At 45.2% G+C, this 144179-nt stretch overlaps 1 protein-coding gene across 2 annotated transcripts; it reads right to left on the reverse strand.

Moving 5' to 3' along the window:
• Positions 1-38247: 38247 nt before the first annotated feature.
• On the reverse strand, positions 38248-77528 carry LOC119182359 (BPTI/Kunitz domain-containing protein-like). Of its 2 annotated transcripts, XM_075865986.1 has the most exons (5): positions 77377-77527; positions 76434-76502; positions 55004-55177; positions 39328-39501; positions 38248-38435 (listed from the first exon to the last, which is right to left on the reverse strand). In XM_075865986.1, the coding sequence occupies exons 1-5, from the start codon at positions 77417-77419 to the stop codon at positions 38425-38427; spliced, it is 471 nt and encodes a 156-aa protein (XP_075722101.1). In that variant the 5' UTR covers positions 77420-77527; the 3' UTR covers positions 38248-38424. The 2 variants fall into 2 exon arrangements, with proteins under 2 accessions (XP_075722101.1, XP_075722102.1); XM_075865987.1 differs by lacking the exon at positions 76434-76502 and having other exon boundaries at positions 77377-77528.
• Positions 77529-144179: the final 66651 nt, after the last annotated feature.

Raw genomic sequence — 144179 nt, forward strand, 5'->3', positions numbered from 1 at the left:
TGACCACTTCTTGTACGATTTCTCGCATTAGTTGGCGCAAAGAACCTTCGTCGGGTGTTGCTGCATGGTAGTGGCTGCCACACTGATCGGTGCACCGTGGGTTGGGCGGTCATACTGGCGATAACGTAGATGCAGTGCGCGTTCGATAGATGTCGCCTCCTTGGAAAATTCATCCACACTTGTAGGCGGGTTTCGTACGAGGCCAGCGAACAGCTGCTCTTTAACGCCCCGCATGAGATAGCTAACTTTATGGCTTCGGGCATATTAAGATCTGCTCGACGAAATAACCGCGCCATGTCCTCAACAAACATCGTAACGGATTTATTTGGTTTCTGAATCCGTGACTCGAGGAGACGCTGTGCGATTTCTCGTCTTTCAGTGCTCGCGATCGTGTCGAGAAACTTCTGCCGGAACTCGTCCCAAGATGACCACACGCGATTCGTGAACCACGTTCGGGCTCCGTCTTGAAGCGGAAAATTAACAAAGCCCAATTTCTGTGTGGTGTTCCAACTGTCACGCAGTTTATTCACGTACAGACCTACTGGAAGGCCGAGGAACGCCAGAGGAGCGAGGAACGCCAACAGGCCGAAAATACAAAACAAACGCAAGCTCGGGTCGCGCGTGCACCAACGCTGTGGCTTGCCGTTTCATGCTGCTTCGTCGTCGTTCGCATAGTTCCCTACATTGGCCCCCGGTGAATAGCGTAGCCAACCTGGCGACTTAAGGCGTAGTCACTATAGCGGGGTCGTAATACGGCTTCAGGCGACTCACATGCACAATTTCTCGGCCACGACGGCGTAAGTCATGAGACTGTGTCAATGGCTCAATCTCATAATTGACGGGTGACGTACGGGCGAGAATGCGGTAGGGCCCGTGGTATCGTGCCAGTAATTTCGACGAAAGGCCAGGAGTGCTCGGTGGAACCCAGAGCCAAACAAGAGCACCAGTCGTGAAAGTATAGAGATGTCGGCCGGTGTCAAGCCGTAGCTTCTGGTGGCCTTGGTCCTCGGTTGTCAGAGAACGGGCCAAGCGTCTGCAATCTTCTGCGTACCTGGCAACATCAGAAATTGCAGTGTACTCAGAGGAGTCAGGCGTGTATGGGAGGATAGTGTCCAGCGTGCACGATGGTTCGCGTCCGTACAACAGAAAGAAAGGGGAGAATCCTGTTGTCGCGTGCGTAGCGGTGTTATACGCATACGTGACGAATGGAAGGACAGTGTCCCAATTAGTCTGGTCTGAAGCTGTGTACATCGTCAACATATCACCGAGAGTACGATTAAATCGTTCTGTGAGGCCATTCGTCTGCGGGTGATATGCTGTCATCAGGCGATGAACCATGTTGCACTGAGCGAGCAACGCTTGAATGGCGTCAGACAAGAAAACACGCCCCCGGTCGCTCAAAAGTTCGCGGGGAGCACCATGGCGAAGAACAAAGTTGCGCAAGATGAAAAACGCAACTTCCCTCGCGGTTGCTGCGGGTAGTGCTGCTGTCTCCGTGTAACGCGTGAGGTGGTCCACGCCGACAATTATCCACCTATTTCCAGAAGACGACGTGGGAAGTGGTCCGTATAAGTCGATACCGACGCGGTCAAACGGACGCGCTGGACAAGGCAGAGGCTGAAGTGTACCGGCAGGGCGTTGAGGCGGGACTTTACGTCGCTGGCATGCAGTACAAGCACGTACGTACTTGCGGACAAATGTGTACATGCCGCGCCAGTAGTACCGCTGACGTAGACTGTTACGTTTTGAGAGCGCCAGCGTGAGCGCTTTGCGGGTCGTTGTGGAAAGCAGTACAGATTTCCGAGCGCATGTGGCTGGGTATAACTAACAGCCACTTCCTACCTTCAGACGTGTAATTCCGCCGATAGAGTAGGTCGTCTCGAATAGCGAAATGTGTGGCTTGACGGCGGATAGTTCTTGACACTAAATTAGCTAACGAATCAGTCAAAAAGGCGAGGAGTTGGGAAATCCACACATCTTTGCGTTGTTCCGATGCCATGTCTGTGAAGTCGATTGGTGTTATGACAGCTGAAGAAGGTGACGAGGAGGCTGGGTCAGCCGATAGCGGCGAGCGGGATAGCGCATCAGCGTCGGAGTGCTTGCGGCCGGATCGGTATACAACACGAATGTCGTATTCCTGTAGGCGAAGCGCCCAACGACCAAGGCGCCCCGACGGGTCTTTGAGCGATGATAGCCAGCATAGAGCGTGGTGGTCCGTAACGACTTCGAAAGGGCGGCCATAAAGGTATGGGCGGAACTTCGTCAAAGCCCAGACAATTGCGAGGCACTCTTTCTCCGTGACGGAATAATTACACTCGGCTTTCTTGAGGGTTCGACTCGCGTAAGCGACCACGTATTCTTGGTGCCCTGGTTTTCTTTGAGCCAATACAGCACCAAGACCGACACCACTGGCGTCGGTGTGGACCTCCGTAGGCGCATCAGGGTCAAAATGTCGTAGAATTGGAGGTGATAATAATAACCGCCGAAGCGCGGTGAAGGATTCGTCGCACTCTTTTGACCAAGCAGAAATGCCTTTAGAAGTTGTCAACAGGTTGGTAAGAGGCGCGATGATGGAAGAGAAGTTGCGCACAAATCGACGAAAGTATGAGCACAGGCCGATAAAACTTCGAAGCGTCTTGATGGAATTGGGCTTCGGATAGTCGGCCACGGCGCGGAGTTTCGCCGGATCCGGGAGAACACCCTCTTTGCAGACGACGTGACCCAGTATGGTGAGCTGACGTGCGGCAAAATGGCACTTCTTGATGTTAAGTTGAAGGCCAGCAGAGGTGAGACACGTGAGAATAGCACGAAGACGAACAAGGTGAGTGCAAAGTCGCGAGAAAAAACGACGATATCGTCTAGGTAGCAAAGGCACGTGTTCCACTTGTAGCCGCGAAGGATGGTGTCCATCATCCGTTCGAAGGTAGCTGGGGCGTTGCAGAGTCCAAACGGCATGACGTTAAACTCATACAGCCCATCAGGTGTTACAAATGCAGTCTTCGATCGGTCAGGATCAGCCATTAAAACTTGCCAATATCCTGAGCGTAAATCTAAGGAGGAGAAATATTCTGCCCCTTGCAAGCAATCGAGAGCGTCGTCGATGCGTGGCAACGGGTACACATCCTTCCAAGTTATCTTATTGAGCCGGCGGTAGTCGACACAGAATCGGATAGACCCATCCTTTTTGCGCACAAGTACAACAGGGGACGACCAAGGGCTCTGCGATGGCTGGATGACACCACGCTTGAGCATATCGTCGACTTGTTCGTTGATAATACGCCGTTCTTCCGCTGAAACTCGATATGGTCGTTGGCGTAAAGGAGCATGAGTACCGGTGTCAATGTGGTGCGTGATGTTCGCTGTGCGACCCAAAGATGGTTGAGCGCAATCGAAGACAGAACGGAACTCTCGAAGAAGGGACAAGAGTTCGCTTCTTTGTGTCGGCGATAGCTCAGCGGCAACAGAGGGCTGGAATGAGTCTGGAGCGGGCACTGTGGCCACAGGTGGCGTCATAGCATTGAGCTGGAGTTGAGGTGCGTGTTCGGCGAACTCTAGAGGGCGCAAGAGGTCAACGTCTTGTATGTTACCCAAACATTCTCCGCGAAGTAAGGTAACTGGCGACGATAGCGAGTTCGCGACGAGCATGGCGGTAGCACCGGAGTCCACGGTGAGTACGGCAAAGGGCAGGTGTAGGCTACGGCGGCGGGTAAATACGTCAGACGGAGTGAACAAAACAGTTCCGGCAGGAGCGGCCGTACAGGTCAGGGCTACAAGGGCGGATGTTCTCGGTGCTATTTCCGTGTCTGCAACAACGACAAGTTTGCAAGGTTCAGGAAGAGAATCCACAAAACAAGAGGTTGGCAGCGGTGTAAGGGCAACTTCTGCACGTGAGCAATCTATGATGGCCCGATGACGCGAAAGAAAGTCCCATCCAAGAATGACTTCATGGGAGCAGGATGCCAGCACAAAAAATTCAATGGCATAAAGTTCACCTTGGATAATGACACGTGCAGTGCACACAGCTGTAGGTTCTATGCACTGCGAGTTGGCCGTGTGGAGCATCAGGCCCGAAAGAGGCGTCGTAACCTTTTTCAACTTGCGGCATAAGGGCTCACATATTATGGAAACGGCGGCCCCTGTGTCGATAAGCGCTTGTGCGGTGGTCCCCTCAACATTGACGTCAATAACGTTTTGCGGCGAGAAAGATGGAGGCCTTAAGCAGTTCGAATTGTATGCAGCTGTTGCCTCCGGAGCTGCAGCGATCAGTTTCCCTCTTCCGTAGCAGGTCGGCGACGCATAGGTGACAGGGAGCGTCGTCGTGGCGATGGTGACCGATGGTTTGCGTAGGGTCGAGGACCGTCAGTGGTGTACCTTGATGGCGTCCTAGACGACGACGCCATTGGCCGGCCCACGGCGTCGACTGGAGGGGGATCTCGGCGACAGTAGCGGGCGACGTGTCCAGCGATACCACAGGCGAAACAGATGGGCCTATTATCTGGCGTCCTCCAAGTGTCTGAGCGACGGTAAAATGGAGCTGGAGATCTCGCGTAGAGATACGGCGCCGCAATTGGGGTTGTAGGCACGACATAGGGTGGCGTGGCAGGTTGAGCATACGGCATACGCTGTTGCGTAGGCCGAGCAGCGACGGCGGCGTACGTGAGAGGCGTTGTGACTGGTGGTTGCTGATGCACCGGCGGAAGGGCTTCAGCGACTTGGGTCCGAATGACGTGTTGGAGGTCCGGTGCCAAAGCTTGCGTGGGCTCATGTGTCAGTGGCAGCAGTGACAGCTGGCGCGCTACCTCTTCGCGGACGAAGTCCTTGATTGTCGAAAGCAGCGGCTGCTGGTCGGTAGGATGGGCAGCTAGGTGCAAGCTTGCGAGCGTGTCTGGCGTCGTGATGGCTTGACGAGCAATTGCGCGCTGCCTACGCAATTCATCGAAGCTTTGACAGAGGGAAACGAGGACAGCAATGGTGGGGGGATTTCTTGCGAGCAACATCTGAAAGGCGCCGTCGTCAATGCCTTTCAATATGTGCCTGATTTTTTCTTCCTCAGGCATGGTAGAGTTGATGCGGTTGCATAGATGCAACACATCTTCAATGTAGCCCGTGTAGGTCTCGCCTGGTTGCTGCGCACGGTGACGTAAACAGTGCTCGGCTTGAAGCTTGCGTGCTGCAGGTCGTCCAAAGACGTCCGTAATAGCCGTCTTGAATGCAGACCACGTAGTAATGTCAGCTGCGTGGTTATTAAACCACAGTTGCGCGGTGTCCGCAAGGTAGAATGTGACGTAGCCAAGCTTACTTGAGTCGTCCCATTTGTTACTTGCGCCGACTTTGTCGTACATCGCCAACCAATCTTCGACGTCCGACTCAGTGGAGCCCGTGAAGATAGGAGGGTCTCGTTGAGGATACACGGCACCGCAAGTGACATGGACGGTCGAAGGTCCCACCTGGAGAGGCGTCTCGGTGGCCATGTTCGTGTCACGTAGAGGGGGAAGCTTACGGGAGCGAAGTTCCAGGTTTGTACGGGAGTCCACACACCTCCACCAGATGTCACGCAGTTTATTCACGTACAGACCTACTGGAAGGCCGAGGAACGCCAGAGGAGCGAGGAACGCCAACAGGCCGAAAATACAAAACAAACGCAAGCTCGGGTCGCGCGTGCACCAACGCTGTGGCTTGCCGTTCCATGCTGCTTCGTCGTCGTTCGCATAGTTCCCTACACAACCATTAACATTCGCTGTTTGCTCGAATTCCTCGAGCCAGTCATGTGCATCCTCATATGCGTATCCGTGGAAGTCAACCGGAACTCGAGTGTTCAAAACCGTCACCTGTGTCGTGCTTGGGCCGGACATGTTGTGGCCAGTGCTTCCAGGCGCCGTCATGCTTTCTGGCACAGTCACGCTTTTTGCCAATGGACCAAATTCCGGGCTGAGGCAGGCCTAACAGGCGCCGGCTGCTGCGGTGAACGGGGGTGTCGATGCGCAGAAGTCTTTCTTGACCAGATGCGGGTCTGTTGTCAGGCGTCCCAAACATGTACCCAGCACCTCCACCAGTGTCTGAAACCGAGCTCAGTGTCACAATGCAGAAACAGCAGCAGTCCAATCCAGGGAACTCATTTTAATTATACCAGGACACTGGCAAACCAATCGAAAGAAAACCTCGTCTTCTTCTCTCGCTGCGCGTGTTCTTCGTTGTTCTCTTCGTGCTGCATATTCAATGTGGCAATATGTTGCCTCTTTCCTAGTAAACAGACAAGCACGATGAAAAGAGGATCTGTTCGATGAGACGACCTCGTGCATCACATTGACAGTTACCCCAAAAACCACTGTGTGCATTCAGGTCCCCTAGAACCAGATAAGGTTCTGGTAACTCATCTAATAAAGACTGGAAATCATATTTTTATGGCGGTGTTGCGGCGGTATGCACAGAGAGCGAATAGTGACGAGCTCATTCAATAGAATTGCTCGAACAGCCAATGCATATAGGGCTGTTAGTAGTGGTAGATGACTACATGCTACTCCTCTATCAACAATAATGGCTACACCACCAGATGACGCTAACCCGCAGGGGCGCCTGCGCAAGTAGGCGTTTGGTGTGTAGCGACACCACGGACCCGAGCTAACGGGGGAGTTTCTACTACCTCCCACGCCTAGCCGTGCATGGCTTTGCCGTGTCCGGGGAAAAGGGGATCCTGGGGGTTGAGCCAATGCTGGGTGATTGGACCTTTAAGGCCCCCCGGCAGAGGCAACACACCCCTTTGGCCTCGGCTTCCCGTAGACGGCACCCCTGGGCTGACCCACCCAGGGAAAATCGGCAGTCGCCTTTTCCTATCTCTCTCTCTTCCTACATCTTAGTCTTTTCTCGTCATTAAATCTATCCTGTCTTTTTTTTTCTATTCCATTTACTTCCGATTTTTCCTGGCGGCAAGGGTTAACCTTGTGTATGTGCTCTGCCTTGGGCACAATATATTTGGTTATAGCGGCTGTGTACAGCTGACGTTGACATGCCTCATATAAATTTAGGACTTGTCAAGTCCCCGTGTTGGGCTCCATGGTGGGCGGCTGGCATGGCTGCCGAACTCATATTTAGTTTATGGCTTTTTCTTCTCTCCCTTCATTGCACGATCGTCCTCTCTCGAAGAGAGGGCGCACCGAAGACTTTTGCAATTATTTCACCAAACCGAAAGAAACCTTTCCCCGCTACCATGTAATCCACTGTGATACTGCTGAAAAGAACGCCAGAACTATTTCGCGTTTCGTTGTTTCTAAATGCCTCACCACTACACTTGGACCAGGTTACTAGGCTACAAGAATGGCCAGTGGGGATCTCCTCCTCGAGATAAAAAGTCAGAGCCAGTATGAAAACCTCTCAAAACTAGAATCCTTTGGAAACATTCCTATCTCAATTACACCACACCGCTCACTCAACACTTCCCGAGGCGTTGTATCTGACCAAGACTTGCTTGGCCTGACTGAAGGTGAGCTCCTCGAGGGCTGGAAGGACCAGCAGGTGACACAAGTACAAGGAATCAAAATTAGGCGTGATAAGAAGGAAATCCCAACAAAACACATAATTGTGACATTTTGCACCAGTACCCTGCCTGAACATCTCGAAACGGGATACTTGAAGTTGAATGTGAGACCCTACATTCCCAACCCACGACGTTGCTTCAAATGCCAGTGTTTTGGTCACGGCTCTCAGAGTTGCCGCGGCCAACTCACCTGCGGAAAGTGCGCCACCACAGGACACGCCACAGACGAGTGTAAAATGGAGGATGGGGCCCACTGCGCAAACTGCGATGGTGCCCAACCCGCCTACTCCCGAACCTGTCCAACATGAGAAAAAGAAAAAGAAATTGTTACAATCAAAATCACACAAAACATTACTTTCCGAGAAGCTCGTCAACAAGTATCTGGTCTTTTCACAAACAAACCATCGTTCGCCGATGTAGTGCAACAGGGGGCAGCGCTACAACGGCCTGCGGCAACCGCCCATGCCAGGCTCAGTGTGCCCAGGCGGTTGCCAATGCCCCCACCCACGGTGGGAACAGCCAAGGCTGCCCTGCCGCTCATCCCCACGGCGACACCCACGGCTGGTGCAAGCTCTTGCAGCAACCAGGGTATCCCCGCACCAAAGGAGGTCTTTTCGACCTCTAGCCGAAGAGGACGGCAGGTTTCGCCCCCCGAGGTGAAGGAGACCCCAGGGTCGGCCTATATGAAGGCCTCGTCTCACCAGGCGAGGCCCCAAGTCCAAAACATCAGCTCGCAAATGCAGGCACGCAGTGCCTCTGAGGAGGCAATGGACACCATGGTACCCCTGGTGCCGAAAGATCGGCGTAACTCCCTGGAGCGCGCCAAAAGAAATAAAAAGCCAATAACGGGGCCCGGCGACGACCCTGTTCTTTGTCTTAACGTTTAGCTTAAGAAGCAGACACACCCAATTTTTCTTACACACAGCACTACGTTACCTCCAATATGGCAACACAAATAATACATTGGAACATCAGAGGACTGCTTAGAAACCTCGATGATGTTCAAGAGCTCTTTTGCAAACATTCACCGAAAGTTCTGTGTGTACAGAAAACTCATTTAAATACTAAAACACGAATTTCCTGCGTCGGTAAGTTCTCTTCCGAAAGGACAGAGATGATGCTGCGGCATCATCCGGCGGTGTAGCCATTATTGTTAATCAAAAAGTAGCATGCACACATTTACCACTGCAAACAACACTAGAGGCAGTGGCTGTTCGAGCAGTTCTTTTCAACAAGCTCGTCACCATCTGCTCTCTCTACATACCCCCACACCACCGTCTTGGAAAACGAGAATTCGAGTCCTTAATAGATTAACTACCCGAACCTTATCTGGTCCTTGGTGACCTGAATGCTCATAGCAGGCTATGGGGTGATTCTCGCTGCGACGCACGAAGTCTTCTCATTGAACAGTTCCTTTTTTCCTCCGGTGCCTGTGTGTTGAATAGGAAAGAGGCAACATATTATAACCTTGCCATCAAAACCTACTCTTCCATAGATCTCAGCATCGCATCTCCTTCACTTGTACCATTACTCCAAAGGAGAATTCTTAATAATCCCTATGGAAGTGACCGATTTCCTGTCGTTTTGAGTACACAAACATCATACGAATGTCCTCCACGAGTTCCCAAATGGCTTATACACAAAGCCAACTGGGAACAGTTTCATAACAAAGCTCAGTTATGTTGGACTGACATAAGTGGGCTAAGCATAGATGAAGCTGTGCAGTACTTCACAGCTCTCCTTATTAACGCAGCATCCAAATGCATCCCACAAACATCTGGACAGCCCGGCAAGCGACACGTCCCATGGTGGAACAATGAGTGTGGTAATGCGCGAAAGGAGCAGAAAAAGGCATGGAGGTTGCTTCGGAACTCACCGACAGCCGAAAATCTTGACATCTTCAAGAAAATAAAGTCGAAAGACAGGAGAACGCGTCGGCAGGCCAGAAGAGAAAGCCGGCAAAAGTTTTTGTCAGGGATCAATTCATACACACAGGAGGCTAAAGTCTGGAACATGGTTGGTAGGATAACAGGAAAACAAGTACACACACTTCCACTCGCAAACACTCAGGGTGATACCTTGGAAGATCAGGCAAACTTCCTCGGTGCACACTTCAAACGGGTGTCCTGCCCGTCCCACTATACCGACACTTTCCAAAAATACAGAACAAGAATAGAAAAGCAGAAACTCGAACACAACGGCACTAGAAACGAGGCATATAACCAAGCTTTCAGTCTAACTGAGCTACGAACTTCTCTAAACTCTTGCAGTACTTCTGCCCCAGGTTCTGACCGTGTGATGTATGAAATGTTAAAAAACCTACCAATTGAAACGCGAAAAACCTTACTTTGTTTGTACAATGTCATTTGGTATTCTGGCACTATCCCTACCTGCTAGAAAGAGGCTAACATTATTCCCATTTCGAAAGAGGGCAAGGACTCTTCTTTAGGTTCGAGTTATAGGCCTATTGCACTTACAAGCACAAATCACAAATCAGAGACGCTTTCGTCCATAAACAATATTTTCTCTCTGTGTTTCTCGATATCGAAAAGGCTTATGATACAACATGGCGCTTTGGAATTCTAAGAGACCTGTCCCACCTTGGCGTGCGCGGTAGATTGTTTTCCATAATCGAGAGTTACTTGTCCAATCGGACATTCCGTGTTCGTGTGGGCAGTGTTCTCTCCCAAACATTTGTCCAGGAAATAGGCGTGCCGCAAGGTGGTGTACTTAGTTGTACACTTTTTATTATCAAAGTGAATTCCTTTCACCTGTCCATCCCCCGAAATATGTTCTATTGTACATATGTCGACGATGTTCAGCTTGGCTTCAAGTCATGCAACTTTGCAATGTGTGAGCGGCAGGTCCAGTTAGGTTTAAACAAGGTCTCCAAATGGGCAGAGGAAAACGGATTCCGACTGAACCCACAAAAAAGCACGTGTGTCATGTTCTCCCGAAAGAGAGGCATGCACTCGGAACCTGACATTCGACTTAACGGGCAACGTCTGTCGGTCAAAGTCGAGCGTAAATTCTTAGGCTTAATCTTGGACAACAAGTTGACCTTCGTACCGCATATTAGGTATTTAAAAAGAAAATGTTTAAAAGCCATGAATGTTATAAAAGTGTTGTCACGTACTACGTGGGGTAGCGACAGGCAAGGTCGCTTGAATTTGTATAGGAGCCTCATTCACACACACTTAGATTATGAAGCTGTTGTTTACCAGTCTGCAACTCACAGTGCTGTGAAGATGCTGGACCCCGTGCACCATTTGGGCATCCGCCCTTCTAAGGGTGATTTTCGCACCAGCCCCATAGAGAGCCTTTATGTTGAGTCGAATGAGTGGTCGCTTCATCTGCAGAGAACTTACTTGTCCTTTGTTTATTTCCTTAAGGTGAAAGCAGATAAGAAGCACCCCTCATACTCTACTATTAATGATTTGTCGAGCTCAATTCTGTTTCGAAACAGGCCTTCTATGAGGCAGCCCTTCTCAGTTCGCCTGAAAAGTCTAGCTGAGGAAACTGGAGTCACACTTGAACACAGTTTAATGGCTCCTGTAGCATATCCCCCACCGTGGCAATGGCAGACTATAGACTGCGATGTGTCTTTTCTAGAAGTTACAAAACATGCGCCTATTGCCCATATACGAACATACTTCCTGGAACTTCAACACAAATACACACGTCCTGAGTTCTTTACAGATGCCTCCAAGTCCAACTCCTCTGTGTCCTACGCCGCTGTCGGCCCATCCTTTTCGGATGCTGGCCCTCTACCTCCAGGCACAAGTATCTTCACAGCGGAAGCTTACGCGATACTTGTGGCAGCTAAACACATCAAACAATTACAAATACAAAGAGCAGTAATTTATACAGACTCCCTCAGTGTGGTAACGGCTCTGCACAGTCTTAAAAAACAAAAAACCCGGTCCTCGTTTCACTTGACTCCAATTTATGCACACTCTACACACTCAACCAACATGTTGTAGTGTGCTGGGTGCCAGGGCACCGAGAGATTCAAGGCAAAGTGAGGGCGGATCAGCTCGCTGCATCCGTTCACAAAAGCACTGCCCCTACACTTATGTCGATCCCGGCCCTTGATCTGAAGCCGTCTCTCAAACGAAACCTCAGGGACTATTGGCAGAGCAAGTGGAATGCACACACAAACAGAAGAAACTACACATTATTAAGCCACACCTTGGTCATTGGCCGCCAGTATCAAAATCGCGTCATACAGAGGTAATACTAACGAGACTCAGGATAGGACACACATACACGACACACACATATCTTTTGTCCGGTGGCGATCCACCATTGTGTGACAGATGTGATGAAGCATTAACAGTCCTTCACACGTTAATTCAGTGCAAACACTTAGAAAGTCTAAGAAAACAGCATTTTCCTTTACCCTACCGACAACATATACCTTTACACCCTGCAATGTTCGTTGGTAGGGAACCGCTTTCTAGTTATAAATCATTGTTAGCGTTTTTAAAAGAAATTCATAATATTCATATCATATACCCGGGCATTCCGTAGCACGACCTCTCCAGAGAGGTTTTCGCTGCGGTGGCTACACAACAAAGCACTTGCCTCACGGCCCTTGGCTGCAAAAGTTTGAACGAGTGAGGCACTTGTGCTAATGCCATAGATGTCCACCATCGTTTTGATTATCACCAACTTTTGTCATATATTCGCACCACACACACCTTTCACGGCATGGCCATGATTTTATTACTTGTATGTTTTTACCCGCCCTACCGCGAGAAATTTTATGGCCCTTATACAGCCGCTAATCACAATCATTGTCCACATTCTTTGTCCCATGAACTGACGCTCTTTGGCCATCAAATGGCCCTTGCGCCAAAAAACACCATGTATCATCATCATCACCAGATGACGCCACAGCTACATCTCTGTCCTTTCAGAAGACAGCATATTGACGCGAAAAAATTGTATTCTAGAATTTTAAGTGTGTTTCCTGTAAACACAGCACTTATTGAGAAGGTTTGTGTAAAAGTTCTTGGACATCGTCGAAGTTTTGAAGTAGTCCTCTGACACTCCATTGTATAATTTTGTCTTCAATACGGAAGTAAAAAAGTGCTGTGTCTACGAAATGAGTGTGGCTGGTGTCTAATGCGAAATGTGATTTATTTTATGGAGCCTTCAGGGGGCCCAGTAATTACTGTTTTGTCTTTTTAGAGTGGTCGAGGGGACCTCACCGCTTCTTTGGCGCAGTCTGCGCCGATGCAGTGGATGTGTCCAACGCCTCAGGAGAGACGACAGACAATGGGGTTTTGTAGGCTTCGTAGCGACAGACGGAGCCTTCGACCCCACCAGACTGGAGGTCGAGGAGACGTTTTTAGTATATGTGGTGCCCTGGCTGCTGCCAGAGTTCACAGGTGCCTTTGTTGCGGCTGTATTCAGGGAGGGTGAGGCAGCCGAGGCTGCTCCTCCCGTAGGGGTTTGTGGCGTTTGCCTCGGCAAGCTAGACGTGGTCTAAGGCATTCCCGAACGCCGAAGTGGTGCTGACCCTCCTCGCACCACTTAGGCAAACATTGTATTCTCTGCAAAATGCGGGGAAACGCGCTGCCGTGCTTCACGAAAGCTTATGTTCAATTTAAAATTTGTAATTATTATTTTGTTTTTCCTTTTCCAGGCCACGCCTGCCCTTGAATATGCAGCATTGTGACCCTCACAGTTCGCGCAGTGGGCTTGTAGGTGAAAGTCATCGTAAACGGTATCGTAAGCCTTTGGTGCCGCATTTCGTGCAGCTAAGCTGTCCTCGGCAGCTATGGGAGCCGTGCCCGAACCTCTGACACTTAAAGCAGCGCCTCGGATTGGGTATGTATGGTCTGACTGGCAGTTTAAGATATCCTGTTGCTATTTCAGTGGGTAGAAACTGGATGCAAAAGTGAGTATGATGTGTTTCGTAGAGATTTCTTTATTTTCTATTCTTATTTTGATACGTTGCACCTGAATGACATTTTCTTCTTTTAAGCCTTTTAGAAGTTCCTCATCAGAGAAGTCCTTCAGGTCTCCATATGATACAACACCCTTCACAGTGTTCATGGTTTGATGCGGTGTGATTTTGATCGGCTGATCTCCAAATGATGTAAGGATATGCAGTCTCTTGTACTGTGCGTGGTCTTTTATTTCGAGTATCAGGTCACCATTAGCGGTATTTGTGGCTTTGCAGTCTGCGCCTAGCGTTTCTATAAGGCATCCGCACAGAAGAAAAAAATGAAGTGCTTCTAGCTTTCTTTTCTGTACTTTCACACGTGATGATGTCGTATTTCGCGAAGTTATCTTTTTTGTTCGGAAGAAATTCGAAAATTGCATTGGTGCGCCACCTCTTCAAGGGGCGATTGGTTGTGAGAGGGCTAGGAGTTCCCATAAATTCGGTTGCTTATTAGGCGGTGATGCCAGCCACCCACCATCCAGCCCAACAAGGGGACGCTGCGAGACGCGAAGGAGACGCAAGTGACAGCCGAACATGGCCGCTATAACCTAATTTATCTAACCAATGTTGGATATCTACACCAGCTTAACCCTTGCGGCCGAGAATTGTGGAAGTAAAAAGAAGTGAGGAGAGGACAGAAAAGATCAAAAGACGAAGATTGAGAGAGAAAAGGAGACAGGAAGAGGCGACTGCCAACTTTCCCGGGGTGAGTCAGACCAGGGGTACCGTCTACGTGAAGCCGGGGTGAAAGGGGTGTGTCGCCTCTGCAGGGGGGCCCTAAAGTTCCAATCACCCGGCGTCGGCTCAACCCCCAGAATTCCCTTTTCCCCGGACATGGCAAAGCCACGCACGGCTAGGCGTGGGAGGGAGTCGAAACACCCCCGTTAGCTAGGGTCCATGATGTCGCTACGCACCAAACGCATACTTACGCAGACACTCCTGCGGGGACGCGTACTAGTTAATTAACAGTACCATTTGTAGTGCATTATAAGTCTACGTGTTTTTGCGTATCTGATAGTGGTTGATAGTGGCCTGAGTACGTCTTTATCGTCCGTGATTGTATGGTGCGACATCGTCAGGCTGGAATCAGGCATGAATCGGATGTGAGAGAAGTGCACCTGGCGTCGACGCGACGGCAACGTTGTCACGCTCCGTGTCATGGACGTTTACGGCAATGAAAAAGTATGGGCACCAGCAGGAAGTTGTCGTAAAAGATGTGTGCTAACGTGCCCGGCTTGCGTCATGGTCCCGGCTTGGTTCGTTTGCCTCGCAGCTTGGCTGCTGCTGGTACGAACGCCACTAATACTTTAAGTGCTTATAGCATTTGTGCTGTTCGGCGCAGATATCTTCTTTGTGCACGTCACTTCGCCTACCTTTTCGTGAATTGCTCCACACGAAAAAAAACTGTACAATTGCATCACAGCACGTTTGCGAGAAAATTCGTTCTCGGCTCAAAACATTGAGTCGCCACTCACGTTGTTGGTGTTCTTTGTGCCACTACACAAATTCGAATTCACTGATCGAATGAAATTTTGTAAAAGCACAGCTATGCTCTGTATCATTATCTGTACCATTCGCAAAGTGCTTGAAGCTCTAACCAGCGAACTCGTTTGTCAGCTAAATTGTTTGTTAGCGAGTTGTTTGTTAGCTAAAGCTAGAACGTAATCTTTGAGTATACACTTCTGCATCGTTAAGTGCTTGCATGAAACTTAAACTTGCTTTGTTTTTATTGCTGCAACTGCTTAAGACTTTTACACAAAACAGTGATGTAACGTGTGTAGAAGAATTAGTAAGGAGGTGCCAAAGTAAACGTAGCCAGCATTTTCTGGATCGGCGACGCGCTCTCTGCGCGGCTTGCTTTATGACGACAGCAATACTGTCACGTAATTGGCCAATAAAAGAGCGTGATAATAAACTCCTTGTCCATTCTTTTCCTTGCCGTCATGTAGTTTCCTCAGTACTTACCAGCCGAACATTCCGCCCGATACATGGTGTCTGAAGTTACAAGAGTGGGTCAAAGCTTAGTCCCGGTGGAAACCCATCGATGTAGCTACTGAAAGCACCACCACGCTTGCATATGACTGACAACCTCTCCGAGCAAAGAAAACACTTCTCACAAAAGTTCGACCTGTTCTTCGTGGTAACGGCGACGAAGTAGCAACACCGAAGGGAAGCTGAAAAAACAGCGCTCCTTCTTAGTGTGGATAGTGACGAAGCCCTCGACATCTTCAAGACATTCAAGTTTGAGACACAAGAAGGCCAGAAAGACTACAAGACAGTAGTTGCAACGTTTGTAGCTTATTGCTCTGAGGTAAGCAACGAAATCGTTGAGCGGTATCTGTTACGTTCTAGGAAGCAGGCAAAAGGGGAACGCGATATCTGCTACGCCCTAGGAGGCAGGCAGAAGAGGGAACCATTTGAGAAGGTTTTCGAGACCTAAAAAAACAAGCATGCAGCGCAGTGCGATTTCGGAGAGCAGCGTGATTCACTGATCCGGGATCAAATAGTGTTCGGCCAGAATGACTCCAAGTTGCGCGAAAAAATGCTTCGTGAAGGAAAGCTGAAGTTAGAAAAAGCCGAATAATTTCGCACAGTTGCGACATCTGTGACACACCGAGGCAAAGTGTGGCGGAAGGCAGACAGCCACATTCACGCTATTGGGGGGTGAGCACCACCACCAAAAATCAGTAATGCCGAAAAATGGCAACAATAAGCAGTACCGCAGCATAAATTGCGATCTGCGACACAGACCAAGGCAGTGTCCTGCGTACGGCAAGAAATGCAACGTATGCCACCTTCCCAATGCCTTCGCAGTGTGCTGTCGAGGTATATCGAAATTTGCCAAATAAAAAAAAAACGATGGCGATGAATGATTCGACATCCTAGAAGTTGGCGTTGGCAAAAAACATTTGAGATACTGGGTATTGGAAGGTAACGTCACGGGAAAGAAACTGTTTTAAGGTTGACACGGGGTCACAGGCCAGCTTGTCACCGTTTTCAGCGTACCGGAAAATACGTGCTGGGGGAATCTGGACTGCCGCTACCTCAGTGCTACGGGCCTACAATGGAGGCGTCTTAACGCATTGTGGAGCGACGTTGCAGAAAGCAAGAGTAGGAAATGCTCCCAGCATAGTCCAGTTCTTTGTCGTCAAGAATGACATACATGTCATACTAGGAATGCACGCCAGTAATTTCTTAGGCCTTTTTCAACTCACTGTAGCTACCGTAAGCGCCTGTACAGACTCCGAGCCCGTATTGATTTTCCAGCACCTCTTTCAAGGACTAGGCCACTTGAAGTAACCATGCAGCATGGTCTTGCGTCCAACAGCGGCTCCTGTCGTTCAGCCATTGCAGCATAATCCTCTGTCCCTGCGCGGCCCTCTTGATTTGTGAGGTTTAACGTCCCAAAACCATCATATGATTATCAGAGACGCCGAGGTGGAGGTCTCCGGAAATTTTGATTACCTGGGGTTCTTTAACGTGCACCCAAATCTGGGAACACGGGCCTACAATATTTCCACCTCCATCGGAAATGCAGCCGCCGAAGGCGAGATTCTATCCCACGACCTGCGGGTCAGCAGCCGAGTAGCTTAACCACTAGACCACCGCAGCGGGGCATGCGCGGCCCTCTTGAAGAAGAACTACGGAAGTTGGAGCGCGAGGGCATCAATGTAGAAGAGAAGAACCACAGCAACTAAGTAACCATTCGGTTACTGTAAAATAAAAGGACGGCAGGATTCGCATATGCATGGATCCTAGATAAATCAACGAGCACTATAAAAGAGAGCACTTCAAGCTCCCAAGGCGTGAATATCTGGAAGGGGAATTGGCTGGCAGCTACAATATTTAGCTGCTTGAATTCATATTCCGGCTTTCACCAGGTCCAACTTAATGAGCAGACGTGCAAAGTCTCTACCTTTGCTACTTTTTTTGGCTGGTACCGCTATCTTCTATTGCCGTTAGGTATTGCTTCAGCGACTGAAAAAATTCAAAGAAGTATGAGTCAGGTGTTTGGGGGCCTTACAGGTGTCCTCGTGTACATAGATGACATTTTCGTGTGGAGAGCAAGCAAACAAGGGCATGAAAGACCATGAAATTAATACGAGTCTTGAAAGCAAGCGAAAAAGCTGGATTGACGTTCAACGCCACAAAATGCATGTTCGATGTTACGGAAATTGAAATTCTTGGACACATCATCGGACGTGACGGCAATTTGCCAGACCCAAAGCTTGTGATAAGTTTGCTTGAAATGCCAGAATAAAAAAGAAAAAGTGACGTTCAACGCATTCTAGGTGTGCTCACGTACTTCGCCAAGTATGTGCAGCGCCTTTCTGAGGGAACGGCGCTTCTCCGGACGCTTATCAAAGTGCACTCAACATTTCAGTTGACTGAAAACTACAGAAAACAGTGGAAATGTATCACACAGACTCTAACCTTGACACCTGATCTTGCTAGCTTTGATCTGAAGGGGCAGTCTTGAATAACCTGCGATTCATCAAAAGTCGGCATGGGTGCGGCACTTCTGCTTGATACGATGTTTATGAGCGGCATCCAGTGGCATACTTCTGTCATGTTTTAACGCAAGCTGAGCAGCGTTATGCGCAGATCAAGGAAGAGACGCTCAGCAGTCCGTTCCGCTGCGAAAATTTTCGCCATTTCGTGTACGGCCTCAACGTTTTAATCAAGACTCACCATAAACCGCTCTTATCTATTGCGGAGAAGGGTATTTGTGACACGCATCCCTGCCTTCAAAGATTTTTTTTCTAAGTCTTCTGAAATATGATTTTTGTTTACTGTTCGCACAAGGCAAACATCTCGTTCAGGTCGACACGATGTCAAGATCATTACCGGCCAGTCACGATGACAGCACTGGTACGGCAGATGACGTGGAGGTGCATGGAGTGCAAGTTCTGGGCTATTTGATCACAGATGCGTCGTGATGGAAGCTGGAGCAAGGAACTCTAAATGATCGTTTTCTGAGGACTTTCATCTCCACCTTGTCAAGCGGTGAGAACCTGCAGGGTGAATTGAAGCCGTTTTCGTCACAGCTTCCTGTCGTGAACAGCATATTGCTCAAAAAGCCAAAAGGGGGCATACCAAAAACTGGTTCAAATCTGCATGTCACACCGCAAATGTAGTCGAAAGGCAATAGCTTGCGCGTGTAGTGAGTGAACAATACGTTTATTTGATGTTCTGCGCAAGAAAATTGGTGAATTGTATTCCGGAGGCGCTGCGTTGGAGTGCCTCGAATGTGCAGCGGAAGCGAACGAGCGCATCAAGTCACGTCACACGTGAGACATGAGCGCCATCTGGCTGTTTTTTTAAGGAAAACAAAGCGCGTAGCCCTGAGACGGGCGACGGGCGTGCGCGCGCGTCTCAAAGGTGAAAAGGTCTAGAACGCAAGGCGACGGGTAGGGGCCGCCACCGTGTCTTCTTAGCAAAGCGTTGGCAACACTTGCATTTCCGTGCAAGCGTTGCATAATCAGCGAAGCGTGATAAGCGCTATGGTCCTTAGAATTACTCATGTATGTCATTTCTTGTAAAAGATGGACATGCAAAAGATATACGCGTTGTTATGGTGCCTCAGATATGCGCAATATTTGATTTTTAATTGACAATCGCACACATATGAACGGTGATCTTTGAGCAACAATGGTTGGCGCTGCGGATGGGGTTGGCTATTCGGGGTACCGGCTGACGCTGTTTAGAGTACCAGGTTCGCGGTAACTGTGGACAAACGGACAAACGGACAAACGGACAAATGGACAGACAGACAGACAGACAGATCAAAGTTTTTGCGTCGAAGGTACCCAAGAAAGACTATCGTCTGTGTTGACGACGTCTGGTTTTTTGGCCTGGGCTCAGCAATGACAGATCGCTGCTTATTCAGAGTTGGCCTACTCGTCGCAAGTTTTCGTACAAGCAACCAAAAAAGCTATTCCTCATGCGCCCAGTACCTTCATCGCATAGATGCATGTGATGGTAAGCATTTTTTGTTTGGAGGAAGTTCGTACGTGATAGCAATTGAAGCGTTTTCAAAATTCTTGGAAGTGCTGAAGTTCCAAGACATTGCTGCAAAAACAGTAATTGCCGCACTGAGTGCAATGTTTGCTAGATAAGGCGTTCTTCTAGAGGTATGCGCAGACAATGACCCGCAATTTTTAAGTTAAAACTCACAGAATTTGCAAGAAATTATGACTTAGATCATGTAACATCGAGTCCACACTTTGCCCAATCAAATGTTCTGGCTGAGAAAGAGGTACAGATCGTGGAACGCAACCTGAAGAAAAACGAAGATTTGCGGGAAGACTTCTGGCTTGGCTAGTTAGCCTACCACTTTACGCCGCCTGTGGACGGCCGATCACCGCAGAACTCCTTTAAGGAAGACGTCTCTGGTCGAATGTGCCATACTTTGTAGTCGTACAGTCGACATCAGTCGAGAAGCATCATCACATCGACGGCAAAAAGCTCTTATCACTCTTGGGTAGAGGGTCGATCGTACGGCTTAGGGACTCAACATGGTCTCCAAAGGATATCGTGTCGGGAAGAACGTCTCCGAGGTCCTTTGGTGTGAGAACGGCTGTTGGTCCGGCGTTTAGACGTTAGAGATGGCATCTTCTTCAGACAGGTGAACAGTGGATAGCAGACGTGAGTGATAATGGTGGTGGTTCCTCCGAGACTAGGTCTGTTGACTGTGGGGCATCTACATCGGGTAGTTTTATTTATGCTACATCGCGCCTATCTGCACCAGACCCTCAAGTGAGGTACGTCGAGGGCGTTCCAGTACCACCAACGATTCACCAAGAGCCAGCTCCTCCCAAGCTTACGCTGGTCCCAAGAACATTGGGACGCACCACTAAGCCACCACAGTGGGTTCGTTGCGATTCGGCCTTTAATCAAATGGACTGAACTTTCATTCTCATTGCTTACCCCTCGGAGGATGTAGCGGGCATGGGCTCTCTGCGCCGCCTGCTTTATCACGGTAGCATTGCTATCAGGTATTTCACCAATATAAGAGCGTGACAATAAACCCCTTGTTCATTCTTGTTCCTGCCATCGTGTAGTTCCCTTAGTTGCGAGGCTCTATACAAATATATATTAATTTGTGAAAGCCTGGCTTATACGATAACAACATTCCTTTGTACTCTTTGTTCTGGCTAAATTAAAGTTATATCGTAGTAACTAATTGTGATTACTGTATTGTTATTGCCGTTTGGAAGTCTCATGAAGACACATATTATTGTGACGACTGCTTCATTGTTGAGGGAAGGGCTTCTGAGGGTCAAGCCATTACGGCCGTCATCCCTCGATGATGATGACACGAACGACATTGAAGAACAAGCGCGTTTCAGACCACACACTCAAAAATAGGTTAAATACTTAGGAGTGACCTATACTGAAAACCTAAATTAGGGTCCGCATATAGAAGTTATGGCAGCTAAAGGAGCACAGGCGCTTGGGATACTTCGTAGACACAGCAATAATCGTTGTGGTTTGTAACGGTGCTGTTACACTAGTAAGTACCAATTTAGACAGCCCGTTCATGAAGTAGTTTTCCTTGCATTTTACTATTCCGAGCAAGATTCACTTGTATGAGGATGTGACGTGCGTGACCATATTTGATTCATTGAGGCGAAGATAGTTTAATTGCAGTATGATGAAAAGGTGGGCTAGTTGGTAATTCATGATGGTTGAGCGAACTGCGAGCGCGGGGGTAGACACAGACACAAAGCAAAGAAGAGGCACACAGCACGAGTGCTCAACAAACAACTGGTTTATTCTCACATTTGGAGGACATATAAGTAAAAAGGGTGCACATGTCAACAGGAATAAAATGATAGTGTGAGCAGCAAATGTGGCGTTCATTCGAAGCACTTGTCTACGAATTATCAATATAGTTAAACTCACAGTCGAGTAGTGATAATGACGGATGGCTAATACAATGAGTCCTATTTATAGAAATGTGATATACTTCGGAAATTTCACGCGTGGTTTGAAGCGGACGCCGGAAAAGTACACTTATTTTTTCAAACATTGGTTGACACTTGCAGGTATTGCAACGGGAAGCTATAACGAAAAAAGGACTATTTTTCAAGCAACTCAAAACGCTCCCTGAGGCGTATATTCAAACATCGCCCAGTCCGGCCGATGTGCATGCCACCGCACGTTAGCGGTATGTTATACAACACTCCTAAAAAAAGGCTTAACAAATTGTTTCACGTGTTTCTGCAAACATCCCTACTGAAACGTTCCGTAAGATGCGGAGACCTCACATACGGAATTATTGGAATATGGAAGACGTATGATGCGGGCTCCGCATAAGACGTATGATGCGGGCTCCGCATAAGACGTATGATGCGGACTCCGCATCTTATGAAAAGACGTATCATGCGGAAATTACTGAAATGTGTGCATGTTACGTCTGAATCTAGTGCAAAGCAATATAATGTGTAAATTGAATAGACGTCCACATCTTGAGTACATGCAATACTGTGTACAAATCACAATATTTCTTAAATGTGCATGATGAGGGATTGAATCATCGGCATCTCGCTTATTAATTGTTGTGATGCAGAAGCAAAATTACCTTTTAAATAAAACACATTACAAAACTACTAAATTAACATGCTAGCGATCATAAATGGTGGTTACATTGCAACACATTAATGCAGTGTTCTATGCAAGACTTAAAGAACTTATAAAGTTATTATTATCAATAGAGAAGCATTAATATACACATCAGCCCTGCTACAATCAATATGTTTTTTTATTTGTCTGTATGCTCCAGCTGTGAATAGTGACATTGCAGTTTGATCGTACACAAATGAGGCGACTGCACCGCAATTTCACGAGCTCCACCTAAGCCACAGGATGGTGGCACAATGTAACAGCAATTTTAGAACGAAATGTTTAAACATAAATAATAATCATAGCACTGTGAAAGTGTGGCGCTGTGTTTATCTCATGAATGCCTTGTGGAGATCGGCGAAATGCTGCTTGAGGGTCCGGCACCACTGTAAATTTCGAAGGTCACTGCGATAGAACTTGTGTGTCCTTCATAGGCACCTGGAAATGAAAATAATTGGCACAAATAATGTCAGAGACTAGAACAATAATTTACATGCACAAGAAATATAACACACAGAATGAAACTGAAAATTTAAGGCACACAATTTTTCATGTTATGCATATGTGAATAATAGAAGGAATGAGTGTATAAATTAGTTCTGCCACATCAAAAAAACAGCATGCTTATCACAGTGAAAATAACTAGGTTGTCACGATTAGATAATCGATTATTATGTCCTTATGAAATTATGATTTAAACGCTTCCTGCACAGTAAAACTTTAGGAACTGCAAGTGAAAGCTCTCAGTGTTCATTTAATAGTGTGTTCATGTACATCTGCTGCCTTTATACTATACAGTTTGTGCCCAAAATTGGCATCTTGAACAATTTTGAGAGTTAAACCTAAGCAACTTATGAAGGTTAAAATCACCATGAAAGCAAGCAGGACAAGGCAGGTGCCATTAAAAATCTGTGCAAGCCAGATAACTTTAACCGAACTGCACACATATAGGGGAGCAAGAGTAACAGTAATTCGGCTGCTGACCCGCATGTCGCAGTATCAAACCCCGGCTCCATTTCCGATGGAGGCAGAAATGCTGTAGGCACGTGTGCTCAGATTTGGGTGTACGTTAAAGAACCCCAAGTGGTCGAAGTTTCCAGTGCCCTCTACTACGGTGTCTCTCATAATCATATAGTGGTTTTCGGACGTGAAATCCCACATATAAATCAAGAATAACAGAAATAAACTGCCAACAGAAAAGTTGGTTGCATGTGCTATCTGTAAGTGCTTACAGCTTACTACATAGAGCATGCTCATTCCATTTTAAATACCAATATTGAAAATAACTGCTCTATTAGGAATGTAAAAGGTAAGGTAGAACTGAACGACTCTACAAAAAGTGACCCTATTATGACATCACGTTTTCTTATAACAAAATTGACTAAGACTCTCAAATATCATTATGCAAGGAAAAAATCTTCAAAAGAACAATCAAGTTTGAAGTCATAAATATTTATATGTCTCCTATGACTATAATCAAGAAATCGACCTCAACATGGCTAATGTTAGTTTTTAAGGCCTATGTTCACTAGACAATGAACTATACCAAAAAAAGCACCGCGTTCAGGCAAAGCACCACACAAAAAGAGAAAGCAGTCCTTTTTGTTATTACCTACAATGCCTTTAAAATGGTATTTTTACCTCTACTTTCCGCTTTTGATCTAAGTAACTGGTGTGAAACAAGTGAGCTGAAAATGCACTGTGCCTCCAAAACCTGTTCGTTGAATCTGAATTTTAAAAAAATGGTGAAGCTTGCACTAAAGTAGGCTCCACAAGCCTTGGAACAGTGAGACTACATGACTCTTAGGACTACTTTAGTTACTTGCGTTTTGTTTCTGGGCCTAAGCATAAACACAAGGGCTTAACTGAATTGCTGCTAACAAACAAATGCTTTCAAAATTGCCCAAGCGTCAAAGGATGCTCAGCCATTTGTTGTTTTTTGCACTGGGCTATTCTACGCCAAACATACAAACCATACTGCCTGGCGACCATCACAGATGTATAGTTTAAAAAATGATGGTAATTTACTCTTCCGAAAATAGTTATTTGCAGAAATGTTTTGAAGAGAAAAGAGTAGTGGTCACGTGGGTACCTTCAGAATTTCGCAGAATGTCGTGCGGGTGTTATTTGTGAGAAAAATTTCAAAGTACCGCTTTTTCTTGGCACATCAAATTTGATCTACATATTAAGTAAAGATGCTTCTTAAAGTATTTGAAGTCAAGTAACATTAGTGCAATTTTTCTGCTACATAGGCTTTGAAGAATTCCGCCGAACTGTTTATCGTTTGCATTTCTTGTATGGCAATACTGCATTTTGTATGAATATTTGAGCCACAAATACTCACTGCACAGAAGTTATATTTTACGAAAAAAAATAATGTTAGGTCCAGATTACAAATATCACTATATAATCGTTTTTGTCCACATTGAGATGCAATTTGAGCTGTGTGTTTGTCTAATTGAAAATTACTTTTATATGTAAGTTGAAAGCAAATAAACAGTTCTTGTTACATGGCAAGTGTTATCATTACAAATTTTGTTTAAATGAGGAAAATGATTTTTGAAGTCTCCTATTGAGGGCCATGGGGAACTTCGGAACGGAAGCTGTCGTACATCAAATGCAGAAAATAGCCATCATAAGAAAACTTCAAAAATTCATTTCTACTTTAGGACAAAGTGTAATCATATAACTTGCCATATAAAGAGAACTGCTTCCTTGCTTTTGATGCGGCGAAAAAATTGCACTAATATTACTGAGCTTCATGCACTACACACAATCACCTTTACTTGATACCTAAACCGAATTTTGTGTAGAAGAGGCAGTATTTTTGAAACACTTTACTTTTTACAAACAACACCCAGACGACATCCAGGGAAGTCCAGAAGGTACCAACGTGGCCTAATATTTTGTTCTCTGTGATATACTTTAGCATTTTGCTGTTTTCAGAAAAATACAGTAAACGAGCACAATATTTTTTTTCAAAACACATTTTGAACGGTTGGCAAAATGGCTGGGATGTTTGATGCGTAATTGCCTCACTGCCAGCATTTATTCTTCCGAAGCTCAAGCTATCACCTCTGTGTTACTGCCTCCCTCACATACAATGCCTGCATAGGAAAGAAAAAGAAAGGCAGGTCCGACAAAGTTCACAAGGCAAGAGATTCTCATGTTGGATAAGTTCATTACCATAAACAGCAGCAAAATAACATTCATTTTGAGTAGTCCAAGACACAAGCTATATACCAGCATACTAAGAGCCAAGCACAAACTTTTCATTTGAACATGTGTGGTGATAGACAGGAAGCACTTATTGCAAGACTGATCAGTCTGTAATTAACTAAATGAAGTACAAGGCACTGTTCAATCCAACACCACATAGGCATCTTCGCTATAGCAAAGCCATGTGTCATTGATTTATGCACTAGATGGGACAATGCAAATGTAACAAAAAAGGTGAAAAAATAAAACAAGGGAAAAAAAAGATGAAAAGGGGGGATGCAAAGTAGGAGCAGTGTAGCACTACTATTACTTTGCATTCCCCTTTTCTTTCTTCTATTTTCTTCTTTTCTATCATTTATCTTTTTTTGCTTCCCTTACCCCCAACCTCCAACAGGAGAACACTTTGTATCAGCGCAACCTAACTTGAAAAGAAGCAAGGGCTGCACTCTTCTGCGTTATAGGTTTTTTTTTTTTCAGACAAACATTTCCAACAGGCACACACGCCTATACCAATAGATGATGTCATTACTGACCTCGTTTAAACTAACACGCCAAGGATGACAAGGTGACTTCTAAAAATAGGTCCTCCTATCGCAACATCGGCCAGCCTGTCTGAAACACTTCTACTGTTCACCCTGATTACCCCACTAGATGTTTCCATCTGTCGACTCACATCTTCATTTTGGATAACACTAAGACGAGCTTACATTGATGAATACGCACGAAAGTTTAGTGATGTATCATGTATCAGATTGAGCAACTCTGTTAAAAAATTATTGATAGCTTGCTTCCAGGCTTTTTATACTGTAGCCTGAAACTTCGTAATGTCTTCTATGCACATGAACCAGATTGACAACGTAATGCACAACATGCTTAAGAATACTGTGAGGAACAAGATAACGACAAAACGACCAGCCACCCAAAATTTTCGCTGTACATGTTTATAAAATGTTCATGTAGCCCAAACGAGGTGCTTATGATACAAGCCGAAAAAACCTACAAATAGGGCCTTGGAGTCTTCTGGAAGTAGACGTGTTGCATTTTTTCTGTAGAGGGCTTTACACCCATAAGTGAGGAACAAAACTCCTGTATAATGAAGAATGTTGGCAGCTATCAGTTATAGAAAAACCTAATGCAGCTAATCTTCCCCGACACATCTGTACATTTAGAGAGGTGACGTAGCTTCTGTGATTCTGGCAGTAACTCCAACAGGACCAGTGCGAAAATTGGCACTACTTGGCTAGACAAATGTCCAAACATGCCTGCCCGACTCCCTCTAGCCATCCTGGCTGAATCTGACACATGATTTCTTAACTGCTGGCTGGACAAAAACAAAACCACTGAAGCACTCACAATACACAGCGTGAAGTTCCTCTGGAGTGGTCAACTTCGTCTTCTGCGATGAAAGAGCAGCACAGTGTACTGATAAGGTACTCCTTGCAATGGTTTTCAATGCCACACAGTGACCTTGCTGTTCCTGTCGAAGAGAGCTTCGGGAGCTTGGAGGGTGCTTGCTCTTTTCTGGGGGCTGCTGCCGCTCCTCGTTTTCTGCTCAAGGTCAACCTGCACAAAGTTGTAGACGAGGCTTTAAGAGTTGTATATAATGATATACAAATTTTCGCTGAACACACATTTCCTCGTGGCACACTGAGGAATTTCTTATAAAACTTAAGGCCTCGCTTATGCAAACATTTACAATCGATCCGAAGATGCACTCGACTCTAAAGAAGCAAGTTTGTTATGTAGTGTATATAAAGAAAGGTCATTCAGCACAACCACAACTACAGTTGCACACGAAAACGACATTTTACACGATCCTGTTTATTTACATGGTCCATTTTATTTTATTTACACGGTCCATTTTACACGGTCCTGTTTTACACGATCTGGTCAGCATGAACTCTTGAACCGGGCACCATATAGGTTGAAAGACACACACAGACTTTGAGACAAACCTAGTTTCCCGTGGAGCATCCTCTTGCACTATAACAACACATCTCAATCTAGTTAGTTGGTCAGAACGAGGTGAAAACAGCTCGCACTTGAAAAGCACGGGCAGAAGGAATGACGCCTGCACCCTGTGCTTTCTGTACATTCTCGTTGAGGGTGCAGTTTTCACCTTATCCTTATGCAATTTCGCATTTATAACATTGTTCACTGTATAATCTTTGTGGCGTTAAAGTGTGTGATACCGTCACGTGTATCCCATGTAATTTATAAAAATAGAATACAAGATAGCTTGATTCAAAAATAACAAAGTGCATCCAGTGCCATGTCCTGTAGCAATTCTTTAGCCAAGTGGCAGAATGATTTATTCTTCAAAACATATCTTACTTGTAACCACTACAAGAGCTAACTCGTACACTGGCACATTCTGTTTGCCTCTTCAGATTATAAGGTACCTTTTTTACACCAGAAAATCTTCAAGGAGAATAGAAGTGTTGTAATAATGAAGAAAGAAAAGTAGAAGGAAAAAAAGATATTGATTGATTTGTGGGGTTTAACGTCCCAAAACCACCATATGATTATGAGAGACGCCGTTGTGGAGGGCTCCGGAAATTTTGAGCACCTGGGGTTCTTTAACGTGCACCCAAATCTGAGTACACGGGCCTACAACATTTCCGCCTCCATCGGAAATGCAGCCGCCACAGCCGGGATTCGAGCCCACGACCTGCGGGTCAGCAGCCGAGTACCTTAGCCACTAGACCACCGTGGCGGGGCAGGAAAAAAAAAGATAACCTGCCCTGTACAGGGACCGAGCCTGCGAACTTCGAATAACATGTCCGATGCTCTATCAACTGAGCTACCATGGCGGCTATCCCTCTTCCATTTTGTACGGTATATATGTGCATTTATACATGGAAGAGTCAGTCAGCGCTGCTTGTTACCATTATGGCGAGTGTGGGACACCTTTTTTTTTGCCTACTGGCAATTACATTACGATTGCAATTACGTTACGATTACTTCCAATATCTCTATACTTCTTTGGCAGCATTATGCATCTGTCCGTTCTCAGAAAATCTGCTAGTCACAGGAGGAGGCAATAGTTCGCCCTCCCACCTAAATGCATGTACTTGAATACATGCACAACTGATCAAAAAAAAAAAAGTCACACACCGCTAAGATTACCGAGATTCACTGTTTCAGATTCATGAGTAAAGGAAAGAACTATAAATTTAAGGGTTTGTTGTCTTTGTTGAACACATTATAATGAGAACTAGCAGACAATGATGCCAAACAAACTATAGGTGATGTTATCAAAAATAGCTTTCACAAAATTGTGAAAAGAAAAGTGAACGAAAACGTAACTTGGCGGCAAGTTACTAATTGGTTGACATTTTTTGACAATTGAATTGACATTACTTTTTATAACATCCCTATATTTTCCTGAGTAATGTTGTCGGGTAATTCTCATTATTAGAGTGGTGAGTAGGCTGACAAAGAAAGTATATGGCATTGATACTTCTTTTGAACACCTAAAAGTTTGAGGAACTTAAAAGAGTGGAAGCTACTTTGAGTAGACCCGAATATCTAGTTGGAGCGAAAAAAAAAACGTACACAGATTTTTACCAGGCTTTTTAACCTATTTTGAGACATAAAAGTGTATGCTGCCAGTAATGTTAAGTACCATTACTTTTGTCACACTATGCACTGTAGCAGGTGTAGTTAGAGTGGTGATAGTGAAGGATTAATCAAGCACGCCACCAACTGCGTTCACATCAAAGATCGCGTATTTTAAAAATAAACCTGCTGTATTGTAAAAGAAATTTTAGAGCGTTTATGATTTTATCCAGATCAAGTTAAACCGACTGGGTAAGCAAACCATTTGCATAAAATCAAAAGGCATAAAGTGATTCATGTATTATAACTATGTGAACAATTTCAGCAATGCAGGGCAAAGTGACAACAGTTCAATAAAAACCCCTCTCATTATAACATGCATGAAAACCACCACACCAGAATATTTTATAGTGCATGTAATATCGAGACTACTAGACTGTCTATTGACCTTTTAGAAGAAGGGTATCTCCTTCACATTCAAGGGGCAACCACTTAGCCTTTTCCTGAGCTTTTCTGTGAATATTTCCTGAATGTCAGATATCATTAGGATTGATCTAGAGTAAACAGATTTTGCTTACGCATTGAAACCTAGTTCTGTATGTAACTGCAATTATGGGTGCCAAACCATCTCCAATTAATTATTAACATTTCACTTATTTTTTAACTGCAGCAGCACAACCAGCTATGGGTGCCCAAAAAGTAGCAAGAAACAATACCTTTAACTTTTTGAGCCTTTTGGAAGTGTTCAGCTTCTCAGTGCTCACCTTACAACATTTTTTTTAAATACGTCTTTGTATGCCCACTGCTCTTGCTCCTTGTACAGTGAGGAGGAGCACATGGCAAGAAGAGACAACAAAGAAGCATAGCGAAAAAAAGCGAAATAAGCGCGGACCTCTTTTATATCGTACAATGTGTGTAACATTACTATTGCGACCACATATAGACAAATTATCACGGCTATGTATCCATTGTAGAGTCATACACAGCTGCAACACCACGACTAAATTTCAACCTTGTGTTGGTTTAGGATCCCTTTATAGTGACAAGCTAATGATATCTGCATTTGTTTGGCACATACTAAGATGCAGTGAAATGTGATATGGTAATCTCATTTAGAATGCACGTCATGTGGCTTCATTGTATATGTGGCCACAAGTAACTCTGGTTGCAAAGCAATATGGCAGAGCCTAAACACACGTCACCGACCACTCCAATCTGAACTTGCCTTTGCTATTTGCCCATTATCATCCCAGCAAAAAATGAATAATTGAATCTGCTACAGATAAGTGCTAGCTTATGCTAAGGACCAAGTATGAAGGGTGTTTTGTCATTATTGAGATCAGTTATTTGTTCAAGAACACTTGCTGTCAAACACAAATACATTGCTGTCGAAGCATCAAGACTCAAATATAAAGCAAAAAGAAGTGTCTCTTTAAAAATTACAGGCCACAAGGCAAGATAAATATTTGATATACTTGGGATGTAAGGCACGCACAAGAGGTGCTGCCATATTATACTTTTCCTTGTGTTGAAACCTGCTTGCTTTACTCGCCCAACACATCTGTAAAGATGCCGTGAAAACACCAAGGAGCTGATGCAGCAAGGTTGAACACATGTCCAGGGATTCCACCATTCCTAAGCAGCCCTACAGCCTCCACAGTCCTGCAACCATTTGTAAGATAAATATAGTTCTACCCAAAGTTCTTGATTTACAGACACACATGCAAGACGCATAACCACTCTATAGGAAGTTTGCATGATAATGCGCTGGGTAGCAAAACGGATGCCAATATCAAGTATCCCGGCCTGCCGCTTCTTTCTTTCCGTTCTTAATTAATCAATCCATGGTTATTAAATGTTCCCCCAATGTGAAGTGTACTGGCAGTCCGGTGAAGAATTGCAATGTATTTCAAACACAATCCCATTCATGGCAAGTAAGCATGCAATAGCGTTTTGTCGGCTGTTCAAGAAAACAGCATGAAGTTTAGCTATAACCCATGTTTGTTATAAACACATTCAATTTGATATAAAAGTTATGAGCATCATGTGAAAGAACACGGATTCATGTTTAATCATTGATTACTTTTAATGTACTGATATGAATGCAACTAACTGAATATGAAACGATCAATTTTGCTCGAGAATTTAGAGTTATGAACACTATCGCACTTGCCTGCTGCATCTTGTCCAAAACAGCGGCGAGATAGGCTAGTTTGTGTAGGTGAGTAGTAATGAGCAGTACAAAGTTAAACAAGAAACCCCAGTAACAACAGTAAGGGGCAAGCACAGACTGCCAACTGTATAATTTATTACACAAAAGTTCGTCTGAATATCAGTCAGACAACTTGTGCAAATGAAGGTCCAGTTGGGCATGAACAAGTTACGAAATCAACAATGCCTGCTTTCACTAACAGGACCCTCATTCACATAAAGTATGCAGCGATAGGCCCCTACCGAGGTACGTCACAGCATGATGTCACTGGCACATGTAAAAGAAGTGGCTGGAAAAACACTCCCGCTGGTGGCTCAGCCCGGTACAGTCGTGCGGTGTTTGGGGCAAGTTTTAATTTTTCAAAGCTTACACTTCACGTTACAATGTCGACATTAGCTGTAGTATGTGTCAGCAAACATCCAGCTGTGTGGTAAAATATTTGCCACGCTGTCTGTTTATCTTGAAGAAGTGAACACACGTGGTGGCCTGTGCGAGCAACAGCGGCATAGTCTTCAAAAATGTGCACTGTTGATTGCGGCATGTAGTGTGCATTGAAAGGTATTGAGAATATCGGTTCAACTGAGAATACTGAGTGTGGTGTGTGCAGTGTCAATAACAATTTGTCTTGTTTACGAAGACTAGCACTCATGGCAGGGACCGGTCGATGAAAAAACTTGATTCGACATTTTAGTCTAGGTAAATATGCACTTGACGTGACCATCTGCGAGTGGGTACATCTCGGTGTTTGCGCTGTGTGCAGAAAAAAATTGCAAGGTCACCGGGCTGGAAGATACCATTTGCTGAAGCTGCATGTATGAATCGCCCCGACGAGTACGCAAGCTCAATAAAGGTATAACTCGTTTTATCGAAGGCCTCATATTTCTTCATGTAATAAGCAGAGATTCTTGTTTCACATATACTCAGTACCTTTACCGCTCGATATTCATGAAGTGACAATGCAAACAACAAGTTTGTGTGTTAGGTCCTAAGGGAGCAATGTAAATATGCAAATAAGTTGTAGGTGTCAGATGCAGCGATGTAACTGCACAAAAGATTACGTATATATTAGGCTACAGGTTTAGAATCGCATACATCTCGGTGGTCTATCAGGAACGTCACAAACAACTTCCTTGCCAACCAGCCCTTGCACAGAGGGAGGGAATGGCTGGCACAGTGCTCGAAGTGACGTCACACTATTTGCAAACATAGAGAGGTTTCTTACTTAGGCAACATTTTGCACAATATATTTTTTAGATGCAAGACTGTACTCATCCACATTGATCATACTGATGTCTTTTGTTGTTACTTTGTGCTGTGAGTTACTAGGCATTTAGTCACCATGATCTTTAAAAGCTAATTTCAGTGTTCTCTCTCATATTGCTGACAACTTTGCTGTTGCATAAATTGGGCAAAAAAGCAACACAGAAAGGCTGTCACAATAAATACACCAACATGGGTATTCTCCTGAAAACAAAAGTCGGCACTGGTCCTGTCATTACCCGTCTTCCTTCTCTCTTTGCCTTGTTTGTGCTGAAACAGCCAAACACCTGATGAGTTAGATGAGAAATATTAACGCATCAAAACTATAGGTGCTTGCATCAGCAACTACACAACAGCGTGATAACCGCACCCCTGCCACACAGCAGTGAAACATATTTTGAACATGCTGGCAGTGTATTATTTTATAAAAAGCAACTCTGGCAGATTACAAAGTCTCACATTGTGCATGCAAGTTTTTTTCAAAGTCAGGCGTACAATGTAGGTGCTGGCCGGTACATTATTAGTTACAAGCAAAGGCGTCTTGCAGGTACACATGCAGATTGCACGAACACCTCTCTTTCTCTCTCTACACTAGGCACACACATTATATCTTTCAACAAGCACACGCCACTGTTTAGGGGCATAATAACGCTCTACCGTGAACGTATGCTAATCAACCCACTTAGGCGGTTGGCTAGGTGAATCGAGCCAAGTCACAAATTGTATCGCCCGCGAGCGTTAACAAAATGCTGCTTTGCATGAAATGGCACTGCAGGCTTCGTTTAATTAAAAACGTAGCAAGCGCCGTGTGCGTCTTCCTCACTACATTGCACATATGAAAAAATCGATCACCATACACATGCACGTTGCCGCAGTTGTCTCGAATCAGCTCCAGTAAGGCCGCGCCGATGCGCCATGGCTCTGCTGGCGTTAGCGTTGTCAAAGCAAATCGGCAACCGCACTCGCAAAGGCGCGTAAGGTTGCCGTTTCGCGACGCCTGGTTCGAGTGCAGCAACACACACTTGCACTGAGTGGCATACTTGGTCTACATAAAAAAGTGTCCCCCTTACCTTTAGTTTCTTTCACACTGTCCTGAGGGAAGCGAGCACAGGCGTCAGCCGTCACCTCGGAGTCCTTCGAGCGCCCGCCCAACCCGCCGATTCCTTGGACGACTCGCACTTGATCCGCACTCGGACAACCGCGGGAATAGAGCGCAATCTTAGCACATCACACGAACGAGTAATGGCGCTTCCTTGCGTAAATTTAACATTTCGTGCTCTCGTGTGTAGCGGCGCGAACACATGAGAGAGCATTCCCACGGAGACAAAGACAAACAACATGTGGCTTTAGCTGTGAATGGATTTGGCTTGGATATTTGTGTGAGGAAAAAAAAAAACATCTGTCGCTGCTATAAACTGAAAAAAAGATGTATGTTATCTGGCAAAATAACTTTAAAAGTGATAAACGGTTATTCAAAAAACAAGTTACAACTTATGAATATTTTCGCAGGTCTTTGTTTTGTTTTTGTTCTAGCAGACGACAGCCTCCTACTGCTTCTACGACAGACGTAGTGCGGTTTCACGTTCGGTGCGTGTCGCCGACGCAAAGCTCTACAGTAGTGATAAGAATCATAGAATGGCTACAAAGCAGTAACATTTTGACATAGTGCAGTACGCAATCTTTCAAGGTATGACATTTCTTTGCTCTGAAGCAAATCGAAGCAAGCCGGCCGGCGAAATCAGCTGATGTCGCCGCTACGCGAGGCATGGTCGTGCGCAATAGCGTCGCGCCCCGCGCTCGATTTGTCATCAAGTGATAGAGCTACTAAGTGGAATACAGCTACATGCAGGGATTAATGGCGTATCACTATGATTCCCTGTGGTGGCCGACTCAATCGCAAGAGAGCCCCGGGAAACAACCTTCAACTGCTCAAGCTTGTGTGTGGGTGTAAAAATACTTGTTTTCATCCGCGGCGGTGCAGCAATCTATAGTTGAAAGACATGCGAAAAGCATGTGACGTATATACAATCCCAAAACATATGCACACAACAATAGATACGATCGCATATCGTACATAAATATACCAACACATAGCGTGTAAAAAGCAAATTTATATACATAACTTAAACGCCAAGCTACCTTCAGCGCGAATAGCTTAGCAAGCTAACGCACTCAGTTCACGTACGCGAGCACAACTAAGTGGCGCAGGTTCGAGTCCCGCGAAGTTTAATTTTTTTTTGTTTTTTTTTCAACGTTTTTATTGTACTGCTATCTTTTCTAATGCCTTAGGTTCTAAAACAAAATAAAAGCAATATTGCGTTCAAGTACGTATGTGGGACTGTGTTTTTTGCGCAACAGTTATTATGATTTTTGTTTTCATTATTAATTTTTTTATTTATTTCATAATATAACAATATAAGGAATAAGGGGAACAATGGGTCTGATTGATTGTGAAGGGACTCGAGAAGTGAGAAAACTCAAACCAAAAAATTTATTTGAGAAAAAACTGAGCATTTCATAGCCGGACCAGTTTCTTCAAGGGTAGGCCCTAGGTATGCGCGAGACTTGCTATATGACTCATCTCAAGCTGTGGCAGTTGAGGGAAGGCAATATCACCGAGAAGCAGTTCCAAAATATATTTTGGTTGATGTTTTTTGATTCCTCCAAAATAAGGGCTGCACCATTGTGATCGTGCCAAACCACGAATTGCGGGCATGAAGTCATCAGACAGAAAATGAATAATGTTGATTGTTTGAAAAATTGCCCTTAATAAAAGGAAGAGTTATGGAGTGCTACGTAGCTTAACTCGAAGTAGGAATTTTATGTATACATATAGATAATTTAAAATGGACAATGTTGCACACACAGATATTGGTTAAATTTCTTTGCAGCACAGTTGAAGCAACTATGTAGAACTGAAGCATCAAGAGAAGCTCATGCGTCCTCACTTTATTGCGCTTTACATAGCTTGTATGCGTCCATGCAGTCATGATATGATATATATTAAAGCATTTGTTTAACCGATAATCTTCTCATTCATTAAAGCTGGCCCATAAGTTGTGTCTTATGTAGCACTACAAGTAAAGCGTAATCTGCATGGTGGTCTGAAACAATGCTTTTGACAATCTCAAAACGACCCAGCTCTATACACGACCATCCGTGCATCAGTGATAAGCACCATTATGTGTTTGTACATATCAGTTGTGCTCTCATACTTAATTATTTTTCTGACCACTTCCTCTGCCCCTACCTCGTTTCGGTCGTGAAGCTGTGACAAGTTGTGTATAGCTGTATTTATATTGTAGGAGCATATACTATCAATAAAAAATTATTTTTAGGCTACATGCAATTAGTTTTCATAGATTTTCATTTCTTTTGTCGGTGCTCAGGAGAGCTAAGCTCATGGCCGATATTTTAAAATGACATTTCTCTTTGCCAATGTTAATGAGAACAGTTTCATTATTATTGACAAGTTCATTCACATTGAATTTAGTTCTCATTATTATTGTTTCTACCAAAAAACGAGCCCTTGAAGTTATGCTTTTTTTGCTTGATTTGTTTTCGTGTGACAGCATGCAAGTAAAATGACAGTTATTGTCATTCCTTGTGAATCAAACATTTTCCTTGTGACAGACTTTAGCACCTGGTCATCTACAGAAGTGTTATTCATTCTGGAAAAGGGCTAACAGCGGTGACTGACAACACAGACTAGGCTGTGTTATTCTTTTGTACTATATATGTCACTGTGCATTCATTTATAACTTTATAGAGCTCGGATTTTCTGCTTAAAATGTGACAACAACTGTAGAGTTTCCACGTTTTTGCAACAATCCACATGCCTTTCATACACTATTGCACATTTTCGTAAGCACCTTACAAAATCTGTATATTTCCGTAAGACCTTACATTCTGCATTTTCCTTATGAAAGCTTCTGTACACTCCATACACTTTCCTTATCTTTCCTTATCCTTCCATATACTCCATAAAAAGCATTCCATATATGCCATACATTTTCCTTATCTTTCCGTATACTCCATAAAAAGCTTTCCGTATACGCCATACAATTTCCTTATCCTTCCTTATACTCCATAAGAAGCTTTCTGTAAATGCCATACAACTTCCGTATATTTCCATAAAACTCCATATTTTTTCCGTAGGTAGCATAAGGAAATGTTACGGAGTCCATATATTTTCCGTAAGATTTCATACGGAACGTTTCAGTAGGGATGCTCTGCTTTGTGACGTGCCCTGCGCCCTCCTATGCACCATGGCACATATATGACCCAATTTTAAAGGTGCAGAGAAAACAACGCGCACATTATACCTGTTCCCCTCACTTTTAAGTTCATGCACTAATATATAACTGTAAGGAATGAGGGCCACGCGTTTGTCTCCTTTATTGCATTCTGCAGAGACGCACGCACGTTTATCACCGTTTCTCACTGTCCGCAGAAGTCTCTCACACACCGATGCGATTAGATACGGCGGGTACCCAGCCCCGAATAACCTCCCTAAATAGTTTAATTATTACGTGGATCACGTCGCCAAGAGCATCATTGAAACCACTCACAACGCGCATTGTCAAATGTTCGCTCTGCAAACGATTGCTATCAATAGTGCTTCCACCTGAATTAAACATTACCGCTTGTGACGCGGAGTTTCATCGGACCAGCGGTGCTCGATGATGTTTATTAGCAGTGTTTCAGGCAATCACTTTCCCTGTCCAGATGACAGGTACAGGCAATGGAAGCAAACCAAAGTCAAGCTCACGTCCACACTTTTTTACGACTCATCTGGCATAGTTCTTTTTCTTTCCTTCTTTTTGTTTCTAGTTCTGAAGTGAGTTCGATTGTATTGATTCTTCAACGCAGTTAATTTTGTGCACAAATTGTGCTAAATATTTTGTGGTATCACTATCTTCTGTATTGTTACAATGTATGCCTTTAGTTCTTTATCACTTGTGTACTAAAGTATTTGCAGCAATTTAGCATTTATTGTCATGTGTATTTAATTCGATAAAATATACCTTAAAAGCTACCCTGTCATTGAATTTGTGTATAGATTCATAATCATAATAACTGCACCTCTGCTCCTGACATGTAATAAAATAATCATGTAATAGATTGGACCACTGACTAGCCACACAGGCTAATGGTCCAAATACTTTTGTAACCATGTTTTTGTATTACGTTGATTGAATAAACAGTGATGATGATGATAAAAAAAACCTAGCTTCCTCAGATTGGTCCGAAGAGCAGCCGTCGGTGACTGTAGAAACTACTTTTCAGCGGCTAAAGTATAATGCATGAAATTCAGCATAAAGTTTCAGATGGCGTGGGAATGACCGAAAATCCAGATGTTGTGCTAGCTCTTTGGAGTAATCTAAACACACCGCAACTGGACGCGAGACCTTGTGCCTAGATCGGGAAGTAGTGCTCGCCACTTTGTCGCTTGCTTTTATGTATGACGTGAAGTATACTGCATGGGCATCGCATTGTGGTGAAGGGTATTTTTTTTACGCACTAAGACCTTCCATGCTCATGGCTACACCATGGGTATCTGTCAAAGTTGTCCTGTTTACAATGATGGATTTTTCATTACAGAAATAGAAGTTCTTTTAAAAAGAAACACCTTGAAACGTTCGGAGTGAAGGTAAGCTTGGAGACGCTGCATTTTCGCAGAAAACGAAACATACCTTACTATGTTCGGATGAGTGACTCCACAAAAACATTAAGATTCATAGGGATATTTTTGCTTGCACGTTCTCGGAAGCTTTCACGCTGTTTATTTAGCAATTTCTGCTAAAGGAGCACTGAACAAAATTTTTTTCTTCGTAGTTGTTACATATTGTCGTATGTTTCTGAGAAAAGATGACACAGTTGTGAAAATTATCTGTTCTTTATTAAAACTGCCGCTTGTAGATACAATAATGCCTATGCAATATTTATTTCTTGAAGAATTTTGGCGCATCAAATTACCGAATGACAGTAGGTCCACTGAAAGTGCCGAAATTCATGTCGTTCGTAAAAATGGCTTCTGCTTCTCTTCTTTCACTCTTACAGGTACTCTGTAATGAAATCAATATTCTTTGCAATATAAAACGAAGCGAACCGACGCTACATTTAAATACACCAAAGCACTAAATATATGCAAAATATTGTTCGTAAAGCTGGACCATCGTTGAATGTGCTTAGCTGCTCACCTCAAGGTTGCACGTTAGATATTTGACAGATGGCTGTAGAGTTTTCTCTCTGAAAGTTTATGTTATTTTTAAATATACAAATGTTATTGTTCTGTTTTGATCAAATTGGGGCATTGATTTTGATGCTTCGCAATATCTGTGACCAAGATTTATACATTCAATGTAACGATTCATGTGTTATGCACCAACCTTACTTTGCTCAAGCTTGCTGCTTTATCAAATTAGCTATTACAGGAACGTGGCATTTCAACAGGTGATAAAAAAACAAAGATGTTTTCTTGACCTTTCGAATACATTTCGGTCCGTCAGATAAACAACCTTGCCTGTTTGCTTTTGCCACAGTGTAAAGATTTTTAACGCAATATTTATCCTTTATTGCATGACCCCAGAGTCGTTATTGCGTCTGCAAACATTCGCACGCGAATGGAAGCATGTACCTTGATTTTCGATAAACCTTCATCGCTCACCGTCATTGCACCAACGTGCTTATATTCAAGATTCTTGTGTGAGTGCCCAAATAGCGTGCCTTATAGATAACTGAAGGTGTCGCTATATCAGCAAATACAAGGGTAATAAATAATACCTTGCTGCAGTTAGCGTACCATAGACAAATGTATTCAAGTCTTTCATGATTTGTCTGAAAGGTCGTGATTTATTGGAAAGTAATAGAATTCAGCAGCAATAAATGCGTACAAAATATATTATCCGTGTGTTGAAGTTTGGGGAACAGGAACTCATGCCTTTGTAAATTTCTTACTTGAGCACATGCGGGTGCATTCGTCGATCTCAACGAAGTTGTTTGCGTTGCCCCTGCAGCCACTGTAGGCGAACTGTTCACAGTTTTCACTGGTGGCGTTGTAGAAATAGCGAGGGTAATTGCTGAAACATGCACCTCGCTTTTTCGGCAGGTAGCAGAAAGGTCTCGGACGCACTGCGAAAAATAATACCGTGATTTCATAAATTACAGCTTGAAAAGAAGTGTAGTTTCGGAGTCATCATTACCGACTGCCCATTAAACCACCGTATCAGCCGGTGCGGTTCAGCAGCACGCTTTTGAAGCAACTGCGCACGCACGAGCGGCTGCCGCGCTGGCCACATCATTGCCGTATCGCGAGGCCACACGCTTCGAGATTTCTCCTAAGTGCGAAACAGACTGTACGCCTAATGCAGTAAGTGCTATAGGGCATTTACTTTATTCCATCTTTTCTTTTGAATAGTTCAACAAAACTACCCTATTTTTCAAACAGATAAGAGCGAATATCTACTTTCCAGAAGGTGCTTCGAGCTCAAAACTTTACTGCATCTGGCACTATGTTATATTGTCATATAAGTTCAAAGTAATATGATTGCGGTACCAAGATAAATGGTAGCCAGGCGTAAAGGTCCTCGACAGCCTTATGTGAACTCGTCGAGAAGCTACAGATCAAGATCTAGGCTGATTAGCTGGGATTATGGTCTAGAGGCGCAGAATAAAGAAATCTACTGAAGAATGGACGATACGAGTGCTTCCTTGCGTAACCTGCTTTTTGAGTCGTGTTCTGCACTGCTGCCACATGTTAAGGAACGCTCCATGAAATGTGAGTCTCCCTCCCCCCCACCACCACAAAAAAAAACGTGCAGTTGTGACTGCAGCAGGAAGGAGCTCAGGCAGTTGGTTTGGGCTCACAATGATAGTTGAAACAGCGCAGAAGACGAAGACAGAGAAGAAAGGATGAAAACTGCGTTCTTTATTCAAAGAGAAAAAAAAATTAGGCTCATACAACCTACACTTGAGACAAGACGACCATAACTATTCAGCATTAACTTTAATCGTGTAACTCAGCTCACAAATAAAGAACGCAGTGTGTGGTGTGCTAACACACGTGTCTCAATATTTTCTGCAGGTGGTGATCTATTCGGCCATCTCCCTTATGTGGCAATCATTGGAACCCTAAACTGTGGTCGTGTGAAAAAAATTTGCGGAGTAGAAAGTAATTCATTGAGCAGTAAAAACGAAAACGAAGTGCACACTCGGTTTGTAAAGTCAACGTGGTGCTCACGTAGGCGAATGTTTCGGAAGTGCGCCAATCGATCCGCATAAACCCGACCACATGGCTACAAAATGCAATATAAAAGATAGTTCTTTTTAGAAATAAAGAGCATGTTGTGCTTGACTGCGCACAATATGCTTGACGATACACTCGTACCCGATGAAAACATATAATTTCTGGCAATCTGACAGCAGCGTATTCTTACAAAAAGTAGAGATAATAAGTAAAGTTACTAGCTCCCTTTACTTGGCATATAGAAATACGAAGTCGAAGCAATGGCTATCTGTGGAAAAGAAATGCTGACATGAGTGACCACTCGGTAGGTTAGCCCCGCATGATTGTTGCCTGGCTAGCCAGAACGTGATTTTGAATTAACATTTTCAAATTTCTGCCACAATTATGTATTTGGTAACAAGCATGTGAAGAATATATGTTAATTGTTTCTGACGGAGAATTCGAGCATGAAGGCTAAAAAATATTTTTGTGCACAAGACGCCGTTAAAGCATAAAACGTTGTGTATACGTCTATGGAAGATTTTAGAATTTGAAGTGACCTAGCGAAAACTGACTAGGTTTTTATTAGACCTGACGGCGAACGGCCAGCAAACGTGATAATCTATAAATGAAGAAGTTAAATGCTGAATCCAAATTTCAACTTACAGGCGTTCATCGCATGCAAAGGTTAAGCCTTGCCCTGTTTCTTTAAAGCATCTCATGAATATATTCATGTGATGCATGAACATTTTTTTATGCTAAATTATCCCCGATGCAGCGAACAATCATCGCCACCACTTCCTCATGATATATAATCAAGATATTGTCAATATCACACGTAATAATGTCACATAGTACCGGCTCTAAGAGAAACTGTTCAGACACTCCATCACAGCACGCACTTCATCAATGTCGGGGACAAATAAAAGCCAAGCAAACCTGTAAATTTCCAGTGCTGATACTGCCACTAGGAATTAATTCACAGACATCGTTCTGGTATTTAATGCAAGAATTCAAACACATCATGATGAATAGAGGAAAAAAAACATCTCAGCTAGAGGCCATGCAATTAGACTGTCTCGTTGCGACGCTCTAAGATTATCTCATGTAAGAGTGCTGTTACATACTGTGTGAAGACGACGAGACACACTACCATTATTAGAAAAAGATCAGATTTGAATAATTAAGTTTGTTGTATTAACTATTCCTAGCTTATACAGAACTATCACGAGGAAACCCTTAAAAACGAGAACTAAAGTCCCCTAACACTCGGCCAATTCACTGCATTGACTAAGAGCCATGAGAAGAGGTGAAAAAGAAGTTCACGAAATAAAGAAAATTTACTACAGCTCATAGATTGAGTTAGAAAATCTTTTACGTGCTATTGGAGTGAATTTAACCATGTCCGTTATCCTGTCCTTTGGAACCTCTATTTCTGGGTTTGCCAGCGCGATAGTTTGCGAGGCAGTGCGGAATTATCTGATTCAAAACCAAAACTAACAATTAATATTGTTCTGTGTCGACATGCGCATTACTTCTTTTGTTAAGTTAGGTTTTATTGTAGGTTAATATTTATTACTAATACCAAAACTTCATAGAAGGTACAGCTCATGGCCATCAAAATTTCGTTCTTAACTTTGTAAAGTTTTTATTTTATAAGTTCCTTCAGCCTAAAATGAAATATATTTCATAGGACCACTCAATTATTGGCCAATACCTTACTGTGAGTATGAGCCACAAGTGAAGGTAAACGAATACAAGAACTATGTTGACCAGAGGCTTACCTTCTGGTCAGCCTCTGTTCCCCCTCAAGATCTGCCCTTGGAGTTGTTTCTCCGCTATGGAACACGTAGCGTTTCTGTCGCTTTGGTGCCGACAACTGGTGGGTTCATCCGTATGAAGAATCCCAAGACAATTCAAACGGAACTTCGTGCGATCACTCCACACTCCCTACTGATAAGAGAGGTTCGTCAGTTTGGACGCGGGGAATAATACTATGCTGCTCACCAGACGAGGTTTGTATCCAAGACCCTTTGGAGTGTAGTACTATTGCATCACATCTGGTGAGCTCTTTTATGCCACCTCATCTAGCTTGCTGGATAGGATTGGTTCGGGGGTATACGCAAATCCAAGCCCAGTAGAAGTCTTGGACATCTTTTCTCCAGCAGGTGTTATTTCTGTTTACCACTGTACTAAACAGGAAAACAAACCTCAAGCTGTAATCGCCACATTCGCTAGAACGAATCACCCTCCGAAGATCAAGGCATGTCCGCTTATCTATAGGGTCGAATCTTTAGCTCCCCAACCGTTGCATTCTGCTTAATGCTGGAGCTTTGGACACAGTACTAAAGGTTGTCGATCAGACACTCGATGCCTCATATGCCGGGCCATAAACTGGGCCGGTCATAGTACTGCTGAGTGCCAATCAGACAATAAGACGTGCAGTTTGTGCAAGGCAAAGCACGCTGCAGACGATCCTAGCTGCCCTGCAAGATCAAAGGAACTTCAGGCGATTGAAATCAATGAAAGGAGATGATGCTCTCGATGCAATGGCAGAAATTCAAAGCAGGAATCAGGGTTATGCCGGCATAGCAGCTCGTCCACCTCTCGCTATGGATGCATCACTTTCTCAGTCCATCTCAGCTATTGTAGAAAAGGCCGTAAAAATTATTAGAAAATTTTTTACTCAATCTGTCCGAATCACTAAATAATATCATGGATTCACAGTGGTCGGGCGTATCTGAACGAATAACTAAGCGTATCCAACCTCCTAGTGCTTCAATCAATAACCCTGCCAAACATCAGACAGATGCCTCTATTAATAATGAAGCAAGGCCTTTTTGTCTAACACAACTGAGCAGGAAAGTATATATGATTCAGAATAAATAAGTCGTCGAAATGTGGATATAGATGCTTGACTTTTAAAACGCACCAGATCACCTACTAGCAATTTTAATACTTTTCTTTCAAAAACAAAAAAAGAGTGTGAAGGAAAGTAGGACTAATGCGGACTACTTAAAAGACGGTATTTTAGATCAATCAGTGCTTTTGCTTGCTTATCATCTTAGGGTGCCTTAGTGTACTTTAATCAAACTGCCGTTCAATTCTCTCTGCAACTGCCGTTTTATTATGCCTAATTTCTCAACAATCTGCAGACTTCGTAATGCTACAAGAAACTTGGCTGTCTGCGGATCAAAACTTATATCTAAATAAAATATCAGTGCTTTCGACTGGACAGAGACTCACGGGGTAGAGGATTAATTGTTTCATTTCATCCAAAATTTCTCATAAAGCCCACTTAGTTTACAAAAAAATATCACACGACATTGAGGTATTGGTTCGGAAAATTCACTTTCCCGGATACGCGCCACTATCTGTAGTCAACAACTACTTTTCAGATGGAATACAAAATGAAAGAGCCCTCGATATGACTGTGAGTTTTTGCAGAAACGGTATACTCTTTGCGGGAGACTTCAATTCTCATCGCTTGTCGTGACCATTTCGCACTGATTCATCTGGAAAATGGTTGTGCGACTGGACTAATCAGAATAACTTTATTTGTTTGAATTCCAGAGTTCCAACGATCGTACGATGTAGTTCGAGGTCCGTCTTAGATTTGACATTTGCTACCTCAAATTTGACAACATCGTCTTGGACTGCTTTTGATACCGCTACAAGTAGTAATCACTGCCCCCTGGCATTTGAAGTCAGCATTTCTATAGTGATGGTAGATCACCAGGTGCAAAGTTTTGTAAACTACTCTAAATTTAAAAAGAACTTACAATCAACATTGTCTTCCTTGCCCAGAATGAAATCAAATATGAAAGCTGTGAGCCTTTGTACTAATCTAAAGCGTACAATTAAAAATAACAGTTCGCTATACCTTCAACTAAAGGAAAATTCATATCTGCGTAGTGGAATCTGGATTGTGCTAGAGATAATAGACGCCACAAAGCTGCAGGGAAAAAACTCTGTACCAACCAATGTCCTACTAATTGCAGAAATTATTTATTTGCTAAAGCTACGTTTAAGAGAACAGTTTCATTATTGAAAGACAATTATGAAAAAAAAACGGTATAGCTATCTATCCAAGAATGGCAACAAGAAAGCTTTATTCAGATTTCTCCGTAATCGTAAAGCTAATACAGCATCCGTAAATATTAACTCAGTTAATTTTTTCTTAAAAAGAGTTGGAAGATGTATTAACTGAAATCGCATTAGGATCAGAGAAGAGGTTTACATCATAAATTCAAAGGAAGTTTGTAAAACCTTCATTCGAAAATGATTTTTTGAAGTAAGTAGGGAGGACTTTGCGCACGTCGTACGTATTTTGCCAAACATTGTTCCTTGACCAGATGGCGTCACTTCAGGAATGTTAAAAATACTATTCAGCATCTCTCCTAAAGACCTCCTTAACATTGTCAATTATTCATATGAAAATAGCAGGATACTTTCTGACTGGCGACTTGCAAAAATAATACCGCTTCTTAAAAAACAGAGGCTAGGAATGCAAATAAATAATATTAGGCTAATCGCTTTTGCATCACATGTAGTTAAGTTAATAGAAAGTTTACTTTACATGAAAGTTATGAAGTTCATAAAAATAATTCAATACTCAGTGCGTCCAAGATTGTATTTAGACCAGGTTACTCTCTATGGTGGGCGCACTTTGATTTACAGTCTTGTATAAAGCTTGCTCGCCACAGACGACAATATGCGGCCCAATTAACTCTTGATTAGCCAAGGCATATGATAGTATTTAACATACCATTTTAATGATGCCCTGAAAACCCTAACGTTTCCGCAGTAAACAACAAATTGAATGTACGAATTTTAAATGAGAGAAAATTTTATTGCTCCCAACCAGGTGTTTCCACACCGAAGAATATCCAAACGAGAAGTGTTCCTCAAGGCTCTGCTCTATCGCCAGTGATCTTAAACATTTTCTTAAGTTCAATACCACTGAGTGATAAGGTACCACTGGTCTATAAGTATATGTAGATAATGTTGCGTTTTTTGCATCTGACTGTGACATTCATTTACTACATTCAATTTTACGGTTCTATTTGGCAATATTGTAAACCTGGTTTTAGAAAATTTATATTATTGTGAACGTAACTAAAAGTACTATAATAGATTTTTCATTGGACGTACCACTTTCTATTTCTCTTCAGTACCATCAAAAAATAATTCACCAAGTTAACTGTAATAAATATTCGGGTGTGTTGTACTATCGAAAACTCAGCTAGCGTAATCACATTGAACATATTAAAGTTAAGGCTACATGCATTGTTGAAATGATAGGTAGGCTTGGCCGCCTTCATTCCGGCCTTCGCAGAGATACGCCGATCATGATTTATTGAATGTACATTCGTCCGATTCTTGAATTCGGATGTGTACTATTCTCTGGTGGACCAGCATACAAAATAAACCCCTTGATTCTCTTAGAGCGGGAAGCTCTTCGAAGTTGTTTAGGTGTGGCGAAATATACAGCTAACAATGTTTTGTATCAAGAACCTTGGATACCCACTCTTGCTTGTAGATTCCGTATTTTAACAGTGTAAACTGATTTAAAATTTTCTGAATCTACTTGAAGAAGGCGACAGTTTCTATTCTTTGCCGATTGATTGATTTATATGTGGGGTCTAACGTCCCAAAACCACATTATGATAATGGAAGCCTCCAGAAATTTCGACCACCTGGCGTTCTTTAACGTGCACCAAAATCGAAGCTTAAGGGCCCACAACATTTGCGCTTCCATCGGAAATGCAGCCGCCGCAGCGGGGATTTGATCCCGCGACCTGCAGGTCAGCAGCCGAGTACCTTAGCCAGTAGACCACCGCGGCGGGGCAATACTCTTTGCCGAGCCCGGTATCTTTTTCAATGAGCATTGATCCCGTGTATATAAACACCAAGTGCTATTTGTTCAAACACTCCTGGATGCTTTGAATGCTAATATATTCGAGATTACACCATCTGACAAACCAATCGGCCAAGTTCAATTAAAGTTTGACGATATCTTCTCAATGAATGCTAAACACTTGCCTTCTAAATATTTTATTGGCTTATTAGAAGAACACCTGTCTCAATTAGGTACTAATATTGTAATCGCAACGGAGGCATCTATGAGGGGCGAGAAGGCAGGTGTGGTTATTTTTGTTCTTTCTCTATAATCTGGTCATTTTCATTACGCTTCCCAGATGATACACCAATATTTAAAACGGAATTAACGGCCGTTACACTAGCTCTTCGTAAGCTTCCTGCGACTCATTCGACAGCTGTGATAGTGACTGATTTGTATTCTATGTGTGAATTTTTATCGTCAGCGTCAGCATCAGCAGTACTAGAAACTTTTAAATCCTTAATACTTGCAAACACCCGTCTAGTGCTAATGATATGGGTGCCAGGCCATCGCAGTATATTTATAAATGAGATAGGTGACACGCTAGCGCGAACATCTGTTGATCATCCGATTGTGCCAATCATGCCTCTTACAGCTTATGTAACAGCAAAAAGGTACAGAAAACGTTCCCTTCTTGAAGACTCATCGAAAATTACGATACCGAGTCCGTAATTCTCCTACCTGCACTTCACACGGAATATTAAATGATGCCCCACACGTAAATTGCGAATATCTATAACAAAACAACTTTGCCAAGTAGCAACTTCTAATTTCTACTTAAACAGGTCTGCTCTGGTGCCATCCCCTCTGTGCTCAAGCTTTAATAAACCTGAACATATCGACCATTTTCTTCTCACATGTCACCGTTTTAGAATTCAAAGAAAAATTTTGCTTCGAATTTTTATTTTAAAAACTAGGAATGTCACTTACTACTCCTAATATTTTGTCTTTTGGGGCCGTTTCATTAGGACACAGCGACTGAAACATCGCCATTTAGAAGGAGTCATTCTTGAGGCGCAATTCGATTGCCTTCCGCGTCGAACCGCCGCCCGCCGTATGCGCCATAGCGTTTGCCTTTCAGCGCCCTCTTGGCGGTTTTCCCGCTCACCCCACTTACCCGGGCCAGCATTGCCCCCGCAACGGCGGTGTAGATAAGCGAATAGTTGCGTCACAGAACACCTGCGTCGACAGCTGCTGCGCCGCCGCCAGTGCCTCCTCCTCCTCTCTCAACGTTGCTCTCTGCCTCATCTATCTTTCAAATGCGTTGGGTTGGTCTAGGGTCTTGGTCGCTGTCTGAGCTCTAGCCAACAGGTGCATCTTCAACGGTGGTCACGCATGACACCGTGTTCGCAGTGACACTCAGAATAAGGAATATTCATGGAGAGGCGGACACGGACAACGTGGGCCTGGTAACGGTGAGTGTACTGTTTTCGTGGGGAGTAATCACACAGCGCTAGCTGGCCGTCTGCAGCAGCTCTGCCGAAGTTGGCTGCCAGCCATCTACAACAGCATGCGTTTGCGGGCCTGTTGCAGATGCCCGATTAAACGTGTGACTTAACGAGTTCACACTGCTATGCGCGACGTTGTGTAAGTGCCTGCATCACTCATACGGTGAGTGATGTGATCACTTAACAAGGGCGCGATTAGTTGCTGATCGCAAATTGTCTCTACACTGCTCAAAGTGATTGATATTGTTTCAAGATGTCCTTTAGGCTACATCTTAATAACATTTCTATTATTTCTCAAATGTGCAACGTGGTTCTGTATGTGTACGCGTAAAAAAAGAAAGAAAAAATTTATTTACAGAGGTGCACCGTAGGAAATGGCTTTTTTTTTTCTTAAAGACGGTATAGTTTGAGGTGCTGATATGCCGCGATGCACCCAGCACGTGCGCGTCGGTCTTTTAAAATATTTAGGACACGTGTCACCAGCAACAGGGAAAGATCTAGTAGACTTCCAAAGGCGCGTTGTTGTGGCCATCGCCGTGCCTTCTTTTCCCTCGTTTCTGTTTGCTGTTTTCGTGCTTTGCTTTCATCTGCGATAACGTTCGGCGTTATACTAGAATCGAGAGAGTATACGTGACTGTGGGAGCTATGTGCGGTACCTGTAGCATAAGCCATGGCTGCTGCAACGTAGTCGGCGTCCGCGCGCGTTGGTGTCGTTCGAGTGCTCATATTTGCTTGATTGTGTTCAACTGAGTATTTAGGCACGGGTTACGTTTGTAAATCCCGTGGTCAATAATCGCTAAGAGCGTGCCCAAGATTGCCATCTGAGGATGCGCTTGGTTGTCGAAATGTGCCAGACGCTTTTTTGAAAGCAAGCTTTGAAGATTTTTTTTAAGAAATACTTTCATACGTGCTAGGCAGTGCCTAATTCAGGCCCGCAACTCTTTAAAAACTGGACGAGCTATCACATCTTTTATCAAATTACAATGAATGAAGATGATTGAATTATAGAGGACGAATTTTCTGTGCTAGATTAGGTGCACAAAATACATGTTCGCAGCCAAACGTCTAGAAAGCAGGCAAATAGGAAGCAAAGCGTCAAGTTAGGATTAGATGCCACCGATGGAGCTTCTTGTCAGGGTAGAAAGAACGAGAAAATTGCTCATTTTTGATGCTCCTATAGAGGCAGTCAGAATTGCACTGATGGCTGAATTGTCACAATTCCTCAAATTGTTAGAGGCGTGATTAAAGTCAGTAAATCTTTTACTTTTTTTTGCAGACCTCTTCGCTAGTGCCACGCCCAAGACCATTTGTTCTCATGTAAAAGAGAAAGCAGAGATGCATTCACTGCTTGCACATGAAGAGGTAAGTTTCTTCTGCGTTTTGATTAATGCTGTATGCTCTGAGCGTTGTACTTTAGGAATTGTTTTTCACACTGGCTCACTACCATATAAGTAATTTGATTCTTAGGTGAGTTCAGGCTTTCGTAAGTGCCATTTTTGAGCTGTAGGCTTACACTTCACCTCAATTCAGGAATAGGCTGTATGTTGGAAAGCTATCTTAACTTTTTCATACGAAATTATTGGAATATATGGATTGTATGCTTCGAGTTCAGTGTAATGTCAAATACACGCCATTTCATAGGATACACACTACATATTCTTCATATATGGCGCTGCCACAACAGCACGAACATCATTTCATGAGAAGTTATGTTTGCTCTTATTACAAGACGAGAGGGTGCTGCTGACGTCCTGCGCAGTATACCCCGGCCCCAGCCTAGATCAAGCCTAGATCCTGAACCTCCACGTGGATGACCGAAAAATCTTCCGTGTCAGTGATGACGAAGAAGGAGTGACAGCACTGATGAGTTGACTTTTTTTTATTTTCAACATTGTCTACGGCCGCAAGGCCTTTAACAACCACCGTGATAGAGCAGCTTTTTCTCGGCGTGAGTTTGGGATTTATCAAAGAAGTTGTTCAGGCAGTACGACGCTGAAAATTTCATTGTCACAATGCCTGAACATTTTTTTCTAGTGTGGGCATGGTAGATGAACAAATATTGTTATTTGTGTAAGTTATTTTGCTCAAATATAGCTGGACCATTCCATGCCAAATGTCCCAGTCACATTGGCGACCATCTGAAGTGTATTTGAAAAAAATGTGCTGACCTATGCATTGAAAACAGTGAACTTCTAAAATATTTCAGCGAGAAAAGAAAGATTGTTCATGTGGCAGGCTTATAACTTCCTAGCACAATGCCGTCTGTGTGCTGTTTGTGGAAAATTTCGTTCTGAAACTACCGATTATATTTTCAAAGGCAAGTTCAGTCTACCTGTTAAGTAGATGTGCTCCTGTAAGATATTTGAAGCTCAATAATATTAGTGCAAGTTTTTGCCACACTTGCTTCCAAGAAAAAAGCCAAAATGCGTTATGCTTGCATTTATATTGCAATATTGCACTTTTTATGAATATTTGAACAGTGAATACTTACTCCACAGAAAGTATACTTTGAGGAAAAAATATCTTGAGACCTCTCAAGCTGTTAAAATATACGAGAAAATATCACGATTTTCACTAAATTGTGATTTTTGTCCATCAAGATGCAACTTGCTCCATGTTGTGATACAATGAAAACTCATCACTGTACGTAATGTGTAACAAAATTAAATTCTTTCTATAATAAAAATATTATCGCAAAAAGGACAGGAAAGAGCGCTGTCAACTGAATTTTATTGAAGGTGCTACGAGCGTTTTTATACTGAGCACAAGAACAGGGCTCTTCTGCAACAACACATATGGGACCATGACAAAATAATTTTAACCGAGAAAAGAATACTCTTTTTCGGAAAAAAAAGTAAAGGTGTACTGATGCATTGAACTTTGGCCTTCCTGATAAAAAGTTCTAAAATCTCTCAATTTCTCTGCTTGCTTTTTTTTCAAAAACCGTGTTTTATGAAACCTAGGACTGCATTTACATTCTTTACGGTGTCCGGCCATGAGACTACTATAGCCCTTCTTAACATTTAAAGCATGCTGCTCGCTCGATCATTGAAGCATTGCCCAGTTTGTCCTATGTTTGCTTTTCCACATGTTAGCGATATCTCATGCACATTAGATTGGCATTCAGTAAACCTATTCTAGTGACGAATGGTGCAATATTGACTATTCCTGTTTCTGTAAGTACATGCATTTTTGAAAGCTAGCAAGGGGTGGAAAACAACAATGTCATATCTGCTGGATCTTTTCCTAAAATTGTGAGACACCTTAGTACCGTGTACCATGCAAAGGTCATTGGTCATTCTGTTTTTCTTTATGTCTTGTTTCCTTTAACTTTACTTTGTACAGGAGGGTTTCACAAATGAGTGTGATGATGCTGTTGGGGAATCGGCTGGTGCTATCAGCCCAGGAGTGCTTAGAATGTTCTGCCTTTTGATAGTGGGCATTCAAAAATAGTAAAAAGAGAAATTGATACCAGATGTATTCAAGCCAACCTTCAGAAGTCATGTTAGCACAAGGGTGAGGTCAGGCTTAAAAACTAGAGATAAAAACTAAAAGATACTGGATATCTTAACAGAATCATCACACCCGTTTGCGAAATTCTCCTGCAGAAAGTAAAGTTATAAAAGACAGGACCAACAAAAAACAATGACCAAAACCTTTGCATGTTATACCACATCACATGTCTCGCAATTAAAAAAATAGCCAGCAGATATGATATTAACGTGTTGTTTTCCACCCCTTGCAAGCTTTCAAAAGTGTGTGCACTAAACAGCAACAGAAATGGTCAATCTTGCACCATTCGTCACAAGAATAGGTTTACTTACGGCCAATTTAACGTGTGCTGTATTTTTTATCAGGTAAACCAATGATCAGTGCATCTTTAAACGTTTACTTATCCTTTCCGAGAGGGATTATTCTTTTCTCAGTTAAGATTATTTTGTAGTGGTCACACGTGCCGTCGCACATGAGCACGGTTCTTATACTCCGTATAAAAGCGCTCGTAGGACATTCATTAAATTCAGTTGACAGTCGTTGCTCTTTCCTGTCCTTTCTGTCTCTTCCTTAAGTTGTCGCGCTGTGACTAGCACACAACCACGATGAACCAACTCGCCCAAATTAAACTCTTGTTACGTAACACTTAGAACAAGTTTCTTATAGAAGAAGGATCGCTGCTTTTAAAATAAAATTTTTCACATACAACACCTAGACAGCATTCCAGGAAGTTCAGAAGGCAGCCACGTGACCAAACATTTTTGCTCTCCTAAATATTTCAGAAGATCACTATTTTCAAACAGCACGAGTTTTTCGAATACATTTGAGATGGTTGTCAAAATGGCTGAGACATTTGGAAAAAAATGACCAACTTGTGTCATTAGCTGTAATTATGCATTACCTCTTATGTTTTTGTGTGTCCTGACTCAGCCTTGTGTTCGTTTTTAGCTTAATCTGTTTCAGATCATTGTAATGATTTTTCAAGTATTCGCTAAAGATATATGTGCGAAAACCCATATATGTTTGCATGTACATAATTTCTCATAACCAATTGTTATACATCCAGGAATACAAAGCTTAAACCACTGTGAGTGTATACTTTGAAAACACTATCTGTATATATTTTTGTGTGCAGCACTTCTTGGGAACGATTGTGTACATGAAGGCGTATAGAGTGAAATCATGGTGATTGTATATATTTGTAAGAATTATAAGTATATAATTGCCTGTATTTCATTCCTGTTAACCGATTGCGTACATGAAGGAGTATTAAACTGGAAACCACTGGGATTTCATATACTTGAAAGAATTGTAGAGATATATTAGCGTGTGTTTCATTCGTAGTCTCTATGTACTTCAAGCAGTATACTAAACTGAAAGCAGTGTAATTGTATGTTTCAAAGAATTGTCAATGAAGTGAAACTGAAAAAATATAACAAACATTTGAGGTGTTGCGTGTGTAGTGTACGTATACGTCAACATGTTACACATCTGGTGAAAAAGTTGTGTGGGAGAAGAAAAGTTTATAAGTTTTATTAGCCTATAAATAAACGCAACATGCAAGGGCAGCAAGGCTCAGTTTTTTGTAACGCGCATTATGCATATACTGTGAAGTATATATAGATCCAGCAGAAGTTCATACACGATTGTACGTGTTTATATTTTTGCCCACACACAATGAATGGAGCTTGACAGGTGGCGCACCATTGATAATCAGGACCACTTTCTTCAAGTATTGTGTAATCAGTGCATGCTGATGTCTATTAGTGCAGTCTAAAAGAATACTGGCACCCCTGCCATGAGCACTCAACACCCTTGTGCAGCCTTCTCGCACCCTCCTCAGAGGGTGCTAAAAAAGTTAAGGACATCGAAGGCACCCTTCTTTAAGGGTGTTTTTGTAACACCCTGCAGTTTTTTACATGTACACCCTATTCTAAGTGTGCATAGAAAAGCACCCTTTTTGGAAGGTGCTGAATTAACACCCTTAGGGTGTCGTCCATGGGACAAGCTCAATTACACCCATCTGAGTGTAAACATTTTTACTTTGTATATGGCGCTCCAGAATTGCTGGATTTCACTGTGACCCTGACAGGAGACCAGCAAGAGAGTATTTTAAAGAAAGTATCTCATGATTCCTTGAGGTAGTAAGAACAGACAAATGTGTACCTTTATGGGTAGAAAGGGTGAAGCCCTACTGACCATGAAGGAATTGTAGGACTTGATGTGTTACAGTAATGCTTGCCGGCCTCAGTATTCTTCAATTTGTTGTATTGTTTGTTGTGTACTGTCATATATATTTATCTTAGCAACCACTTTGTGAAGTTTAACCGGAAGTAAGGAAAAAAAAGTCACGTCGCATCGTATTGGCGCCTTGAATATTGCATGCAGTCATGTTCTTACATGACACGCATCTCACGGTTTATCTTGTCTGAACCAGTTACATACTTTTGTCATCAATTGACGTGACGTAATACCGAATTCGGCACATGTGAAGCTAGCGAAACGGCCGCGAGTGCATCATGAGTGTGGCATGTAGTCATGTTACGTGACACGCATGTTATGGTTATCCCGTTTGGACTTGTCGTTCACCTATGTCGTCCGTTCGCGTCCCGTTATACCGAATCTGGTACATGTGAAGCTGGCGAAACGGCCACGAGTGCATCATGAGCGTACCATGTAGTCATGTCTTTACATGATACGCGTCTTATGCTTACCATGTTTGCACCAGCCACATACCTTCGTCATCCATTCACGTCCCATAATAACAAATGTGGTATATGCGAAGCTAGCGAAACGGGCGCGAGCGCATCATGAGTGTGGCTTGTAGTCATGTTATTACGTGACACGCATGTCATGATTTTCATGTTATGGTCTGTCGTTTGTGTTCGCCATGCACTCATGTTTTGCCAGTTTTGCAAGTGGTCAAGTGAGCGAAACAACCACAAGAGCAGCAAGACCATGACTTGTAAATCATGACATACATGTCATGTATTTCATGTTGCGACTAGTCACTCATGCTTGTTATATAGTCATGCTATGACATATCAAATTTGGTATCGATACCATTATCAAAACGGCCAGGAGAGCTAAACGTCGTAGGCGGCTAGATAGATAGATAGATAGATATATAGATAGATAGATAAATAGATAGATACATGAATAAAAAGATAGATAGATAGATAAAGGAATAGATATGCTCATTGTTGCTGAAGTTTGCTAAAATATCATTGGCATTTAAAAGTGTGTACCTAAAAGCTGTGGTTATTAGTCTTCCCAGTCATCACTCGCCATTTATGGGGCGCGGAGGATGTTGAGCATTGTGCAGAAGACAAATGACGCTATCATCATTAGAATAAGACCAGAGTAGAACAACGAATAAATGAGAAGCCAACAGCGATGCGGACTACGGCTTGTCCTTTTCTTCACAAGTGAAATGGGTAGCTATTTATCCGTACATGCTAATTCGGGAAGCGGATAAAATTATTCTTTCTAATCACTTTCTCAAAGCATAAAAGCCTGGTTGCAATTGGTTGCGCTTGGGCCCTCGGTAGTGAGTGCGAAACTTACATTCACAGCTGACTCTGCACTCTTCGTTAGTCTCATAGTTATTCACGTTGCCCTGGCAGCCACCGTAGACGAATTCCTGGCAGGTCTTGGTTTGGACATTGAAGTAGAAACGGGTAATGGTTTCGTTGCATGGTCCCTTTTCAGGTGGATCGGAGCAGGTAAATTGGTCGTGCGCTGTAAACAGAAAATGGCGAGTATGAGTACAAGATAACGCATAGCTGCAAAGGTCAATATTTTGACCCATGGCTTCCCTAAGAATAGCCAACAAAAGTCGGGTGATGGGTTTCTTTTCTGGTAAACTGATCTTCTGTAATTCCCGCAGGCTAAATTTCTGTAGCATAATAAATCTTCTTCAATGAATATTCAATTGCTCTGCACGATCAAATTGATGCCTGCGTAAAAAAACACAACGGCGAGAAACATAATTGTGACAGTATCACATGGTAGCAACTCTAAGAGCAATTAATTTGAGTAGGTATGCTTGTACATGTTTCAGTTGACAACTGATCTTTTGTACAGTGCTGATTAGACTCAATACTACAGTATTTTCTTCTGCGCTCTATCGTGGCTTTTACTGTTGTGTGCTTACACAAACGTTTACCGTCCTGGACAAACCGCAGGCACCGTTTGTGATACGGTGATGTTGCGGGCTTGACTTCTGAACGTAAACGACTGCTCTGGGAGAACACTATGCTAAATAATCACTAAATGCACGGTGACACGAATGCTCCATTTTAAAGCTTCCTTATCAACTCAGGGCCGACCACTGAATTCCTCTATTGCAGAAGTCAGATTACATGCATGTTGGCTTTCAAAACTGCGATCACCACACTATAAGAATAGTCATTTCTGTGAACGTCTCTGTATATACGTAGGCCTCTGGTTTCTTCAACACTCCAACAGTTCGTCTCTCACTCGCCAATCAATTTCTTCTGAAGCTCCTACCATTTTCACGCCTTCGTCATTCTACTTTCCTGAAAGACACGTGTTTGATTTAATCTGTGGCGTTCGAATTATGCTGAAATTGAAATAACAGAAGGAAGCGCACTCTGCAGTGTCATTGTGCTCTAGGGGCCGTTATAACAACCTCTAAAAGTGCCGAGAGTGAGCTCCTTATTCTCTCCTTGTTTTCCAACTTTTTGGCACTATCATTGGAGCCAGCAGGTTGGATGCGACGTCAGGATGAAATAGGTTTTCGATTAATTGATGTACGAGATGTACGTCTTGTGAATTGTTCAGCACCTTGTTTTATCATGCAGTCACATTCCCGTTCTACCTTATCTCATATGAGTATCATGCGTAATACACTGGTTTAATTTCGTTTTCTGCTTCAGCGACTTCGCGAGCGGAAAAAGCAACATGTAGTCAAAGAGCGTGGAATCCAGACTGGCATAACGCCTCGTGTTAACATTCCATGGCTTTCACAAAGATACGAGAGGCGAGGAGGAGATAGTGACTGTAAGAATGGTAGTGTAGGCAAGACGGAAGCTTTGCCTTTCAAAGCTGTGGTTTAGGTGTTCATGACAGAATCTCAGATGGTAGAAGTGATCCGGAGCCATTGAGGACACTGTCTTGCATACGCTGATTTGTTTTAGGTTGGACAGCTCATAAAACGAACCTTCTTGTGTTTATTGCGGAGGAAACTCACATATCGATATGCGAAACTATGCCCATTTTCATTTGTTCTTCCCACAACTTTGAAGGGCGCTTTTGTTCAATTATCTACTCAGTAACACGTCAGCAAGTAAGTGCATGCTCGCTGGCCACTGCTCTTCCGAGAAAAAAACTTTCTCTTCGTTCGTTGGATAGCATGTGTCTTACTATTATTCAAAATATAGCAAAAAGGTGAAAAGCGGCATAGGACAAATCACAAATACACTTTATTGGTAGTTCCTGCTCTTTAAATGCATGCTACAAAAATATAACGTCAAGTATATTGTTCAAATAGGAAAAGAAAGGTGGAATGCGGCCTGAGTGTAAGTCGATCTATGAGTGAGTTTGTCAAGTATGCTTAGGACAAACACTGTGGACAGACCACACACAACAAAACTATCGAAAATCTAGCTACTGGGACTATCATAGTGTTGCAGAAAGCGTGCATGAACAGTACGCGTTACTTAGCATATCCTCCCAGCAACACAATGTATCAGTAACGTACTTTGCATTGAATAGTTTTCCTCCAAAAAGTTTTTGCACTACTGACTCACAATTGAAGACAGAATTTACTAACTAGATGTCGCGAAGGCTCGTCGAACAGCTTAGCAGAACAGATTAGCAGGCGTGATCTTAGTTGTTAAAAATGAGGCTATGCACATTTACCTCCTGCGCATCCGATCAACTTTCTTTCACGAAGCCTTTCAACATTTCTTCTTTCCAAAAGTCGCTGTTTTAAGGCGGACGCCTTGTATGCCTAATTAAACGCAATAGTTTACAATCGGCGGCGGCACCGTCAACCCGAATGACGATCATCGTCGCGTAAAGACGACAATATAGGACGACATCTGGATGTCACAGATCGCAAACGTTTGTGACGTCAGTATGACGTCAACGCAACGCATAATCTGACATCACGTCATGAAGACATGAAATGACACCGTCATTGATGAAAGTTGGGCTGACCACAGAGCGACGCCAAAACCGATTGAAGCAATGCCTCCAATCTTAGAGATAGTGCAAAACTACGTTAGCTGCACTACTGTTTCGAAGGGGAGCGGGGTAGGGTTCTAGCACATCGAACTGCGAAGAAAAACGAAAAAAACAGCTTGTCTTTCTATTGCCTTAGCCCAGTGGATAGAGTACCCGGCGAGTTTTGATTCTTTCTCTCTCCATGTCTCTTTCTTTTGCTGCATCTTTCTTTCTTTTTTTCGTTTATTTTCTATCGTTTTCGTCTCTCTTACATGCTTTCTTTCTTTTACCTTCTTCCTTTCAACTTTTATCTTTTTGTGCACCTTTCCCTTTCTGCCGGTATTTGTGGTGCATATGCGCACCAAGTTCTTTCAATCCGAGAGCAATATACAGTTCCTATCGCAAAATTCCTGGCGTCGACGTCGGAATAAGCATCGCCGGCTGTGAGCGAAAAAGCAGCATATTGTGCATGACCAAAAAATTGAGAAAGATGCAAAAATAACAAAAACACATAGAAAAGTCTGTTTTCGAGGGAATATCGAACCCAGGTAGTTTGCGTGGCAAGCGGGAGCCATGCGTGCCAGTCGTGCGCCTGCTCGGATGCAGAGTTCACATAACTTTCTCTGCTTCAAAATTCAATGAAATAACTTCCCTACGTGTCGTGTAACAACATGACTACATGCCACACTTATGATGCGCTCACGGCCGTTTCGCTAGCTTCACATATACCGAATTCGGTATTATGGCACGAGAATAGATGACAAAGGTATGTGACTGATGCAAACATAATATGCAAGAGATGCGTTTTATGTAGAAAAAATCACAAACATGTTCACGGAGTGAATGATGATTGGTGGGGCGAAGCCTTCGTCAATGCGTCCATGCTTTAGTCCGCCCATTCGTTCTTGCTTCGGTCTGTCCATGCAGCCGTCTATATGGCCGTCCATGCGTCCGTCTGTTTGTCCGTTCATTCGTATGACCATCGGCGCATTCGTACGTCCATGCCTCTCTCCATGCGTTCGTCCATACGTCCGTTCGTCCGTCGGTCCATTAGTTTGTCCGTGCGTCTGTTCATACGGCCGTCCCTCTGTCTGCCCATCCGTCCGTTCATGAGTCCACCCCTCTGTCTCTCTTTGCGTCCATCAGTTCGTCTATCTCTCTGTATCTCCGTCTGTCCGTCTATCTAGTGAACACTTCAAGTACAGCCATCTCACATCTTTTCACCGGGTATTCATCATATACAAGTGCCACCACCAAGCGGACATTCTAAGAACCGCTCTTTCGGGTATGTGCCACCGGTAGCTACATACATCATAGGAGGATGGACAGAGACCTACAACCTAAGGAGCTTCGCTCCTGAAACATTATTACGTGTCCCGCTCATGATGCGCTCGCGGCCTTTTCCCTAGCTCCACAAATACCATGTTTGCTATCATGGTACGTGAATGAATGACAAAATTATGTGACTGGTGCAAACATGATAATCATGAGATGTGTGTCATGTAACAATATTTCTACATGCCACGCTCATAATGTGCTCGCGGCCGTTTCGCTAGCTTCACAAATGCCAAACTTGGTATTACGTCACGTCACGGATGACGAAGGTAAGTATCAAGTCCAAGCATAACAATCATTACATGAAAGTCATGTATGACATAAGTTCTCTTCGCCTCGTAACGTTGTGCTGATTTTACAGTGACTTATCAATCTTACTCATTCGTGCTTCGCATATCCTTGATTCCCAGTCTACACGGGATCGGCCATTTTTTTCTGGTATTTGCAACGGAGATGTGGGGCTAATGCGACAGCGTTTCGCAAACGTTCGTGTCTGACATAGACTGTGCTCCAATACTCAACGTAGACGGCTGAATAGATAGCTAAATCGACGGCGGCCATTTTGAGCACCAATCAACTTCTTACTTAGCCTGCAAAATAGACATCTCCAAGAAGACCGCATCGTAGACAAACACGATGCAGGCTACTTTGCTGTCGAAATAAGATGGCGGCTCAGTGAATCACTCCAATAGATCGAATCACGCCGAAAGGATCGTCTGCAGACTTATAAACCCTTCCTCAGATGTTTAATGTGAGTAACGTTCATTATTTGTACATTTCAACACAAAATAAGTCAGAAAGTAACACAATTACGTTTTTTTAGCTTTCTCTCCTCGATGCGAGGGCGCGCCTCGTTGCGTAAACGCCGTCTAAACGTGTGCCATTTCTCTGACAGCATGAGCTTGGTGCGTTCTTCTAAGTTGTCTGCGTAGGCTGTTTATGTGCTGTCTAAGGATAGGAACACAGTCAGAGTGAACTAGTTCACGATAATGTCATCGTTCGGATGCCAGTCCTAGAAAAAAAGCTAATGACCCTACACGTTCGAACAATCAAATGACACTTTAATTTTGCGTATGGAGAAGTTACGTAGGCTTTGAAAATTACGTTGTGTACGCTGCAAGTGAGGCGTGTGACGACACCTATAGTCTAACGTATACTTTGATGCGTTTACTTCCACTAGACAACTCGTACGTGAGAGAGATTTACGGGCTTTCACATGGTTATCAGTGTCACAGACGTCAGAAGTAAGCTATGTCCGAATACCAACTCGGCCTCAGATCTGTAGGAAAAACATCCTGAATACCAGTGTAAGGGCCACCATCGTACAAGTCCACCCGCGACATTCTCTGTGTGCAAATTGAGCATCGTTTTTGGATGCGATTGATGCGTACGTGTACCTTTGCTGTGTACGTTCTGTGTGTGAACTGCCTCGAACCTGGATTCGCAATGTCAGAACGGCGTTTTATTTGGGCACAGCCGCAGCGGATCGAAAGCAGCGTTCTATCCAGCGGTTTGGGGAATGGGGCTCAGGGTATCCTGAAGGAAGTGGTCACGTTCTTGGTGTTTTCGGCTTTACTATCTACTACCAGGACGTTAAAGCAAACGCCCAACGTGTGTTACGTTGGAGCATGAATGACAGTACGCACTAAGTTGCTTTTGAGGGGTGAAGCTCCTTAAGCTACAAATTGTAGGTTCGCGACTTGTGTAGTAGTAGTATATGTCGTAGTAGTAGGTAACCTACTCTACTGCCAGACTACAGGAGCGGCACGGGCACACGCTTTTGAATTGAGGAGGAAACTTGTGCAGGTTAATCATAAATAAAATGATAGTTGTTTCTGATGAAATAGAGCTTAGTATTGGTCACTTGAGCTCAATAAAATGCGCCTTGAATTCGATTCTTGCTTCAAAAACTAGTAACAGAATGACACACTTGAAGCACTCTCTGACCAGCAAAGGTTGTCACCTTAAACTCGCTGGGCGTAACCTTCTTAGTTTTCGCAAGGTGTAGTGAAGACTGGGCCGCAGTGCATAGAACTAGCAGTGATGAATGGTGGGAAGAAGACACGAAGTGCAGGCCTTGAGAGAGTGCGCGCGTGCTGATCCCCCAGTCCGGTCATGCCCTATCCCGTTTAGTCCCTGGAATGTCCGCTGAATGACTGTACTTCAATATGACGAATATATGATGAAACGAAGTGAGATAGCGGTACTTGAAGGTTGACTAAATGGACGAACGGATGGTCAGACGCACGTGCGAACGGATGGACGCATGGATGAACGCAGGAACAAACTCATGGAAGGACGGACGGATGCATGGACGAGCGCATGGACGGACGGACGGACAGACGCATGCACGAAAGCACGGATGGACGGATGAACACATGAACGGACGTACGGATGGTCGCACAGACGGACGCGTGGACGGAGAGATGCAAGAAGCAATGAACGAACAGAGGCGCAGACAGACTGATGATTGCTTCGCCGCACTCATCATAATTCACTCCGTGAATATGCTGTGATTTTTGCGTGCTCATCAGCCCTGGCTGGTCCAACGGGTAGAGATGATGGCTAGTGCCAGCGGAGCCATGGATTAGGGGCCCGACTATTTGGAATGCTCCCCGTTATGCGTAAATAAAGTTTTCTCTCTGTCTCTCTCTCTCTCTTATAAACCGAAAAGCCTGGCAGAAAGAGACGCGTTGCCGCATACAACCTATCGAAGGCGATTGCGTGAGAATTTTCGTGAGATTGGTAAAGTTGCCTGAACACGCCACTTGAATGTACCTTGTCTGACATTAAAATATCGTCTTTCATGGTGAAGTACACACGCTTTACGGTGGGTTAACTGTTGCTGCCTGCGTTGGACGCCACTACAGCCACCACGCGCTGTCGTTCTAATTTATTCGAGGCGTCATGATAACGTAACCTAGTACGCGTTGCGTCACGTATGCGCTATCTTGTTACGGGCGTACGCGCACATCTCTGAATTCGATACGTTACGTAGTAATTCAGAAAGCGTTCGTTCTGCAGACTACACGTTGTGCCGGCATTTTTTCACGTGATAATAAAGTATCCCTATATGATATGGTGATAATAACTAGTCTACTTCGATGGGCATACCAAAAAGCTGTATTCGTTTCAGACGCCATTCATTTGGCATGGACGCACTAGTCGCTTTATCGTTCCCAAATAAACCTGAATGCAAAACAAATGGGTAATATTACCTTTTCAAAGAAAGGCGTATTTCAGTCTCGCACATATATACGCTGAATAATACTACCTTGAAAAAAAACTGAAGAATTTAAATATCTAGGTATTTTTATAACATCGTATTTAAGGTAGAATAGACAATTCGGCACATTAGGCATAAAGCAACAAGTTCACTGGGTTTCTTCGCCATGATTTCTATCAGTTCACCGCTAATTGGATAGAGCAGCTGTTTTTCACGTACGTTCGCAGCATACTTCAATAGAGATGTGTTTGTTGCGATCCGCACACCGCTCTTCTTGTGGAGTAGCTTCAAGAAGGCGAAAAAGGGCGGTTTAATTTGCACTTTCCAGTTGTAACACATTAAGCATGATGGAAACCAAACGTAGGTTACCATGGCAGGCTTTGCAAAATTGGCAGAAAAACCATAAACTAAAATTTTCACGCTGTATACCATTCCAAAATTGACTTTGCACGAGAAAAGTATGTTAAGTTACCCACTTGCACCTCGTCACAACGCGACCACGCACTTGAAGTTCGCAAACTTCCTTTTAAGTTTACAAGCCATAAGAGAATGCAATGCGTCATCGCCTGACGGGGTAAACATTTTGGACAACAATTTTACCTCGCTTTGTGAGAGTGCTTACTTTTCTTATTTTGTGTATGTTACCCCCTTGTTGTAATGGCCAATAGGGCGATCCACGTATGCGATAAATAAATAAATTGATTAATATAAGTAAATATAGCAGTAAACAAATAAATAATAGAATATTGAGGAGTTGACCATTCAATGTCACGCTGCAAGCATATAGCCCCGCAATATGTTTTTTTAAAGACGACAGTTTTTTTGGCGACCTTCGGCGGAAAAATTTGGTCTGTCTGTTTATACACTTGCATGCTTCTCCGCCCTTACTGATACCTCAAATGGCACCAAATGGCCAACCCCATCCGCAGCACCCACCAATATTGCTTAAGCTTCAGCGTTCATACTTGTGCGATTGTCAATTAAAAAGCAATTATTGCGCATATCTGAGGCACCTTAACAACGCGTTCATGTTTTGTATATGTGCCTTTGTGCTAGAGAACGAACACACAAGTATTTCTAAGTACCGTAGCGTTGATCACGCTGCGCTCACATTGCAACGCGATGCACAATAAGGTAGGTGCTTCCAACGCTTTGCAAACACGACACGGTGGTGGCACCTGCCCGTCGCTTTGCGTTCTATACGTTATCGCCTTCTAGACAAGCGCGTATCTTTCTCCGTGGGCGCGGGCGCCTTCGTTTGTTTTCGAACTGTTGTTGTTGTTGTTGTTGTTGTTGTTCTCCTATTGTTAGTGGCGCATACCCACTGTGAGGGATTGGCCAAGAATTTAGTGGTTTTAAAACTTACTGTTCCAATTTGTAATGATGGAGGTTTAACAGAAAGATTACTGATAGCCTGGTAAAGTGTGGTGCTTAATGTAGTGTATACAAATATTTACATAAACGAATTTATTATAAGAATAGAGCAATAATCTGATTTGATACGTATATCATTATGTGGACATGTTGGGCTAATGAAACTGGTTAATTAGTCAACCTATTAGTTTAAACAATAAAGTCCCGGGCGGTCGCGCATACTGTCGCACTAGAGAAACCAGAAATGGAAGCTCCAAAACACAAAATGACAGGCAGAGATATGTCCATACCAATACCACGTAAAGGTATTTCTAAAAGGGTTTTTCGTAAAGTGTTAAACCGCCTGCAGGTCAAAAAGAAATGGTCTATTGTTTCCAGTTCATCACAGAATGCCCACAGTGGTGAAGGTGGCTGAGCAGACCTGTGTTTATAGAAATTCAGATTTGGTACCCGGCCACGCAGCCTTGTGATAGCTACTTCTTGTTTTCGAGTGTGGCAAAAGTCTCTTCACCAGGCATATAATAAGTGGCGATATTGTGTAGAGTTTGTTAGTGCTGAACCTTAAAAACTTGCGTAAGCGTACGTCTGCGGAATCGAGCAGCAGTCACATAAGCGGATGATGGACAGAGCGGTAGAATTGGTTCGCTGATTGACGACTTAGCTAAGGATTCAGCTATTTCATTTAGAAACAAACCTTTATGTCCAGGCACCCAAACTAATCGTACTTTTCTCAAACGCGCAGGTAATAGTGCATGGAACGCTTTTGTTAGAGGATTATCAGCACCAACAGAAAGTACCGCACAGAGAGATAGGGATTCTGTTATTATGACAGCTGATGTAATCGGTGTATCTAACTTGCGTAAGGCGGGCACTACTGTCAGAAACTCCGCCACAAAAACGGGTATGAAATCGGGTAGTCGAAGGTAATAAATCTAATTTAAAATCGGGCTGAACATACCAACCCCTGACTTTTCATCGTATTGCGATGCGTCGGTAGCAATAATAATAACAACGGAGACAGCAACGACGTTGGACGGCGAAAAACAAGGTCTTGTGGAGTTCGAAAGATCCGCAGTTCTTTCCCTGAAACTGCGGCTTCTAGTTTTCTTTAGGGACAGGGTGAGGTCGACGTAGCATAGGGGAAAGGGAACGGCGTTGAGGTGAAGGTGACCGGTGTCTGTTGAAGTTCCGGCGAGGTGAAAATGTGTCCGTGGTCGCAGTTTCGCCAGATACAGCAGGATCTGGTCGTTGTGGGAAAGCATAATTGTTGGGTTTGACGTCGTCACGCAGGAAAAACTCACGCCGTCGACAAAATCGTGCCACGTTCCCCGCAATTCCACAGGCGAAGCATATGAGGCGGTTGTCTTGAGTAACCCAAGGGTTCTGAAAGCGCGGAGGTGGTGATCGGGAGAAAGGACGGGCAGCCTGGTACATAGGCTCAGTCGGTACGACAAAGGGGCGCGTGGACGTAGGCGTTCGTGACAAGGAAGCGTGGCCGTTCGCCACAAGTGGACGTCGGGTTCCGTTCAGTGCTTCGGCATATGTCAATGGAGCAGCCACAGGTGGTGCGTGAGCTGCTGGTAGCGCCTCGGACACTTGCTCCTGGACTACTCGCTGCATTGATGGCGCTAAAGTAGATGGGGCACCTTCCGAAGTATGAGGCACGAGGGACAACTGGCGTGCGACCTCCTCTCGTACAAATTGCTTGATCTCGAGAAGCAAAGTATTGTGGTCTATAGTAGTGCCAGGCGACGTTAAAGCGGAGATTGTTGCACATGGCGCGTTAGCACGACGAGTGGTGCCACGCTGCTTCCAGAGCTCATCATAGCTCTGACAAAGCTGGATCACTTCCGCTACCGTTTGCGGGCTTTTAGCGACAAGCATCTGAAATGCGTCGTCAGTCACGGCTTTCAAGATGTGTTTGATCTTCTCGGTTTCCGTCATGGCCGAGTTGACACGCCGGCAAAGGTCGACCACATCTTCGATATAACTGGTGTAATTCTCACCATTCTGCTGAGCCCTAGTACGCAAGCGCTGTTCGGCCCGTAGTTTGCGAAGCGCTAGACGGCCAAACAAGTCCGCGAACACCGTTCGGAAGGCTGACCTGGTGGGGAGGTCTCACTCGAGATTGCGGTACCACAGACTGGCTACGTCAGTCTAATAAAATTGGACGACAGTAAGCTTGTGCGCATCGTCCCACTTGTTGTGCTTGCTCACCCGGTCGTATTCGTCGAGCCAGTCTTCTACGTCTTTGTCATCGGCTCCACTGAAGGTAGGCGGATAACGTTGCCGAAAGGAGCCGCGACAGACAGGAGCTGCAGTAGTTGGAGCCGAGGTGGCCGCCTGCTGATCATCGTTCTTGGACATCGTAGCAACTGGAGGCAACGTACGGTTTCGCGACTCCAGGATTAGGCGTTACCCAGCCCCTCCGCCAATTATAATGAGGCGTTTTAGAGTGGCACTCTTTTATAAAACAGGAGAGCGGTCACGACACGCCAAGTGGTAATGGCGAAACAAGTCTGAGCACCCAGCCAACCCAACATCGTCTCCTTCACCGACTGCGTCATACGTCCTGCCTTTCTGAGTAGCACTCATCTTCTTCACTACAGTTGTAATACGGCGCAGGTGATCTTGTAGTAAACCATCCAAATTATTATGGGGAAGTAATTTGGCGTTATTAGAAAAATGTCGTCAAATTGAATTTCCACCGGGGCTAAATTATCACGACTCGGCATGATGTCACATATACGTACGTTTAGAGGCTCCAGTAAATTGTTCACAAATATAATTTGTGGCGTGTGAAATCGCGGCCATCTAGCAGCAAAAATGATTCCGGGGTGGAAATAACGGCTGTTTCTTATTGTCGTAATGGTGATTCATAAATTCTTAAGAATGTCTGAACAGTCAGAAGGCGAATTCTACATGAAAGCGGAGGGACCCTTGATTTGAGATACAACACATTGTTGGCAACTGTTTTGAGAAGGCCAAGGCATAAGCGCAAAGCTTCTCTTTCCAGGCCGCAACTTGTAAGCTTGAACTCCAGAGGAAAGTACACAACCAAATTCCGAAATGAGACGAATGTATATGCAATATATCATTACCAATGTGTCTCTTCTCATACCTATGTGGTAGTTGCTTAGCCTATATAATATGCTAATGGCCCGCACACCTTTTCCGGTGATATATTTGATATGAGGTTGCCAGTTAAGCGATGTGTTATAAATTACTCCGAAGTACGTAACAGATTCCACCTGTGGTATATCCTCATGAGGGTAAGACAGAGAGATTTTCTCAGGGTATTGCAGCGGGAAAACAAGGAGGGCACATTTACTCGGATTAAGTAAAAAGTTGTTGCCATCAAGCCAGCTCTCCCATATATTAAGGTAAGTCTGCAGCCGTTCATATAGGGTCTGAATGTTATCTGCCATTGCAAAAAAAAATGTGATATAGTCTGCATAAACATAAGTTGTTATATCCTGTTTATGTGGAATGGTGCTCATTAGTAAATAAATAGCACCGGAGAAAGTACCGAGCCTTGCGGTACTCCCCTCGTTTGGGTATGAGTAGATGAAGAAAACTCATCTTTAATACAATAAAATTTCCTGTCTGCAAGAAAATTGTGAGCCCAAGCTACTATGTATGATGGAAAATCAAGGTATTCTAATCTATCTATCAAAATACAGCGCTCCACGGTATCATACGCTTTAGCGATGTCTAAGGTAACTAAAGCTGCATATTTTTCATGTAGCCGAGCTAATTGAAGTCAACTTTCTAAATCAACGAAGGCATCCCAGGTTGAACAACCAGCCCTGTACCCAATTTGACAGAGACTTAGAATTGACCTCATGGTAATAAGTTCATTATTCGTGTATTGATGATTCTCTCAACCAATTTTACTAAGTTTGATGTCAGTGCGATCGGCTTTATGTTATCCAAAGTGTATGCATCAATTTTATTTTTAGCAACAATACAATTTTCGCAAGTTTTCATTCTGAAGGTGTCCATGCGTTTCCTAACGAATAATTCACTGGTTCTACCAAAAGATTAGGTGTATCCTGGATAAAACATTTCAATATAGAGTTCGCAATCCCATCTTGTCCGGGAGCCGTCCTCGGTAAGCATAATACTATCTGACTCAATTCAGCTTAAAAAACTCCTGGAAATTCATGCATGTTTGTCAGATGGGACTGAATAGCCAAAAAATAGCAGTGAAGCGGCGTTCTAAGCTTTGCGCTATGTCTCCTAAAGAGGTGTTCATTTCTTCCGGCGTCAAGACACATGACTGCAACGGTAAAGGTGCTGGCAGTACTTTTCTTGTCCGAAGATAAGCGAACAAAGCACGCTTATTTTTTTATTTAGAAACATAATGAATATGTCTACTGTCGTATTCTTCTTTCGCACGGTTCACTGGATGCCTAAATACGCCAACAAGGAATTTGTAGTCCTTCCAGTTTGTTGGACTCTCATATAGAACAAGTTTTTTCCAAGCGGCTTTTCGTCTTCGATAAACGCGCGTACACTCATCATTCCACCAACAAGAGGAGGATCGTTTATTGGATGAAATAGAAAATTCGGAATTTTTTGTACATTCCTCCAGCATTTAAGCAATCGTACATGCAATCTCTGTAGTGCTGGCATTTTGAAGCCTGGAAATGGCAGAACAGAGGCAGGTTTGAAATTTGCTATGCTTGATGTATGTGCGTTTTGGCTGGTCTAAAGTTATTGTTGGACAAGTAATGTGAAAAACTACAGGAAGATGGTCGCTGTTAGTTGCCGAATTCAGAACAGCCCATGACAAAACCTTGATTGCATTGTAGCAACGCGTTAAATCCAATACTGAGCTAGTTTGACCTCGGACAAATGCTACATGACCTTTATTCAGACAGGAGATGTTGTGATCAATAGTCCCATCCCATAGTCGCCTACTACAAGAATCTGTCCTTATACCCCAAGACAAATTATGTGAATTAAAGTCTCTTGTGAGCACGATTTCCTTTCTACATGCTGCCAAAACGCTGTAGCGCCTCAATGCGCTGCGCGTCAAGGAGGAAGAAGTTGGCATTTCGGCCGCGCGGCGCGTGCAGCGCGATAATAAAAAAATCAGTTCGAAAACCGAAAGCTGTCACGGCTGAATCTTTCCCGTGTAAGCTCCGACAGTTAATGGTGACCCAATAACGAACACACAGCCCCGATCATCCCGCATGAATCCCGCCGGCTCTGCCACCAATCCTACCGGTCCTGACGCCCAAGAAGACGCCAGACCTAGCGGTGCTGCAGTCGCTGCTTTTCAACATGTCAACCTGCCACCGTTTTGGCCCAACAGCCCCAGCACATGGTTTCTGCAGGTTGAGGCGCACTTCCATCTACGGCAAATCACCAGCCAACAGACCAGGTACTGGCATCTGGTATCCTGCTTACTTCCGGACGTAGCCGACGACTTAGCTGATATTTTAGCGTCGCCGCACCCGACCCTTCTCTACGACACGTTGAAGGCAGCTATCATTTCCCGCAAGTCTGAGTCCGAACGCAGCACACTCCAACAGCTCATCACGGCTACAGAGCTCGGTGACCGTCGCTTATCACAGCTCCTGCTACGCATGCGCCAGCTTCTTGGCGGCCCCTCCGCCCCTCAAGAGGAGAAGCTGTTGCGTGAGTTGTTCCTCCAGCGCTTACCGCAGAGCATGGCCCCGGTCCTCGTAGCTGCAGGAGATGTCCCACTAGACACACTCACTGAAATGGCTGACCGAGTGGCGGACTACTCGCGGGCACATAGCCTCAACGCCGTTACTACACCGCCACCGGCCACCGCTGCAGACCCGGCGCTCGCGAGCATCGAGAACCGTTTGGACGCCCTTGTCAGGCGCCTCGATACCTGCGCATCATCGACCGTCATCCAGGTTCCAAATACACAGTCGCTCCTCGACACCCCCACGTTCTACGGAACTTCGGCCACCCGACGCGCCGCGGGACGTTTCATCCTCAACCGTGTGCTGGTACCACCGCCGATTCGGTGCCTCTGCTCGCAAGTGCACTCGCCCGTGCTCCTGGTCGGGAAATGCGATGACCGGCCACTGACGGCCACAAGTGGTACTGGTCGAAAGTCATGCCGCCTTCTCTATGTTTCTGATAAGATCACTGGCGCTTGCTTCCTAGTCGACACAGGAGCCCAGGTTAGCGTCATCCCGGCCTCGTTTGCAGATCGCCGTCGCAACGAACAGACCTGCCCACTGCAAGCGATCAACAATTCCACCATTCGCACATACGGCCAACGCTCTCTTACACTTGACCTCGGACTTCGCCGTACGTTCCGCTGGATTTTCATCCTCGCTGACGTCTCGCAAGCTGTATTTGGAGCTGACTTCCTCAGTTTTTTAAACCTTGCTGTGGACATGCATGTTCATCGCCTCATTGATCTCAACACCCGCCTCTCCATCAACGGTGTACTCTGTACTTCCTCTCCAACGGGACTGTGAGCTCTGACACCTGCTTCGCCATATGCAAAAATACTCGACAACTTTCCCAGCATCACGAAGCCGCACACCAGAGAGTCACCAGTGAAGCATTCCATCACTCACCACATTGTGACAACTGGACCTCCCGTTTTTACACGACCCCGTCGACTATCTGGAGAACGCCTAGCCATTGCCCGCCGTGAGTTTGAGCACATGCTTGAACTCAGCATTGTGCGGCCTTCCTCCAGCAACTGGGCGTCGCCACTCCACATGGTGCCGAAGAAAGATCCTGGCGACTGGAGACCATGTGGGGATTACCGCGCTCTCAATGCCCACACTTTACCAGACCGCTATCCACTTCCTCACATACAGGGTTTTCACATCAAATTTGGCTGGGTGCACAATCTTCTCTAAGATTGACTTGATGAAGGCTTACAATCAGATTTCTGTAGAACCCGCCGACATTCCGAAGACGGCCATCACCACCCCATTCGGTCTGTTTGAATATGTGAGGATGCCTTTTGGATTGCGCAACTCTGCGCAGACCTTTCAGCGCACTATCAACGAGGTCACGCGAGGTCTCGATTTCGTATTTGCCTACCTTGATGACCTCCTTGTAGCAAGCTCATCCGGCCCTGAGCATGAAGCCCACCTGCGCACCCTGTTCCACCGCCTGGATGATTATGGCTTCGTATATAATCCCAATAAGTGCGTCTTTGGCGTCGCTACAATAGAGTTCCTAGGCCACCTTGTCACACCAAAGGGTATCCAACCACTCGCCAGCAAAGAGAAGGCTATTCAAGACTTTCCACCCCCTACTTCACTGAAGAGACTCCGAGAATTTCTGGGCCTACTAAACTTCCATCGCCGCTTTCTTCCAAAGTGCGCCACATTCCTAAAGCCCTTGACCGACCTATTGGCTAAAAAGAAAGACCCGGCTGCGCCACTGGAGTGGCCCAAGGACGCTGCATCTGCCTTCGAAACTGCTAAGAAGGCTCTGGCAGACGCTACCATGCTCATACATCCCGTCCCTGATGCCCCAATTCGTCTCATCACCGATGCATCAAGCGTGGCAGTTGGCGCTGTTCTCGAGCAGTGCGTATCTGGTTGGCAGCTCCTTGGGTTTTTCTCGCAAAAACTGACGCCACCAGAGACAAAATACAGTACATTTGCCCGAGAACTCCTCGCGGTATACCTCGCCATCAAACATATTCGTCATTTATTGGAGGGCCAGGACTTTTACGTCGGGACAGACCACAAGCCCCTGACGTTTGCCTTCCATCGCAATCACAGCAATTATACTGCACGGGAGATCCGTCAACTATGCTTTATTTCCGAATTCATTGTGGATCTCAGACACGTTCATGGGCCGGAAAGTGCTGCTGCTGATGCACTATCCCGCATCGATGCCTTGTCGACCCAGCCACCACTAGACATGGAAGCCCAAAGCTGCCCAAAGAAATGACCCTGAGCTGCATCATCTTCGCTCTTTATCCACGTCTCTATCGTTCACGGAGTGCCCACTTCCATTTTCTACCTCATTAATGACGTGCGAAACGTGTACTGGTGTCCCTCGGCCCTTCGTGCCTTCAGCTTTTTGTCGTGCAATTTTTAACCAATTACACAACAAGAGCCATCCTGGTATTCGTGCGACCCAGAAACTAGTCACATCTCGTTTCCTTTGGCCAAGCATCAATGCTGATGTCCGACGTTGGGCGCGAACCTGCCTTGAGTGCCAGCGCGTTAAAGTTCACCGTCCCACTGTCACGGCAACATCCCCGTTTCAGCCTCCAGACGCAAGGTTTTCTCACGTCCATCTCGACATCGTCGGTCCTCTTCCGTCATTGCAAGGAGCCTGTTACCTGCTGACATGTGTGGATCGCTTCACCAGATGGCCAGAAGCGTTTCCCATTTCCGACATTACAGCACCAACAGTTGCCAAGGCTTTCACAAACGGCTGGGTTTTGCGCTTTGGATGCCCCTCTGTCGTCTCCACTGATCGCGGTCGTCAGTTTCAATCGGCCCTTTTCACCGCACTTGCCAATATCCTGGGCATTTGACACATTCACACAACTGCCAACCATCCTTCCGCCAATGGCATGGTCGAACGGCTTCATCGACAACTGAAAGCTGCCATCACTGCTCACCAGCCAAGGGAACGTTGGCTCGACCACCTCCCCTTCGTACTTCTGGGCATCCGATCAGCATTGAAAGTGGATCTCGACCGCTCATCAGCCGAACTAGTCTATGGCGTTTCCCTGCGTCTTCTCGGAGAATTCTTCGAGCCATCATCGCCACCTTCCACTCACGATGCCTCCGCGTACATTCGAGACCTGCGCACCACGTTTCGGGACCTTGCTCTTGTGATTCCTGCCGACCGACACCCCCAGTCGGTGTTCGTCAGTCAGGGTCTGCATGACTGCAGTCACGTCTTCGTTCGGCGTGACCAAATACGGCCACCACTAACACCAGCCTATGATGGCCCATTCCGCGTACTCCATCGTACACCTAAGACGTTCACGCTGGACATCAATGGCCGTGAAGACATCGTGACTGCTGATCGACTGAAACCTGCATATATCGCCGCTCTCGCGGCCGCGGGGTTTCAATCTAAAGTCTGGATGCCAACATTCAAGCATGTCCACTGGGCGACTCCTCTGGTGATTCCTACGGCTCTCGCTCTACGGGGAGGAGCCCTGTAGCGCCTCAATGCGCTGCGCGTCAAGGAGGAAGAAGTTGGCATTTGGGCCGCGCGGCGCGTGCAGCGCGATAATAAAAAAATCAGTTCGAAAACCGAAAGCTGTCAGGGCTGGATTTTTCCCGTGTAAGCTGCGACAACGCTATCAAGATAACGCGTAATTTGCACACCGGAAGGGAAGTAACAATATACAATTGAAAAAGGGTGGTATCCGGGAAGACACAAGTCTAATGCTGATATTTCACAATCCAAGTCTAAGATTCTGAAAGAAATTTTCGCCCTATGGCATAATTTACTTGATACAAGGATCATTAAACCACCACCACGTGATGGGCGATCTATTCGAAAAGAACGAAAACCTGCAAGATGGAAATTTTTATCTGGTGTGAGCCAAGTTACTTGGAGAATTATAATATCAACATTAAAATTATTGCAAAAGTAATGTAAGTCGGTTGAGGCTGAGAATATAGAACAGCAGTTTCACTGTAGTACCCTCAACTGACCTATGGTGTTGAGCGCACCCCAGAGGCGCATGTCGCGCCCTTGTTAGCATCTTCACGCAAAATAGCTGATTCATTCCGTTTAGATTGGAACTTGAGATCGGTGAAGATAAGGTATCTGGTACGTTTATTAGTTTGTATATTGAGTTCCATATCTGTAGCAGTACTTGTGCTCGGCTGAGGTGAATGTCAGTCCAAGTGCACCTGTGTTCCTGACTGCTTAGCCTTGCCTGCAGATGCAGAAAGTTCATCGAACACTACATTGCGTAGCTGTGTGGTATCGCTGGTAATGTCTAATACGGCAGGTTCTGTACTAGTCTGTACAGTTTGTTCAATCTGATTTGAAAGAATTTGCCCCAAACAGTCGAAAAGATTAGATATGAGTTTATCTATTGCCTTACTCACTGCCTTTACCGCAGCAGTTTTGATAGCTTGCAATAGGTTTGAGTCTGTACTGGAAGTGCAGCGCGCTGTAATACCAGAGTATCCAAAAGCCCTGTCTCTAACTATGTCAATGGATTCCCTTCGAGAACAGCGGTGGCGGTCAATAACTTCTAGGATTTGAACCTCCCTGGAACGATCAGAACAGTCAGAGTGGTTGGTGCAGTGACTGCCCCCCAGAGACAACACTTTTCCGCTGTTGCAGTACACTTGCTTGAAGGATGGCTCTTTCCGCAGGTGCTACAACGAACGTTAGATTTACATCCTCCCGCACTGTGGCCGAATCTCCAGCAGTTCTTGCATTGAATCGGACGAGAAGCGCGGGGCTCTACTCGGAAGATCCGTGGCTATAATTTTATTTCTGACGGACATTTTGTGCCCACAAATGTCGCGATGGCAGATTTGGTTGGTACCCTCTCTTTGTCGACTAGGCGATTACACCGGTAAATTGAAATGACGCCTGCTGCCAGATGACACTTCTTTCTAACGTGCCTCGATGCACTCGTTAGCTTCCGCTACATGCTCGAGCCACAAACGCAGCGCCTCCAGAATACCATTCACCACTTTTCTTGCGCAGAAGATTAAATAAACCCATTGTTCACTCTCTCTAGACGCAGGACTGTCGTCTTTCGGCGACATATGCAATGTAACATGCAGATTTGGGGCCATTTTTATAGCGGAAGTAACCATTCAGCTTCCATGAAGATAGTTCGAGTACGGCAATACGACGCAAAGCTGTTTCTTATATTTAGGAGATGTAAAAGGAAAAATAGAATGCGGAGAATAATATTTGTGGTTCAGTGTTTAAAAACTACGTCACAAATATGAGGCAAGCCTCGGTGGAAAGCTTCTCAAATTTGGAGGATCTGGTGTTCTGGCATCGCAGAGTACTCGTGTGTCTGCCATTAAGCCTCGACCAACATGGAACCGGTGATGCTCTTTTGTCAGCAGACCAGCACCTCAACCCGCAAACTTTTGGTCACGCATTGCAACGCGTACGCGTGGGCGCGGCCAACCAGTTTCAAGAATCGCTACGGTCGCCGGCTCGGGCTTTCAAGCGCAGCGCAGCACAGAAATAGGCCCAGTCAAAGCCTGGGCTCCGAGCAGCCCTGCTGCGACACAACGAGAAAACCGATAACTCGAGAGCTTTCGCGTAACGCAAGACGCAACGCCGAGATCACACAAATTTGCCCTCTTGAATATTCTTACAAAAGCGTATTGTTAAGTAGCTCTCAAGGTTTTCAGGTCCCAAAACAAGGTAACGCTAGCAGCTAATTCTTTCAGGGGCGAAGCTACTTGGTATCGAGGCAAGTTCCCCATCGCCGTAGCCAGCCGCTAATACTCGCAGCACTCTTTACAAGCGCAGCTGTGTTCTCACTTTTCGTATGAATTGGCTGTGCAGCGCTCGCTCTACTTAACGTGCGCTCTAGTGTAGGGCCAGAACTACAAACTGCGATCACGCTAGGCGTGCTTTCTACCTCTTTCTACAGTCCTCAGTCAGTGTGCTTTGATATTATGAATTAAGATAAGGCGGCGTAGCGGAGGGCTTACAAAGCAGCTTAATTGCGGGGTCGCCGTCCAGCCAACGTAGAGCTTAGGGCTTTAGAAGCCAAAGCTGAAGCAAGAGGCCAGCGTCGTGCGGATCAGGAGATGAGAGCACTATAAGCTGAAGCGACATGGGCTCGCCGACAAGCGGACGTGGAGGTGGCGAAAGCCCGTGAAGTGCAATCTAGATGGAAGCGCTGCATCATGCTACCAGACAGCGACGAATTGAATACTTGTGTGTGTATATGCTGTACCACCCCGTGTTGGTCCCTCCTTTACATGATTATCGAGTGGGCAAAATGTTAGAGGATTCGAGGTTTTCCAGATTACCTCCGAAGCTTCAACCACTCATCATCAATCACCTCGTGCATTTGCGAACATTCTATTTTATCAATTGCCCCGAAAAGCTACAAACCTCCGCAGAAGCGAATGCGGTAGCTTTAGAGAATTGAGCAGGTTTCCTGCTATGAGTCGCCTAAATACATTATGTTTACGAGTCGGGGACAGTTGTGTCAATCGAGAGGACACCCGCCTGCTCTCGCGACCACGCGTTTATGCCTTAAGTTCGCATTTGGTCTGGAGTGATGCAGGACTCTCCTCTCATCCCTTTCCCGATAGAGCTTCGCACCTTCAATTGATGTGAGTTGGCTGGGACCTTGGCGAGCTTACGGTGCGAGGTGTCGCACATGGAGCGACAATAAGGTTGTGTCCTTGATAAGACGAAGACGGCCAGATCTTTTTGTCTCAGCTGCAGCTACGCTAACACCCAGCGTTCACAAGGTTCTACTACCATGTAAAACAAAGAATGTATGGCCCAATGGTACATATTTTGGCTTTATATCAAACCTGTTTGGGATGCCAATGGCACAAACGTGCTGACTGTATCCATATAGATGTATCGCAATGGGAAAGACAACTTATACATCTATTTGTTTGTATTGAACTGTTTGAGTGTGAAGAAGGTATTTTTTCAAAGTTTAACGAGCTGAAAGGCTTATTTCTGAAGCGATACATTATCTGAAACTTTATTGACAGAGTTTACTAACAAACCCTAATAAAGTGCTTAACATTTTCTGTAGAAATTCGCTCTAACGCTTTTGGCTTATAGTGTAACGTAAATGCTAGTTGCGTAATTTCCTTGCTTGTTTACGATTGTTTCTTGTATGCCTTAACTTGGGGGAGTTTTCGTGCCTCCAAATGCCGCAACAATTATAAATGAAACGTGCATCCGCACCTCTGCTCCGCAGGACGCCTCCGGCCGGGCGACGAGTGTTATTATCCACCGCGGAAACGCCTAGAACTCCTGCAGAAAAACGTTATGGAACATAAGTGCGGTTAACATTGTATGAGAAATCACGTGTTTGTATGTTGCAGGTCAACCAATGGAGCTGCATTTGTTTTAGATCAGACAATATCTTCCTTTAAGGCAAAGACATCAGATGTCTTGTCAACCAAGAAAGCTGACTGCCATCATAAATTCTCGTCACCCTGACTATGTTTGCCATGCGAACATGGTAGCACGCTGCACAGTGTCGGTCCCCCATGTGGACAAAATTATGGCCACTCAAAAATCAATATTGCGGTGCATACAGTAAAGTCATTTTAGATTGTCTGCAAAGCTCGTTTGCACTTTTTTGCGTCGCTTCGCTGGGTGACCTCCGGGGGTCGTGCAATGTGACAAGCTTCCAACCAAACGTAATTGTAATAACGAGAGTCTGATCTCATCAACGAAACATATGGTGGCCCGGTTCTACGAACAAATTGAAATATGTATTTTTTCAATTAGCAAGAGTGGATTTACCCAACTTTCGCTGTAGATTCGTTGCAGTATGAGACACGTGATTTGGCTCCGTGGCCTTTGCTTCATTGCCAAGGAAACTACCCGCCCGCCAAGGTGGAGCAGTGATTTTGGTTCTCTGTTGCAAACACGGAGGTCACATCATCGATATCAGTTGCTTGCTACTGTAGAAAATTGCAAGTAGCGTGTGCCTTAATGAGACTTCTACAAATGCAATCATTATCATTTGCTCACAAATACATCAGCCGAGATGCCTGAGCCATTGAACAGATTGGTTCACAGAACAAGTTAGACAGGTAATGAACGGAAAGAACAAAACATGTCCTGATTAGTAATATTTCGAAAGCATGCTAACTGCAGTCACATTGTTGCGACTCACCATACGCGATGCCGCCAATAGTCAGAAGCGTGACAGCTTTCATTGTGCGCCAACGAGGTGTTTCGAAATAGGGATCTGGAGCAATGAGTGTCCACGTGTTGTCTCGTCGAAGCTCAGAACACAAATATTATCGTGCAACTTTTTCGCTCCACTTCGAAAAAAAAACCATCTTGCAGAAAATATGGGCGAGCTATCGATTATCAAAGTTGCTTGTGAAAGCAGTGATTACAGGTTCTTGACTGGTGCTGACTCAAAGAGGAGCTCCCAGATAATGCTATACGTGGCTTCAAACGGAAACAGTCTGTATGCATATGAGTATTCCCGTGCTGTGATTATTGGCCTTTAAGTTTCGTGCAAGTAGTCGGCTTCATGAAAATTAGTGTACCAATTTTTTCTGTTTACTATGCATGTCTAAGCCAGACTCGTTATACTTTCACGTAATAAATAAATAAAAAAGTACGGCCAGAGTGCGAAAAATTGGTCAGCGGGCAGTCATTGACTCTCCTAATAATTCAGTCTGAGAATATACGCCATTCTGTTTTCACGTGAAAGGGCGTATCCTAAGGATTACGTTGTCGTCCTTCTCGTACAGTACGACCAAGAGCACTATGCTAAACAGGAAACGAAAAAAACGCCAGGTCTAGCTGCGCGCAATGCGCAGCACAGTCACAACGAAAGCTACAGGAGCGGCCTTAAGGAGTCTTTCCTAAACACTCTTTGGGTAACTGCAACAAGCACACTTGCCGGGTACCCACTACACCATAAATAATATTGATGTATGGGTAGTAAATCTACATTCACTATGCTATCCTTCGTCATTCTTCAGAACAGCATAGTCTCCGCTACAAACTTGCTAGGAATTTTGTACAAACCTTCATGCAGTGGCTGACTACGATCAGAAATCATGCCTGAAGTGGGTATGCGCCACAGTAATAGATGATCAAGAACAAGGTTTCTGATGATTTGTAGCATTGGATGACCCAATCGTCACGCTATTCGCCTTGTGTGACACCTGGTTGTTCCTTCGATGAGCTAAAACACTTTATTATTACTGACAATAACCGGATTCCTTTTCCCACATAAAGCCTGCCTAAGGTCACTTTAGAAACGTGCTCAAGTAATGGCGTGACTTAGTAGCAGACTACTGAGCTGGGGAAGAACGGACCCAGGTTCGAATAGCATTTCGTCCTCGGTTATTTTATTTACTGAGTTTTCTTCTTAATTCTTGTGTTACAGATTACACACACCGCTGGCGGTGGCGGCGGACAATTCTTGATTGATCTCATAACAGCTTTCATAGTAAGTGTGGCGGTTTGGGCTAGTTGGTATGACATGACGAAGAGACACGAAGAGACAAGAAGGTAATTGAAAAATTTTGTTTTGCTTTCATTCAGCGTGTAGCACTTCTTGGGCTTGACTTGCCGTCTATCCATCTCGCGTGGTGGGATCGCACTGACAGAGAGAGATAGAGAAAAATAAATATTGAGTTAAGCTTGTGAGAGAAGATGGGAGGGTCCCTTATTCCAGAAACAGCCCGCCGCGCTCGAGCGATGAGTTGACGCTGCTTGACCAGGTCCGGCTGGGAGATCGCAGCCTACCATGCTTCCCTGAGGAGGTATTGGTCCACATTTGGTGCTGCAGCTTGTAGTCTTGGGACGCTTATTCTGCAACGCAGTAGGATGTGCACCAGAGTGTCTGCCACATCGAAGTGAGGGCACATGTAGCTGTGCTACGTTGGCCTCAGGTGGTGCGATAGTACTTGGGTGAACGTAGTGGGGGAACGCCATGGGTGAACGCCCCACACATCTTTCGTAAGCAGTAAAAGACGTGTTGGATGAGGTGAAAGGAGGCGTGAGGTGAACAATGCGTCATTATAAAGGCGCGGTTAAAGGCGTGGTCGTGGGAACTCTCTCGACAAACATTACCAGACGGCGCGTTCACTGGCGTTGCTTTCAACGATTATTTAACCTATAGAGAAATCATCGAATGAACAGTGCTTTGGACCTGGAGGGATACTATTTCTAATTGAACCACTGTTTTGTTGTGTTACGTGAGATTGAAACAAGAATCGTTAGATGTATAGCATTATGTGTTTACATGACAATCGGTTGCTAGCACATTTATCAATGTTCCCTTAGGTGAAATGATAATTTTTTGTGACACACTGCTGTAAATACAAAGAGAAGCCCATGTAAGTCATTTCAGCCTATAACACCGGCAAATGCTTCTGTAAGAAAGGCTATAAAACCACTTAAAATCACTCCTATATGTACCAGAGTTCACGTCATTACCGAAATTGGATGCAAATTTATGAATGTGATCTTTGGTGGGTTTTTTCACCCTTGTACCGTGCTGCAAAAAACTATACGAGGTTCGAAGAAGTGAAAGCGCAGAATTTAGGTAGATATTAAAATTTTGGTTGTATAATTTATTATTTCATAGCAGCCATAAATTTTCTACACCGTGCGCTGAGAAACGTAATGCACACTTCGTGCGATGCATGGTCATATTGATTCTGACATATTTAAAAAGCTGTTTGGCACAAAAATATATTTACTTTGAAGTATCAGCCAGTGATCCCTAGTCTGGGTTTATCGCCATTTGAAGACAACTAGATGAAGTCACTTGTGCAAGCAATTCTGCGTAAGAAGCATAGTGAGCCCATTATAGAACTGGGACGATGACTGCCATCATAACTCAATTTGTAGAGCATCTGATGCCTTCTGTGAAGATTCATAGTGGGAGCTTTGTGTTTACTTCATTCATATTTACATCGTCACAACTAAAAATAGCTTTCCCTAAGCTATCATTGGTTTTCTCCACTATAGTTTTCTACTGTTATGTATAGAAGCTTGGAAACGTGAGCTCTCCGGGCTCGCACACAAAGGTAAGGCTACAATACGGCAAATTGATCAGGAAATAAGGCGCTGACAAACACGCGGGAAAACTTCTGTTGACAATCAAGAACCCCGGCAAGGAAGCCTGTTCTTGGACTTAACTCTCGTTTTCAACTGTCTCTTACTCTGTTTCGTTTATGTGTTTTCAACGCTACGGGTGAACACGAGTTCTCATACTCATGACCACCAGGCAACTAAGAGAGTATACACACGGAGACGGCGAACGCGTGCAGGTGTGTTCAGGTGGACAGCGCGTTCGTCTCTCAGCGTAATATTCACACGGGTGCCCACATATGCGTCTGTCAAGATGAAGATTAGCTGTTTCCCGCCAACACCGGTAGGTATTTGTTTAAACAGCTACAACTCCATTTGTCTAGTTCGACAGTTGACAATAAATTGTATTCATTTTGTCATAACAACTGTTTAGTGTGTGGTAATGGTGGCCCAGTCTAAATCCTTCCTCGTTCTTATAACTGCCCCTCATTGCAGCTATTGTGAAAAGATTGAAGTCGGGAAAGCCTTTGGTCATCAGCTATCTGCAGAAACCGTGACACCTCGCCAAAAAAGCAAATCATTGTCGCGATGGTAAATATGAGGTATGGGGTGATGGGCCAAATAACTCAATTACCCGAAGCAGGTTAAGTAATCCGGCGTGTGACGTTTCTATTATACACGCAAACACTATTAACACATTTGTTCCGAAAGTCACTTCAATTACTACCTATGACGAATTGAACGCTCTCACTATTTGTGCTCAATCTATTTTCGGATATATTTTTGGATATACAACCATTACATTTATCTTTTATATAGTGAGGTTGAGGACTCGTACTTTGCACTGATGGGTTTATTTCCACTCGTGCCTTAACTTTAGCGACCAATCAGATAACCTCATTCTTGTTTAATCTACAAGCTTAAAGTCTATTTTACCCTCCCTGTCCCTAAACCCCAGTGTATTGAAAAACTCAGCGCCATCATCCTGAAATATAGGGTGAAGCCCTTTGCAGAACATTATCAAGTGTTCGGCACTTTTCTCTTTCTCTCCGCACGCACTGCATACCGTGTCTAACCCTTCATATTTGGCCCCATATGTCTTGGTTCGCAATACTCGTGTACTGGTTTCAAACAGTAGAGAACTACCCCGAGTATTATCATAGATCCTTTCCTTGGCAATTTCCTGCTTAAAAGTTTGATGGATCTCTATTGCGGACTTCTTAATCATGCCCATTTTCCACATGTCAGTCTCCGTTTCCTTCACTTTCTTCTTTACCGATAGTTCTTTTTTGTTTGGCCACCTGCTGTTTTCTAAGTATTTACCAGTCAACTTCCTGGTTCGCTTCCTCTATTTTGTATCGACATTCTTCATGTACAAGTAGCTGAAAACCTTCCTAGCCCAACGCTCCTCCTTCATTTCTCTCAATCGCTTCTCAAATTTTATCTTGCTGCTAGCTTCCCTGCCCTCAAATGATGTCCATCCCATATCACCTTGTACTCCCTGATTTGGTGTATTCCCGTGAGTTGTTAAGGCAAGTCTACTTATTCCACGTTGCTTAATTTTTATTCTTGCTTGAACTTCTGATCTCATGCACAAGACCGCATTGCCGAACGTCAGACCAAGAACCATGACCCCTTTCCATATTCCTCTCACAACATCATACCTATTGTACTTCCACAGTGCCCTGTTTTTCATCACCGCTGCATTCCTGTTACCTTTAGTCGTCACGTATATTTCGTGTTCCCTTAGGTACTCAGCCTAATTGCTTATCCATACGCCCTGATGTTTGTATTTATCTGTTATCTCTAGCGTGACCTCTTTTATTCTAAGCTCACTTCCTTCGTTATCATTAGAAATTATGACTGCCGATTTTTCTTTACTGAATCTGACATATAACATATCTCCCTCATTAGCGGAGATGTCCATCAATCTCTGCAAATCTTCCTTGTTGTTGGCCATTAGCACTATATCATCTGCGTACATCAATGCTGGTAGTGCCTCTTCAATGAGTTTCCCTTGTTTGAAAAAAGACAGGTTGAAGCCCGGTCCAATTTCCTCTAATTTGGCCTCTAATTTTTGTAGGTACTTCATGAATAACAAGGGTGGCAGAGGACACCCCTGCCTAAGCTCCCGTTTTACCTCTGCAGGCTTGGATACTTGTTTTTCCCACTCTATAACTGCTATTTTACCTTTATAGACATCATTTAAAAGAATAGTGACTGCATATTTCACACGTAGACTGTCCAGTATTCCTCACAAGTCCTCTTGAACCACGCTATTGTACGCTCCCTTGATTTCCAAAAACGCTAGCCACAGGGGCATGTGTTCTTTTTCTGCTATTTCGATGCACTGCATCAGTGAGAACAGATTGTCTTCCAACCTCCTGTGTTTTCGAAACGCATTCTACAGTTCCCTCAGCACCCCCTAATCCTCTATCATGCCTGCAGTCTTTTCTTTATAATCTGCATCGCCAGCCTGTAGACCACTGATGTCACTGTTATAGGACGGTAGTTGTTTACGTCAGCTTTGTCTCCTTTTTCCTTTATATATCATGCTCATCCTGCTAAATTTCCACCCATCGGGGACTTCACCATCAATTATTACTTTTCTCACTGCCTCTCTCAAAGCTTGCTTAGACTTCGGACCTCATGTCTTTATCCGCAGAATTGGGTGCCACCTGGGCCTGTTGACATACTACTAGGAACCCTCTTCTCAGCCCTTTCCCACTCTTGTTGTGAAAATGGTGCCATATCACCACTTGATTCTCCCTTGTCTATTGTGGTGCATAAAGCACTTCTTTGTTGAAAATTTTCTGTCACCCTTGTTCTTAGGTCTGCCGCTAGCGGGCCGAGCCACTTTGACGCCTCTCGAATGGGCTCTGCCAGTTTTTCATTTTCGCGGCTGAGTAAGGACAACCACGGGATTCAAGACCATCACAGTTGTTGCCAGACGATCAACTGATTTGTCTGATGCCAGGATATACCAGGTGGGCCTACTTTTTTTTGAGCCGTGACACTTCTTTCAAGTTCCCACAACGGCGTTGCCCTAGCTACGCCATCGCAGTGCACACGCAGCGCCATCGACACGCTGGCAACTAGGCGACAAGCCAGGCACCCGGCTCATTCGAAGCCTGCAAAATGGATGTTGTGGAAATTGAGGCTCCCGAAGAGTACAACGACAATCAAGGATGGGTTGTGGCCCATGAATGACGCAAGAAGGCAAAAGACAAGAGAAACGCGGTACCAGCCACGAACGCGGGAGGTGCGTCCAAGGAGGCGTCTCGGAGACTGAAGGATTTTTTTGCATCGCCGGCCAGTGCCAAAAGAACCGCAAATACCAGAAGAGGATTACAAGGTTGTAATACGCCCCGGAGGTGGTCTGGACTTGACGCGACAGAGTCTAGCGCTCATAAGAGACTGTGTTCTACGAGCGGCGAAAGTACAGCCTGACGTTGCTGGGGAAGATACCCGCAGAATCAACATGCGACAAAATACCATGATCATGAGCACACCTAGTCTGGCCAATGCGAAGGAGAACAGCAACATCAAAGAAATTATGATCGATGACAAGAGCTACACTGCAGCCGCTTATGTAACAGCACCAGAAAACACATCCAAGGGGGTTATCCACGGAATACCGAAGTATGATAATCAAGAAGAGATAGAAAAAAACTTGGTCAATCAGAGGAACCCGACGATTCTACATGCACGACGTATGGGACTTTACGGACTCAGTGGTGATTGTTTTCGAAGGGTTGTTTGTGCCGTATTTCGTATACTACCGTGGTGCCGAATATAGGTGCTTCATATACAAGAAGCAATATGAAACATGCACTATTTTTGGACGAATTGGACATCGGGCGGATGTCTGCCCACAGCCTGACAGCAAGAAATGTCGTGGTTGTGGGGTGTTCAATCCAACTGAAAACCACCAGTGCGACCCTAGGTGCAGCCTTTGCGGGAAAGGTGATCTTACAGGGGACGAAAAATGCAAAGAACAATTTAGGACCCCGTACCTTTTGAAGAAAAGATGGTGGAAAAAGGAACAACGACAAGGCGATGAACAAAGAGAAATGAAGATTTTGTCGAACACTAGAGCAACACAGGCATAGAGGGAAGAGTATTCACCAGAAAAGTCAACGGAGGAGAATGGCAACGCCACCTAGGACAGAGGAGGACGACGCAGAGATCGTTTCAGCTCCTTACCGTGACTCGCCGAAAGCGAAAGAGAAGGGACTCAACACGAACCCAGATCCACATCCAGATCAAGGTCCACTTGTCAACACAGATCCAAGTCACGGGCCAAATCCAAGACAAGGGCGACGACATCATCTCAAGGACAGTCCCACGAGAGTCCTGACGGCGGTCAGGGCAGTCGACAAGCGGTGAGCTGGGTGGGCGAGGTATCAGGGGAGTCTCTCCGGTCTGGGAGTTTGCCTGAGGTTGCGGCAGAAGGATCCACCTTAGGTCAAGAGCTAAACCATATTGCTCCTCGCCAATTATTCACGGATCGTGGCCGCGCATTTTTGTCCCGTGTGATCGACGATCTTCTGCGCTCTTTCTCGACGCACCACAAGCTGACCACTTCCTACCATCCCCAAACAAATGGCCTTACCGAACGGCTAAATCGGACCCTAACAGACATGCTCGCGATGTATGTGTCCTCCGACCACCATGACTGGGACCTGGCGCTACCTCACGTGACCTTCGCGTACAATTCTTCGCGCCACGACACTACTGGTTATTCACCCTTTTATTTGCTTTATGATCGTGATCCGAAGTTACCACTCGACACCCTACTTCCAACCACTACAACGCCGTCAACCGAATATGCACGCGACGATCTGACGTGCCGACCACGCACGTCAGATCGCCCGCTCTAGACTTTCGGCTTCGCAAGCCACCCAGAAAGCCATCTATGACAGCCGGCATGCTGACGTTCACTTCTCACCCGGTTCTCTTGTTCTCCTGTGGTGCCCAGTTCGTCGAGTTGGCTTATCAGAGAAGTTGTTGCCTCACTACATGGGTCCTTACCGTATCATCCGCCAGGTAACCGACGTCACCTATGAGATCATTCCTGCATCTGAGACCACAAGCCTGCCTGCAACCACACCCAGTGATGTTGTGCACGTCAGCAGGCTAAAACCTTACCACCTGCCTACTGAAGACCGTAGTTAATGTGCACCGAGATGGCGCTTTTACCGCCGGGGGTGGGGGTAATGCTACGTAGCTGACCTATCAGCGGTCAGAAGATGACAACGAGGAAGTGGTCTGTCGGTTGTGCGTGCTGTCTTCCATCTGAGTTGACGCCATACGCATCAGTTCGCATATAGAGTTTAAATAGACACGCCTTGTGTCATTTTTATGTAACAATGTTAAGAAAATGCTAGAGCAACTCACCCGTGAAAACGCGAAACAGAGGGACGAAAGAAAACAACAAAAGGAAGAGAACGCTAAACTTTGGCAAAATCAGCTGCGCGAGTCAACTAGCTTCATAGCAACGTGTAGTCGAGTTTTAACTCCAGCGCCTGCACAGGAGTCAGGAGTGCATGCAGCGAAACGAAGAGCAGAGGAAATATCTCATGCAGAAAATGAAGACCTCTCAAAAGCCCTAAAAAAGAAAGTCAAGAATATGCTCGGAGAACTTACTAAGGTAATGCAACAACAATTCGCAGGATTGCAGCTGCAGCTCGTAGAAATAAAACAAAGAATAGATAGCATAGAAAATTGACTAACGCTGGTAGAGAACACGCAAACAAATTTGAGGTCTATAGGAGCAGGCCCGGTTAAAACTACTACTAAACCCTACAACCAGCCGACTACGACCAAGGTAATCTAAATCGCAGGGGAAGGGACCGCACCTAGACATGGCACGACGTAATCAGTATAAAATTTGGCAATGAAACTGTCGTGAGTATCGCCGGAAACGGGGTAACATACAACAGTTCTTCAATGGAAAGGGGGCACCAGACGTCATCGCCTTGCAGAAAACTGGAGGAATGGCTAAATTGTCGAATTACAAATCCTATGGTACCCGTGATGAAAAAACGTCCGTAACAACCCTCGCGCGAAGAAATCTCACGGTGATAGAACATGATACAGAAATCTGCGATGTCGATCTTGTTCTTGTTGAGTTAGTTCCATCGCAGAAGAGTGGTGAACGTCTATTTATATAAATGTCTATAGCAGCCCTAGACAAAAACCAAATTTAGGTCACTTTTTAGAAAAACGATCTGCATTACTAAAAAGCAAGCACTGGTTATAGTAGGAGATTGCAACGCGTTGCATGCGGCATGGGGTTATGACAAATAAAACATCAAAGGCAGAAATCTCTGGATCGACGCCCAACAGGAGGGCCTTACGTTAATAACCAACCCCCTTTTCCCAACTAGGATTGGAAACAGCGTATTCAAAGACACGTCTCCTGACCTCACGTTTACTAAGAATATAATCGAACCTTATTGGCTTAACACACAAGAAAATATGGGCAGTGACCACTATATAGACCACGTTTAAAGCAGGTCCACGTAAAAGAGGAGGCAAAGAATTAAAGATAGTTGAATGGGATAGTTTTAGAAAAATAAGAGAGAACAAAGCATGCGTTGTCATCGAAGACTTAGATGAATGGCTGGGGAACCTTAAGCAAAATATTCAAATGGCAACTAAGACCATACCAAAAAGAGAATGACTGGAAAGCACAGACAGTAAGCTCCTACATATGTGGAAGGCAAAAAATAGCCTAGAAAAACGGTGGAAAACACGAAAACACAACAAACGCCTTAGAAAAAGGATAGCCACTTTTATTAAAGATATTGAGAAGTACGCGGAGCAACTATGCAGACAACAATGGGTGGAAAAATGTGATGCGATGGAAAAACAAATAAGTCTCTTTAAAACATGGAACCTGTTAAGATGTCTGATAGACTTGGAAGCGAGCAAGCCAGCACAACAACAAAACTTTATTAGACTTGTCCGTAAATGCAAAGGCACAGACGAAGAACTGATTGAAAAAATCAGACAGAGATACATTGGGGATACAACCAAAGAGCAATTAAGCTCGTACAGAGGTAAAGAAAATGATTCCCTAGACCGACCCATATTAAAGGCCGAGGTACGATCAGAACTAATGAAACTGAGCACAACGTCCGCCCCAGGCCCCGATAGGATCACGAATAAAACGCTCAGAAATTTAGACGACAAATCTATCACAGCCCTCACCGAATATATGAACAAGTGTTGGGAAAAGGGTAAGATACCCAAGCAATGGAAAATGGCAACAATCATAATGATTCCCAAGCCAGGGAAAAAACTAGATCTTTATAATCTTAGGCCTATTTCCCTGACATGCTGCATAGGAAAGTTATTAGAGCATGTCATTCTAACTCGCCTGTAAAATTATATGGAAGACAAAGAGCCCTTTCCTCATACGATGGTAGGCTTCAAAGCGATACTGTCTACACAGAAATTATGCTTATGACTAAACACCAAATAATTGATTCGGGTCGCGATACACAAGACACAAAGGTAATAGTTGCCCTAGACCTTAAAAAGGCATTTGATAATACATCACATAAAGCTATACTTGCCAATCTTCAAGCGTTAGGGGTAGCAAAAAAGTATACGATTTTAAATAAAAGACTTTTTAAGTGACCGGACTGCGAGCATAATACTAGGCGAAGCAGACTCCCAAGTGTTTAGTCTGAGCAGCGGAGGTACGCCGCAAGGCTCAGTCCTATCCCCCTTTCTTTTTAACGTGGCCATGATAGGTCTCCCTTTTAGACTGAACGAAACTCCAGAATTTCACCATAGCCTCTACGCAGATGACAGTACCTTATGGGCAGCAGGGGGTAGTGACGGATACATAGAGGAAACTTTACAAACCGCAGTGAATGTTGTAGAAGAATATGCCACTCATACAGGCTTACAATGTTCACCAGAAAAATCGGCACTTCTCTTCTATAACCCGACATATAGGGGTCGAAAAAGTATCCATAAAAAAAAACTCCTAAGCATTTCCCCGAGGGTGAACATGGTTAAGTGTGAATACATGGGGTGATGCCATGAGGGGTATTTATCAATTCGCACTATTATATTTATTAATCATACTATGGTGCCTTTATGGTGTAATGGTTCCTGGGAATCGCAATTTGATCACACGTGGGAGTTTACGTTAACTTACTGGCGAATGCCAACGGATTTTATCTTTACTCCCCCTCACGACCCGCTCTCGATGGGAGACTGAGAGAGAAGGCGGGCGCGCGAGAGAGAGGGGTGCGCGCGCAGCTGCAGCGAGCGAGGAGAGCGGAGGAGAGAGCGAAGGGAGAGGGGGTATAAGGCGCGTTACTAACACCGATATCAGCGTCGCGTCCGTGGCTTATTCGGTAGAGAGTCACGCTGCGGCCCGCCAAGTCCTCTTTCTTTTAAAGATAGAGAGAAGACTGCGGACGCCACCGACGGCGGTGGATGGTTTGGGGTCGCTTATAAAGTGTATTCACACTTAAAATCTAACATTAGTCTTCGTTGGAATAACGCAAATACCTACGGTCAAAAGCATAAGAATTCTGGGACTCCGAATCAGCTCGAACGGGCATAATGGAGAGGCGATTAGATTACTAGAAACCAGTGCGCAGCAAATTATGCGTCTATTTAAATGAATTGCAAACCGGCACTATGGTATGAAGTAAAATAATATGATAAGACTGGTACAAGCTTTTGTCATCAGTCGTATTCTATATGTGATTCCGTACCTCAGACTGCAAGTGGCCTAGAGAGAAAATATTGACAGAACCATTAGACGAGTTTTCGAACAGGTGATCAGACTTTCAATAACTACCTCTAATGATAAATTACTTCAATTAGGGCTTCACAACACATCAGAAGAGCTTATAGAAGCTCAAAGAATCGCGCAATATGAAAGACTAACGCAGAGTAAAACAGGTAGAGCCATACTAGAGGAACTGGGTATAAACTACGAAAATCAATTTGGCACCAAAAAGGACATCTCGTATGAAATCAGGAATTGTTTAGTAATCTTACCGATTCCAAAAAACATGCACCCCGAATATCACAAAGCAAGGAGAGCTGAAAGAGCAAAAAATATACACAACAACGTAAAAGATTTACCGGAAACAACATACGTAGACGCGGCCGAATACAAACGAAATGACAATATGACTATAGCAGTAGTGGACTACAAAGAAAATTATAAGGTCAGCGGCTCGGTGACAACGAGCTTTGCAAAAGAGGCGGAGGAAGCAGTTATTGCAATGGCCATAGCATCCACCTCGACTTGACTGATTGTTAGCGACTCGCAGACGGCTGTGAGAAACTTTGCTCGAGGGCGAATATCCCAAATAGCTTTAAGAATATTGGCTGGATGCAAAGACCAACGAACAGTAGATATAGTCTGGGCACCCGCTCACTCCTCCTTACCCGGCAATGAGGCTGCCCACCAGACAGCTCGAGGACTTACACACAGAGCCTCTGGACTGCCCTGGTCGAGTGAGGAGGACGATGAGAGATTTGAGCGGATGAACACTCACAGAAATATTACGCAGTATTACAGGCTAAGCAGGAAAATTTATCCTCCCGCACACTCTTCATTGAACAAAAGACAGGTGGTGGTGTGGCGCCTACTCCAGACCCACGCGTTTCCTAGTCCGGAAAGAATGAACCGCTGCGTGCCGGAACTTCATTGGGACAAGTCTAAATTGTGCCACAACAGGGCGGACTTAAGCCACATTTTACGGGCATGCCCACAGGCCCCCATAAGAGGCGAATTTCCAGACGGGAGTGGATGGGATGCCGCGCTCCTCAGCTCTGACTCTCAATTACAAGCCCACTTAATACGGCAGGTCGAAGACGCCGCCAGGGCCCTTGGAATCATGGCCGTCGTCTAGGTTTGGTCCTTCCTTCTCCTCTTGCACCTGAAAGGGGAGCAGGACCTTTCTGCTAATTAAATAAAGTTTGTTCATCATCATCTGCAACCCTTGTTCTTATATATTCAATAGCTTCGTCCCCTTCAAGCCTAACACCTTGAGCTGTAGGTATAAACCTCTGCTCTAGGCTCGTCTCATTTCTTAGAGAGTTTAGATAGTTCTAAAAATTCGCAGCTGCCTTTCTATCTTTTTTATGTATTTCTGCCAGCCACTGAGCTCACTCTCTTCTATTCTTTTGATTGTTCAGAAGGGATGCATCCCTTCTACAGCTTAGAAAAATTTCCCATTTTCTTTCAACCTTATCTGTCTGTTCACCCCGCTGCTTAGCATGCCTGTGTTCCCTAGAGGCTTCCTGACGTTTCGCTATGGCTCTCTTAACTTCCCCATCCCACCAACTCTTGGTTTTTGTGTCTTCTTTTCCCGGGTGACTTGTCACGTGCCTTAGCAAGCTCTAACTCAAACAGTCTCATTAGATTCGTGTATGTCCACACTGTTTTATTATCCTCAGTGATTATTTTCTCAATTTCTTTAGTAGCTATTTCTTTTTGCCTTTTTGAATAAAAATTTTCCTGTAGTTGCTCATCTTGTCTCCTTCCCACTTTCCCTGCTCTTCCAAAACTTAGCTTGATACGTTTGTCATCACTACCCAGACTTCTGGAGCCACCTTCATCTATGTGCATTCCCTGAGCTTATCATACATCTTATGTGACATCCGTGCGTAATCTATCATTGACTGCAGCCTTACAACCTCCCATATTATTTGCCCACCACACTTCTTGGTACTGTTGCAAATGATCAAATCAAGCCTTTCACACATATCCATGATCAGTTTGCCTGTCGGTTCAGTATACCCATGTATATCTTCTATGTGCGCATTCATATCTCCTAGTATAATTATCTTGCACTCTCCTCCTAACTCCTGAATTTCATTTGATAAACACTCTACTATTGCCTGGTTTTCCTCTCTGGCCTTTGCTCCCGTCCACAAGTACACGAAACCAAGGTGTGTCATTTGCCCTGCCACTTTTCCTTTTAGCCATAAATCTTCCTTGCACTCCTGCTTGACCCTTAGCAAGTCTATACATTTATGAATTAATGCCACAATACCACGCCCCTTTTTGCTGCTTTCTGTTCCATTACAATATTCCCCCGCGTAGTCCGCATTGTTGGGAGGTTGTTCCATGTTCCTGGGCAGGGTTTCTACAAAACCGTATACCATCGGTCTCTCCTCCCTTAGCTGTTCTTCTATCTCTTTCCACTTCAGCCTGTTCCTTCCACCCTGCAGGTTAATATACCATATGCCTGATTTGGCTCGGCGCTCGTGGCTACTTCTAATTATACCCCGGACTCTACCTATCTTTGATTCTGGTGCCCCTTTGGAATTGTATTAGTCCATACCACCCTCCCTGGTTGCTCCCTGAGTCTCCCTGGTTGTTTTCCTCGTTACTAGCTATCCTGCACCCCGAAGGGCTTGGGTGCCCCCACAAAAAGCTACTGCGCGTCCTCCAAGTCGCCAACCCACCTCATGACCTAGCAGCTTAACGAAGTCAATTCTGTCTCGTTGAAAACCACCCCACCTATGCACCTCTGTTTATTTCCACCACCTCAAAGCCTTTCTCACGACTCATCCACCATATCTCTTGGTTTGCGTTGACAAACGCTCTTTGCAGGTTGCTATGACTCAGCGGTAGCTCCGGCATCATGCATATCACTACCTGCACCTGAGGAGAAGTGGCGCGCATGTAATCGACGCCTTTCGCCAGTGTGGTTACTAGTCCTGCTGTATCTTCATTCAAACATCGTTTAAACCGCCTGAAATTATCACGAGGTTTCGTCTATCAGCTGTACTTTTGAGTTTGGCGTTCGCTTGCCTCATGACTGCTTCCAGCTTGCGTCCTGGGAACGCCCCTACTGCAACCCTCTCGTCACCTCTTACCATCTCTTTGATGGCTTCTGTGCATCGATTCAAATTCGATGCACAGAAGATGGCTGGCTGGATGGATGGATTGATATGGCTGTACCCTTTAGATCGGGCGGTGGCTAGCGCCACCAAGCCGTAATACTTAAAGAAATAAAAACTAGATTTTTTTCTCTTAAATAGTGAGATTGAGGATTCGTACTTTGCAGTGAAGTGTTTATTTTCACTCGTGCCTTGACTTTAGCCATCAATCAGATAACCTACTTCTAGTTAATTCTACCCGCCTAAAGTCTACTTTGCCTTCCCTGTCCCTGAACCGCAGTGCTTTGAAAAACTCTGCGCCATCATCCTGAACCATAGGTTGAAGCCTTTTACAGAACATTATCAAGTGTTCGGCAGTTTCTTCTTCCTCTCCACACGCACTGCATACCATGTCTACCCCTTCGTATTTGGCCCAATATGTCTTGGTTCGCAATACTCCCGTCCTAGCCTCAAAAAGTAGAGAGCTACCCCGACTATTATCATAGATACTTTCCTTGGCAATTTCCTGCTTCAAATTTCGATAAATCTCTAGTGTGGAATTTTGAATCATGCTTATTCTCCACATATCGGTCTCAGCTTCCTTCACCTTTGTCTTAACCGATAATTCTTTTTGATTCGGCCCCCTGCTGTTTTCCAAGTATTTACCAGTCAATTTTCTGGTTTGCTTCCTCCATTTTGTCTCGAAATTCTTCTGAATACCTTCCTTGCGCTGCTTGAGATAAGCCCCATCTGGCTGTAATGTGAAAAAACAATATTTTTAGTAGACAGAACCACTGGTAGGTGGCAGCATCAGTGCATTTTTAATGCAGTCACTGAACTTTATTAGAGAAGTGCAGGAAAGCAGCTGCTTTTTAATTCATACCATATTAATTTTACCATACCATTGTTAGTGCAGTGTAGTAAACAACTCGTTATTTAAAATTACGTATGCATGCAGGTAATAATTAAGAAGAAATACTGCCTAACGCGCTATTTATGATGCTGCGCCTCAAATGCGCGCCGCATTAGAAGTTTGATTCGCAATTTTCACAAGTATGAACGCATCCATCAGATCAACGAGCACGGGCTCAAGCTTTCGCCTGGTGAGTTATTCGTTGAGTTACACCTACAGACAGACAAAAAATTGTCGGTTGAAGTTGCTCAAGATAGACTTTATCTTCTTAATGCATGACCTTTCTCAACAGCAAATCACTGAAAAAAATGGCCTCATATCTACAGGGTTAATGATGGAGGAGGGGGGCGAAGCATCCGTCTATTCATTCGTTCATGCTTCCGTCCGTCTATGCGTCCATCTGTGTGACCGTCCATGCGTCCTCCCTCCCATCCGTGTGTGCATCTCTTCGTGCGTTCACCCGTCCATCCGTGCGTCCGACTCTGCACTCGTCCACGCATCCACCTTTGCGTCCATCCAAGCGTCCATACGTACGTGCAGGCATCCATGCGTCCGTCCTTGCACCTGTCTGTGTGTCCGTTCGTCCATCTAGTCAACTATCCATGTACCACCATCTCGAATCTTTTAGTCATATATTTCGCATATAGAAGCACCGCCATCCAGCGGACATTCCAAGGACTAAACGAAAGGTGGCACACGCACACTTTCTTACGGCTTGCGCTTCGTGTCTACTTCCCAGCTTTAACCACCTCGAGTTCATGGTATACACTAGTTCACTGTATTCACAGCACTGCGGCCCAACGCTCGCTAAACCTTTGTAAAACCAAGGATTTTACGCCCAGAGAGCACAACCTAGCAACCCTTTCTTGTCAGATAGTGCTCAATGTACATGCCAATTGCTGCTAATTGGGAATGAGCAATGGGAGAATTAGGCTTTTAGTTACCGCGCACGCAGCGAATTTTTTATTGTTCAATAACGCACAGGAGAAATCTCCCACTGGCACCACGTTGCAGGTCAAAGCGTAAGACTGGTTATGCACCACGACTACGACGACAGAGGAACGGGTGCCGTCATAAGCAGCTTCACCCCTAAAAAATTGTCAGATCCTACGTACAGTAGGAATCGAGTACGAATCGACAGCAGGAACTGTCGCCCCGACACAGCTGAATTGGCACCCAAATGAAGAAGACGACAAAGTGGTTGTAGTGGGTTGGACTCTCGAGCTTCTCCCGTTGGCCTGCTTGACTGTGCACTCTCTAAGCCGTTAGCAAGACCAGCTCTCGGTGAATAAATCTTCCCCGTAACATCTTTTAGTGGAGGTGCTGGGTATAATTTCGTCGAGGAACGCCTTATTTTGCGACGTGATGACAGGTTTTGTCATGGTCTTAGTGTCAGGTGTAAAAGACCAAATCGAACATTCATCAAGGGTGGAAAGATCGGCTGAAGTGATGCCTTGGGGAAGCACTTGGGTTGACGTAGAGAAGTTCAGAACTGGAAGTAGCACCGTGTTGTTAGCAACAACCACTATAGTATGTGGTAGTGCGATGTGGTGCGTAAGGGTCAAATCAATGAGGGGAGCTACCAGATAGTCTCCATCAGGAACGGACGCGAAGGGCGACAGAGGAATGTACATAACAGCCTGGGGCAGTAGCCATACAGACTCCACGGATCGTAGCCGAGTGTGACTTGGAGGAGTGAAATGGGAGCACAAAGGCAATTCGAGCCGTAAGATACCGGTAGAACAATCGATGAGGGCGGAGTGGGCGGTTAAGAAGTCAATTCCAAGGATGACGTTGTGTGGGCAAGCATCGAGGACTGCGAAGAGAACGGAAGTGTGGTGGCCAGCAACAGTAACTCACAAGAGTGGAAGCTTGGGCTAGTTGGTGCGTATTCATATTTGCAAGGTGTTTCAGCGCGCGAACAAAGGAAAAAAGGACAGGGTAGACAGAAAGAGCGCTGTTTCCGTCTACCCTGTCCTTTTTTCCTTTGTTCGCCCGCTGAAACACCTTGCAAATATGAGCAACAGTAACGCGGGCAGTGCACATACCAAGCACCGATGTTCGATTTTCGTTGGCAACTCGAACAGTAGAGAACATAGCTGGTGTGAGAACCTTTTTCAGGCGAGATTGAAGTGTAGAACTCATAACAGATACTTGGGCACCAGTGTCAATTAGAGCAGTAACGGCGTGGCCATCGACGAACACCCGAATTGAATTGCGTCTTGAATTTGTAGCCGGTTCAGGGTTTTCGTTCCGAGTCGTCCACGCAGCGCCACCTCCAGGAGCTGCACTCGTCAGTTTCCCGGGGAATGGGCAGAATAAGCCGCTGACGGAGTGCGGCGGCGTTGAGGGGAGTGTGACGGCCGACCCTGAGGTGACGGCGAGCGGCTAGACCAGTTTCTCTGGGTGACGACGTCAGCGTAGGACGGTTCGGAGCGTAGAAATTAACGGCGAGCTGAAGGGACCAGAATATGGTCATCCGGAAAACCGGGTTGCGAATAGTGACCGCGGTCCTGATGGTGATGTACATTACGAAAGCTTGGCCGGAAATACCACCTGTTGCGGCAATGGCGGGAGATGTGCCCACCTCGAGAGCAAGAAAAGCAGATGGGTCGATAGTCGTGCGTGCGCCACTCAGATGGATTTCGGTAGCGTGGTGGAAACCGAGGAGTCGAAGCTGCCGCAGCGACAAGTGGAGCAGAGTGGTGGTCAGCGTTGTGGACGGGAGTGCTCATGGGCTGCGGCATAAGTCTGGCGGGCGGGGGAACCTGGACGCCCAGGTTAGCAAACTCCTGACGTACGACGGCTTGAACAAGCGAGACTGTTGCCGAGTTGTCTTGCGCAGGGGGCTGATAGGAAGCGGGTGCCATGGCTTCCAGATCCTGGCGAACAATCCTTGCGATATTGGCAGGAGGTGCAAGTGAACGGGGCGCTGCAGAATTCTCGCAAGACGAAGTCGCAGCAGTGTTTGGTAGTCTCGCGATGTGGTGGGTGATTCGCCTGCTTTTAGCTTGCTCAAATCGCCGGCATTCAGATATGATGGAGTCGACAGTGGTACAGTTCTTGCACATTAGTATGTTGAAAGCATCATCAGCAATGCCTTTCAACACGTTGCTGATCTTGTCTGCCTCAGACATGTTTTGGTCAGTCTTCCGGCACAGTTCCAGTACGTCTTGGAGGTACGTGACGTACAACTCCGTCGATGATTGAACACGCGACGCGAGTTCCTGCCTGGCTGCCATCTGACGAGCAACTGACCAACCGAACGAATCGCGAAGCTTTTGCTTGGATGTGTCCCAACTGGTTAATTCTTCTTCATGCGTCTCATACCAGGCGCGTGCCGTACCCCGTAGGTAGAATAGAATATTTGCCAGCATAAGCGTTTCGTCCCACCTGTAGTGCTTGCTGACGCGCTCGAATATTGTGAGCCATTCTTCGACGTCCGTGCTGTCCGTCCCGGAAAACGTGCCAGGGTCGAGAAGATGGGGGGAATCACAGGTGATGGAGCCGGCGCAGATGGCGAGGCCTGAGTGCCAGTTTCAGGCATCGTGGCTGGACAAAGCTGGCGTCCACTGCGGAGTTGCAGAGCCGGGTTGTGTAAAGACCCAGCACCTTTTTATCTACTCTTCGGACGTCATCCCTTACTGCCCTTCGACACACTGCTTTCATCAGACCACCCATCCTCCACCTCGTACGCTCAGGATGCAATCACCCGTGCCCTCACGGCACGTGCGGTAGCGCCTGCTCGGTTATCGTCGTCGCAGACAGCACAGAAGTCTCTTAATGACCGTTGACATAGAGATGCCGTTTTTTTGCGAGTTCTCTTGTTCTCCTGTGGCTCCCATCTCGACGTGTTGGCCTCTGCGAGAAACTACTATCGCGATACGCTGGGCCCTACCGAGTCATTCATCAGGTCACACCTGTGACCTACGAGATTGCCGCTACCACAAACTCATCAGCTGCTGCACCCAAAACGGAAGTAGTCCACGTTTCTCGTCTCAAGCCCTACAACGCCGACTCGCTCATTTAACAGGCACCGAGACGGTGCGTTACGGGCCGGGGTGATGATACGTGTATGGAACTGTCGCTCCGACACAGCTGAATTGGCACCCAAATGAAGGAGACGACAACGTGGTTGTAGTGGGTTGGACTCTCGAGCTTCTCCCGTTGGCCTGCTTGACTGTGCGCTCTCTAAGGCGTTAGCAAGACCAGCTCTCGGTGAATAAATCTTCCCCGTAACAATATGCAAAGCACGAATGAGAAAGATTGATATGTCACTTTAAAATCAGCACTGCGCAACGAGGTGGAAGTGCGGGATGCCGTAAATGACTTCCGTATCAAGATTAGCATGTTTGGCTGAGTCGTTTACCTTCGTCATCTATTCACGTCACGTGATACCAAATTTAGTATATGTAGGGCAACGAAACGACCGCGAGCACGCTATGAGCGTGGTATGTTGTCATAATCTTACACGACGCGCGTGTCAGGATTATCATGTTTACACCAGTCATTAATTTTTATCATCTATTGGCATCACGTACCACCAAGTTTGGTATATGCAGAGCTAGCGAAACGGCCGTGAGCGCATCGTGAAGCGCCCAGTATACTCCAATGTAGCGTCGACGCACGCTGGGGATAGCGACGCTACGTTAGCAAAACATGAGCACTCTATAGTCTGCCGCCAGAAGCATTGGCGCGGCCCGACGGCAACCGGCGCAAAATGCGATATGCTGCAATTTGCGTCTATGTGTTACCCAGACACCACTGCGTCTCTCTCTTTTCGTGACGGAGGGACGCCGGACGCGTCGAAATGACTGAGCATGCGTCAAAGGAACGCAGCGAGGCGCGCCCCTACGGGTATATGGCAGAACTCACGCCTGGCATGGCAAAGCCGGCGTGACGCGACGAAATGAACGCTGGCGAGCACACACACCACGTGACGTCGAAATGTATTGGGGCCTTGACTGTGGCATGTCGTCATATTCTCAGATTACACGCACCTCATGATTATCGTATCTGCACCAATCACATACTTTTGTCATTCATTTGAGTCACGTAATACCAAATTTGGCACATGTGAAGCTAGCGAAACGGCCGCGAGCACAACATCGGTGTGGCATGTAGTCACGTTGTTAAGACACAGATTTCATGATTATCAAGTTTAGATGTGTCATTTACCTATGTCGTCTTTTCGCGTCGCGTAATACCGAGTTTAGTACATGTGAAGCTAGCGAAACGGCCACGAGCGCATCATGAGCGTAACATGTAGTCATGTTGTTACATGACACACATCTCATATTTATCATGTTTGCACCAGTATCATACCTTCCTCATTCATTACCTTCCCGTAATATAAATTTTGGTATAAGTGAAGCTAGCGAAACGGCCGCCAGCACATCATGAGCGTGGCTAGTAGTGATGTTGTTACGTGACACGCCTTTCATGATTATCATATTTGCACCAGTCACATACCATCGTCCACGATCCACGTACTGTAATACCGCACTTCGTGTATGTGACGCTAGCGAGACGGCCGCGAGCGCATCATGAGCGTGGCATGTAGTCATGTTGTTACATGACACGCATGTCATGATTTTCATGTTAGGGTCTGTCGCTTGTGTACGCCATGCAATCATGCCGTAACGTACTAGTTTCGCAAAATGCCATGTGAACGAGATCACCACAAAAGCTGCAGGACTATGAAATGTAAATCGCGACATTCATGACATACACATCTTGAGTTTCATGTTATGATTATTCAAATATGTTCTTCATATAATGATGTTATCCCATATCAAATTTGGTATCGATCCCGCTATCGAAACGGCCAGGAGAGATGAAAGTCGTAGACCACTAGATAGATAGATAGATAGATAGATAGATAGATAGATAGATAGATAGATAGATAGATAATTAGATAGATGATTATCTATCTAATTATCTATCGAGATAGATAGATAGATAGATAGATAGATAGATAGATAGATAGAGAGATAGATAGATAGATAGATAGATAGATAGATAGACACTTTCAAAGTCGCTGAAGTTCGCAAAGAAATGCTTCGCACTTGAAAGCCCCCACCTTCCCGAAGGGAATCAGGAAATAATGTTATTGCATTGAGTAGCGTCCATAACGGTCTTTCGCAAGTGAGAACCCAGCATTAGAAGAATGTTTTTTTCTTACATCATAAAGCCAATAGCACTGTTCAACGCACGTGGTGTTTTAGGTGCGAAGCTCTTTATAGCGGCACCTGTTCATCCCTCGAAGCCGTTGTAGTAGTGTGTAACAATTATAACATTTTGACCTCCAAGGTGATGCAATAAAAGATAGTGCTCAATGTACATGCCAATGGCTGCTAAGGGGGAATGAGATACAGGAGAATTCGGCTTTTAGTTAACGCGCTCGCTGCGAATTTTTTATTGTTCAACAATGCCAGAAGATAAGAAAGGGTTGCTACGTTATACTCGCTGCGCGTAACCTCCTAGGTTTTAGAAAGTTTTAGCGAGCGTTGGGCCGCAGTGCTATAAATACAGTGAACTAGTATATACTATGAACTCGAGGTGGCCAAAGGTGGGAAGTAGACACGAAGCGCAAGCCTTAAGAAAGTGTGCGTGTGCCTCCTCTCGTTCAGTCCTTCGAATGTCCGCTGTATGGCGGTGCTTCTATATGAGGAATATCTGATGAAAAGATGCGAGATTGTGGTACTTGGAGTGTTGAATAGGTGGACGAACGGACAGACAGACAGATGCATGGACGGAGGCACGGATGGCTGCACGAACGCATGGACGCATTGACGGATTCAGGAGCGGATGCATGGACGAAAGCAGGGATGGACGCACAGATGAACGCGCGGACGCACGAACAGACGCACGGACGGGCGGATGGACCCATGGGCGGCCAGACAGACGCACGCATGGACGAACGGAAGCAAGAACGAATGGACGGACGGATGCTTCGCCCCACTCTCCATCCTTCACTCCGTGAATATGCTGCCATTTTTTCTGTCACGAGAAACGTGATTTGTGTTTCCAGGTATGCGTTTCCAGTAGCACGCGTGGACGGTTACAAAATGCTATGAAGTGAACTAAAAGCAACGTTCTCGGCTCGGCGTTGGCGTTTCACAGCGGCGTATTGAGCCAACGCCCAGTAGGCATTGATCCAGCACACGTTCGGGAATTACTTAGCGTTAGCGTTTCGCAGCAGCTAACCGAGCATGGAGTTTGGTATCGACAGCTCGCTTGCGTTTGGCATGGTGCATTCTTCGCTTCAGAGCCCTGTCTTCCTCTTCTTGTCCTCCGGTTTAGGATGACGTTGCAGCTACCTTCAGGGAGAGGTTTAATGCTCGGGTAAATTGTGTCACACTTCTTGTCAGGGGTACCGTTGTCTTCAGACATTCGCATTCACTGATTTCTGTCATCGCCCAGCAAGCCAACAGTCGAGAGCGAGGCACGCGCTTCACTCCATCGGACGGGAGTGTGGGGCGCAGGGAGGAGAAAAAGCAAACGGCGATAGGAGCGGTGAAGCACTGCACCTTCCATTGTACCTGGTGGCTATGATGTCAGGGTATTATCAGCGCAAACGCTAAAAAATTGGCCTGAATTCACATGTTACACTGTAAATGGCGCCGAAAGACGATAGTCTGGCGCCTGGAGAGAGTGCACAAAACGTTTATTTGATGTTCTGCGCAAGAAAATCGGTGAATGGTATTCTGAAGGCACTGCGTTAGAGTGCCTCGAGCGTGTAACGGAGGCGAACAAGCGCATCTAGGCACGTAAGACACGAGCGCCATGTGGCAGTTATCTTCGAATACGAAGGTGTGCGTGGCTACGGAGAAAGATGCGTGCCAGTCACGAGGTGATAAGGTGTAGAATGCAAAGCGAGGGGCAGGTGCCACCACCTTGCCGTCGTAGCAAAGTTTTGGAAACGCCTTCTTAAGCATCGCGGTGTGCTTTCAGCGCAGTGCATTAAACGCTGCAGTCCTTAGAGTTATTTGTGTATGCCTCTTCTAGTATACAGGCAGACATACAAAACATAGACATGTTGTTATGACGCTCGAGATATGCGCAATATTTGCTTTTTTAATTGACAATCGCACAACTATGAACTCTAAACATTGAGCAATATTGGTGGCCGTTGCAGATGGTGTGTGCCGTTTGTTGCCGTTTGAGGTATCGTTAGGGCAGACAAACAGACAAATGTACAGCCAGACAGACAGACAGACAGACAGAACAAATTTTTTCCGTCGGAAGTCCCCAAGAAAGACTATCGTCTTCAAAAACGCTGGCAGCACAATCGTTACAAATGGGTTTAAACGCATGCATTGAGACGGTGGCAAGTCACGTTAACGCCAACAAGGAGTAGGAATCTGTTGCTAGTGGCGAAGATAAGGGCGCGCGCCCGCAGCTGGTACTGACAGCTGCCGACGCTTAAGAGTGACATGGTGGGGGCTCTAGTTCCTAGGGATGTGCGCGCCCACAGCCGGTGCTATGGGAGAGAGTGGTGGATAGATCCTGATGGATGCCTGACATAGCCCGACTGAGAAATGCATTCGCATTTGAAACATCACTATGCACCATGTTTACAGTCACGTATGTTGTATGTACGAAACCTCTGCACGTGTGAGAGGTAATAATGGCTAACTTTCACACCTGTCCTTCCGTTTTATCACTTCAAGTACTCGCCGCGATCGTTCAGTGGCTCTGGTGGTCGAATTCTGACCCGGAGTTCACGAAAGTGAATCCCGGCCACGTCAACCGCATTTCAGGTGACAGCAAAAATGCCTGGGTGCACGTTCAGAACCCTTGGAGGTCTAAAATTCCTGAGCCCTCGACTGTGGCGTCTCTTAGTCATATCGTGGTTTAGGGATGTTCAACTGCATAAACTAATAAAAAAAACTTCAAAAGTTTCTGCATTGTCACGCACGTGGTGTTCCTTCTAGCTGGGCCCGAAACGTCGGGATTTACCAGTTTTGAGTAAGCATGGACTAATAATTTAATTGAGCACACTGGTTTGTGTCCCATCGGAGTGCGAAGTTATACACGAACCAATAATTTGAGAACTAGTAATGTTTCATCAGAAGGCAAAAAAGGCTGCCGATAGCTTCCTACAATGAACGAAATTGTTTCGAGCACCTATAATAGGGCAATAATTGTGAGATGAGGCACACATTGCATGCTGTAGAAGTGTTTTTATGTTAATACTGATCATGCGTCGGACACAGAATGTACGATCGTTGATTGTGAACCGGATACCCGATTACAGGAATAGAGTATTATTTTGAGTCCCGCTTATGAAGATCTTCACTCCGATTCCTCTGAAATACCGAATTCTCCATGTGTCATGTGTGCAGGCATTTTCCTTAGCCACTATGTGCGTAATCTGCATGAGTTACAGTGATATGTTTGAATGTTCTGAACAACGCATACAATCACGCTGAAGGAAGCTATGGCTTCAACGTTGCAAGGTGTAGTTAGAGCAGATTAAAAAAACAACAACATCCGACCGCAGTTAAGCCACTGTCCCATTTTACCTCCCAATAATGTTGCCATCTGTGAGTGCTCTACAGAGAAACACGTCGGAGCTCCGTGTGACGCAACCTCAACGCAGGTGCAATGCGAAAGCGTGACTTCATATAAGCCAGCATATTTATGGAGAATGGCCAATCGGTTCTCGCATTTCGGTAGCCCAGCTTCTATAGATGCCTTAGGGACGTCTCCTACTGGTACTTTTAGTGATGTGTACTTATTAGACAACGCAGAAAATAAGCATAGAAAGAATAAAATCTTATTCTACCTTCATGCAAAAGAACGTCTAAAGCTTTATCAGAGGTGAATTTTGTGAAGCTACAAAAAGTACTGTGAAAATGAAGTGTCTGAACACGTGTTTCAAGGAAACACGCTTGAGTGCATTATATATATATATATATATATATATATATATATATATATAGAACTTGAAGGGAAGGCACGACAGTTCCGGGTATTTTCTATATTGAATGAGCTTTCAGATAGCACATTTGAAAAGGAAATCGTATTTACTAACGTTTCGGCCGTGGCACGGCCTTCGTCAGAGTAAGTAGGTATGATACAATGCAGCCGCTTTTACAGGCTCACGTGATGAACTCTCGGTATAGCAGCTAGGACAATCAAAGTAAAAAAATGGTAATCTGTGAGAACCTTGTGTTGTTGACATGACTGACATGCGACGGGTGCATGAATATACAAGTTTCAAATTTTCTTGCGCATCGACACGCGGGGCACAGTATGGATCGCAGGACATGTAAAAGAGCTCTGAAGGAAAGAAACCACGGTTGACTAATATACATTTTAATATACACTAGGATATTTTACTAATTTAAGAAGTCGTGTTGTTATAGTGTGAGGCAGGTGAGCTTCCTACGTTTTCATTGATACCTGAACGAATGGTGTTAAATTTGTGGATCAAGAAGTATTCCCTCACTTCCCTATTGTGATTTTTCTTGAAACCGGACTGAATAATAGTGACACTAATTTTGTCGAACCTATGGCCACGCATACTGACGTGCTTCGACAGTGGTAGATTAGGGAGGCTTACGGCATGTGCACGGTGATTATTAAAACGATTTCTGAAACTTGTCTCTGTTTGACCTATGTACTTAGCTCTACATGTTGAACACTCGAGAAGATAGATGACGTTGATACTATCACACGTGTAGTTCCCATTTTTCTTTAAAAAAAAACTTGACGATGTACTTAAAACTGTTTTAGATGTCGTCATGTGCGCGCACACTTTGCAACGTGGTTTGTTGCAGGGATGACAGCCTTCAAAATGTGAACACGTGGTTTTAGATAAGGTTAGTAAATCACGAAGGTTCCACGATCCCGTTCTATATATATCTATATATATATATATATATATATATATATATATATATATATATATATATATATATATATATATATATGCAAGACCGTACTTAGAATTTCACGCACTGATATACAGGTTATTGCAAGAAATGTGTCCATTATTATTTTAAAATCAGAACAGGCGCTCTTTTCTCGCTGTCTTCACAGTTGCTTTGTTCGTAGCGGCAGGCGTTTAAGAGGGTCGAAGACATCATTTTAAACAAAAATTAGGAAATAGTGGAGTTAGGCAGTTAGGTCAAAAGAGAGAATTGAAGGGCTTCATGCGAAGAACCGAATGTCGCTTTGAAATTGTGGAAAATTGGCCTCTAGTAATAACTACTAATTCATGAAACAGTCAATTTCTCAATGAAACCGTAACCAAAACGCGAAAGAGCGCAACTGAAATGCTGGAGTGGTACTCTATCAACCATCAAGGAACTTCATTGTGTGGGCCGCGCTCGCAATCACAACATGCATGAAGCGTGTAAATGAACGGAGAAAAACTGCAACCCGGTAACATCTGTTTTAACAGTAACGTCATGATATTTGTTTGCTTTCGCGTTCACCGGCCATTTGGTTTGGGTTTCACAGCGGTAGTCCGAAAGTTTCATTAGTTTGTTGTTATTACAGGAAACCGCTTTTTCGAAATCTCCAAGCGACAATGGGTCATTCGCGTCAAGGACAAACCTCCCAATACACACATTGATACGTGAACCTCACTCTTTCTCTTTGCGTACCACAAATGCTGAAAAAGTTTTCCGTGTTCTCTCTTCGCTCAGGTCTACAAAACCAGTCTCCACTTTGTTCACCCATGCGACGTCAAGTTAGGTGCCAGTGAGCTATCTACTACCATTACAGATATTGTTACGAGGATCTCTCAAGAAGGCGTATTTTCTGATTCCCTAAAAGTCGGTAGAATAACGCCTGTTCACAACAAAAGTTATCATAAACCTCTCAATAAATACACGCCCGTCTGTACTCTGCCAATTTCTGGCAAGATACTTGAGCGTCTATGCATAGAAGGTTATTATCGTATCTAAGAATGTTTAATGTATTATCACCATAATAGTACGACTTTCGGCCTGGTTATTCCACTGAACTTTTGGTCTAACGCTTACTGACAGAATAAAAAATGCAATTGACGAAGGCTGTCTAGTTGGTGGCATATTTATGAATTTAACAAAAGTGTTTGACGCAATCACCTTATTTCTATACATAAACTGGTATCATATATGACCCAGCTGGTCCTCCACTTCAATTTATTTCTATCTATTCATCGTAGCGAACTCAAGTTGTTCACACTTACAGTAAATTTTCCGCTACTAAGAAAGTAAATCAAGGTGTTCCTGAAAGATAAATTCTTGGCCCACTGTTTTTCTTGCTCTTAATAAATGATGTACCAGATACTTTGAGTACTGCAGGCTGTATTGCGTATGCAGATAACATGATTATCTTTACTCACACTTATAATATCGATGACCTAAAATAAAAATTATAGTATGTACATATTATGAAATCAGGGTGTTAAAACAACACGTATAAGATTATTCCACCCAAAAGCGTTTTTATGGTCTTCCAATTCCTACCGGCAGTGCAGCACATTCTACAAAGTGAAGAGCCACACAATTATTGTAAAAAGACTGATCGCACAAAGTTTCTAGGGTTTGTGCTCGACAGGCGTACGAAGTTCAATCTTCATGTTGGATTTTCATCCGCAATATAACCTTCGAAATACGCGCCATATTAAAAATTTGTATACATAATTTCAGCCCCAAAATATCTATTTCCTTTATCACGCAAGTATTCACAGCCATCTATAGTATGGCATATCAATCAGCTTGGGACAAAACATATTTCACGCTCCTCAACCAACTTCGAGACGCACACAAAATGGAGCACTTCGTCTTATCTCAATCAGCTATTTCTTAGCCAATACAACGAAACTTTATCATATTTGTATATATATCCTCTCAATCAACTAATTGAGCTGAAGTTAGCCATTATGACTTATAGGCTTTGTCTTGGTATTGTGCCTATTGATGGCATCATCGTGAATAACCTTGTCAATAACTTTACAAGGTTTTCTGAGCTGCATAATCGTTTTACCTAAGATTTGCGCGAACTACGGTGAGTTCACAAACCACGCTTTTGGGAATCAAGCAGTAAATTCTTTTTCTAGCGTCATTAAATTGTAAACAATGAAACATGTATTCAAAAATCAAGTAAAGAAATATTTTTTTCAATGATTGTACATGTTATATTGCTCCTTTGTATTTTACTATCCAACTGTTTTTTCAGGGTCTTCTTTTTGTTAGTTAAACGCATTCGTGTTTTTGTTTTTCTTTTGTATTTATCTTCACGCAACTCGTTTTCTTTCTCATCGAAGATACTATGACCACTGAATGATGTATAACTTCTTTTTTGTTCACATCACGTATGCCCCTCTTCCCCCCGCCCCCCCCCCCCCCACAACCCCGATAGGTTTAACTTCGGGGCTTCTTGTGTTTTACCAACTTTGTGCACACTTTTTTGTAAAATAATATTATCGATAGTAAATGCATTTGAATAATGCTTGAATAAACTTGATTGCCCAGTTGAAACTTCTACCAGAGTGTCTGTCTGGTGTGTTCTATTGTGATAAGGTGGATACACCAGAACACACTGGTGTGTTGTGGTGTATGCACCAACCTGGTGTGCTTTGTTTTAGTGGGAACACTGACCCGCTCTAGTGTTTTTTGGAGGGATGAGTTTTGCGATATGTGTACTGGTGTTAAAGTTGACCCAGTCTGGTGTGTGCTAGTGGAAACGCTGGTGCAGACTGGTGTGTTTTGGTGGGACAAGTTCTGGTGGAATATGTTTTGATCGGATATGTTCTGGCGCACTCAAGAAATATATTTTGCGCTTGAGGCTTGGTCTAAGAATTTTCTTCGAATGCACTCGAACTCGCACTTCTTATTATTTTCCTCAACCAGACTCACTTGTACTAAACCTCGCCAAAATAACTCAGCCAGTTGCTCTCAGACTCGTGGCTAAATCATTTTCAGTGAGTTGACTAATGAGTGCGTTAACTTATAATTAGCTTTTCAAACCATGGTGTCAATGCTTTTTAGTTATCTTGGCGTTCAGTGTTAACACTCACAATTAACACTGAAACCAGGAAGTACGTATAACAAAATTTAGTTTCATTTTAAAGTTTTTTTTTCTGGAAAGTACGCGAGGTCCTTGTCGAGCAAATACCAAAAGCATCTTGGCCCATGCAGCTTATTGAAGCACCGCCGAATTATAGAAATCATAATTTGATGATTCTTTCAGTACTATTTTAATGTATTGTCGCGCACCTGCATTGTTTCTTAAGCTTTCTTAAAATGCCCGCATTCGTGAGACAACACCCGTAATAGAGCTTATCGCATAGAGATAGAACAGCTCACTTTATTTGCAAACTCTGTGTTTGTGGGTACCCACAATTGCTCTTGGAGCAGTTGCATGCCCATTCACCCTTCACTGTTTACATGCAACACGTACAACCTACAGCAATCTACTCACTGCTTGTAACTATCCCCTTGTGACTTACACATATGTCACACTGTTTACGTATAACTATAATACCACCACTTCGCTATAAAAACTAAACAAATTTTTAGGAAGCGGTAATAAAAAGTAATAACTAAACTCCAAACAACTACAAATTTTTGGCATCTAAACTTTTTTAGAAGCAACATTACAAAAACTGTTGTAATTTGTAGTACTCCTTGATTGCTAATATTTACGATAATTGGTGCCCTCCTTTGTCTGTTTTGACCCCATAAATTTCATCATGAGTTATCAGTGGTAATTGCGTAAGCACATTTTTTATTGAAAGGCAACTCATACGAGATATTTCTATAAAATTAACGTCCTGTGAAAGAGACTGTGGGCTAAGGTCAAAGACCCACTACCGTAACTTTTGCTTCTTATCAGCAAGTATTTAGATAAAGTATAAACTGTCATGCACTGAAGCATGTGGGTAGGCACAAGCATGAACACAGGGCGACATAAGACTGATACTAATGAAGTTTAGTAGATAAGTCTATAAGTCGACAGAAATGTGGAGCTCGTGCATGCTCACCGAAGAAATAAATTTTGTGCTTATGGCTGGCTCGAGCTCCTCCGCCAATTTTTTCTGAGCTGGACTCTTGGGCTGAAACTTCCTAAAATATTACTCACCAAAACTTACTTCGACCCAGACTTGCTTCTTGATCTGAAATCGTGTTATTTAGCTCCTTACTAAGCTTGCTCGCCTATGTATATCCCTTTCTGGTATGTCACATCCTTTTGCACAAACGACATATTCATATGGCAAAACACAGCTAGCCCGGCCAGGTGATTTTCTGATCTTCAAAGAACACGAGACAGTTCTACAATTTACTATGAATAAGAAATTTGTACACGTTGTGGAACTGATGACCGACAAAAAGCAGAGAAACCGAAGCCATGCAGTAGTGTGTATACTTTATTTCAGAATACACAGTTAATGAAACTAACACAAAGCATTTCTACAGCAGTTGGTATGCGTCCAAGTTTGGAGGCAGTTCCGTCGATGACTAATTCTCTGCCGCCCCCTCCGTGGGCTTTGGGCACTTCACCTGGGCTTCACATTACCTGTGTGAGAGGCCCGTCTCTGTGTAAGCCGTGATACCACGCTATGTCTTCATCACGTAACGTAGCAGCGACTCAGAAATGTTCGCGCTATGACGCGCCATGTTGACGGTTTACGGTCGCGTCAATAGTTTAGGAGGACGCTTTTACATAACTCATCTTGACTCCGCGGCATATTAATGGTGACGGTAAAAATTTGTCCTTGGTCAGAAATATAAGCTTGCTTTTTCTACTAGCGAGCTCTCCTAAAAGCGTGTGGCTTTTATTTGGTTTTCTAATAGCTAGAGACGAGAAGTGCTAAAAAACGGGAACATTTCGAGAAAAATGGTTTATTGATTTTCTCCGCGCAGTCGGAAAAATTAGTTAAAATTACAAGGCGTGAAACGTACAGAACTGATGGTTGGGCTACACCTAGCGTTCAACGTGAAACGAAAACGAAAACCAAAACACCAAACGACAACTCACCATTCACCATCAACATCGCATAAAAGCAGCTTCAGCGTCAGCTTAACTTGTCTTATTGTAGCTTCGTCGTTCCAATATGGTCATGCTTGGGACGGTTTCTGATGTTTTGGTAACCTTTACTGTTCAGTTTTAAGTTTCCCTCGAACTCTTCTGTGACCTGTGGCGAAAGTGTGCCTATAAATTTGTGCGCAACGAAATTCTGGAATGGTTGGGCTAACTTTTGATGTGGATGGAAGTCACGGTCGAGAAGACCTTTGGTGGAAAACGGGTACTCGGTGCCTGTAAGCACTGCAACAGCAGCTGTGTTTTTGCCAATGTTATATCGTAACATGATGAAGAAAGCTACAGGTGAAGGCAGTGGTACTGACTCTGAATGAAAGTTTGGACTGCATCTTTTTACTATCTTATCAGCTTTTCCGTTGTCAAAGACACGACGAAATAGACATTTCCGGTTTCTTTGTTCTATGTTCTGTGACAGTTCCGGGAAGCCGCACCCATTCAAAGTGCGTTATGAGTTCGTGGCAATGTTTCTGGGCTGCTATTGTTCTGTTAAATACTGTATTTGTTTGTAAAATAAAAGATAGCATTTCATTTTTGTTAGATACATAAAGTTAATGCTTGTGACACTTGGTAATAAACTAATATGATATGGCAATAAAGTATTGCCATACGTCCAAGAAAATTTGTATTTTTTTCTTTTTTTCCTAAATTTCTGGAAAAAACGAGAAAAACTGGTTTTGTCCAACTGCTCAAAATTTCCCGTAATTTGGATTTATACTTATGACTACGTGAAAGCCAGGTGCCTGGCAGACGCGACGAAAGCCAGCACAACGAAGGAACGAGTATCTAAAGACGCCATGCGTGCGTCTACTCTCGCTTCCAATGTACCACTGGCGCACTGACCAACCTGCCCGGATCCATCAACAAGCGAACTCTAGAAATATCGAGAAGGAAGGAGTGAGTCACTCTCTAGTTGCGTCGCGGGACGCGAGACCTGTACGAAGGATGTTCCGCTCTACCCCAGATTTGGCTATGCGGTGCACAGACAAAAAAATTGCCCGCAGCTTCGCTCGGGGGAACACTGAGGAGGATGCGGAGCATATAATTGGTTAACGGGGTGTTAAAGTGCGACTTACTTGGGTCGATGGCTAAATTGGTTAACGTGGTTGTGAAATGGGGTTTTAAATTGCGACTTACTTGGGTCGCTGGCTAAATGGGTTAACGTGGTTGTAGGAGTGGTGTTAAATGAGTGAACACGTACGACACGTATGTGAAAGGGCGGTGTTTATTTATTGCGACGAACTTTGAGCACGATGGCTTTTAGATGCCACTTTGGCCGGCGCTGGTCGAAGGGACGTCGATCATTGCGACCTCAGACGTCGACGCGCCGTACAAACCAACCGACGAGCGGCAACTGAGCGAGCGAGCACCGACCTTGAGTATATATACAGCGCGACGGCGCATGCACTGTCAGCTGTCGAATGTTCGAGAAGGGGGAGAAGCGCAACGGCGCATGCGCGCGCGTCAGCTGCCGATGTTCTCGAAGCGTGACGGCGCATGCGCGCTACATTATACAGCTAGCGAATGTTCGTGAAGAGGAGAATCGCACGTGGTGTGTAGAGGAGGAAGGGTGCTCAGATGGTGGGGAAGTGAAGCGCGCGCGGTGTGTAGAGGAGGAAGGGATGCACAGATGGTGGAAGAAGGAGGAGGAAGCTTGCGGACGGCGCCGCACTACAAGCCTCGAGTATTAGATGCTCCGCATCTAAAAGCCGAAATTTATAGCACCGAGGGCGAACGTATAAAAGTAAGAGGCAGAGGGTTGCGACCAGGTGATAAGTGTTTTTCGCCAGGATGTGAAGGTTTGTCTATACAGTGACAGAGCAGGAGATGGAGTGAGTGCTTTGTGTCAGAGGGTGAAAACGTTATTTGCAATAGCAGCACGTGAGTGGCCGACGTGTTACCGGCAAAAAAGTTTGGTTACTGAAGTCTGCTCAGTCACGAAGCGAGAGGTTCCTGGGAGGAAAACCGCAGACGCAGCGCGACGACAAACGACGCTTGATTTTGAATGAGTGTTTCCTGGAAGAGAAGCATTCAAGCTTTCTTCGAACAACTTTGGAGTGAATATGTTTGACGGACATTTTAGCTCAGAAATATGCTTGGATAATTATTGCATGGTATTGCATTGTAGCGCGAGTTGGTGATTGTGCCCGTTGTTTTGAATTTATTGGTACATCTTGCGGGTGGTGTCGTATTGTATTGGACAAGTGCCTAGTGTGCATCCTTGTGTGTTGTTTGTTCTGCGTCATCTGAGAATGTATTTTTTGTGTGTTTATCAACTCTCCGCTCTAGCTACCTCGTTCTTTGAACCACAGCTGGCGGTTTCTTGCGTGCCATAAGGAGCAACCCTAAATTCTCCGCGCTTTCAAGGGGCGATTCGGGGGGCTGATACGCCAGCACCTAGAATTAGCCCGGGTGATTGCCTCCCTAATTACGGGAACAGTTACACGCTTTAATAAACTAGCGGGCGAAAAGAGTGTTTGCACCATTGCACATAGCACCTCGACTACTCGCTATAATGATGCAATATTTACAAAACCACACGCGAGGGAAGTATTCACCTCTCGATCTCGCTTTCGAACGTTCACCTTCATGTCGCACTATAGTATGACTTCTTAATGACGAAAAGTAAGGTAAGAGCGATATTCATATTATGGAATCAGCATTGAGGTGTTAACGCAGTCCAGAAAACATTTTGGACCATCTTCCTGAAGAGAACCATGATGGAATGCGAAGCAGCAGCGGTGCGCACGCCGTTGACCCGGCTGAAACGGGTATCGACGCGGGTGCTGGAAGAACGGTTTGAAACAAAATTCAGCGTATCGTTTATTTGGGTAAACGTTTCATTCAAACACAAACACAGTGGAGGTGGGTTGGTTTTTGTGTGTTTCATCGCAGATAAACAAGCCGAAAGAGTGCTCTCACCACCCGCAACGCTCCACCACACGTCCAGCGTTGCAGGCGGTGGAGAAGATGATGCGAGAGAGAAGTGTGTTGCGAGTGGGCAGAGAAGCAACACCACTTAGGTGTGTTGGCAGGTTCCGGTAGCTGCAACTTAACCTATTTGGCATCGTTCGAACAACTGCAGCGGGGGCAACGCGGTGCGGCGCGTTGGTGTGGAGACACAGACGGAGAGCGTTACACAGGTTAAGCAAAGAGCTGCTTCGCATCTAAAAAAGCAAATTGTCATGAGAAGCCAAAGCGTAGTCATTTACACACCTGCCTAATGTTTGCTGGCAGTTGGTGTTTAACATTTCAGGCGTAATGAATCACTGTACGGAGACGCGTGAAAAAAAAAACGAACACCACTTACGATATTCCGCAATAAAAACTTCCACACAACTGTTCCGTTGCATGCAATTTTAAAGGTACTTGAACGTAGTGTGTTTCGCACATCAAGCAAAATTGTTAGCAGCAAAAAGTTTATATGAAGTGGTGTGAGGTTAATTTTCTGTTGGCATGTCCGGAACCGTCTGCACGATGCTTCGCAACTGATGCGTGGTTCGTGTGCGACATTATCCATGCGTTATTGCACGCGTGCGATACCTACAGAATAAAGGTGGCGTGCTACGGTCTATCTCAGCTAACATTCGATAGTTGGACAGAACGCAAGAAGTCTGTAGAGGCGCTGCGCAGGTGTTGGAAACAAAGAAGCCGATCGTTTTGGCAGCTAAAGAAAAAATCTCACTCATGCACTTGGCCGCTAGTGCTTTCCGAGAGTACATGGGCTCGCCAGCCGTGCGGCTCATGACGTAAGTTCAGGGTGCGCGCCTGCACGCTTGTGTGCACTCGCCTTTAGGCAGAAAAGCCTCAAAATTTGTTTACGTCCGGTATTCGTTGAGTAAGCGTTCGTGGCTGCATACTCAACCACTAAGTGATCACTCTGTTGGCATTAAAAACAGGCGTGTTCAAAAGGAGGGTCCGTTTAAAGGGCCACTCACCAGGTTTGACAATTTTGAGATGACAAGCACATGCCTAGATGAGATGTTCGTGATCACGTCTGTCAAACTTTGCAACGCTGTGCGCAGCAGAAATGGGTCAAACTTCAAGATGAACGCTACTCCCCCTTCCTTTTGTGGGCGCGCGACCGGAGATTGAGGGCATGACATGCGCGTATGAATGGCCTTACGTACATGCAATGTAGTGACGTTGGTCCGCTGCGTAGATGACTATGCTCTGACGTTGCCAACAGTGGCACGTGAACTGGCAAAAGTTATTTAGCATGACATGTGTAGTTTATGTATTTGTTGCTTGAAGAGACTAATAAATCTCAAGATAAATAATGAGACGCAACGAGGAAATGTGAGCGTACGTTTTTTTTCCATTTCCCCCCCCCCAATCGCAACGAGATACGGGGCTAATTGGCCGGTGTTTTGCATGCATTCGTGTTCCCACGGTCAGCGCATCGAGCAGACGACAGCCGTAGAGGAGGGGGAGAAAAACTTTATTCATCCCATGAGAGAAAGGGTGCGGTGGTGGAGTGTCAGAGGAGCCTACCCAACGTAGGTCTCCGCTACCCTCTTGGCCCAATCTAAGATCTGGTCCTGGACCGCGGGTGCCGAGCTGCACACAGCAGCCTCCCACTGCTCCTCACTAATATTGTGTAGAGAACTAGGTGGTGGGTTTCGAGTACACCCCCACATGATATGGTCTAGGTTAGCTCTTTGTTGACAAAAAAATGCACAAAAGGGAGGGGTATATCGCAGGGTGTATAAGATGGCAAAAAGAAGGGGTAGGAAACGTACGCGTCTGTAACTGGCGCAATAGTATTTCATGGTAGCGCGAAGCTCCAAGATGTAAGGGGGGGGAGTATATGGTGCGCTGTAGGCAGTAGTGAAAAATCTCTCGCGCTGAAAAGGCCGCGAAGTCTAAGGTGGCATCAGAGGCCTGCGCTCGGCCAATCATTCCTCAAGCACAGATATGAGCCGCCTCATTGCCACTCAACCCTGCATGCGCGGGCGTCCATATGAGACTAATGTCTTGTGTGGGAGGATGTTTCTTAAGATTTGAAAGGGCAGTTGATGAGATGCGACCTCCGCTGAAGTTGCGTATGGCAGTAACGGAGTGACTTATAATAATAGTGATAACATAGGATGGATAGACCTAAAGTGATGGCAGCCTCCTCTGCCTCCTCCGAAGAGTTGACAGTGATGGATAGCGTTGTGAGCGCCTTGCCATTATAATCGACAGCACAGAGAGCATAGGATGAGTAGGATGAGTATTCTGCCACATTGACATAGAGCATGTCATTGGCTCTATGCAATTTTTCTGAATAGCTTTTGCTCTTTGGATTCGACGCCTAGTGTGATTTGTTGGATGCATGTTTTTAGGAAGGGACGGTATGAGTAATCGTTTGTGTATGTTTTGGGGATTGTTGTAATTACATTGGTGATTGAAGTGAAGTTAATTTGGGTAGACGATAAAATGTGGCGACCTGTGATAGTGGTCGCGAGCCTTACGTATTGAGCTGTTAAATGGGCTTCAGGGATTTCACATAGGGTATTCATGACTCCTTTCTGGTGGAGTCGTGCGTTAGAGGTATTGATTGCAATGCCCTACACGTATCTGCAAACTCTGTGGAGGTGGGTGTTGACCAACTCTTCCTCTGATAATTTAAGCTGAAGGTAAGAGAGAGTATAGGTGATTTTACTAATCACAAAAGCTTGTAATACACGAAGTAGGTCTGACTCTCGGAGCCCTCCATTTTTCCCTGAGATTCTTCCTATCATCCTTAGGGTGTTTTCAACGGTATTGCGTAAAGCTTCGAGTGTGTGCGTATTAAGTCGGTTGTTTTGGATAAATTAGCCTAGCACACGAACATGTGATACTCTAGGAATGAGGCACCCATTCACGTGGACTTCGATCATTGGAACGTGTTTGTTCCGAAGATGAGTTGGTAGAAGGAGTAACTCTGATTTACTCGGGGTACAATAGAGATTCGTCTGAGATGTTAGTGCTGTATTATATCTACAGCTGTTTGGAAGGTAGCTTGAATGTGTCCGTCTGAGTCTCCTTTCACCCATAAGGTGATATCATCGGCAGAGATGGAGAAGTTCAAGTCAGGGAGATGTTGCAGAGTGTTTGGTATAAATAGAATAGCCAGTTTAAAAAGGATTGGAGAGAGCACTGATCCTTGAGGTGTTCCGAAGCTGCCTAGTGTATAGGGTGAGGAATGCTCTGGTACTAATGTTAATGTAGCTGTGCAATCTGTGAGAAAGCTTTTGATGTAATAGTACATTTTAGCACCACAAGAAATGCGGTTGAGGCCAGCATATATAGCTGAGTTGGCTATGTTATTGAATGATCCATGTATGTCCAGAACAAGGATTGCCTGAGTATTCTCGCTCTGGTTAGGAGTTATGATGTCGCATCGAAGGCGAAGCATCGCATCTTGCGCTGAAAGTGAGGACCTAAAGCCGATCATTTCTGGAGGCAGTAGTCCATTATCCTCTACGTGTCTCTGGAGGCGTGCAAGCACAACAAGCTCCTTAGTCTTTCCGAGACACTGTGTTAAGAAAATGGGCCTCAGATTTTCCACTAAGGAAACTTTGTTCGATTTAGGTATAAATATGACTCTGGCATCTTTCGACGAAGGTGAAAGGGCGCCCGTGTCAAAACAGCCGTTAAAGTACTCAGTCAAAGCTTTGATAGAAATAGGGTCAAGATTTCTAAGTATTTTGTTGTTAACGTGGTCGGGGCCTGAAGCCGACGTGGTACGGAGTGTTGTGAGGGCGTGCCTAACTTCCGCTTCCATTGTCGGCACATCTAATGACTCATTAGGTTTTCCTGTGCAAGATGGTACAGAATCCTTACGTAATTGAGGTCAACGCAACGTGCGGAGGTTATCCAAGGGCTGTCCTAAATGGTCACTGTGCTCGTGTAACAGTTTAGTGATAGTGTGACAGTGTCATGTGCGAGAACTGCTGGGGTCTAGCATTTGTCTAAGAAGTTGCCACATTCGTTTATTACTGAGATGGTGATGCATTCTTTCACAGAGCTGACCCCATTGTTGTGCCGCCAACTGAGTCGCCTATCGCTCGAGTTGTTGGTTTAGCTTCGCTATCCTTATGCGGAGTTTCCTGTTGTGGCGCTGGTGTTTCCACCGTCGCAGAAGTGACTGTTTTGCGTCCCACATACGGGGAAACTTGGAGTCGAGAGTAGTTATCGGAATGTCGGGGGATAGAGTTTTCGTGTGAATTTCAACATCTTTTTGAACCTGTTGAGTCCATTCGGTAAGGTCTTCAATACGTGATGGAGTGGTGCTGTTGCGGGTCTCTCTAAATTTGTCCCATTCTGTGAGCATCAGTGGTTTGGGTGCAATGGGTTTGTGTTTTAGTTGTAAAGTAATGCTAATAATGTAATGATCACTACCGAGATTAGTTTGGGTGTTAGTCCAAACCATTGTGGGGCCATTGTCAGTGAGGGTAAGATCGGGGGATGCATCTTTGTTCACACTGTTCCCCAATCGAGTAGGCTCCTCCGGGTCATTGTGCAGTGTAAAATTATGTGCCTGAGTATGGGACCAGAGAGTTTCTACACCTTTCCGTGTAGATGCGGTTTGACCCCACGCTTGGTGGAAGGCGTTGAAATCCCCCACTGTGAGAAGGGTGTGTTTGCCTGCCAAGGATGTACCTCTGGCAAATATGGAATCGAATCAGTGCCTTTGCTCTTTTGGTCTTCTATATACTTTGAAAATGTATAAGAATGACGAGTAAAGTTTATCAGGTAGTATTTGGAGAAATTCGTGCTCAATGTCGATGTCAGCAAATTTTGAATAGCTAACTGTAAGGTGCTTTTGAGTTCCGTAAGGTGTTTGGTTTGGTATCAGCCGGGTTTTGATGCATTCTATAACCTTGCAGTTGCCCTAAACCATTTGTTTCTTGTAACGCAATGATTGGAGGAGAGGTAGTTGGTGATTTGATGTACTGCAGGAGGTTCGCCTTTTTTCGGCAAAACCCCCTGCAGTTCCACTGCCATACGCAAAGTTGAGTGCGGTTACGAGAAGACATTTTCGCTAGGTTGATTTGGCTTAGGTTGGGCAAGCTCTGGAAGGTTAGCATAGACAGAGTCGATCCACTGCGTCACTCTATCTAGTGTTTGTTGCATCGTTAACATGGCTTGTTGTATCAAGTCTACGGATTCATGTAGCTTCTGTGAGGAAGCTGTGGAGAAGGTAATATAATTGTCTAGGTTTTTCTAGAGTTTGGTTACTTTTTCTTTTACTTTGTCAACCTTAACTAGTTTTGCTTTGACTTGGTCTACTCGCTAATCGAATGACAATGTGGGAGTCGAGAATTTTCGTTTTGCGCAGGTGATTGTGTGGGGTGCCCAGCTACAGGGGTGGTTGAGAGAGGAGCTGGTGGTAACGAGATAGGTGTAGGGGTGAAAGATGAGGCGGGGAGTTGTAGGGAGGTAGGTGGTTGTTTGAAGGTATTAAGCTCTAGGCGTAGTTTTGTATTTTCTGCCCTCAATATAGCCATCTCTGCCTGCAATAGTTTGAGCTTCTTTTGAATGGAGCTTTCAGGGGAAGTTACGTCAGCCCAGCTCACCTCATGTCCAGGGCCAGTCCGAGGGCTGAGTTCTTGATGAATGCTTTTGTTGCGGCTTCGGCTTTGCTGTCTTGTAATAGTGAGTGAGCATCCTCTAGGGGCGTTCTTGAAAGGTGTACTTGGGTCGAGGAATGGAGCTGCATCTTGCTGGAAAGTTGAGGGTGCGTGCTTTGGTTTGGGCTTTTAGAGCCATGGGCACTCGGGCGAACTGAGTGGGGTGGCCACTGTTGCACCCCACACACTTAATTTCGCATTTGTGATCAAGGAGTGGGTTCGGAATGCCCCACATTGAACATACAGGCTGAGGGGCACCGGGGCACACATCTGGCCTGTGGCAAAGTTTGCGACAGACATTAGACGCTTCCGTCTTATGACGATAGGGTACGCATCTGGTGATGCCACCCTGATAACTCATGTAGAAAGGCACGTGCGTACCTCTGAAGGTGATAAAGATGAAGGTTGTGGAACCCATGCGACGTCCGGTCAGAATGAGGCCTAGTCTGTCATAATCCAATAGACCTGACAAGATGGTTTCAGATGTGTGTTCTATAGGAATATTACAGATGACCCCTCGACAGGTATTCGATGAATTGGTAATGTGATGGATTTGATACGGTGGTATGCTTTGGTGCGTGCCGAGTCCGGTGTGCGTATGAGCAGAATGTTGCTTATAGGGTTGATGCGGTATTGGTCATATAGGTAGCTTGTGAGCGCTGCCGCTTTAAGGACGGAATGTATGAGCTTCGGAAGCGGAGTGTCAGCACAGCTGAGGCCTCCAAGTATTCGCAGGACTATTTTGTAGTCGTCTCCTGGAAGTCGAGGGGTCGGGGGGCACTGCGACAAGTCGATGTGAGAGCTTTCCTTGACTCTTCTTGCGAAGTGTTGTTGGCAGGCGTCGATTCCTTCGGGGATGAAGCGGGCTTTCTGGCCCTGGCATACACTTGACGCCAGCTGCCTTCATCATCGTCGAGAGCTTCGGCGGAGGGAAGCTCCTCTCACTCTGCTTTGTGGATGACCATGTTGGTAGGGCTAGCTGATAGGCCCACTGAGAGAGTCAAACGCTGCCAAAACGTCGATCTTCGTGGATGCGAAATGCGAAGCACTCACCTGAAATCACTTCAGATGATGTGGTGGATTCCATTCAAAGCTTCACATTTGTTCAAGTTGCCATTGAATGACTTAAGCAGTCAGAAACAGGAAATTTGCCGGAGCGCTTGCGAAACACGGCCGCTCCCGGTGGCGTCTATGGCGCGTCTCGACAGCCGTGGAACGCTACTGCGCATTCGCGCACTCACTGTGCTCCTCTATTCCAGCACCTCCTCTGCCTATTCTACCGCGTCTAAGCCAGCGTTTCCAAACCATCCCGCGGAAACAGGTAGTACACCTTAAAACAACGATAGTAAACAAGAATACGCTCGCGTGCACGGGGGGTTGGGCTTGTTCGAGCACGTCGTGCGCACGTGACCTCTTGGTCTTTGCCGGAGAGGGTACGCAAGATTTCATTCATTTGACTAGTGACGGTTACGCGGAGGAGCGGCAAGGGTTTCGAGCTCGCCTCCTCTCATTCTTGTTTCCCACCGCTTAAAAAGAAAAGTTTTCTCAGCTCGTATTGAACCGATTGAAAAACTTTTTTGGGGCAAAATGTTCCTCATCGGACATCAAAAAACTTTAACGGTCTAACTAAAGTTTGGTATGGGGCCTGGTGAGTGGCCCTTTAAGGGGTGGAAAGAAAAGGAAGGTGGTCTTGTAAAGTGAACGACAACGGTAGCTTATATACGACAGTTATCAGCACTTTGAGTCTAAAAACAAACAAGGCGTCAGTTATAACAGCAACGAAAATGAGAAAACGTGATTGCTAAATTTAAGTGTTTCTTTTTTTCACATAGTAGGAGGCATGCGCTTGAGTTCCGTAGCTTCCACAGTGTTCTCCACTAATGTTGTCACCGAGTGTAGCCTTAGGAATTGCAATCTGATTCCGTTTGGATTTTATGCAGATTCACTAGGCGGCAGTGGTGGCTCGGATGATGTGGTTGTAGTTCACGGTGGAACCGAAGGATGTCGCTGTGTCCACCTGGGAAATGAACAGGGCGGGAACATCTGCGTTTGCCCGGAGCGCACAAAACCAGAGGCGGAGGGTGAGTTCATTACGTGGCTGCCGTTATATCTCCTGTATTTTCTTTTTCTGTCAAGGTAAGAATAAAAAGCATACCGCGATGAACAGCTATGGCAATTTTGCAAAATACACTCAATAAAAACGGCCTTTTCGTTTGCGTTCTTTGCCGTTCTTTGGCCACGTTAACACAATGAAGATATTTTGAAGCACACTTTGTTAAACTTGCACACAGCACGTACAGAATGGTCAGACCTACCCCTCTTGCGCCTTCCCACGGGGTTATGTCAGGCACTTTTAAAATGTGCGTGAATGGTCCGATAGATTGACGAAAATCATTACAATGTCTTGAACGATTGCAGTCCTGTTTTATACCAAGACCGTGTATTAAACATAGCTGTCGACGTGGTGGACGATGTACACAGGCTGGCTGAGTGGTTAAACGTGTCCTGCTACAATGGAGTGAAAGATCGCGGGTTTCTATCCCGTGGCCCACTCGAAACAAAAATCATTGGCATTTACAATTGCCTCAATTTTTCACTCAGAACAAACTAAATTGATTATAGTTTTGGAACTCAACACAAAACACGCCACCTCCACCGCACCCGAACCACAATTTTCACCGAATGAACTTTTTGACGGTATCACAATAAAGAGAGGTTTATGTGATTTTCAATACATGAAAATCAACTGGTACATATTGCCACGAGGAATTGCTAAGGCGCAGTACAACGCAGACGTTGTTAAAAGAGGAACGCTGACGGCATCGCTACGACTCATGAAGCCCGCCGGAAGGCACGAGCCGGCCCAGCCTGTGCACGAGCTGCTACCGAGCAGCGGTAAAGAAAAGAGGAGAAGAAGAGGACGACGAGCGTTCGCTGCTTTCTCCCAGCTACTGTGTAGTTCTTTTGGCTTTGGGCACAAGTTCGCCCTTATTAAACCTTGTAAATAGGACGTCCCGGTTGTGAGGTTGTTATATCCGTTACATTTTCTGGTGGAGGAGCCTGGGTACATGATTCCGAGCCCCACGCAAGAGCGAAGTCCAAGCACTGACCAGCCGCAACCAGTGGAGCTTACACCGGTGCACCAACGAGTCAGCCGCCGTATCCGAGGAGAGTTGCCAGAATTTGGGCCACTCCCTTCTGTATCAAGGGCATCGGTGACGGAGACAAGCGCCGCCACCACCATGACGAGCCAAGTTACGCCGGCACAACTCATCGTAAGCCAACCGGTCATTCCAAAGGTGTTTCATGGTGACCCATACGAGGACGCCGAAGACTGGTTAGAGCATTTCGAGAGAGTGGGAAATCTAAATCAGTGGAACGAGGAAGGCAAGCTGCGTAACGTCTACATTGCGTCGGAAGACTCTGCACGAGTGTGGTACGAAAACCACGAGGCATCTCTGACGTCGTGGCAAGAGTTTCGGCGGCAGCTACTGAGTACGTTCGCCAACAGTGATCGCCGGGAAAGGGCGGAAGCAGCTCTCCGCACACGGATTCAACGAACGAACGAAACTGTCGCGATGTACATCGAAGACATGTCCCGCCTTTTCAAGCGAGCTGATCCTGGCATGACGGAAGACAAGAAGGTGCGCCACCTCATGCACGGGGTAAAGCAAGAATTGTTCGCGGGACTCATCCGCAATCCGCCCCGTACTGTTGCTGAGTTTCGGTCGGAAGCAACAACCATCGAAACGACGCTTCAGCAGAGAGCCCGAAAGTACAACCGCGACGTAGCCGGTGCATCCGCAGGAGTCTACTCAGCAGGCGTCGTGGATAATCTTGACACATTGCGCGAGCTCGTCCGGTCTGTTGTCAGGGAAGAATTAAGGAAACTGCAGTCACCTGATGTCACCCCCGAGCTGTCTCTTGCTGAAGTTGTCCGAGATGAAATTCGACAGGCCATGCGGGAGCCGCGGAGTGATGTGCCAGCGACACGACGGGCGGTAACGTACTCCGAGGTGCTCAGGCGACCTACTCCGCACTGTTCGCCGATCGAGACACCAAGTACTTATGTGCAGACAATGCGCAGCCCGCCTGAAATCGTAGAGGCAACACGCACTCCACCTCGTGCGAGAGAGATGATGCCACGGAAGAGCGATGTGTGGCGAGATGCCACACGTAGGCCCTTGTGTTTCCACTGTGGAGAGGCTGGCCACCTGTACCGATTCTGCCGATATCGTCAAGCTGGTCTTAGGGGATTCGCCATCAATGCACCGTGTCCGCGAAACGGCGAAAGACCTTCCGAGATTGAAGAATACCTATGCTCACGTCGGGAATTTGACCCGCCTCGTCGTCATCAACCACGCTCACCATCCCCTATGCGCTACCGCTCGTCTAGCCCACGTCCCTTCCCAAGCACGTCTAGGCAGCGTTCGCCTAGCCCAAATCCGGGAAACTGAAGAGGGCGACCTGTGGAGGCGAGGCCGCTGGCGACTTGGGATATGAAGATCCTCCACTGCGGTACGAGCCTGATAACGACGACTGTTTCCAGGTAAAGGAGTGCAGTACAGAGAAAATTACTTCAGACTTGCCGTTGGTGATTGACGGACTAGAGCTCAATGCTTTGATCGATACTGGTGCGGATTATTCTGTGATAAGTTACGAATTAGCGAAGCGACTCAAGAAAGTTCTGACCGAATGGGGTGGACCTCAAGTACGTACTGCAGGTGGTCACCTCATAACCCCTTCCGGCCGATGTACCGCAAGGGTCATGATACGGGGCTTCACTTACGTCGGTGACTTTGTCGTCCTACCTGTGTGCTCGAGGGAAGTGATACTGGGAATGGATTTCCTACAAGCTAATGGTGCGATTATCAATTTACAGAGGTCGAGCGTGTCCTTTTCGACGGAGCAAGCTTTAAAGGTAGCACGATCAGATGAACGATGTACCACTCCACTGCGCGTCGTCGACGATGATGTGACTGTACCGCCACGGAGCAGTATAATGGTTCTCGTGCATAATGATGCATTCAGCGACTACGAGGGTGTGGCGGAGAGCAACGTGGATGTTTTCTTGAAAAGAGGCGTTTGTGTGGCACGAGGGATTATCCAGCTGCGAAACGGGTGCACAGACATCCTCTTGACGAATTTCGGTAACGAATTCCAGCACATCGCAAAAGGGACGGCAATAGCGTTTCTTCATGAGTTCTGTGAAGTGACAGAAATATGCAGTCTTGAAACGACGTCACCGAATGTGAAACTTCCATCTGATGCCTGCGACACAATATACGTAAATCCTAATCTTTCAGAGATTCAACGTCAACAGCTATACGACCTCGTGCGGGAATTTGGCAGCTGTTTCTCCAACAGTTCAAAGGTACGGCGCACGAGCATTACAAAACACAGGATCATAACGGACGAGACAACCAGGCCGGTATGCCGGCACCCGTATCGTGTTTCCCCTAAGGAAAGGGAAGTCATCAAGAAGCAGGTACGAGAAATGCTTGAAGATGATGTTATTCAGCCTTCTAACAGCCCGTGGTCATCTCCCGTGGTGCTTGTCAAGAAGAAGGATAACACGCTACGGTTTTGTGTCGACTACAGGAAACTGAATGCTGTGACTAAACGGGATGTATATCCCCTTCCACGCATCGACGACACGTTAGATCGACTTCGGTGTGCCAAGTTCTTCTCATCACTAGATCTGAAAAGTGGATACTGGCAAATCGAGGTTGATGAACGTGATCGCGAAAAGACTGCTTTTGTTACCCCGGACGGACTTTACGAATTTAAGGCTCTCCCGTTTGGTCTCTGTTGTGCGCCGGCAACGTTCCAACGCATGATGGACACTGTGCTTTCCGGATTGAAGTGGCAGTGTTGCCTAGTGTACCTAGACGACGTGGTCATCTTCGCGGCTACATTTGAGGAGCACATCAAGCGCCTTCGGTCAGTGTTAGAGGCAATCCGTTCGGCAGATTTGACAATCAAGCCAGAGAAGTGCCGATTAGGTTTCGAAGAGCTTCGTTTTCTTGGGCATGTCGTCAGCGCCCAAGGTGTTCGCCCTGATCCTGATAAGACGACCGCCGTCGCAAGGTTTCCGGTGCCAACAGACAAAAAGTCAGTACGGAGATTTCTAGGTCTATGTGCGTACTATAGACGATTTGTGAGAAATTTTTCAAAGATCGCAGAACCCTTAACGAGACTTACGAAAGAAGATGTGCCTTTCCGGTGGCAAAACGAGCAACAAAGCGCCTTCAACGAATTGAGAAAGAGGTTAGAAAACCCCCCGATTCTTTCTCACTTTGATGAGACAGCCGACACGGAAATACACACAGATGCCAGTAACATCGGCCTTGGATGCGTTCTAATACAGTGGCAGAAAGGTGAAGAAAAAGTGATAGCTTATGCCAGTCGGACTCTAACAAAAGCAGAGACAAACTATTCGGCCACGGAAAAAGAATGCCTTGCCGTCATCTGGGCCATCAGTAAATTTCGGCCGTACCTATATGGTAGACCATTCAAAGCAGTCAGCGATCACCATGCGCTTTGCTGGCTGGCGAACATAAAGGAACCATCCGGACGACTAGCAAGGTGGAGCCTCAGACTGCAAGAATACGATATAACCGTGGTATACCGATCTGGCAAAAAACATACCGATGCCGACTGTTTGTCACGGGCTCCTACAGACACACCACCATCAGAAGAAGACGACTTTCCGTTCGTAGGAATTGTCGAGACCACTCAAATAGCCGAACTCCAACGTACAGACAAAGAATTACTCCCGCTTATCGAACACCTGCAAGGAATTGACGTACAAGTACCCCGTATATTTTCTCGAAGCCTCGCATCGTTCTGCCTCCGAGGAAACGTTCTCTACAAGAGAAACTTCAAGCCCAACCGCGAAAAGTTCCTGCTTGTCGTTCCAGCAACTATGCGACAAGAAATACTTCGAGCGTGTCACGATGAGCCCACATCTGGACATTTGGGTGTGACTCGAACGCTTGCAAGGATCAGTCTCCATTATTATTGGCCCAAGCTACTAGCTTCAGTGCAACACTACGTCAAAACATGCCGCGAGTGCCAAAGACGAAAAACACCAAGTTCTAAACCAGCGGGCCTTCTACAACCTATAGATCCACCGAAAGCGCCTTTCCGCCAAGTTGGAATGGACCTCCTTGGACCCTTCCCGACATCTTTACTCGGCAAGAAATGGATCGTTGTGGCCACTGATTATTTAACTAGATACGCCGAAACAGACTCTTTGGAACGAGGAACGGCAGCAGAAGTGGCCCAATTCTTCGTACACAAAATAGTCCTGCGACATGGCGCTCCAACGGTTGTAATCACCGATCGCGGAACGGCTTTCACGGCGCAACTTTTGAAGTGCCTGCTCAACATGACTCACACTGTTCATAGGAAAACCACTGCATATCATCCTCAATGCAATGGCCTGACCGAACGCCTTAACAGAACTCTAGCAGACATGATATCCATGTATGTGGATGTCGAGCACAAAAAGTGGGACGAAATTTTACCATACGTCACTTTCGCCTACAATACGGCTGTGCAAGAGACCACCAAAATCACCCCATTTGAACTAGTTTACGGTCGTGCTGTTACCACAACACTGGATGCTATGTTACCAATAGACCAAGATGACTACCCCCCCGATCTTGACGACTTTCTACAAAGAGCGGAAGAAGCCCGCCAGTTAGCAAGATACCGAATACGCCACCAACACCGCATCGATGCCGACCGCTAAAACCGAGGAAGACTTGACACGCGATATGACGTTGGCGACAAAGTGTGGATATGGACTCCAGTACGACGACGAGGCCTCTCCGAAAAACTCATTTCCCGGTATTTTGGCCCCTACGAGATCGTACAGCGACACAATGACCTCGTCTACGAAGTCAAGCCTGCAGGCCACCTGCATCCGAGGCGACGCAATCCCACGGAGCGTGTACACATTGTACGGATGAAACCGTACTACGACCGATTCCAAACCTAGCCACCCCAATCCCTTGACGTACTGCAACCTCATTTTTACAAACTTGTACACACAAAAAAAAAAAAAAGTACTGAACAGCCTCATCGCAAGCATCGGGGCGATGCCGCTTGAGAGGGGGGATAATGCCACGAGGAATTGCTAAGGCGCAGTACAACGCAGACGTTGTTAAAAGAGGAACGCTGACGGCATCGCTACGACTCATGAAGCCCGCCGGAAGGCACGAGCCGGCCCAGCCTGTGCACGAGCTGCTACCGAGCAGCGGTAAAGAAAAGAGGAGAAGAAGAGGACGACGAGCGTTCGCTGCTTTCTCCCAGCTACTGTGTAGTTCTTTTGGCTTTGGGCACAAGTTCGCCCTTATTAAACCTTGTAAATAGGACGTCCCGGTTGTGAGGTTGTTATATCCGTTACAATATATTCAAAGTTTAACGCGGAAAGTGCTTATTTTTGAAAAAGGAGATGCAGTAATGTAAATATTGTAGAAACGCTTCTTTACGGTACTGCCTATTAAAATCTCTTCATACCTCTCATCTCATGAAAGTGATATAAATGTACTTATCTAAGGCGTATTCTGAAATTTGTGTAAATTTTCCACAACTTACAGAGCAAGCCAAACATTCAAGAGGCCGTTACAAGCAGTCCTTAGCAGAACGGGACCAGAACCTCAGAGCCTGACCTCTGCGCCGATAGTGTTGCCCCACGTACAAACAGCCTGTCAGTTGCTGCATCGTTGAGTGTAATAGTCAGCAAAAAAGAAAATTCATTCTGGTTTTTCTAAACAGACGTTTTAGTGTAAATCATCTCGGATGCGCTGCATCGGCAAGCACCGCGAAGGGGTTGTCTTTGCTGCAGAACGAAGTAAGTGTCGTACGACGAGACAAATAACGGTGCTGTGATGGTCGCCAGAGTAACCAGGGTTGGCTACTTTGCGCAAATTTAGCTATTTTTCGGGACCAATGGCGGTAGAAAAGATGTCTAGGCTGCTGAGCTGACTTGCGGGTAGATTCTTGTTTTCTCATTGCAAATGAAATGACCAATATTTTTTGACATCGCGTTGGAGTATTCGTTGTCAAAAAAAGGCAACCTCGGCGTGTTTCAAGCACACAAAACTTAATCCTTTCGGCACATACATTACAAAAAAAAACATACCTTTAAATGTCACCTGAAACTCCTGGTGAGCTTCTATGTTGCATTAATTTGGTGCCCACCTGTATATAAACGCTACTTAGAGCATGAATGGCAATCAGCAAGGCAATCCAATGTCCTCGCAATGGAGGACACTCTGCACTAATCCATGTAAGACGTATATTTGACAAACTTCCTATGTCGATGCGAGTGAAATATTAGTGGTTCGCTCTTCGTCGTCACCCTAATTTATTCAATTTTCAATCTGTGCTCTTTTCGACGCGGCACTCCTAATAATCGCTACTTAAGGTGCGTAGCATGAACTGTACTCGTAGTGGCATATGATGAGGACGCCGTGAAATGGACAAAGCTTTAGTCACCTGCCTTGTCTAAAATACTGCATGGACAGTGGCAATTCTAGCTACGTTCGCGCACATTTAGATGGTCATGAATCCATGTCAATTTAATAGCTTTGCTAGCTTTGTGACTCCGATCACACAAACATTTTGTGAAATTTTTACAGCCCAAGTTCTAATCCATGCATGGCTTACTTCTTCGAAGTGTCAGAATAATCGAAGTTGGCTATTTTTCTTTATTTATTCTTAAAGCATTGTGTTCTTAGAAACATGCCTTTACTGCTCAAGCATTCTGATTTGTGTTTGGCTTCGTCTTCTGCACTCAGGCTTCGCACATTTGTTGGCGCAATGTATCACAGCAGCTTGAAAATTTCCGGAAATCATTTATCATTTATGCACCGCGAAAAATACTAAAATTGGAGCATTGTCGAAGAAGAGTGAGTAGGTGATCTTTTTCTTGAAACAAAACAGTGAAAACTGCAAAGTAACAAACGTTTACACTATTCACTAATAAAACGTCCATGAAATTAAGCGTCATGCTGATTTTTAACCTCATCCTGGGTTGAAAAACAACCTGAATACGGTTACTGTTTATTCTTGAGCAGGTGCCTCCTTCCCTTTTTTTTTCTGCAGATTTGAAATGCATACCAATGACTGCGCAAGCACCCCTTTTTCAGCACCCATCCTTTGCATTCTGTTCGTCACAAAATCCTGCTCTAGTGGTTATTAGGAACGCGGGCTTTGAAAATACTTAGATGGGTGCACAATTTCATAGTAGTTTAGTAGTGTGGCGCAGGGTGTATGCACGCTGGGTTGTCCTTAAACTGTACGAACATTTGAGTGTATTTTCCACCTTGTTGTGCAGTATTGTATATTTAAAAAAGAATTTCTTCTGGTACAGACAAAATTATGAATAAACAATGAAGCCATGACATTAGAATATCTTAGCGGCTCGGCAGTTTGGTCCACCAACGAGCAACTAACCGCGCTATTTGGCGTTGTATCTCCTATGATTACGTTCATCGTATGGCTTGTGTTTGTTTAGGATATTGCAGAACTTGAACTGCTGTAAAATAGAACGGTCTGCGTTTACATAACGAGGGTTTGTAGTTGTTAAGTTCTTCAATAATCCGTTAGTTAGGCAGGAAGAAAATGAGATATCGCTAAGAACTGTCGTTCCTTACAAAACTAATGACTAAGTGGGTAGGTTGGTAAGAAGCCTTATTCATTTATGAAAGAATATTTTTAGGAGGGGGGGTCGAAAGGAAGTGAAAACACGACGACAATGGGCGGCCAGATCAGGCGGCTGGACAATTTATTCCTTCGGCTACACCTGTAAAGGACTATCTCGATTATTAAGAAAATAGTTGAAGCCATAACAAGAGCCCGGTCTCTGCGCATGAAGTTCGCCGAAACGAACCTCGACACGAATGCCAAGCCACAAGATGAGTCGGCAGAAGACGAAGACGGCGGACTCCAGGCGCTGTTTCCAACTTTGATCATGCCGATATGAAGGAGGTTTTTCCCGAGGCTGGCTTTGACGAAAGAAGAGCCTCAGAACGTTGTGAAGCGTGACTACCTTCTACTGCATCACCATGACGAAACGAATGGCAATGCAGCCGCACCTGCAGAGGTCGATGGTTACGAAGTCAAAGATGCTAACACGGTACCCGATACTAGCTGGAAGCAACAGTGAGAGCATTGAAAATCTTTTTGTAGGGTTTAAAACCCCGGAAGGAAATGAGTTTCAAATTCTGAAGAACTGGTTCAACGACCATCACAGCGCCGTCATCGGCGAGGTCCACCGCAGCACCGCCAACACGCCCGACGACACAGCAAACAACGCTCGTGGAGCCACACACCCTTCTGCACTTTGCCTTTCGACCAACATAAATGCGATTCAATATTAATCTACAGTCACGTCTTTTGCACCGACCTGGCGATGATGTGTTCTATCACTTCGCCTTCATCCGAACGTTCTTGACCACTACCAAGAGAGCGCGAAGGCAGAAACTCTGACAGACTGTAGTAGTGACTTGGGAAATGCGGAGTGAGTATCCGTTGGAACAGCACTTCAATCACGACGCCGTGTGGCCTGAACCCGTTCGCGTCAGATTGGAGCCTAGACATGCCACACAAGCAACACCCCTCATTCGGCGCTTAACCCATTGACTTCCGCCGCTACGGCCGAGGCCAAAAGTTCTTTGACCGGCGAAACGCCGGCCACTTAGAAAATTATTGTTTTTCATGATCTTTCATAGATGGCAGCACATTGGTTGGTGTTTGCCTTTTGTTTGATGTTGATTGATTTGTGGGGTTTAACGTCCCAAAACCACCATTTGATTATGAGAGACGCCGTAGTGGAGGGCTCCGGAAGTTTTGACCACCTGGGGTTCTTTAACGTGCGCCCAAGTTTTGTTTGATGTGTTCACCGCTAGATGGACATAGTTGTCCACTGTTGGAGTTATTTTTGTGCGCGTTTGCAGCTGTTTTGTGTGCGAAGTGAGCGAGGCGATTGCGACCGGTCTTGTTCAAAACATGGCATCGCGGCGAAAGCGTGGTTTGAGAGAAGACGAAATTCTGCAACTTGTGTTTGACAGCGACGCCAAAAGTGACATTTGTGATGATGAAGATGTTTCATTAGACGATGAGGAGGATCAAAGTGATGAAAGTAGTAGTGATGAGGAGGAGGAGGAGAACCAGTGTGCAGCAGGAGATCCGCTGGATACTTTGCCGCCTTCTTCAAAGGCACGAAAGATGGAAGAATGGCAATAGGAAGAAGATGACAGCGTGGAAAATATTGTCAAGCACTCCTTCAGCGGCCAGCCTGGCATCAAGAGATCTATCGAGCTTCAAGTAGGTGGAAGTCCCACTGCTCTTGGAATGTTCAATGCGCTTCTTGGAGTGGCAATTTGGAGCATCATCGCGTTGCACACAAACGCCTTCGCACGCGAAAGGCAGCTTTTGCATCCTGACTCCTCATGGCATGAAACAACCGCCGACGAAATGAAAGCCTACTTCGCCTTGTGTGTGCTGATGAGCCAAGTAAAGAAGAGTAGCATTCAGTCCTACTGGTCGACGAGGTCTGTTACCAGGACACCATTTTTGCCACTGTGACGTCAAGACATTGTTTTTGGGCGCTGTCGCGGTACCTGCATTTCTGCAACAACAGCCTTCCCCAAAGTGAAGACCGGCTCTGGAAGATACGGCCTGTCCTCGATATCATACTCAAGTCCATTGGCGCAGCGTATAATTCCGAAGCAAGTGTTGCGGTGGACGAAAGTCTGATGAAGTTCCGCGGTCGCCTGTACTACGTTTAATTCAACCTCTCGAAACGAGCAAGATTTGGAGTGAAATTCTACAAACTCTGTGATTCATCTAGTGGCTACTGCCTCAATTTTTCAATTTATACTGGAAAAAGTGAGAAGACGCCAGGGCTATTGTGCAGTGAGTCTGTTGTTCTTGACCTCGTTTGAAAATGCCTTCCTGATGGCCACACAATATTTATGGACAACTGGTACTCTTCGCCTACACTTTTTCGTCACCTCAAAGATGCAGGTTCGAATGCAGTTGGTACAGTTCGTCTACACCGCAAGAATATGCCAAAAGGCTTCAAGCAGCTCAAGTTGAAAAAAGGTGAATGCGAAGTTCTCTTTGCGAGAGAGATCATGGCTCTAACATGGCAAGATAAAAAGCAGGTCACTATGCTGTCAACCGTGCACAGTGGAGCAAATGTGATTGATCCCGGCAAGAAGGGTCGCGGGAATGGCCTGCCAGTTTTGAAACCGCAAGTTGTATTAGACTACAACCGAGGAATGGGAGGAGTTGATCGCGAGGACCAACAACTTGCTTCTTTTCCCATTATGAGAAGATACGCAAAAGACTACAAGAAAATTTTCTTTTACATTATGGACATTGCTGTCAATAACAGCTATGTTTTATTTGGAAAAGTTACCGGCAAGAGGCTCCACTACACCGATTGGAAGGTCAATCTCGCCGAGGCCATTTTCGAAGAGGTCACTCTGCCCCTTTACCGCGGCCGAAAAAACCCACCTGTCACGGCCACACCAATGCGCCTGCAAGTTTCTGAGTGGGCTCATTTTCTTCGTCAGATTCTTCCGAACGAAGTGAAAAAAAATCCATCCAGGCTTTGTTTAGTGTAAAATTCACATGGCAAAAAGTCCGAGAGCCGGTGGGAGTGCGAAAAATGTGAAGTTGCGCTTCACATGCCTGTGTGTTTTAAAGAAATTCCCACACGCAAATCATACTGACCGAGTTGCTGCAGTAAAGCATTGCAAACAGAATAAAGCAAGAGTTGTGATTCTATGACGTTTCTTGCGGACTTTATTGCGATTTTTATAAACCGCCCCAAGCCACCCGCTGGCGCGAAATTTTTGCCGCGGAGTGGTAGTCAGGACCGGGCGCGCAGTGCGCGGAAGCCAATGGGTTAATACAAGGCGCTGGCGAAGGGCAAGGGCCTGAGAAATTTGTCCACAGATGCCACCGAGCGTGATGTCAGGGACCAAATTGTACTCGTGGCAACATCAACATCCTCTCTCAATGTACCGAAAGATACAGAGGACAAATATTTGCCGAATGTAGAGGACTTGAACTCTGTAGAGGACAGAGAGACTGCCGCGCGCTCGGTAACAGTTTATTGATGGAACGCCACTTCTTCCTTCTTATCTTCGGTGCTTCATTTATTTTTTGTCAGACTTCCACGGCCACGTTGTGTCAGTGCGCCTCCAGGAGATATAGTCTCTGCACAGGACTTCGCACTTTCTGACAGTCCGTCAGCGTTATCAAGAAGGAGCACGCGGTACTATCGTTTTCGGTAAACGCCTCCGTCACACTTCCCGTCATGCACGAGAGAGACAGCGTATATATATATATATCTACCAGGAAAAGGTCGTTGGGCTTTGCACTAGAACAAGGCGTAGGCCTTCTGTATAACGAGCACGCCGATACAAAAAATATTTATTCTTTCGCCGCTTCCACAGGTTCCACAGTTGATGTTCCAATTACCGCGTTCGTTTTCGAAGGTCGGAAGCTGTGACAGTAGGAGCAAGGTATTTACGTTCTGTGGGGTGACAGTTGACTAAGAAGTGGGACAGTATGGAGGTGTCTATCGATATGACCTCTTAGCACTTGAGCGGACGACCTTTACCTGACGCGTCGACTTCCGCAAGCATGCTGAGCTTAATTGCACGATTCAGCAGGCGTTTGTGTGCTGTGTCAATCAAGAACTGGGTGAACTGGTGATCAGCAGGAACCAAGACCTGATGCCGCTTCTCCTCGATGTCGTCAAACTGCTGTAGTCTACCTCTTACATGAAGTAGTACGTCATGGTCGAGAAATTGCTCTGAATTCAATATTCTGGATGACTTATGATCTCGCAGTTCTTTTTACAAAGCCATAATTTCACTTCAACTTCAACCAATATGTATCTGCGTCGTTGAAATTTGAAGCGTTCAATAAGGTTAGAGACAGCTCCTACGAGGAGGCGTTACGGTAGAGTCTCATAATCTAGGTGGGGCACAGAGGCTCACAGGGATGCGTAGAGGCCATCACCATGGTGGCGGGGCAGGTTGATGTCACTTCCATGGTCGCCCTAATAATAGCATCTGTCGAGGCTATGGATGAAATCTTCGAAGTGCCTTCAGACTGATTCTGCAAACACGAAGGACCGGTAAACCACAGTGGTTTGCGCGTCAATACACTGGTGGTTTCTGGAGGGTCGGTGAAACCTCTCGCACCAAGTCACCTCGTCTCTGTCGGGTCAGCTATGTATGATGTGGCTTGGCTAAGCGCTCACATGAAAGGATTAGAGCTGATGTGCTGTTCTTGTGATGCAAGCCGTTAGCAGTGTCTACTTGGTAGATGCCTTGAACTAGCCAACCAAAGACTGTCTCAACGGCGCATAGGTCCTTACTCATGCATTTCATTCTCCCAGTAACTGTACGACAATAGTTGTCCGATCTGATGACGACACAGAGGATTTGACTTGGTCGATCTCCGAGTTGCAGTTCATCAGCCACAATCATCTTGTATTCGTGCAACTGCATCAGAAGATCCCGCCCGATCGCTGGTGTTTTCACCACGTATTCTTCTGGCACCTCCAGAGCATCCATCGTGATTTCGTGTGGATCGAAGCGACTTTCCAGCTTGAGCTGCATGGTTTGGTATGGATAGTTGCGGGAACGTTCGGAACTGCCAAACGTTAGCGGAGACAGGTCTTCTGTACCGACGAAAGGTAGACCAAGTCTCGTGGATGAGTCACGTCCTATAAATATCCTTTGGCTGCTAGTGTCAAGCAGTATACGAACCAGCATGGCATTGTGCCTTCCCGACGCCTATATTGTATAGAGTCGTTTGCATGTGAACCCCTGGTTGTGGAGAGGTAAAACTGCTTGAGGCAGCACTGGTGATCACTGGCATGTTGTCGGTTTTTCTATGCTACTGTTGTCAGCATTCGGTCGGTTGTACAGTTTCCATAATTCGCCAATTGCGGTAAGACGACGTTTTGCGCAATGCCTGCACTTTATCCACGCTGCGTTGCGGCACTGTCTTGCGACGTGTCCTTTTCTCGCACACTTGAAGCAGCAGTCGTTCTCTATTAGCTTCATTCGAATCTCATCAGCTGTCCTCGTAGTCTGACAGTCTTTTACGGTATGTTGACGGTGGCTGCATAGTACGCAGCAGACATGCCCGTTCGTTGCAGATCCCGCAGCAGGCGCTAATGCTGATGGTACCGGCAACTGAAAGGGAGGATCACTTCTTTGGTGTTTCACGGCGCTGGGTTTTCGTGGGCGCCTCGAACGGGTGCTCTCTTCTCTACTCTCGATTTGAATCTGAAGAAATTTCAGCACACCGCGTACCTCTTTTTGACGTGACCTTGGAGTAGCCTCATCGTTCGCCTCGGCCTCTTTCATGGGTTGCCGGTACAGAACAGCGGTTTCTTCGGATAGCGATCTCATGAGCGCACACTGGAGTATAACCGCGTACTCCGACGCTTGAACTCGAAGGCTATCCAGGCAGCTGGTGCGAAAGCGTACTTCTTCGTAGAGTTCGCGCAGCTGTGATGTGTTGGAAAAATGGTCCGCAGTAGCGAGGGCAAGCAAGCTGTCGATGTTCTCGTCTACGAGGGCTGTATGACTGCCAAACCTCTCTGGGCACCTTGACAGCTACCGGGTAGTTCACTTGCTCTAGTCGGACAACTTCGATCGCACGTTTTGCTCGTCTGGTTACATACAACCTCAGATGAGCGAACTTCTCAATGTTCGAAAGCTCGCAATTGTTGTCGATCGTGGCCTCAAAATGCTCCCAAAAGCCCTGCCACTCGCGAAGTTCGCCCTCCCCCCCAAAAAAACGGATACCTGTAACTTCGGTAGGACAACTCGCAGTTACGATCGGGAACTTCCCTGAGCGGAGACTCCTCGGAGATCGGTTTTGGTAGCGTTGACAGGTGCAGTGCTGTCAGCGGTCCTTCAAACTAAGTTAAGGCCTAAGGGTTCTGTCAAAGTATGCTTTTAAAGATTCTGTCGAATTAGGAATAGACCTAGTGACTACTTTTTGAAATCTGTCTACAACGGCTATTGCGGAAGCGGGACGACCTGTATATTTGGCCGCATCTACGTATACTGCGGCAAAATTCAAAGGGAAGCGCTTGTGAAGGACCTTCGCTCTAGCTTCCCGTTTCGCTCGGCTATGCTCTGGGTGAGTGATATTGGGGAGTGGTAGGATTGATAGGTTGCTGCTAGCAGTGGCGGAAACTGCGTCCGTGACCGTGGTATGAACAGGAACATTGGTTATAAGTTGTGAAAAAGTGTTTGTCCTGTTTTACTAAGCAGTAGTCTTTTATATTGACTGAAAAGATGCGCAGGGTTGCTGGGGACAGCCAAATGAAAGTGTAAAAACGAGTTAATATCAATATGCGTGTTTTCGTACTATGTTCACGTTATGTGATTGATACAATAAATCCTAAAGGTTGATCGTATGCTGTCTGCACTGTTGAAGGCAGAGTGTGCCGCCTTTAGATGCGGTTTTGTGTAACCCTAATAGCACTTGCACCAATAATCAAGGCCCCGCTGTAGTGGTATAGTGGCTAAGGTACTCGGCTACCGACCTGAGGTCGCGGGATTGAATCCCGGCTGCGGTGACTGCATTTTCGATGGGGGCGGAAATGTTGTAGGCCCATGCCTTCAGCTTTGGGTGCACGTGAAAGAACCCGAGGTGATAAAATTTTCGGAGTACTCCACTACGACGCCTCTCATGTAGACGTCTCACTACGACGTCTCTCAGATGGTTTTTGACGTTAAATTCCACATATCAATATCATCAAACCGATAATCAACATGCAGCGTGCACACACTCGCGGAAACATGGAAACAAATAGTCAGCGTGGAGAACATTTCAGCGCACTAAATAAACGTAGCGGTTTTTGTTTATCATAGAGGATATACCTCGAAGTGCAGATTCAGCAGGGGCATTTTCAGCATGTATGCAGGAAATTGATTAAATTAAACAAGCCTAGTAAGGAATGGGAAGAACTCTGCGTATACGATATCAACGGCGCGTGCTGCCAAAGCCGCCACCACGCACGCTTTTACCCTCGTTTGTGGTTGTTTTCAGAATTAGTGTCCATCTCTGGTGAGGTTCTGCGTCTTCATAATAGAGTGCAGTGAGTGAACGTGGCTGCGAGCGTGATATGCACGGTGACTTTATAACATAAGTATAGTGATCATAGGCCAAAGACTCCAAGTCGGAACAGGGCAGGGGGATAGCAGAATGGCGTAAGGAAAAACATATATTGCTGAAACAGAAAAACCCACTTTTTAACAGGCGAGCTGCTTTAGGCTTGACGTAGATTTGCGTAGCGTACGCCATAGTATGCCGTATGGCAAATCACGCAGGGAAGGTCATATGAGCCGTTCGCCTTGTCAACGAGGCACTGCACTCCCGTAGGTGGGAAAAGCCGACTGACCAGGAAAGGTGATTAGTAAGAAGCCTCACCAAACCTCAACTGTTGTTTAAAAAAAGTCCAAATGAACGAGTCCTACAATTTTTTACTGGATTGCATGTTCCAAAACTGCCATTTGCAAGTTGTGTTTCACACGGTAATGAGTCATGACAGTACTTATGCTTGCCATGTTTTTTGTAATTGTGGATTTGTTGTGGCTATTTATATTTTCTATGTAAGCTCCTTTTTGTCAAATACATTAAAAGCCGTTATTACAGTTCCATTTTGTCACGCCATTATAACGTCCTGTTCTACACACCTAATTGTTCATGGCTGCTAACGGTGAGTAGGAAAGGCAACGGACAAAGGCACAAGTGTAACGCCTCCAGTGCTCACCACTTCATCATTTCTCCATAATGATCATAAATAAATATATAAACTTCACGTCCATTTCTGCCGTGCCTTTTGCAACTTTGGAGCTCGTCATTGCAGCCGCACTTTTTAGTTGGATACGCATACGACATGTACATAAGAGAGGCTTACCTAACTGCCTCATTCAAAATCACAGAAAAACCTTCCGCTCTTCATATTTTACTCTGCCGAATAGCTTGGCGAATCACTTCGACGACGTTTGTTGAAACAACTTAATCAATTGAGCTATCTCTCTCGCTTTCGATTTAACTAGGCACAGCAGAGAGTGTTATCGGCTTGCTCAGAATGAAAACTTCATTATTTTTAACGGTAGTCACGCAAAGCAGTCAGTTGAATCGATAAAAACTACACGATCGATTGTCCCTCCAGTATGTGCCATTTGACCCAGTCAACACAGCAACCGGCAAAAGTATTTGGACTCTCTAACTATGTGTCATTTGACCGACTACAGAGTTGCCGGCAAGGGTATTCGGACTCTCTAAGCTGTAGTATCATTACCTTTTAGATAAGTGCTCCTGCTTTCTTCAGAACTGGGGCGAAAGCTGGTGCCCTTATAAATTCTCAATACAGCGTTGGTGTGTAGAGATTTATAACGAGATTTGTTCCTGCTAATTCAACGTAAGTTCTAATTTTCCACCGACTCCGCAGTCACCGAGGCTAGAATATGGCTTCATATATTATTTTCATTTGTCCTCTATAGTGCGGTGCCCACAGACATTTTATCGTAGATAAAAGGCGCGAACTGTACACGCGAATTTGCTTCACGTTTCGCTTCATTGTCCGCTTAGGAGCCCCTTTTACAAAATAGTTTTCAGGTATGCTTTCACCCGCTAATGCATGCCACCATTCTGTGAAACAGTTGGTTATGCTGGACAGATAACAACCAAACTTGGTGACCATTTTATTCAATGAACGAAAAATTGAAACAAACTAGAATTGGAACATGCATATTGTTTTTGGAGATCGCTGTTTTATTCTCGCATCCCATTTCAATACTTCATCTTCGAACTTACTTAACGAACGAGACGGCGATAAGCCCATCTCTGAATAGGCACGCGCTGAGTGCCAATGAAAAAACAACTCAAATATCACTTAAAAAATTATAAGCGCTGTAAGGTCCGAGCTGTAAACACCGTGCTATATCTGCGCCTCAAGCTTGTTTTTAATGAACAAAAGCCATTAGATTTATTTAGTATGTTGGGGTGTTCTACACGCGTACCGAGTTTATTTTTTTTTCAACGTATGTGTGAGCGGACGCACGCCGGGCCTCTGATATATGACTGCGAATGTTATAATGGCTTACGGAAAACCGCATTTCAAGGCGTCATATTGCGCCTTAACCAGTGCAGACAAAATCTGCAATCAGTAAACAATCGCTTTTGCTAGATGATTGCATCACACATATTAAGGGAGTGCTTTAAAAAGACGGTCAAAACTGTGTCCACTCATCGAAAGACAGTTTTAGATGGGTGTCCGAAAAAGCCTTGCGCGCGCGAGCGGCCATTAGAATAACAAGCGCATGTATGTGCGATTTCTCGGTGCACGTTGCCTTGTGTCTGCAGCTCCTTTTATATGCCCACCTCCAAGCGTCACTTCGAACTCGGGGCTACGCCTACAATGCAGGCCGACCGGTACTGAAAATGCCCACATTAGAGAGTTAAAGCTCATTACCAGGCACATAGACAGATTTTTTTGATTGAGGGAAGCAGGCGCACCTCTTAAATTTCATTTTTCTATCTGTATAATGGCAAAAAAAGACTTGAGGGGGTAATGGGAGGTTTCGCACAGCTTGCTACATTTTGGCTACGCCACTGCGCGTTGCGCAAATACTGTGTGCAAATACGGCGCACGACTGTGGTGGTAGTGCTCCTCCTCTCCAGAACGTTGTGCTTTAGGTGCATGTTGGAATAGAATTGAGCGCAAGAGAACGAGATGCATGTTGGAATAGAATTGAGCGCAAGAGAACGAGATGCGCAAAAAGAAAGTGACAGTAAAAGCGCTCGTGTAGTATTTTATTAAAATAGCTACCCCAATGGACAGGTGCATTGACAGGTGTGAAGACGTGAGCCTTTGCACACTCAACTTTTAAAAGCCCTGTGCGTTGTTTTGGTGCATTTACTGGATTTAGGAGTGGCGAAGGCAACGAGCGAGAGAGGTATTTTTTATCTACTTGGCCATTAGAATCATGAGATGAAGCGAACGAGTGAACTACTGTTATTAGTTGGGTTATCGTTGAATAACCTTTTCGGAAGCCATGTTCTGTTAGTGCAGCATTATTTTCTAAGAATTCACGAACACAGCTATATTATGTTCCACAAATTTACAGCTGGGATGTCAGTAAAATAGGACGATAATTTTGCGTAAATGTCCTGTCACCTTCCTTGAACACAGGAACAACCCGGGCTGTCTTCCAGTCAATAGGCAGTTGTGTACTATGACTGAGACACGAAACAAAATTACAAGAAAGTTTCAAGAAGCTCGTCATATCACTTGAGAATTATGTTAGAGATTTCTTTGGGACCAGAAGAACTCTTAGTTTTCAAGCTATGTAGCATATTAAAGACCCCAGCGTACGATACAAAACTCGTATCTAATAGTTTGGAGAACGTGCCTACAATGCCTACAATACAGGCCGACCTGTACTGAAAATGCCCACATTAGAGAGTTAAACCTCATTACCAGGCACATAGACAGATTCTTGTTTTTGATCGAGGGAAGCAGGCACACTTCTTAAAATTTCAATTTTCTGGCACGCGCAACTGTATGCGCGAGCCATCACACGCGCATACAGTTGCGCCAGAGAATACACTTTCAAAAGAGTTGTTGAATCATTGAGCAATCTCACATTATCTGTCACCGGCTTCCCGCCAACTGACATTTGAGTAACTGGTTTCTTGCTATCTTTTATGTAGTGCCAAAACTTATAAGGCTCATTTTTTATGAAGTTAGGAAGCTATATTTTGAAATATTAATCTTTTGCTGCGTGAAGTACTTGAGTGAGGTCATCTTGCATCTGCCTTATTTCTTCATTCTGCACGTGTTTCTTTTTCTATCTCTTTATCCTGCGTTTTGGTTGAATGATTTTCTGATTCAACCAAGGCGTTTGCTTTTTATCTTTCTTTAGTTTATTAGGGAAGAAATTATCTAGGCAATAGTGACACATATCTTAGCACTTGTTCCAAAGTAATTGAGCGTTGTTGCCATCAAAATCAATCAAACAGTTTTGCATGTAATCGATAATGCTTGAGTCATTTGCATGAGAAAAGTATTTAAAGGAACGTGTAGAGACGTGCTTATACTTTTTAAGTTGTTAAAGTGGTAATGATATACTTATGAGATGGTGATCAGAGAGCCCTGGCTCCAGGTCTACAGTGCAATCAGAAAAATCGTGCCTCAAGAACGCCAGGTCTAACACAGAGCTAGATGCATTCTGTACACGAGTTAGTTCATGGACTACCTGCATCAAATTATACCTTAACATAATATCGAACATAATGCTAGTGTGTTGATTATGAGGGCTACTGGCAGCAGTGTCTTGCCAATCTACTCCCGGCAGGGTAAAATCACCGAGAAGAACAATTTCCTTGTTTTCGTGCATTCACGTATCAATATTCATCGTCTCTAATACATTCGTTGTGGCATCTGGAGGCCTATAAATTGCGTACAATATAAAACTCTGGCCCCCGCTAGAGATTTTAACACGCAGTCTTTAGATACCTATTACGTCATCTAATAAAACCGCCTGTACCCTATCTTTAGCTAAGATAGCCACGCCACCGCACCTATCCAGCCAATCTTTACGAAATACTGTGTAAGGAGGGGGGAGTATGTCATTGTCCCATATCTCCTCATTAAGCCAGGTTTCTGTTAAGACAGCTACATGAAGATCATACCATAGCAACAAACTTTCTAACTATTCAGTTTTGTTTTTCTTAAAGTGGGGTTTACATTCAATACTCGGACTTGTTTAGGGCTTTTAAAGGCATCATGTCAGTCGCAAGATAATGTCGATGTGTTATCGCGCTGACTTTTTACGTGAGTGGACTGTGCGGTTTTTGTTGCTTTAATACGTTTGTTGTGCGTTTCATCCTATTAGAAGTATTTTTTATCTATTCTTGGTCTGTCGAGAATAAGCGAGACCTTCTTCTTTTTTTTCTTTTTTTTTGCCAGGCCTAATTCTCCTTTCGCCTGTATTTCTGCGCAATGAGCAACAAATTGCGCAAAAAAGAACAGGCGGAAAAGTAGTTAGCCACCTATGTGTATCTGCTTTAGCAGTCACCGCAAGAACAAAAGACAAAAGTGAGACATCGAATTTTTTCATTTGTCTACATACCCATGAACTTTCTCTATGTTTTAGGTAAATTCATGGTGAAGTGTACAAGTCCAGTCTCGTTGTCAAATCTTGTTCACTCCTTGGGTAGCTCCTCCGGCGGAAGCGATAGATGACAGGCATTGCAGACGCCAGCGCATGCGGCCTTCTGCCTGTTGTGTTCCCACGGCTGCATGTACAATAATATATTAAAAATAGTTAGACACACGTGACAGAGGATGAATATTCACGCATATGACAAGTTAGTGCACGTTACTATAAAAACAAGCGTTAAAATATGACCCACAAATAACTTTACCTTCACATCTCGCACAGTCCTTCTGAAGCTGCTCTGATGAAAGAGATGAATGACAGGCATCACAGACGTCAGCGCACACAGTCTTCAGCACGGTGTGTACCCACGACTGCACAATAAGTATGTAATATAGTGAGTCAAACGTGACAGAGGATGCATACCAATGCTTATGAGAAAGACGACCAAGGTGAAATGAAAGCATACGTGAGATATGACATGCTAATAATTTCACCGCGATGTCACACATCGTCAAAGACTCATTTTGATCCCTGTAGCGCAACAGCTTAGAAGCCGCGGCCGCAGCCACAACTCCTCGAACCACCGTGCCGCTAACAAGTTGGCGAGTCCTAAGTGAGCGACGTCATTCAGCTCGAGCAAGTGAATGCGAGACCGATCAGGGCGCTCCATGCGGAGTGTCTGCCGCCGGCGAACTTCGAACAGGAGAGCCAGCGTACGCTTGGCCACCGCCTCGAACAGCACCGAGCTAGTTTGGAGCTAGCGCCGAAAAAATCGACGGTAATGCGGGCCTTTTCCACAAACTCGAGCGAGTGAAGCGCACAAACGCGAGTCTGCCGCCGCGGCCAATGGACGGCGCCAAGCTGCTTGCGACCGACTGACGGGAAAGCCAACTGTAATGACAGCCACTTTTCAGTGAGTTCCGACGCTAGCGAAAGCCCCGCCAGCCCGTGCTGGTGCACTAACAGTGCGCGACATACTACAACCAAGCTCTTTACGAGAACCCGCTACGTGTTTTCGACGACTCCCAACACAGCGACGAGGCCTCAGCCCAGTATCATCAACCCGGAGCTCATCGCAGCGGCGGCGAGCACTCGATGAGCGAGCGTACGTGAGGCCGACGGCAATGGCGGCCAATCTCAAGGTGGTCGCAAAGCCCAGACGAACTGCAGACGCCGAAGCTGACCTTCGCGATACATTTCGTGCGTGCGATATACAACACGACCGAGCCCGTTGCCGGCAAGCACAATCCGTATCGCACACGCGACAAGTAGAGTAGAATAAGGAATGATAACCTACTTGCCTTGGAATCCAGTGCTCTTTTCTGTCTGAGTCGGACTGAAGTATATATCCGATAGGCAGGTTGTCTTCTCGGCTGCCATATTGGCCTTCCCATCTGTTGCTGCCGTGTGTTGGTCGTGACTACCTTGAAGCCAGAGATATACAGCGCGGCGTAGTGACGTGTCGAGACTTGCTCCAAACTTCATAGGTGCAGCGAAACGCTGAAGCAGCAGCCCACGCTCATCCAAGCGTACACACAAGCACCACGTCATAATTCTTAGATCGTCGAATCCAGGCGGCCCTGGTCGAGCACTCCGAGTGCGACACAACGCGCTTGAGTGAGTGGTGAGTAAGTGAGAACGTTATTTTGGTCCAAAAGCGGCATAGACCGGGCGGGACCGTAGACCCCGCTAGCTCAGCCAGGTGGCTCCGCCCAAGATGGTACTGGGAGGTGGAGTCTCTCGGTGGTGTCCCGGGTCCTCTGGACGGCCAGGAGTTGGTTGTCGAGTTCCGTGCTGCTCGTGGCACCCTCCTAGCAGGTTTGGTCTAGTAGTTGGACCCCGAGTTAAAGGGGCACAGTCAAAGCATGTGTTTAAAATTACAGTACTCGTGATGACAGTGCGGGCACTGGGGTGAAAAGTCTGGGTCGAGTCTGTGCAGTATGGTTGGTATGACGAACGTTTGCATCTGTAGTTGCCGAAGTGTAACTGCTTGTCTTTTATTCAATTTAGGGGTCAGAAGAGGGAAAACTCTGCGCCTTAGTTTATAAGCTGTGGTGATCTCGTGAAATGTAATCAATGGATCATTGCAGTCAATACATCCTCATTCGCTACCCCTCTGAGAGGGCCACTCATCGCTACGGGTAGTTGGTTCGCGCGCTAGCTGGTGAGCCCTCTCGTTCGGATAGCCGGTCGGGCAAGACGAGAGATTACCCATATTGGCCGGGAACCATGCAATATGTGTCAGGGGAACTTCCACTTATTTTTCCTAAGTAGGCACCTTATTTGTTATGTGAGCAGCCGTAGTAGAGACGAAGCTGGATGAGATTGACCGGATGGCTGTTGAGTTCCCGTAAAGTATGAATGATCTCTGCAACTTCAAAAGGTCTATCCAAGGCTGACTGTGGGGTTCCCTGATATTCACATGTGGGGTTGTCCCACGGTATAGATTTTCCTTCAAGTGGTAAGTATATCACCGCCAATTTGTCAGCAAAGGTTTCTAGATCGCAGCCTTCTGAGGTTATCATGTAAACGATTCTCTCAATTTCCCATCACGCACTGCATTTGGATGATATGGTGCTGTCATCAAACAAATTCTTGAGTAGGGCCCATTTGCTTTCTTTGCGCATTTTGCCGTCTGCTTCGTTGCAGACCTCATTCCATTGCTGCGCAGCGAGTTTCTTGGCATGTTGTTCTATGTCCTTGTTGAGTTGGGATATCCTGGCTCTGAGCCGCTGGCTCAGCTTTTGTTTCTTCTATTTTTCACGAAGTGCGTTCTTGGCCTTCAGGAGATGTGCTAGCCTAGAGTCCAGTGCAGGTACCTCCTATTTCCCGGAGAGTTATTTGGTTGCCTTGTTAACCGCCTTTTTCAGATTACTCACGAGGTTGTGGAATCTTTCTACGGGCCTGTATTCATTGTTTCTGATCTGGCGAAACATATTCCAATGAAGGTACGTGTATTTTCTTAGCGGGGGTTGAGTAATGTGTACGTTGACTTCCGTGATGAAGTAGTCGCTATCCAGGTCCTCCTGTAGGTTGTCCCACGACCCTTCTGCATTGCGCAGAAAGGCTAAGTCGGGAGTGGTATCACGTTGTCCTTGCTTGTCGGAAATTGAGGGTCTGTGATGAGGTTTAGACCAAGCGTATCCGCACACGCAGCAAGTTTGGTTTCTTTGGCACCATTTTTAGAGTCACCCCACGATTTATTAAGCGCGTTAAAGTCTACTGCAATCATGGGAGG

The sequence above is a fragment of the Rhipicephalus microplus genome, chromosome 6 (assembly GCF_043290135.1).
Source record: "Rhipicephalus microplus isolate Deutch F79 chromosome 6, USDA_Rmic, whole genome shotgun sequence".
Classification (NCBI taxonomy): Eukaryota; Metazoa; Arthropoda; class Arachnida; order Ixodida; family Ixodidae; genus Rhipicephalus; species Rhipicephalus microplus.

What these genes read in the sequence shown, in the direction of transcription:
- LOC119182359 (XM_075865986.1), bottom strand. Translation starts at nt 77,419, where the DNA reads ATGAAAGCTGTCACGCTTCTGACTATTGGCGGCATCGCGTATG. An exon ending in TATTGGCGGCATCGCGTATG is followed by an intron (nt 76,503 to 77,376) that starts GTGAGTCGCAAC and finishes GTTTTTCTGCAG; the next exon opens with GAGTTCTAGGCGTTTCCGCG. An exon ending in GTGCAGAGTCAGCTGTGAAT is followed by an intron (nt 39,502 to 55,003) that starts GTAAGTTTCGCA and finishes TATTTTTCGCAG; the next exon opens with TGCGTCCGAGACCTTTCTGC.